This window comes from Lichenostomus cassidix, chromosome 5 (assembly GCF_008360975.1).
Source record: "Lichenostomus cassidix isolate B80296 chromosome 5, HeHo_3.0, whole genome shotgun sequence".
NCBI lineage: Eukaryota > Metazoa > Chordata > Aves > Passeriformes > Meliphagidae > Lichenostomus > Lichenostomus cassidix.
The window spans coordinates 3,706,202-3,848,725 of record NC_139486.1 but is presented as its reverse complement, the minus strand read 5'-3'; the positions used below and the strand labels follow the sequence as shown (position 1 = coordinate 3,848,725).

Sequence of the window (142,524 nt, the reverse complement as noted above, 5' to 3'; positions counted from 1 at the left end):
TGCTGGTAGCTCCACTTGCAGTGCTTCCCCCTGCATTCTGCTGCCACCAGAAAAGTGAATTTCTGAATTTCTGGAGGGGAAACTCATGCCCTACAAGCCACATCTCTCACCCACACAGAAGGAGGACCAAAAGGGATGAACCTGTGGAATTAAGGATGAGCCTCAGGATGCTGCACTAGCAAAAACCTGCCTGATGTTTAACACACCTGTGTTTCTATGAATATTCACCTAATCAAAATATCTTCTGATTTTTTTTTTCCTCAAAAAGCTTTGCCTGCTCACATTGGGGAAAGCAAATATCTCCTTCCCTGCCCTGTGAGCAGCACAGCTGCAGGTGGTGGTGATTTCAGGGATGCTGGGATGGATGGATGGATGCTGCTGGATGCCAGGCTGTGAGCAGGGATGAGGTGTTTCACACACACCTGCTCCCTCCCCTCCTCCACCAATGAAACAATCACAGCAGACTTGCACAACAGTCCACATTTTTTGAAAATGTAGTATAAACACAACCCAAACCTGCTCATATTAAAGCAATTAAGGAATTAAGGGATGTCTCAGCAGGTGGGGAGAACTAAGCTATTATTTTGTTTCTTGATAGAGGGTAAGTTCACTGAAAATTTGAGTGTCATGCCACTCAAAACTATTTGTGAGTGTGGGGGAAATTTGGGAAATAAAAAGTCTTCCTTTGTGTGTTCTTTTAGGGAAATCTTGCTTTCAAAAATGCCAGGAGTTTGTGTGTGTGGTTTTCATTTCGTTTGGTTTTTTTTTTTACTTCTTCTAAATTAATTTATTATTATTATTATTATTTTAAAATAGCACTTTCCTACAAAAAAAAAGTAAACAGAGCTTTTAAACAAGTTAAATAGCCTAAAAATAAAATACTTCATGTCAGCTAAGCACAATGTCTGTGACTGATTCAAAATCACATTTCCAAGGGGTTTTAGATTACCTGTAAAATCTGGAAAAAAAAAAAAAAAGTCTGTTTTCAGCTGTGTATAGTCTCTTTTTATCCTGACAGTTTTCTGCTTCAGTCACCAAAAGGAAAACATATTTTCCCCTCAGCTCCATGTGTAAGGTGCTGAAAACCCCACCAAAGGATTTAGGATTAATGCACCGACCTTTCCATCAGCCAGACAAGTCCCTTTTGCAACTGCAGAGCAGAAAAAGTTGGAAGCTCAAGTGTAGAGCAGACGAATGGGTTGGTACTGGAAGAGATTTCCAAGAAATATCCAAATGAGGGTTTGGGAAGAAGTTCAGGCTGAAAGTTGTGTGCAGAGAAAAGGGAAATCCCAGCTGTCAGCCAGGTGACCACTTAGGGGCATCACATGAGGAGGATTTTGTGAGTGAAAACCATTCCCAGGTGGTTTAAGGTCTTTAGAAGGATTCAGTAGGGAGCATTTCATGCCTTAAAGGGGAAAAGAGAAAAGAAAAAAAGAAAAAGAAAAAAAAAAGGGTAGTATAAAATCTGTTTTACCACAAGACTGAGGAAACACAGAATAATTAAAATACCAACTGACATTCGATGGATTTATAAACGTTCCTTTGGGACAAACAAATGGAATTATGTGATCCATACTGCAATATTTGCGTTGGTTTTAACAAATTTGGAATCTGGTCTTGCCTTTTCTGTCCCAAGCCACACACAGGGGCAAAAACTGGCTCTAAGAGGAAGGCACATCCAGAGCCAATTCCACAGCCTCTGCTGTCACATTTCCTGAGAAAACAACAGCCAGGCCCTTTTCTTTTTTCCCCATAAGGACATTGATGATTTTAGTGCATAAAAGGAAGATGAAAACATTGCAGTGAAAGGAGAAAAGGTTCTTAATTCATGTAAGTCAAGATATCCTGTGTGCTAATGCAAGAGGATGCTCAGCTATCCTCAGGGACAAACCTGAGCAGATCCCTCAATATTCCTCCTTCTTTTGCAAAGTGAAAAATTTCCAAGGTATGAATTTGCAGTTTGGTTCCCAGTGAGGTCCTAATTAAGGCAAGCAGCCAAATAAACCAATTGAAGCTGCAGCAGAGCAGATGTGCAGCAGAGCTCCCTCCAAGTCCAGGCTCACCCCAAAACCATGGAAAATCCTGAGTTAGATGGATCATTGAGTTGAACTCCTTACCCTGCACAGGACAATCCCAAAAATACCTGCAAAAGCAGCTCTTGGCAAAGTTTGTGAGGCTGGATTTTGGAACAAGTACCTTTGCCCTCCTGACCTGCCTCAGATGTGCAGCCACATGAGTTTTTACACATCCTTTGGTCAAACCTGAGGGAAATTTAGCACTCTGGGACATCATGTGGAGTTGCCCATTTGTCTCTAAACCATGTAAATGATGCTTTGTCCAGGACTGTGGAAAAATCATTTGAAATTCCCTCTCAGGAAGATGTTGTGAGTGTTATTTCCTCGGATTTTGAAGCCTGGAAAAGGGAGGTCAGTGTGTATCTGTGAAAGGGGTGGAGGAACCAGACCAGTCCTGCCACAAGCTCTTTGCTTGACCTTCACTGATGGGAGAACTCCTCCCCCAAAAACTGGAGATAAAACATCCCTGTGCCACCAGATGTGGTGTGAATTAATTCATTAGTAGTGGCAGGATGTTCCAGGGCTAGATTAAATTCGTAATTAATGATAATTGAAGTATTTCATAGTATACAGATTCTGTATATGGAATAATACAGAGAAAATGGAAGTATTTCATAGTACACAGAGCAAATACAGAGTAATACTCTGTATTTCAGAATATACAGAGTAATTTCAGAGTATACAGAGTAGTATTTCAGTGTGAAATACTTTGAGTTTCATTCAGCATGACCTCCTTTTATCAGCTTAACCATAAATACCCAATTACTGGTCAACTTTTTTTTCCCAATCTATAACACCCTTGCCCACATTTTTCTAAGGTGTCCCACTGCATTTCTCAAAACCATTTTGCCATTTCCATTCCAGACTGACTTTTCCTTCCAAATTTTGAGTGGTGCACAGGTTTGACCAAATGGTCACATTTGAAGTAAAAAATATACAAACTTCCAAGGCTCAGTGCCACAAAAAAAAAAAAAAAGGATTTTTTTTTCCTCAGAAATATTTTTTCCTCAAAATAAAGGCCCACTTGGGCTTTAAAATCAGCTTGTCTGCTCGAGAAACACCTTGGACTTCTATTTCCTTAAATAAATGGACTTGGATTTGTGATCTTAGTGCACACAGAAAATCTGGAGTGTGAAAAGTCCTGTGTTTCATCGATAATAATTCATACATCAGCCACTGGAAAGCTTTTTTGAATGGCAAGGGCAGGGTAAAATACAGCCAGTGGTGTTTATATGAGTTCTTTTTTTATCTAATAGGCTTTATATAATAACTCCTGTAACAATTAATCCGAGCACAGAGGCTGAAACTATCTACAGTGCAGGAGGATAGCATGAAAATAAAATATTTTATTAAAAAACGCATTTAAAAAGGTTTAAAAGTCCTTAGTTATATGAAAGGAATTGACCTTCTTCCTTTTGTAGTGCTCCTTCAGAAAAGAGCTGCAGTGAGTTAAGGGGAATTGAGCAATTATATTGTTATACTATTACATTATAATTTGCATTTCTTGATAACGCTTATGTCAAAAAAATGTGGGGAAGTTTCATTTCAATAAAATATTTAAATTGCTGACATGGCCTGCGACTGTCTGTGTTACATAAAGACATACTGCAGCTTATTCTGAATTTCTCATCAGATATCAAACATGTGGATTTATGGACTCTGTAGAGTAAATCACAGCAAATGTCCTAATTATGGAGTTACAGAAGCTCCATGCACGGGTGGGAAATCTGGAGTAGAGGTCCAAAATCCGACAGCTAGTCCAAAATCAAAGTATGAGACAAGAAAAATACACCAGGGCTAAAAATTCCTATAAGAACCAAAATGGGGCTGAAGTTGCTGCTTTTCCTCCATTTCTCCAGAGATAAGAGCATGAAATGATGCAGTGAAAATAATCACAGGATCATTGAAGTTGGAAAAGACTTCCAAGATCATCAAGTCCAGCCTGTGACTGTCACCACCTTGTCACCACTGTCACCCAGCCCAGAGCACTCAGTGCCACATCCAGTTGTTCCTTGAACATCTCCAGGGATGGGAACTCCAGCAGCTCCCTGGGCAGCTCCTTCCAGTGCTTCACAACCCTTTCCATCATGAAATTCCTCCTGATGTCCAACCTGAACCTCCCCAGCTCCATCCTCCTGCACACACAGCCCCATCACTGCCCCATCCTCCTCCTCCTCCCAGCCACAGGCAGGGCTGAAGAAGCAGTTTCTGTCCTTTCCCTTCTCCCAGAATATTGCCTTTGCATGAGCCATTGATCCCAGAGAACTGGAGCAGAAAAATGAGCCAGAGCTTTGGGCCTGGCAACCAAACCAACCCCCTGCAAACCAACCATCACCATGTTTTATCTATTATCTTATCTCACTTCACCCTGATGGCCCTGGGTTTGCACTTAGGAAGAGAAGAACCTCAGGGTTTGGAGGATATTCACCACATCTCACCTGTCTACATCCATACATCCAAATACTCCCTAGACACACCCCAACAAGCAGGAATTCACTTCAGATGGCCAAACCAGGAGATCTCAGAAGGATTTTACTCTCACTAATTGGGTCATCAGGACCTCCTAAACACAGATTTTTCTTGCCATGTCAACCAAGCTGCCACATCATCACTGGTCCACCTAAACCAGGCACTGAGAGATGGACAGTGAGTGCAGGAAGATCTATGGGCAGGGTTGTGTTACCTGCAGGTTCCTTTCTGTGGATGCAGAAAGCTACAACAGAGGTGTCACCTTGCACCAGAAAGGACATGAAGAATTGACTGTCACAGGTTGGAGCAGCTCAGACAGTGCACATGGCTTTGTTGCCTAAATACAGGTGTCCAGTGTCACCTGAGATGTCCCTGGGTGTCCCTGCTGCCTCCAGCTGCTGAGCCAGGGGGCACAGATCTCCTGCCAGTCCTCTGGGGTCTCAGGGACTTGAGGGCATCTTGGGTGCTCCTGGCAACCAGGAGTGCACACGAAAGGAGGGATCTTTTTCCCCTCTCAACAACCTGTTGATATTAGATTTACCCACACCACCAGCAGGAAAACAAACACAGAAGGCAGACACATTTCCACAGAAAAACCCGCTGCATCCAGTTCACATTCCTGCTTTCTAGACACATAAACCCTTGTGGTTCTAACGTCCCCTTCACGGGGACAGCCTGTAGAGAAATGAGGTGACAGCCCCTGGCACGGCTGTCTCCAGACAGGAATCCGCAAGCCCAGGAAATTCCTCTCCTCCCGTCAGAAATCCCTTTGCAATCAGCCTTGCAGGAGGCGCAGGGGCGCTGGGAAGAGCGCTGGTGACAGGAGGAGGTGGGCACAGCCCTTCCCGGAGGATTCGCATCCTCCCGTCCCATTAAACCCTCGGGCAGAGCAGACAGAGCTCCGGGAGCAGGCAGGGGAGGGAGATGAAAGGCTCCTGCAAGAAATCAGGTGCAGAGGGTGGGCAGATGTTGCTAAAGAGCAAAGAGACCCGGCCAGGCTCATTTGTCTGGAAGGGAACCAGCAGGAACTTTCTTTTTATCTCCGACTGCGGGTGTCAGGGTAGTTCCTGAAGGCCACAGCCAGCCTGGCCCCCACTGCTCTGCCTCTCCCTGCCTGCACGGGCAAGGAAATCGCATCGATGTATTTGTTCATAGGTGGAAAATCCCCCACCGCGATGCTCACAGAGCCGCTAACTCCTTTCCACCTGTGGGAGCGGCTCGGCTCCCACCTCTCCCAGCAGAACTTTCCCGGCTGGTGATGCTCTGGCTGTTTGTCCAGCAGCCAGCGGGGCATGGCCAGGAGCCCCTGGGCTAGCCACGGCCCTGCCAGAGCCAGCCCTGCCTGCCCGCACCGCCACTGCCCGCCTCTGCCAAGGATTAGCCATGCTCCACCTGGGCTGCCTGGGATTTGGTGGGGCATCCCCGTGCCAGGCGGGGTGAGGGGGCACAGCCCCGGCTGTCTGTCTGTCTGTCTGTCTGCCTGGGGATTAGCCTGGCCCCACCTGGGCTGCCCCCAGCTCTGCTCACCAGGGTGGCCCCAGCCGGAGCAGCTCTCTTCTGCGTGGGCTGCTGGGACACAGCTGTCTGTCTGTCTGTCTGTCTGGGAGATACGGATGGGCATTGCTCTGCCCATCCAGCCTCCATGTCTGTCTGTCTGTCTGGGAGTGCTGGATAGGCACTGCTTTACCCATTCTACCATGATGTCTGTCTGTCTGTCTGGGAGGGCAACCGTGCACTGCCATGTCTGTCTGTGAGGGATGCTGGGCACAGCCTTGTCCATTTGTCTGCCTGTGAGAGGGTGCTGGACACAGTCCTGTCTGTCTGTCTGTATGTCTGTGAGGAGATGCTGTGCACAGCCTTGTCTATCTGTCTGTGACGGGATGCTGAGCACATCCTTGTCTCTCTGTCTGTCTGTCTGTGAGGAGATGCTGTGCACAGCCCTGTTTGTCTGTCTGTCTGTGAGGGGATGCTGAGCAGTCCTGTCTGTCTGTGAGGGGATGCTGGGCACAGCCCTGTCCGTCTGTCTGTCTGTCTTGTGAAGGGATGCCGAGCACAGCCCTGTCCGTCCGTCTGTCTGTCCGTCTGTCGGTGGGAGCTGCCGGGCACTGTCCCACCCTCCCTGCCCCCGCCGTGCCCGGTGCAGAGCCTCCCTTTCCCTCCCTCCCCTCCGGGGGCAGCAGCTGCGGCGGCGGGGCCGGGAGGAGCCGCGCCCGGGGCGGGCAGCCCTCGCCGCTGGGCACCGGCACCGGCCCCGCCGCCCGCCCTCCACCTTCCCCTTCCTTCTCCTCCCCCCGGCGGAGATTAAAAGCTGCCGGAGGGGGAACGGCCGGGATTAGGCCCGCGGCTGCGGGGAGGGGGCGGCAGCTCTCCCCCCGGCCGCATTGTCCGCGCTGCCAGCGCACCCCACCCTGACACCCCCGAAAGGCGCTCGTACCCGCGGGAGGTGGCTGAGAGGAGGAATCCCCCCTGCCATCCCCGCACCGCCCCGGCCGGGAATCCTGCTGCCCACCCCCCAAAATAAACCCAGCCGGGACCCCCCTGGCTGCCGGCGCTGCTTTGCCCCGTGCGGGACAAAGATCTGAGGGAAAGTTGCCGCCGAGGATAGCGCTGGGGGAGGAAAGCAATTTTGGGAGGGAGGGATCACTTACCGGACATTTATTTATTTATTTGTTTGTTTATTTGGGGGGAGAAATTGCGCTGCTCTGGTTTCATTATTTTATTTATAATTATCAAACCGACTTCACTGCCGAGGATGGGGCTTTGAAGAGGACTTTGTTTAACTCGGGGAAAGGCGCGCAGCGCTCCGCGCATCCCTCCCGCTCCACCCCCAGGCTCCGCGGCCGCGCAAACAGCGCGGGGCTGCGGGGAGAGGGGTTTTCTCCACCAGCCGCTCCTCCTGGGAAAGGGAAGGGGAAAAAAAAAACCAATACCACTCAAAACCTCCCCAGCCAACGCTCGGTATAAACACACCTGATCGGCGCGTCGAGCAACTGAAAGTTTAATTTTTAAATTTTTTTTTTAAGATTTTTTTAAAGTCCAAATAAATGCCTAAAGTGGAGGCGTCGCTCGGGCGAACGCTGGCGCTTGGCAGCGCCGGGAATGAGCGGTGGGGGGAAGGACAGGACTTTTCCCTTGGCTGTGGGGCATGGATTCGTTTGCAAACTGCAGCTTAAGCGCTCCCACCACCCCGCATTGTCCTGCGCTTAAATATCCTGAATTAGGCAGCTCTGAAAAGTCCCTTTTCAAGCAGGCGGCGAGGGCGAGCCGCGGCTCGCACAACTTCTCGGGGTCGCGCCGCCGTTCGAATTAAAAACACTAATAAAAAATCGCGGTGACTCGGAGATGCTGGCGGGTTGTGCGGGGAGCGGAGCGGCCGGGCTCGGGGCTGAGCGGCGGCGGAGGGGCTGAGCGCGGCCGGGCAGGGCGGAGGGGCCGCGGGCGCATCCCCCAGCACCTCTCAGGTACGAGCACTTGCATTGACATTGATGTAACTACATTAGAGTTAATGGCAGCAGCCTGCTCCTCATTATTAATTGTCTTTGTGTTTGGATAAAGTATGTAATCTTCTCCTCAACCACACCATTAAAATAGGTTGCCTTTTCAATTAAGAACTGTCTTGAGCACAGCAGTCAATTTTCCTAATGAAGATGCATTATATTTTCACTTTTTTTTTTTTTTTTTTTTTTTTTTAATAATGGGAAAATCCCACGTTTTCATTAGGCGTGATTACGGAGAAAGTACAAGAGGGGGTTTGTCTAAACTAAATGATGTGGCCCGTGTCGTGTATTAAATACAAGGCTTTTAAATAAATTGAAATTTCATACAGATAAGACGCGAGGTTGGGGTACAAATACGGCCAGAACCGCTTCCTTCAGATTAAAAAAATGCAGGGTCCATTCTTTAAAACGCACTTATCAGATAGAAAATAATGATTAAAACAACTACAGCGGACTCTTAGTTGCAATTACTCGGGTAAACTTTTCGCTCAGCCCAGTTTGCTTACATTAAACCTGAGGATGACGCTTTAAAACAGACTTGCACTTTCTGCTAATGTGCAGCTTTGGGGAACAAATAGCACAGTTTAATCATGCAGAAACACACAGGAGCCAGAATAGTCTCACAATTAATTTACCAAAATAAACCCGAAGCTGCCTGCATTGTTTAATATTTAGCTTCCACCCCCCTCCTTCCCCTGGAGAAAAACAGCCCTAGTTCTTTAGAAAGAAGGAAGCCTGGGGGAGCTTTGGGGGGAGTTGGGATTTTTTTTTTTTTCCCTCTTCCTTTCTTTTTACATAGGAAAAGAAATATTTCATGGCGGGGAAGCAAAGAGTTAAATTTTATATAATATAAAGCACTTGCAGAAAAAGAAGAAAAAAAAAGAAAGGGAAAAGAAGCCAAACACTAAGGGGAAAGAAAGGAAAAAAAAATAATAAAAGAGAGTGCGATATTTGTGAGTCTGAGAAGCTGCAAGAGGACGGGATCTGGATTTCAGCGCAGTGTTATACATGTGGGATCTTTGTTGCCGGACAGACAGCCAGACAGACACCCACAGCACAAGCCAGACCCTTCCCGCACGGAAAATACCATCACCCGGAGACCATTTAAGACAGAAAAAAATAAATTAACTGTAGTATTCGGAGCTGGTTTTAAACTTTTTCAATATGAAAAAAATACCTGCCTGCGAGGGAGAATGAAGTTAGGCATAAGAGTAATTTCTTATTCACATGGTAACAACAGTTGGTTTGGGATCTTTTACGAGCTTTCTGCATTGTGGCTTTGTTTGCTTGGGGGGGAAGCTGCTTTGGGGGGTTCGGGGGGTATTTTTGTAATGAACATTTGTTTCTCCACCAGCCAGCGGCTAAAGAAGATCTGCAAAGAATGGCAAAGAAGATTTTCGATTAAAACCTTAGCCCATCTCCACGGATTACTTTATATCGATTCCTATATATATGGCTGCAATTGAGGGGCTCTAATTAAAAATCCAAAGTGGGGGGGGGGGGAGGGTAAAAAAAAAAAATAAAAGTTCTTTCTGGGTCTCAATAAAAGGAGCTTTTCATATACGGGAAATAAAGGTTGTAAAAGGTTACAAACGAAAGACTAGTTTAAAGCTTCTCTGCGGTTTTCTTTTCTTCTTTCTTACAAAACCCCTTTTTCTGGCTCTTTCTCTCCCTCCCCCCGCTCCCCCGACCCCTTCATTTCTCCCAAGTTTGCCAACACGCGGGACGCGGGACTGGAACTGTTATTTTAATATCTGGGTTGGGAGCTATAATCTGATTGCTGCAGCGAGCTGCTCGTCAAGGTAACTTCATGGCCTGGAGAGAAAAAATGATGTAAAGCGGCAGCCGTGAGCGCCTTTCATCCGCACACGCTCAGCACACTCACCCCTCGCTCACGGACAGACCCCACAGCATCCCGGGGGACACCCCACGCCTGTGCCCCCTCCCCAACATGCTGCTGTTTATTTAACGCTGATGGTTTATTTCGCTGTTTAAAGTTGGGTTTGTTGGGGGTTTTGGGGGGAAAAAACTTCCCCTCCGCCTGGCTGCACACGAGAGCTTCCCTCAGGTGCAAGGCTGACCTCACTTTCGCTGCTCTCGGGGTGATGTTTTTAGGGTTTGTTTGGATCCAAGAGGAGCTGGGCGAATTTCGGATTGCCCCGAAATACCTCCACCATCCCCTCGTCTCCTTCCCCGGCTCTCCCATCCCAGTCATGAAACTTGGTTTCATCTAGGCAAAGATGCTGCCTTCTTTTTTTTTTTTCTTTTTTCTATTTTTTTTTTCATTCCCCAGAAGAGGTGATGGCTTTGTCATCCCCCTCCCAGACTCTTGGAAAGGAGGGGAATTATTTTTTTTTTTAAACATTCCGGCATTTTAAAACGAATCTGACCCTTTCTCGAAGTGACACAGTTATACTCCGGCTTTGCACCCCCAGAAAGGGAGATTTTGGGGTGAGGGGGAGTGTCGAACTTAAAAAAAAACCCCACAAACCAAACCCACAAAACCGCAAACAAACAAACACACAACCAAAACCCCCTCTAAACTCAAATAAACTCCAACCGGCACTTGAATTGCAGATAAACTTCAAGGAAAGTCTGGAATATTTTAACTAGACACAAATCCGATGAGGGAAAAGCTTAAAAAGCGCGTAGCATGCATCGCTTTCCGGAGCCGATCAGAGATACAAAGATGACAAATTATTAATCGGTTCATTTTGGGGTTAGTTTTTTCTTTTTTTTTTCTTTTTTTTTTCCTTCCCCGGCTTCTTTCCTTAACTTTTCCCCCGACCTGGATAAATGATTTCTTATTTTTCTCCCCCCACCCTTGGCCATCACAACGGCGGGCAGCAGCTCAGCCCTGTGAGCGACAGACGCGGCGATAAAACCCCTCGCGGAACGATCGCGACAGTGAGGAGAGTCGGAAATTAAATCAGGAGGAGAAGTGAAGAGGGTGAAGGAGAAAAGGAGAGAAGAGAGAGACAGCTATGCGGAGAGAGAGAATGGCTTTGCAACCCGAGTGGCATTGGAAAGTTGGAGAACTTACTGAGAAGCAGAAGTTACAGTTTTCTTTTTCATCCCAGAAGCAGATTTTGGTTGTCTGAGCATAAAGTTCTTAGAGGGCAGAAAATCACACATCTCCACTCACTCCCCGTTAGCCCCAGCTAGTCTGGATTTCTGGGACTGTACCTGCTCTGCAACGCTTTCCAAACGGACCAGGAGAGATGGGAAAGTTTGAAAAAAAAAATTGTTAAAAAATAATATTTTTTAAAAATCGAGATCCTACAGCTGCAACAATTACTATCAAATATTTTTTTTTTTGTAACTTTTCCCCGAGCTGCTGGAGGTTGAAGGCAGAGGCAGCTGCGAAGTGTGTGCAGGATTGCTCCAGGAAAGAAGGTTCCCCCTTTTTCCCCCTCTCAGATCCAATCTTTGCAAGAGCCATTCCGACACATTGCTAAGCTAAAGGGAAATTCTCTTTGATAAAGCGGTGTTCCCAGCTTCTGGGTTTTAAAACCTAAATCTATATTCAAATCTGGCTGAAGGTGTGTTCTGGGATTTATGAAAGCCTCTTAAAGGGGTAAATTTACCAAACCGTGACAAAATCATCACAATCTTACTTTAGACATCTGAAGTGGATGAGAATTTTAAAGAGACCCTTGTTTATTTAAGTAACACTGTCCATCTCTGCCACTTGTTTTATTGGCCGCGGGAATTATTCCCAACTTCTGGGGCTGGAGGGGGCAGAGGGAGAGGCTGGGATGCTGCAGCTCCTGTGGCAGGCAGGGCAGCAGTTCTGCCCAGGGCCAGGCAGCTGCAGGCAGGGCTGCCAGCCGGGCTGGGCTGCGCTTCCCACCCTGCTCTCCCAGCGACTTTCTTCAAGCACTGAATTTTATTTCTCTGCCTTGCTCAGCCCTGCTCTGCCACAGCCCGGCTGCCTCCAGCCCCCAGACACCCCATTTTTTAATTTTTTTTCCCCTTTCCCTCTTTTTCCTTTTTTTTTTTTTTAAATTTTTTATTTCTCCCCCCCCCCCTTTTATTTTTAATCGATTTCGAAAATAACCCTCCCGGTCAGGATACACGGGAACGAATTATCTCTCTCATTCTTCCGAGGTGGATTAAGGTTATTAAATAATATGTGGGGGCGGGAGACGATGGCAAAGGCGGAGGGGGCGGAGGGGGGGGGGGAAGGGTTCAATCGGGATATTTATTCCTGCTAAAGGAGAGGCTGAGGGGTGGCGTGGCCGTGCCGACATGCGGGGAGGTGAGGGAAGAAGGATTTGCCCGGCGCGGATCTCTGGGCAAGGGTTGGGAGAGGGGGGGATGCTGCAGGAGGATGGAGGCTGCAGCTGCCCCTCCCTTCCCCCCACCCCCTTCCCCCCATTAAAAAAACCCCTCAGCCAGACAAACAAACCCGCAAAAAGTGCCCCCAAAAGAGTCTCATGGGGCTGGGAGGGAAAAATAAATCAAAACACAACTCCAAGGAGGGCAGGGGCTGGGGGTCCCGTGGGGCCTGGGGGGTACCCCGGTGACCAACTTTCCACGAAGTCGCCTCGCAAAAAAAAAAAAAACAAACCAAAAACCCACCCAAAACAAAAAATTAAAAAACCAACAGCCCAGCGGCCAAAGTGGGAGCGGCTCCGGCGGGCAGGGCTGCAGCGATTCTAGGCGAGGGGGTATTTTGTTTGTTTGTTTGTTTGTTTATTTGTTTGTTTTATTTCCCCTCCTCTCCCCTCCCTCCTTCCCTTCTGCCGCCTCCTTCCTCCTCCTTTCTGGGAGGAAAAAAAAAACCAAAAAAAACCCAAAACATCAACCCAAAACCAAGCCACACCACCCATCCGCCCAGCCCAGCCCCGAGCATCCCAAACCTGCTCTGCAAACCTCCAGCCCGGGCTGCACCGCCGGCGCTAAAGTCCAAGGACAAGCACGTTGGATCGCAAGCAGCCAGGCTCGGAGAGAGCCACAAAGAGGCGAATTAATTGCTATAACTTCATTAACATAGGTCACCCCGTTAAAATGATCGAGCCGCCGCAGTTTTTTCCCCCCATTGTCACAAGTGGGGGAAAGTGTGTGAGCAGCGTTCCCTCCCTCCCACCTCAGCCGCCTCCATCCTCCTGCTTTTTGCCAGAGCTTTATTTTCGGGGTGCTTTGCCCCGGGAGAAGTTGAGCGAGGACGGGAGGTGCGAGGGGAGCATCCAGCGAGGCTCTGCTGAGCCCGGCTGGGCTCTGCCCGGCAGCGGGAAGCCCCTGGGCCCTCCTCAGCCTCACCCCGCCGCTGCTCCCAAATTATTTGGGTTAAAAACATGTGCACGTCCCTTTTTGCAAATTCAGTGCGACGCCTCTGCGTCCCATTCCACACCATCATCCCCACATATCTTAAAAAATATAATCTAAAATGCATTTCTGTCCTCCCCCAGGTGACTCGATTTCCCCTCTTCCAGGGGTCGCTCGGCCCCTGGGAGGTGGGACTGGGGTGCAGCCCATCCGTGGGTGTGACTGGGGGGACGCGGGGCTGGGGCAGCCTGGCACCCCGCTCTGTGCCGGGGGGGATTCTCCCCTTTGCTCCCGAGGGTTTCCTCTCCCCCATCTTCCCGCTGCTCAGCCCGGGGCTCCTGGCAGGCTCCGTGTCCCCCCTTCACAAATATTTACTTCTATACATTAATATCTTTTGTTGTTGTTATGATTACAGCCACCCCCCAGCCTTTTGCCGACCCCCCTTCCTCGCCTTCCCCGGGCGACTCGCTAATTCCATCTCTGCTGTCCATCACGTTAATTTCTACAATGACTTCATCCGCTCCGCTCCATAATGTATATTTTTAAACCGAGCAGGTTCTTTTAATGTATATTCTGGTGTCATTTCGGTGGCTGTTATTTCTCTCTGGATTGTCCCCCCGGTACAGCAGCGGCCTGTTTTTTCCTCCCCCTGTGTGTGTTTTTATTATTTTCCCCCTGGCTTAGATGTGTCAATCACTCTCTCCCTGCCATTGGTTGGAGAGTTTGCGTCAAAAAGTTGCCAGAGAGGCGCTTTCTCAGCAAAGCTCCCCGAGAGAGGTAGAGACCTTCAGCTCCAACGCACCCTGCCACTATTATTAAAAATAAAATCACTTTGACCAGCTCCAGCACCGGCCAGCTCTGTATGTACCGAGCCCAGACCCCGAGCATCCCTGCATCCCTCTCCTGCACCGTCCCCTCCCCTTTTTCCCCATTTATTCTCCTTTTTCAAACATTTTTTCTCCACCCCCCCTCCGCCCCCCCCCTTTCCCCCGATGTCGTGGGCATGTGCATGCGGCGAGCTCTCTAACCTCCCGCTTTGTGCTTTCTCTCCCAGCTCAGCCCGAGCTCTGAATTTGGCGAGGATCCGGGAGCAGGTTTCCCCCTTCGCCCCCCAGCCCTGCCCGCGGCTCCGGCGAGGCTCGCAGGTAAGTCCGACCCGCTGGCTCCATCCTTCCTTGGGGGCATCGCCGTGAGGCCAGGAATACAGGGAGAGGGGAATTAAAATTACAATTTTTTTTTAAATTTATGATTATTTTGAAATAGCCTGCGTGCGGCGGGGCGGGCTGTGCCCGGGAGCTGCCCGGGAGAGGCCGGGCCGGGCCGGGCGGTGGCGGCCCCGGGTTGGGCACAGCCGGCGGCCCCGGGTGGCTCCTCGGCAGGGACAGGGAGCTGCAGGATGAGAAGGCGAAGGGGGAAACCGGAGAGGCTCCCCATCGTCCCCCTCGCCCCCCGACCCTGGTTCCCCGCGGCCGGGCGGGGGTCGGGCGAGGAGCCGCTCGCTCCTCCGCGGGGCTTCGCCGCGATTTCGTTGGCTACGTGATTTTTCCCCGGCCTATTCCTCCGGCCTGTAGTTATTTCCTGACCTCGAGCTGGACTTTTAAAATTAGAAGGGGGGAAAAAAAAACCAAAAAAACAAAGCGGGGGGAAATTTCTCCCCTCTTTCGACTCCTACCTGAGAACCTTTTCATCCTCCTCCTCTTCCTCACCATGCGGAGACTCAGCAAAGTAATTTTGCAAAGGTGTTTCTGAGCGCTCACGGCCCGGGAGAACAAGGCTGGAAAGCGCAGGGAGAGAAACCTTCAAGGCGTTTGGGGCCAAAGCTTCACGATTTGGTGCAGGCGAAATGGATGGCCAAGAATGGCATTCAGGTCGGAGAGGAGCTGGTTTCCACCTCCCTCGTTTTACTTTATTTTAATTTTTTTTTTTTTTTTTGATGCCGTGGGAAAGCGCTTCCCAAAGACACCGGCTGCGAATAACGCGCCCCGGCCTCTCCTCTGAATCGCACGGCGCTGACAAAGAGAAAGTCGGGAAAAGTCCTTGTGCAGAGGCGCAAGTTTCTTTAGAGCTAAAAACCACCTTCGCTGCTGAGGTTTATTTCGATTTCGGCTGCTCAGAGAAGTTGAGGTTTATTATTTATTTATTTCGAAAAGGTGCAACTCTAGTTAAAAATAAAAAAAAATTTAAAAAGAGGGAGGGGGGGAAAAAAAGCACTTAAAAATGCGGCCGGGTGCTGCTGGGAGGCAGGGAAGGGTCAGACGGCCCTGCGGCGGAGGTGGCTGCCCGCCGAGGCCGGCTCTGCCGCTCCCGGTCCCGGAGAGGGGCCGCGGCCGCGGAGCAGCGCGGAGGTTCGGAGGGGGAAGCGCTGGCGACCGCTCAGCAGAGCCTGTGACGAGTCCATCCCCGCCGCCTTTACACCGGGGGACAATTCGGGTGTTGAGAAATATCAGTCCAAACCGTCCCTCTGGGGAAAAAAAAAAAGATTTTAAATTTTAAAAAAATTAAATAAATTCGAATTTTTAAAATGTCAGAAATCCGTTGGAGCGCGGCGAGGGCAGGGAAACGCGGCTCTCGTTTGCAAAACAAAAGAAAACAAATTCCCTTCTCTACCTTGGCACCTTTCCCCTGGCCCTCCGCGGGAGCTCCTCCGCGCTGCTCCGCGCTGCTCCGCGCCCCGGCCGAGCCCCCCCGAGCCCCTCGTCCCCCCGCAGCTCGGCCGGCGGCAGGGGCGCAGGCTGCGCGCCCGGGCGCGGATCGCTGCCCCGCATTAATCACCGGGGCGAGCAGCGGAGCCGGGGCCGGTGGCTCGTAATTAGGGAGCGTGTGCCGCCCGGATTATCTCGTTAGTTTATCAAGAAAACATTTATTATAATTAATTCTCGGACGGGGTAATTATTATTGAGCGAGGGCAGAGCAACTGGTAGCCGGGATCTGTGCGGAGCGGGGGGGGAGCGGGAGGAGGGGGAAAGGTGACAGATTGCGGAGTGGAGCCGTTGCTCCGCGGGCTGCGGGCGGCCCCGGGATGCGCGGCCGCGGCCGAGGGGCTCCGCGGGCGGCCGCGCCGGGCTGGCGCCTCGGCGGGATGCCGCCGAGTTTAACCGAACGGAGCTTTGGGGTTGCTTTTTTTGTTGTTGTTGCTTTTTGTCCTTTTTTTTCTGCTTTTTTTCTTGTTTTTAAATTTTTGTTCGCTCGTTTCTGAGCGGGCTGCAAGCCCCGCTTTGCTCCTCCGCGCGTCTTGCGCGGCCAACAGAGCGGCGGCCGAAGCCGCGCGGCCGCGGAGCGGGACTTCCCCCTCGGTAGGATCGTCCCTGTTCGGCCTCCCCGGGGCGGTGATGTGAAAAGCCGGGCTCGGCCCTGCGCACCCCGCGCTGGATGCGCGCTTCCTCCGCCGCTCAGCGCGTGTGTGAGAGGCAAATCCCTTCCCCGAGGGGAGAAGGGGAAACTCCGCGCCGCGGAGAACCCGCACCCATGGCGCTGCCAGGGCCGGCCGGGGGGTGCGCAGGGACTCGGGGGTCCCGCAGGACCTCCTCGGCAGCCCTTGGCCCTCCCGGGGAGCTGGCTCGGCCGAAACACGGACTTTTGGAGTGTTTCGCCAAGAAAGTTGTGCCGGAGTTCGTTCTCCCGACGGCCGCTGGGAATGCAGGCAAGGGCGAGCTTTCGCTCTGAAAGATTTTTTTAAAAAATATTTTCTAAGGCAAAAACATCCTTAACCTTTCTAGGAATCCCGGTTTAGCCCCGCGCCGGTCGTTTTTTTTTTTTTTGGCGGAATTTGTGCTTGGGTCCCCCCTCAGTCCCCGCTGCAGAGAGCTCGGTCCCGTCGGGGCAGCGAGCGGGGACAGGGGGAACCCGAGCGGGGACAGGGAGAGCCACTCGCCCTCCGGGGCTGTCCCGGGGCCGCTCACCGCCGAGGTGTTTGTTTAGCTTCAGCTCCGTCATCAAGAGTTTCTTGAAAGCCTAATAAATCTGTTACTTGCCTCCAAATCTAATTACCCGGAGTACTAATTAGGTGCAAATGGCCGGTGGAAATTACTGCAGACGTGGACTGATGGCGGGAGAGCAGAAAAGTTTGGCTCTTCCCGAGCGGGCATTTGAGCTCTGAAATGCAGCAACGTCGGGGGGAAGGGGGAAAAGGGGGAGAGGGGGGAAGGTTTGAATGTTGCCCAAACCTGGGATAATTAAAGTCCTTGCAAGAGACTAGTGGAGAGATAGGTTTCTTGAATTGTTTCTTTGTTTCTCACCCTTGGGCTTTGTTATCTGCATTATTTATTTAGCCGAGGGGTTCTTTGTGTCTGCCAATGGCCCCAATCAAGTTTTGCTTGAGACAATTAGCCGGTGCCCGGCCGGGAATCCTATGCAAATGCCCCCGGCTGCCGTACAATGCGGGCAGTTGAAGGCATGGGGGGGTTTTGTTCGGGTAGTAATTACTGGCGGGGATGTGCCCCCCCCTTCCCTCCCCTCCTCGCCCTTTTTGGGGAGAGATGCGTTTATCTAGTCAGTCTCTCCCAGCTCCCAAATCCGGCTGGGGTCCGAGCGGGAGGATTGACGGGGGGAAGGCAGAGGGGATAAAGCGAGGGGGGGGCAGCGAGCTGGCCTGACTCCCCCTTCATCCCTCCATTGCTCCCTCCTCTCCCTCCTGCGCAGGCACCTGGCGGCTCCCCCACGCCCGACGGCTCCCCCAGGCACCGCCCGGGGCAGGCAGGGCGCTCGGCCGGCTCCCCCTCGCCCGGATTTCGGCCAACTCTCCTCCCCGCCACAACTTTAGCATGATGTCTTATCTTAAGCAACCACCTTATGCAGTCAATGGCCTGAGTCTCACAACCTCGGGCATGGATTTGTTGCATCCGTCCGTCGGTTATCCCGGTAAGCCACGTTTTTCTTCCCTCTTCCCTCCCCCTTTTTGCTCCACGGAGGAGAAGCCGCTGGGATTTTGGAGGCACAGCATGCCCAGGGATCACGCTGGCTTGGGTGGGTGAGGGCGTGGGGTTCCTCTGTCTCCCTCCTTCCTCACCCCCAACTTTTTACCGGTGAGAGGGGCAGCAAACAGGGGAGACCCCCGTGCTGGAGATGGAGGCAAATGCTCCAAACGCATCCAGGGGAGATGCGGAGTTGGGATTGCAGCGCGGCGGCGGCTGATCCTGGGGGTGCTGGTCCCCCGGGAGAGGGCAGGGAATGTGGGTGCACCCCTGGGGAGGGGGCTGGAGGGGACACAGGGGTCTGAGGGGCCGCTGACTGACAGCCAGGGCCTCTGGCTCCATTCGCAGCCACCCCGCGAAAGCAGCGGCGGGAGCGCACGACCTTCACCCGGGCGCAGCTGGATGTGCTGGAGGCTCTGTTCGCCAAGACCCGCTACCCAGACATCTTCATGCGGGAGGAGGTGGCCCTGAAAATCAACCTGCCCGAGTCCCGAGTGCAGGTAGGAAGCCGGATGGCTCCGGAGACCCCTGGCTGTCTCCCCCTCCGTACCGGCGGGAAGGGTTTGGAATGGCCTGTGGCTGACAGAGGAGAGACAAGGGGGCTGCTTTAGGGGATGGATTCAGTCCTGACGCCAAATGTGGGGCGAAGGAGGCTCAGAGATGGGTGCAGGTTCAGTGAGGGGATGTTGTGGCATTTTGCACCCCCAGGGCTGGAGTTGGCCCCCTTCCCTTCCTCCCTCTGCACTGGAGGGTTTGTGCAGATCCTGGATCCCAGCTCTTGAAACTTCCTCGGCTTCTCTGAGTACTCCCCAGCACCCCCAAATGCCAGCCTGTCCTGCAGAAGTCACAAAAGATTCCCCCTTCCCCAGGGATCCCCACATCCCCGGAGCTGGGCCAGACTGGCATCCCAGTTCACACCAGTACAGACTGGGGGCTTCCTCCTGCTTTGAGGGGACTTTGTTGAGAGCAGGGCTGCCCTGATGGAAGGGACTCCTCTCCTGGGCTGGGCTGTGTCTCCTCTGCAGGGATCCCATCCAGGCAGCATTTTGGAGGTCCTGCCCCTTAAGGGATCTTCAACACCCCGGCAGCAGGGGCAGAGCATCTCCAAAGCCATCCCTCCCACTCGCCTCCTGGCTGGGTTTCCCGAGGCTGTGTGTTCCACGTTTCCATGTGGTGGCTGGGATTGGGATATCCCCATGTCAAACCCCATCCTCCTCCCCACAAAACCTCCCCAGGGCCAACCCTCTTGGGCCCTGCTAAGGGAGGGTGAGATGGGTTTGAGGGGCCAACTCTGGCCCAAGGGATGAGACCAGAGAGCCAGTTTGGAGGGTAAATGAGATATCTTTACACCAATCCCAATCCCGAATTTCTGCTTCCCTAATCGTTCCCTCCCTTTCTGATGTTCTATTGTTTCTAATTAAGGGCTCGACTTCAATAGGCCTTAAACAGGGATTCCTGGGGGTCCCCAGCTGGCAAACAGCAAAGAGGGAATGCTTCCCCCTCTCCCCCAAAAGCGACCTTATTAAGGCATTTGATTTGCGATTTCCACTTGTTATTACTGTTAATGATCTCAGGGAGGGGGAGCCCCGGAGCTTTTCTCTGCACCAGCCTGCAACCCTCCGCTCTTGGGGAACACTTTTAGGTCCCCTCCCCGGCGAGGTCTCCCTGCCACCATCTCTTTCCCCTCCTTGGGTTTGCCCGTGCATCCCTAACCCCAGGCTTTTTCTCTCTCCCTCCCTCGTCTCCCCGTCTCAAGGTGTGGTTTAAAAACCGCCGAGCCAAGTGCCGGCAGCAGCAGCAGCAGCAGCAGAACGGGGGCCAGAACAAGGTGCGGCCGGCTAAAAAGAAGAATTCTCCAGCCCGGGAAGTGAGTTCGGAGAGCGGGACCAGCGGGCAGTTCACTCCCCCCTCCAGCACCTCAGTCCCCACCATTTCCAGCAGCAGTGCCCCCGTGTCCATCTGGAGCCCGGCGTCCATCTCCCCGCTCTCAGACCCCCTGTCCACCTCTTCCTCCTGCATGCAGAGATCCTATCCCATGACCTACACCCAGGCATCGGGCTACAGCCAAGGATACGCTGGATCGACCTCCTATTTCGGAGGGATGGACTGTGGATCTTACTTGACCCCTATGCACCACCAGCTCCCTGGACCGGGGGCCACCCTGAGTCCCATGGGTGCCAACGCTGTCACCAGCCACCTCAACCAGTCTCCAGCCTCCCTCTCCACCCAGGGCTATGGAGCCTCCAGTTTGGGCTTTAACTCCACCACCGATTGCTTGGATTATAAAGACCAAACCGCCTCCTGGAAGTTAAACTTCAATGCTGACTGCTTGGATTATAAGGACCAGACGTCGTCATGGAAGTTCCAGGTTTTGTGAAGAACCTTTGTGATACCGAGAGAAATCGCGACGAGAACGAACAGGCTGGGCCGAGCGCTCCAGTTTTAGTCAGGTCTTGGTTAAATTAAAGAGAAAAAAATAACTCCACGGACAAACAAACGAACAAAAAAACCGACAGCAACAAGAGGGGGACAGTGTTGGTGTGAATCCCGTTCAGACTCATCTCCTGCTCAGACGCTCTGGAAAAGGAATAATAAAGAGGAAAAACGGAGGAGGAAGGCCTTAAACGGACAGATCATCTAGTGAGCAGAAACCAGACAGACCCATCTGTGTTCTTTCTAGTTTTAGGCAATTGTTGGGTTTCTTTGTTTGGAAGAGGTGGGAGATCGTCCCACCTGCGGGCCAGTTTTAAAAAAAAAAAAAAAAAAAAAAAAGAGTCTAGGTTTTTATTTCTTTTTTTGTGTGTGCGTGGAAAGATGATCCTTCACCCAGAGGTTTCCAATGTGTTAGCCAACCCTCGGTTAAAATATTCAGAATGGACAACATCTCTCTTTTTCTCCCTCTTTTTCTCCCTCCCTCTTTCTTTATCTCTCGAGCTCATCCAACTGTTTCATGCCCAACTTGCTTAAGTTGGCACCCGGAGAACTTGGTTCAGGGCTGTGTGGGTTGTGTGACTGATTGTCCTAGCTGCACTACTTTATTTAAAGATTAAGAAAAAAAAAAAGATAATGTTCATAAGGAGTCAATATGTAGTTTTTAAGAGACAATCAGTGTGTGTCTTATATAAATGGTACATCTGTGGTTTTTAATCTGTGCTAGACTTCAAAACTGTGATCTCCTGTATTGTATGCAACTATGAACTCTGCACCAGCGGGAGTTCTGCTGTGATTTAAATAGGTTATAATTATAAGTGAAATTCAGAGCAACTGAGTTACCTATTATCATCTTTAAAAAAAAAAAAAGTAATTAAAAATATATATTTAAAAAAATGATAAAAGAAAAAAAAAAAAGAAAAACGCAAAAAAACACGATCGCCTTTCACCCGAGGTGAACTGCACTGAAACTTTTTACAACAAACTGTCTCTGAATGAAAGAGGAAAGACCGAAAATACCCCACCCGAGGACATTTAACTCCTCTGGAGCTCACTTACTGCTGGCCACGCCGGCAGTAACCGTCAAATCCAACAGGACTTTGGGCAGTTGCTCTGACCTGGACGAATTTAAACCGAGAAATTCATTGTCGTTTATGCTTGCAGATGTTAACTGAAAAAAAAAGAAAAAAAAAAGATATATATGCATAAACCTTTTTTTTTCCTGGATTTGGCAGATATGTATAATTATATTAAAATGGTTCTAGCACACTTGATGGTTGTCTTCCATTTTAATCGCATCCGGTGAGTGACGGAGAAGGGGCGATGCCACCCTCGGGCACAGGGGACCAGGAGGGTCCTGCTGCTCCTGCAGGGCCAAGACAAAAGGGGCTCTGCTCCCCGAGGCAAAGGAAGCAAAATCAATGGGAGGTGTCATTTTTGGTTTTGAAATTTTTAATCAAAAAAACTTTCATTACGAGCAGACCTTGGATAACGTGACCTTTCCCACCCCGGCTTCCCTGAATCTCTGCGTGGGGAGGGAGGGATGTGTTTGCTCTGTGGCCTCCCGGGGGATGGAATCCCCAGCTGTGTGTTTAGGGAGAGCTCTGAACTTTCCAGGGAGGAGAAGGGGAGCCTGGAATAGGCAGGATGCTGTGAGCAGAGGTGCTGGGGAAGGAGAGGGATGTGTTTGAGCTAAAGAATCACAAGTTGAAGCCACAGTGCCCCACGATGCAGGATCAGGCCCTTCCTGAGCATCCCTGCTCTTGGTGGCTCTTTCTCTGTCCTCCCTCTTTCTCCCTCTCTCTTTCCCACGTGCAGAGCTGGGGCTGCTGGAGCTCTGAACTCGGCTTGGATTTAGTGCAGCAAAAAAAATGGATCTCTGGAAAGAGAGAGACCTGGAGAAAAGGCCCCGGTGCCACCCTGCTCCCTGTCACCAGCTGTCCCCCAGGGCTTGTCACCAGCACCCTGTGAGTCACCCAGGGCCACCAGCACCACAGCCATGCTGCCAATCCAGCCATCCCTTGGCTTCACATCCCAAACTGCTCCTTCCCGCAGTGCCTTGTGTCCCCTTCCACCCCGAGCAGAGAGCAGCCTTTCAAACCAACCATTCTGGGAGCAGAGGAGGTTTTGCACTGCCTCTCTAGCGTGTGCCGGTCGGTGGTTTTCTCATTTATTTTTTGTGATGGGAGGATATGTGCAGGAAAGGTTTGGGAAGCGCCAGGCAGCTCTGGGGCTGCCAGGGACAGCTCAGCCACGTCCTGCCGCTGGCATCTCCCAAGCAGCAGCGCGGAAAGTTTCATTTCTCCACCGATTGGCTTCAAATTAACAAAGTTTACCTCTCCCTCCTCCAAAAAAAAAATCCCATATTCCAGCAAAATATGCTCAGGGAAACCAAGTCCTTACTGAACTGGGGCACAGCATCCCACCTGCCTGGAGAAGCTCTTTGTTTCCTGAGCTTTTGATTATTAATTTTTTTTAAAGCCTCTTTAAAACCTCTTTTTGCATTTAGCTTTCCCCATCTTATCTGTTACTTTTCTTTTCTGAGTATTTCCCTGTCTGTCAGGGATGAGCTCCTCCAGCTAGTGCTCGGTTTTATCAGAAATAGCTAATTCATGGCAGGAGTTTCTCTGATTTTTCCCTGGCTTTTTGTACTTCCCACATTTTCTCTCCCTGTTTGCTTCTGAGTTTAATTTAAATGGGCACATGCGTGGGCAAAGGGCAAAATCCCAAGGTGAGCTGGCAAACACAAATTATTCTGTAAAGAGTGTTTTAACTCCTTTTTAATTTTTAATGTTTTACATCTCCTGGTAGAATTAATTTCCTCTGAACTCAGGCTGCGGTAGGCAATCCTGGATCCAATAAAATCTGGGGAAAAGCTGGGAAACACGTCAGTTTAGTGTTGGAAAGGATTTAGGGGCAAAGAGCTGATTAGGTGGGTGTTTGCTTTGAGGTGTCCCCCCAAAATATACATACAAGCAAACCTTCTATCTGCCCTGCAATGTGACATTTCCCACCAGAGGGGGGAAAAAAGCCCCTAAAATTGGAAAAGCAGAAAAACATGAGGGACATCTTGACTGCAGCCATAACTGAACTGCCTGGAATGCTTTTGCCAGCACCTCTGCCCAAAATTCCCGGCTCATGCTTGTCTCAGCCCCTCCTGCTCTGCTCTGCTTCCTTGTTTGATTCCCTCTCCATTTGCTGCCCAAAATTCCCTTCCCAGTGCTCCATAGAAACCAGAGCATCCCTGCTCCCACCCCAGGCTGGGCCAGCCTAGGGAGCCCCAAAACAGGGGCGAGTTTTGGGGTGCTGCATTTCCAGGAGGACCCCGGGGCTGGGGAGCACTGCCAGTTTCCAAGGAGACAAGGGAGATTTAGTGAAAAAAGCCGGATTTAGGGACACACGGTGCAGCTTCACCACCTGGTGCTGGGTGGAGTGGCACAGGGACACCCCAAATTCCCAGCCACAGCCCTGGCACTGCCTTTACCTGGGATTTGGGGGTGGTGGGGGTAGGGCAGGGGGGTCGGGAAGGGGTTTGGGTTTGGAAAGGCAGGACTGGGAAGAGGTGAAGGGCAGGGTGTGAGGGCTGGGCTGAGTGTGGGGAGGTGTCAGGGATGGGAGGATGGGAGAGGAAGGGAGGAAATAGAAGGAAAGGAAAAGGAGGGAAGTAAGGAAGTAGGGAGGGAGAGGAGGAGGGGAGGAAGGAAAGAGGGAAAGAAGGAAAGAAGGAGGGAGGAAGGAGGGAGGGAGGGAGAAAAGGAGGAAGGAAAGGAAAGGAAAGGAAAGGAAAGGAAAGGAAAGGAAAGGAAAGGAAAGGAAAGGAAAGGAAAGGAAAGGAAAGGAAAGGAAAGGAAAGGAAAGGAAAGGAAAGGAAAGGAAAGGAAAGGAAAGGAAAGGAAAGGAAAGGAAAGGAAAGGAAAGGAAAGGAAAGGAAAAAGGAAAAAGGAAAAAGGAGGAGAAAGAGAGAAGACAAAATGACAGAAGGGAAGGAGAAATGCCATTTCCAGCTGCCTGGTGTCTCCCTGCTGCTGTCACTGCTGCACCTCTGTGCTGGGGCAGAGCAGAGGGAGGTGATGGCAGGGGGTGGGGGGGAATAAGAGGTGCTGAAGAGATAGATAAATATATAAATCCCACACAAACTGTTAAAATCTGCTCTGAGAGTCAATTTTGACTTTTAGGCTCATGAACCATTAATAAAAATCTCCTTACACTCAGATGGCTCTCAAATGCTGTGATAGCGGATTACAAACTCCTAATGGAGATACTGTATGATCAAATATTCTCTAAGCACCAAGGTCTAACGTCCTGGGGGTGGCCAGGCCACCTGATTATCAGCTTATCGGCAAATACCTCTTAGTGTGGGATGTGCCGAAAAGAAAGTGCCTTCCTGACGTGCTCCCTTCCCCATTCTTCCTTCAGACAGGGTTGGGAATGGCATCCCGTGGTTTGGGGATCACAGGATGCCCTGTGACAGTGATGTCCCCTCTCTGTCATGGGGCTTGGCCCTGGTTTCTGGTTTTTCCTGTGAGAGATGCAGACCTGGAGGTCCCAGAGGGGTTTCAGGCTCCCAGAGCTCAGAGCAAAGTCCTTTCTTGGTCTCAACACTCAGCCCTTGCCAGGACCAAACCACTGAATGCGATGTGTAATTGCCTGGTAATTAAATTTGGAGGGCTGAGGCTGCATCATTATAGAGGGAGAGGAGAGGAGAGGAGAGGAGAGGAGAGGAGAGGAGAGGAGAGGAGAGGAGAGGAGAGGAGAGGAGAGGAGAGGAGAGGAGAGGAGAGGAGAGGAGAGGAGAGGAGAGGAGAGGAGAGGAGAGGAGAGGAGAGGAGAGGAGAGGAGAGGAGAGAGGAGAGAGGAGAGGAGAAACCAGAGCTCCCCACAGAACCAGCTCCTGGGAAAACTGGACTGTGGATCTGCTGCTTTCTGTTTCCAGGAGGAGTTGGTTCTCTCCCTGCCTCTCCTCACATGCTCACAGGTAGGACCTTGGTATTGATTCTGATGTGGATGCTGCTAATGAGACCTGCTGATGCTTGGAAAATGCATCATCCAACCCACTTTGGGAGCCCTGTGCCCTGGGAGGGTCTGGGATCAGGCTGGACAGGCAGGAGAGGGCATGAGGGAGCAAGCAGGGCAGTTTATATCAAAAATACATTTAAAAAGTCCTCTCTGGACTGTAACCTTCCCAAAAAGGATCTTGTTTTGTCCATCTCCCCCACTACTGACACCTCTTCACAGCCTGCTGGGCCGTGATTTAACTTCCACTTGGCTGAAGTAATGGCACAGGAGAGTTTTCTACACTTGGAGCATTTTTGGCTTTCCTACAGAAAGTTGTGAGGTCAGGATTTCAACACGAAGCAGAAGAACTTTCCTCCTGGCCTCCTTGACTCATTTGTGACCTTTTGGCAAGGCTTGGCACATGCCCTCTGTTCCCAATCACCAGCCTTGGGATTCAGGGAATTTCCCCATGCTGGACTGCCTTTCCCAACCCTCTCCTGCCAGATGGGACAGCAAAGCTGGGTCCTCCTGCACCCTCATTCCCTTCACAAGTGACAAATCACTTTTGCTTTCAGGCAGATTCAAGCAGAGGTGAAGCTGATTTATCTCCTGATGTTGCTGTGCAAGGACAGGTAACACTTCCCTCTGCCTCACTGATTTTTGGAGACCCCCTAGGCCACTGTGGCTCCTCTGTAGGATGTGGGGCTGCAGGTTTTATCCATTGGGATAATCAGGCTCCTCTCCATTAAGAAAATATGTGGAGCCACCCCTGTGGAAAGGATGTCTGGGCAGTTACTGCAGCCTGATTCAGCTGAGGGTGTTTTGCCAGGGGCTGAAGAGCTGAAAACAAGGAATGTGGTGAGTTGTGAGGGTGTTTTTTGGGTTGTGGGGCTGTTTGTTGAGTTCTGAGGGTGTTCCTTCAGTGCTGTGAGAAGAGCCACAAGCCCTAAGCCCCTTGGCAGCTGTGAGGTTGCAGGGTTTGGGGTGATGGAATGCTGAGAAGGGTGATGGAGTCTGGTGGGAACCCAAAAGTCTTCAGCCCTGGGTCAGTGGGGGATAAGGGTCTTGCCCCTGAAACCCCAGAAAACCCCAAATTGGGTGGGAGAGGAGACCTCTACCAAAATGGTGTTGTCCAGTCTCAGGACCTGGCTTTGAACAGAGAGGGGAGGATTAGGAAGGGTTCAGGAAGAGCCAGGAGAGCAACTCCATGAGCTGTGAACCTGCTTGGTGAAGTACCTGTGGGGATTCTGTCAAAATATTGAGTTATCCAAGGGAAGGCTGAGATGGTGTGAGTATATTTGGTGAGGGAAGGATATTACCTGTCAGACTGGGTGTATCTACCCATTCAGCAGGAGCATCCAGGATGACAAGTTAAAGTAAGATCAATCCAAACTGGCCATTCCAGAAAAATGAAAATTGGAAGCTGAAACAAATTGCCTCAGGACATGGAATCTCTGCATTTTCAAGTGTAACAGTCAAACACCCAAGTGCCTTCCTGAAAGTCAAACTGTCCATAATTACTTAAAATACAACATGTCACATCCTTTGTGGTAACCATCCAGGTTACTCTGCTGTTTCAGGGCTTGGTGCAGCACTTTTTAGAGGATGGAGAATTCACCAGATGGTTCCTGGGGAAAATTGCACCTGGATCATCTCTGGCCATGGAAAACCAAACTGAGCTGGTTTGGAGAGGGCTGAGAGCTGGGATCAGGGATCAATCAGGGCACCAGGGATCAATCAGGGCACCAGGGTGCAGGTGGCCTGTGCTGCTGGGGTTTGTGTGATGGGAGGAGATCCAGCTTCATGGCTCATCCAGGACAGATGTGACAGAGGCACAGAGTGCTGCTGCTGTCTGGTCTTTCCCATCTGCAGCACAAGAAGGATGCTCTCCCAACTCTTGTCACAATTCTGGGATCTCTAAGCTGACCCAGCATGGGGAAACACCTTGCAAGAATTTCCTGGGGCACTGTGGGTCAGCTCTGTGCTGCACCTCTGCTCTTCCTGATTGCCTCTGGCTGCTCTCCCTCCCTCTCTCCCCCTGCCAGAGGGACTGAGGACTCAGTGCCAACCTCTCCAGGTGTGCAAACTCTCTGCCTCCTTCGGCAGGTCCTGCCAGAAGCAGCCCACACTGCTGAAGGCTGCCAAAGCTCCTTCCTGACTCATGGTCTCCCCTACCAGCAGCAGAGAGGTGACTGCAGAAAGGGTCACAGCAGGGACAGCTGAGACTCTTTCCCTGTGTTTTGGGGGTGCATTCAGCATTTTCCAGGGGGTCAATGCTTGATGGATCATCCAGCTCTGCTGCAAGACTGTGCCATGGAAAGGGATGGAGGTGGATGGATTGAAAATGAGTAACAAACAGTGCTGGGGCTGTTTGGAATTTGTTGGGAATGACTGTGCAGATGCAGAGGTCACCCTGTGGCATCACTGTGGTCCCTATAAAACTGAAACCAGAATTAGAACCTTGTATGTAGCCACGTTAAAATAGCCCCTGTAAGTCTAAAATCCCAGCCTCTGACACTTCATTTTTTATTTTGATGGCATTGCTGGCCAGTGAGGGCCTGTTGAGGCTCCACTCACCACCTACCATCAGGTCAGGCTGCAAGAATCAAACCCAGAGAGAGCACTGAGCAGCACCCTGGGGTTCCAAGGGACATTCAGGTCCCTCTCTGCCAGGGTGGCTCTGCAGCACCCACTTCTCACAGCCCTGCCCTGTGGTCTCTGCATGGTTCAAGAAGGTCCTCATGGCTCAGGAGCTGCTTCTGTGCCTTTCATGCTTCTGCCTGCAGAGCCATTATTGCCTCAACCTTTGCACAGACACTGCAGCAAACAGTTGTTATTACTTGGCCACAGCCTTTAATATTTGCTGCAAGAAGGTGTCTGGCCCTTTGTAAGGTTTCTGGGAGGCTGAGATTTCCTAAAATCAGGAGCTGAGGGTGTCCTTAGCCTCGCTGGGATGGGGGAGAGCTGATGTTGTGCCAGACACAGCCCCTCGAGAGGCACGGGGAAAATCATGGAGTAATTTGGGATCCTGCAATGGTTTGGGATGGAACAGACCTTAAAGACCATCCAGCCCCAGCCCCCCTGCCCGGGGCAGGGACCCAGCTGTGTCTGGCACTTGGGCACAGGGGATTCGAGGTGTTGCAAGGAGATGGGCTGAGCTGCATGGGGAGAGGGAGTGTGAGACAGAAATCAGCTGCTTGGCCCCCCCGGCAGCACCGAGGGTGTTCTGATAGCCACAGAACCCTCATGAGCTCCTCCTGGGAACCTGGGACTGTCCTCATCAGAATTAACAGCCAGCCTCGTTAATAGGGGGTGACAAGATATTGCACAGAGTCGAGTTACTCATGGGCAGTGGACATGATGTGCTCAGTTTTTATTTGCCTTCAGATCACGGAAATCCACAGCGGGGCTAATTCTGGATCCAGCCACACCGGCCTGCTCTGGGAGCTTTAAAATTAAAGCAGTCACCAGGCTGCCCTTCTCTTCCCAGTGACTCACGAAAGAATCCAAACACACGAGAACAAAAGGACAAATGGAATACTGAGGGGTTCTGGTTGGAATTCAGAGCTTTTTTTTTTTGGTTTGCACCCGGAGCAATGCGACTGGAGTCAACTTTCCTGTGTCAGGAGAGAGGGGAGGGAGGAGGGGATGTCCTGATTAGATCTAATTTCCTACCTGTTTACTGTAGGCATTTGCATAATGATCACCCTGCAAAGAGTGGTTAGCATATGCTAACACCGATCCTTGCACCCATTAAAACACCAACCCCAGGCAGGCTGCTGCTGTTTACAGCACTTCTCTTGCCCCTGATTGCATCCCAGGGGAGGTGGCCAGTGGTGCCCCCAGTACCTGGTGTGGCTGGAAGCTCCTTCCAGATGTCATCAGGACAGGATGCGGAGAGATAAACACAAACTGGTTTGTTTTCACCCATAAAGAAAAATCAGAGGGCAGAAAAAGACACCTAAAGGTCTTTCAGGAGTTGAGCTTGGTGAGCCTTGTGGGTCTCTGCCAGCTCAGGAAATTCTGTGAGTCTGTGATCCGTTTTCCATGTTAGTTCCTTGTTCAACGTTGGAAGAAAGTGATTTCTCCAATGCCCCATATTTCCAGCTCAAGCACTACCTTGGCAAGAGCAGCTGAAAGAGTTTGAGTCAAGGACAGTGATTCAGTCCTGCCCAGTTATTTGAAGCCAGCAGGATACATCTTTCACCAGAACTTTCACCAAAACAAATCTTCATGCAGAGTGTGATGATTTACAGATCCTCACCCTGGCCTGGCGGGATGTTGAGCTTATTTGGAAATCGTTTGCTTGCAGTGAGGACAGGCACAAGTGTGCCATTGTTTTGGAAGAGTTTCTTGTCAGCTGAGTGACAAAAAAAAAGTGATAAAGGAGAGGGATGCAAGGCAGACAGGACTGTGCCATTGCCAAAGGGTGGCAGAGGATTGCAAGCTTTGAGGAGCCAAGCAGGGAGGTGTCAGCAAACAAACCCAAGCTGGTTCACCTTTCAGCAGAGCTGTTCATTGCTTTGCTTTGACAAAGAGGGTCCTCTAGCCCTTCCCCACCTCCCCCTCTGCAGTGTCTCCCACATGCGTTTTCACAGGTTGGCAGCTGCTAGAATGCTTCCATTAAAAAGATGTGCATGTGGAAAAGACACAACTCTGTAGCATGAGGAGCCTGTGTGGCTCTGACAGCATGGAGACCAATTTTATGTGGAAGTAGATCTCTGAGGGAACAGAAATAGCCAGGAAGAGGAAATTCCCTCTCCCCTGGAATGGGGCAGCCCAGCCCATTGCAGTGGCTCCCTGCTCTGGGTGGATTTGTTCTTGGCAAATTCATATCAGCTGCCTCTTGTTAGGCAATGTTCTGCATAAACTAGATAGTCACTGAATGACAAAGTTTAAACAATTCAAGTTTGAAGGGACCTTTTTGGGTCTCCAGTCCTAGGTTCTGCTCAAAGCAGAGAAAACTTCAAAATTAAATCATGTTGCTTTGGTCAAATGTTTGACATCTCCAAGGATGGAGATTCCTCTCAGGATCTCTGCTCCCTGTCTGGGGATTTAACTGCTGTCATGGAGGAGAGTTTTTGCCTGTCTGGTGTCTGTGATGGTGAGGGAGCCTGAGGGATCTCTGTCCCCTCCTACACAAGCACAGAACTCCAGCTGAGATTATTTACCCCAACTCCCTCAAGCACTGCTCTCCCCTGCTTTGTGCCCAAACACAGAAACACTCCTTAGAATCACAGAATCCAAGAATGGATGGTGTTGGAAGAGGCCTTGAAGATCGTGTGGTTCCAACCCCAAGAAACATGGATTGATCCCTGGATGGATTTGGGAGTTCAGGGTTTGTGACAAAACCAGATGTGTGCAGAGATAGCACCAGGAGATCTTTTGCTTTGCTCTGCTTTGTGAAGCTCCTCTGAGCAACCCCACAGTGTCCCCTAGCAGGTACAGCCACCTGCAGCCAGCTCCTCTGGCAGCTGCTGCTGGACATTGTCCTCTTGGTCCCACTTGTCTTACACACCAAACCTCCTAATGGTCCCTGATGGTGTCTGGGAACTTCTTTGGCACATCTGCAATGGTGTTCCAGGGATTCCCATCACACTGCACTGGCCTGAGGACAGCAGAGATTGTCTTGGAGAGTTATATCTTGGAGTGCCATCATCTTCTCTGTGTCCTCACTCCCATTTCCCAGTGGTGGTGGCACTGAGGTGTTTAGTGATTCTGGTGGAGAATTTTTGCTTCCTGCTCTCTGTCATACACAGGCTCCTGGTGCTGCCCTTCCTAGCTGCAGGCATTGCTGTGGGATTGCTTCTGCCACCCCACAGCCTGTCCCAGCCCCTGCCAGCCCTCACAGAGAGCCTGTCCTGTGGGCTCTGCAAGGCACAGTTCCCACCTCTGTAATGCAAATACCTCATGCTCCCCTCCTCTTCATTTTGTGTAACAAACACTATCTCATTCTGCTGGGGTTCCCACAGCTCCTCAAATACCTTTATCAGCTGCTCCAGGATCCCTGGCAGGATTCCTGGAGATGCTGTTTCACTCACACCTCTTCCCTTTTCCCCTTGAGCCTGTTAAGATTTCTGTTTTCTCCTATCCATCCCCATGGTCAGCTGCCTATGCAGATGTTTCCATGCTTGTAGCACAAATATTTCTCCACAAATCCAGCATTTCCAGTTTGCTTTCTCCTCTAGTTGCTGGATGTTTTCCTGTCTGTCATTATCATGGAATCATGGAATCACAGTGTGGTTTTGGTTGGAAAGGACGTTAAAGACTGTCTTTAACGTTCTAACCCTGCTGCCATGGGCAGGGACAACTTCCACTATCCCAGGCTGCTCCAAGCCCTGTCCAACCTGGCCTGGAACACTTCCAGGGATCCAGGGGAAGCCACAGCTTCTCGGGGCAAACTGTGCCAGAGGCTCCCCACCCTCACAGGGAAGAATTCCTTCCCAATATCCCACCTAACCCTGCCTTCTGGCAGTGTGAAGCCATTCCTTCTTGTCCTGTTCCTCCACCTCTTGTCCCTAGTCCCTCTCCAGCTCTCCTGGAGCCCCTTTAAGCACTGGCAGGAGCTCTGAGGTCTCCCTGGAACCTTCTCTTCTCCAGTGAACATCCCCAGCTCTCCCAGCCTGGCTCCAGAGCAGAGGGCCTCCAGCCCTTGGAGCATCTCTGTGGCCTCCTCTGGATCCACTCCAGCATCTCCAAGTCCTTCTCACTCTGGGGGCTCCAGAGCTGGATGCAGAAATGACAGAACAGCTCTGTGCTCTGGACAGAGATGGAAATCTTAGCGTTCCTGATTTGCTAACAAGGCATGGAGACACTGTAGGTAGGACTGGATCCCTGTGGGCTCAGTTTGGGATCAGCCAGGTATCTCAGGGACATCTCGCGTCTCCAAAGGTGAGCTTTGATCCCTCAAAGCTGTGCATTGTCCTGGCAGTCGGAGCAAACAGTTCAAATCCTACACCAGGAAAAAGGGGCAGCCCTTGGAAGCTGCTGCTTTTCTGCCATCCCTCCAGAGCTGCAGGGACTGGTGCAAGAGCCCAGCCCTCCCTCTGGAACCCCACGTTGTGTTCTCATTATGCAACCGCTGTATTTTAATAGAAACCTCTTTTTTAGGCACTCTCAAAAACAGTCGGATTTTTTTCCCTCCTTCTGTCAAATGACCAACTTAATAATTCACTAGTTGTGCTGGGATTAGGCACTTTGGGCCACACTCTGGATTTCTTATCTCTAATGTAGTTCTCGACGACAACTTCTGCACTTAATCCCCTGACAAAACTCCCTTTGATTCCCGCGACAGTCGCTCACGGAGATCAAACGCGGAACTCTGCTCTGTCAGGTAGAGCCGGGCGAATATTTTGTGACAAATAATTTACCCACAGCCTTTCTCCTCATTTTCCCTGCACAAATTGTCCATTCACTGACAGCTGAGGCTCGGGGCCGCTGATGGATTTGTTTCTGGCTGCTCAAGCCCGAGTTCAATGAGTTGCTCATGGGAAAGAGCCTGAGAATGTTTAAAGTTAAATGTTCGGTGTTTGTGGGCTTTGACCTCACTCAGGATCAGCTTTGGGCTGAGCTCACCTCACCCCACAAGTGACATCAGCACTCGTGAGTCATCCCCTTGTGTTTCTGGTCCAGCTTGGAAGAGCAGTGACTCTCTGAGGCCAGACCTGCAGTGCAAATAATCTCTCACATCACCTCAAAATTTCCTGTTTCGGGGATGTGCTGTAATGTATGCGCCTGACAGGGGTTTAATCACTTCCCCTTCCAAGAATAGTCTCCAGAACCCAAGCAGAGGTGAGACAGGGATGTGCAGAGATAAAGGGACCTGGTTTCCATGTGGGATCATGTCTGGCAGGGACAAGGGGCACCCAGGACTGTCTGCACCCCCCATTGCATGACCAGAGATCAAACACACACTCCCAGTTTTTACCCTTGCATTGCTGTGGCCCCCATACCACTTTAACCATTTAACTGAGCATTAATAGCATCTCTGTGTGTGTTATAATAATGCAATCTGGCTGCTTAAGGTAGAGAAAAAATTAGGAGTTAATATTAATTAGGAATTAGTTCTGATGTGAACTGGTTTGAGCAATATTTATGACCGTAATTTCACAGGCAGGAATGCTTTATCTTGTAATTTAACTTCAGCTCTTTTCCTTCCTTTAAAAAAAAAAGAAAAATTAAAAGCCCAAAAATCTCAAAAAGCACCAAGGTGGGAACTTGAAGGTCTCCATTTATTTTCCAAACAGCCCTGGTAACGCCTGCAGGGAGCAGAGAGCAGTGCTGTCTTACCAGGGCCCACAGAGACGCTTCATTAACCCAATTAAGCAGGTGGATGGAGAGGGTCTCTCTGATAATTTACACCTTACTAATGAAGTGTGTGACTCTTAATCTCCTCCAAACAAGATACACTCATGAAACACTGGTGCAAGGAAAGGGGAAATTAATTAGGTGAAAAAACTATGAGATTATAGCAGAGGGATTCCAACGAGGCAACTGTAACATGGCTGGTGATTCATTTGTGCCTGTCTTAAATTAATGTCTGAGCTGTCAAGTAAATAAGACCCAGCATTATTTTGGCTTAAAAGACATTCTCACCAGGCCCAGCACGAGGCACCTTATTTTCCTGCATGACACACCATTTTCCATGCCCCAGCTGCCTGAGTGACCCTGAGGTGGAACAATCCCACTCCAAGCAGAGTTTAGCCTTTCCCTAAGATGTCCTGTGGAGGGTTAGAAGGAAATACTTATTTTATGCAGCCATTTTCAATGTAGTGATATCTTTGTGTCTCATAAATATCTGCCTGCAAGGCTCACATTTGGGTCATGGAGCTGTGGCTGCCCCTGGATCCCTGGAAGTGTCCAAGGCCAGGTTGGATGGGGCTTGGAGAAACCTGGTCTTTAAGGTCTTTTCCAAACCAAACCCTTCTATGATTCTATGAAATCATGGTCAGCAGAGACCTTCAACAGCCTGAGAGCTGGAAGCTCAAAACAAGGTGACTTCTCACCTCCAGTGGCTTTGGAAGACCCTCACAGAATTAATTCCCTGTCATGCTTAGGGGGTGGTGGGTGATCTCCCTAAAACTGGGGGTGAGCCTGACTCAGAAGATTGTCCATTTTGTACCCTTTAGAAGACACTGCTCACCTTGTGGTCCTTCAGAATGTACAGAGTGAGAATGGCACCAAAAATGCATTTCATCCCTTAAACTGAGCTTCTTGCCACTGAAAGATTCCCAGAGTACCAGATCTGAGCAGATTTAGCACTGGAAATTGTATTCTGTCCTAAAAGGAACTCAATGAATCCAAGGATTTCAAAGCTTTTGGCAAACACAAATTAAATCAGCAATTAATTAAGCACTCCTCGTAAAATATGATCACTCAGTAATGCCAACTGCGGACATTCACAAACCGTGAGTCCAGCTCCCCAAAATTATGAGATTGGCTTAAAAAATCACGAGATTAAAACCCCAAATTGTTGCATTTTCTTTATCCACCATCTGGCTTCTCAGCCTCTAGGGCAAACATGCCTCGTGTTTTCAACTGCAAGGGTGAGCCACTTACTTAAAACCATGAAAACCGAGATCCTGGGGCTTCACAATGACTCCAACGGCTCAGGCTTTCAGAAAAATACTAAAAATCCTAAGACTGATTATAAAATCAGAAGAATTTGCAATACTGATCACTTGTAATTGAAATGTGTTTGGCTCAGCAGCTATTTCCAAATGCAGGAATCCAGCACAAGGGCTGCTGGAGAAGGAATAACAAAGGCTCTCCTTCCCGATCAAAACTGCGGGAGAATTTAGGTGGATGAGATACAATGACAGAGGCAGGATGTCGTGCAGTCCTTGCTGGAATTTAGCCAAGGCATGGCAGATAAACACATCAGTCCTCCTGAAAACTCTTCTGGGATTGTTAATTATTGCAAATAATTGCTCCTGTCTCTCTGGGAGGTGGCTGCAGGCAATACCACGGCGCTGGGCACTGGCTGGGGGTGACAGCACTGAGCCACAGATGTGAATGCCACCCCCAGAAACCCCACTCCCCCAGTTCCACAGCCCTGACAGACAGTTTGTGTCAGGAAAATCCTGTCTCAGGCTGATCCGACTTAGCTTGTGAGACAGGGCCATTTTGGTGGCAGGGCTGGCAGCCACCGCATTACTGTCTGGGGAAGAATTTGCGCTGCAGTGGGAATGGCAAATTATCTGGAGGGAAAAGTAGCTGCAGCAGGGCCATGGCTGGCCAGAACCAGGAAAACAGATTTCAAACTAATGTAAACAGCTTGGGTTTATCACCGGGTTTGCAGGTTCAAAAATAAATATCATCGTTTTCGTGGTTCGAAAGTTGGTTATTTTCTACTGACACTTCGAAAATGTAGTTTTCCGGCGACCTTGAAAACCACTTTAAATATATTTTGCAGTAATTTAAAAACCTGAGGTTAATAAAAGAGATTCAGAGAAAGAAAGGAAGTTTCAATTCTTTAAGCAGGACTATTTGTCAAGGAAGGGAAGATGAACTTGCAGCCACCTGAGCATCCAAGCACATGTATTTTAGAGAAAACCACTTCTAATGTCTTTGCCACAGCAGGATCCTGTGGGCATCAAGAAGCTGTTTCCTCCAAGGGGGAACATTATAGCAGTGCTTAGGATAGGCTCTGATCTTTGCACCTAAACCTATTTAAAGTGACATTAAGGGTTTTGTGCTGCTATGAAATTACCTTGGGCCAGGGAGAGCGCTCAATGGCTGCATGCTCCACGGAATTGAAGCACAAACAGGTTGAGCCACAGACAAATTCAGGCAGTGAGCACCAGCCAGGGCTATTTGAGCAAAAATGATATGGCCTCTGACTCAGAAGCTCAGTGCTGCAAGGAATGGAGGTGATAACAGGGAGGGCTGACCTCGTTTTTCTGGTTTTTCTCTGAGGATCTCTGCTAGATGGACCTTCAGGCCAAGCCATGCATGGTCACTCGTGTTCCTCTGTCCCTGAGGATTCCACCCTAGCCCCAGTGCAGACAATCATGGCCAGAAGGAGCTGCCAAGCCGACAGGGCTGTGGGCAGAAGCAGCAGTGTAGGTGTAGAAGATATTTATTGGCATGAGAGCCACAGAGCTCAGGATGCTTTGCTCCACTTGGACCCATCTCGCTGCTTTCCAAGGGACATTTGTGTATTGGATAAAGCTAAACAGGTGTCTGTGGCTCAGTAGTTCATGTCAGCACCCATCAGTGGTGTGTTCCTCATTTTGGTAGTGCCCATGTCCTCACAACAGGACCAAGCACCTCATCAAGTTGCTTTCTTTCTCCAAAAGATGCACCAGCAGGTCATGTGTAGGTCAAAAATGGCAGCTCTCAGGAGCTGTTTTATCCTGTGTGCAAACCTGGTTATAAAGCTTATCAAGAAGAGAGGCTTGGTATCACAGTCTAGTACTCATAATTAATCCTGGAGACAGCACGGATTTAGATTCATTGGGGCTGACTTCAAATTAAAAAGTCACTCTTAGCATGTGAAACAGACACCATATGTTATGTATTAACACTGCAGAGGTTACAGAATGTTGTGTATTTTCTGTTTCAAGTGAGGTAGGTATGGATGTGTCCTTTTTGATGTTTTCTCTTGCATAGTCTCCGTTATGGGTGGTGGAAGGTGTCTTCACAGAGATCTCTTTGCCAGGATTTATTTGTATGCAGACACCCACAGAGATGTGGTCCTTGTTTACAGAGTTATTTGTATTTGTACTTATAAAATTATACCTAATTTATGTGTATTTTATATGATATTATTGTGGCTAAAACACAATACTGATCAGTACACACACCAATTAGATAGAAAAGGCATGCACACATCAAAATACATGATATATTTACACGTACAAATAACTCAAAATATAGAGGGAAATGCTGTCTAAGGATATATTTGGCAGCATCCTGTAAAACCTCATTGTACGGGGAGTTAATACAACGTTCTCAGTGTCTCCAGTCATCTGAAATTTCAGTTTAAAGTTTTTGCACAATCACAGCCAACATAAAATGCAGCAGGAAATCGCCATTAGTCAAATGTGGTCGTCTAATCCCACTGCAAAATGGAGCTTTTTCATTTTTATCCTGCCACGGGTTAGTTTGTGATTTCATATGTCAGATACATCAATTCTGCCAAGGAGAGGAGATGGGGAAGAACAAATTAAAAATATAGCCTCCTTTGCTTCGGGGGAAGTAGGGAGAGCAGGTCTTTGTAGGGAACAGTAATAATGATCTCATTTGAGAGACTTTCTGGGTTTGATTCTTTGCTGCCCTTCCTCATAGTTAATTACACCCTGGCAAATTGAGGGTCTAAGCAGCAAATCCAGATGAACACATATTCCCTCTTTTCTGCTGGAATTGCACAGGGAGAGTGAATATAGGGACCACAACTTTGGACATGCTCATGCCAGGGATGAAAGCCCTGACTGGTCACTGATGGGAAAACCTGCATTTTTGTCTCTCCCTCTTTCTTTCCCTCATCTCATTCTGCTCCTCACTCTCTCCCACTTTCTAATTCTCTCCCTTCGTTCGTGCGACCACTGGGATAAATACAGCAACAGCCCCTCTCTTCCCAGAGCCTCATGCTTGGGAGGATATTAGTGTGTGCCACACTCTGCTTGATGATTTGTCTTAAGATAATTATTTCTAATGGCTGTTGTTGTTTTTCCTGCAGAAACTGTAATGTAGCCCCTTTTGTATCATTGGCTGGAGCCTGTTGTTTCTGTAAGAAAAACAATAGGCCCTCAGATTAGGTCTGCATATTATGGCTCTACTAGCACAGCAGGCTTTTGGTATTGGTACCAATCCTATCAATTCCTGGCATCCTTCCCCCTTTACTCCTGGTAATTAATCTTTTCATGAATGCTGTCACATTTAGAGCCATTTCATTAAGTTTCTGGTTCCTACGTTTTTACGTAACTCCTGCATCCCTCATCTGCTCCATCAGCTGGAGGGAGGCAGTGCTGGGTGGTGGGGTGGCTCATCCCCCTTCCCTCTCCATGGAACAGGCAGTCCCATCCACAAAGTCACACCAATGGCAGACAGGCAGACTCATGCTTCAGACAGCCTGAGAGGGGCAAAATTGAGCCATCAAAAATGAGGAAAAGCCCCTAAGAATGAAGCCCCTGGAATGTGATGTCCATTTCCCAGATGGGTGTGTAGCAAGAGTCCGGTAGGGAAGGGTTTTGTGCGAATATAAAGCATTTTTCACGTGAAACATTGCTGAGCTCTGAAAGCAGGGACAGGATTTTGGGACAATCACTTCCCCCTGCCATGTGCCGATGCCCTTCCTTCCTCCTCCTCAATAAATATCTCCCACAAAACGCACCAGCTTCAAACCATTCCTATAAAGCAGGAGGTTTTCTGGGTAAGGGAAGGATAGAAGAGGTTGAAAGGCCTTTTTGCTGCTGTCCCTGCAGACTGTCACCCCTGGCTGAGGAAGGGAGGTGGGTCGGGTGGCTGCAGTGCACATATATTCGTAGGGCACAGCAGCAGGGTGAGAGACAAAAGCTTGTATTCCCAGCCCTGCCTCGAGTGACCTTGTGCAACCTCTTAATTACTGCAATTACTTGCCTCCTGAGATGACATTATTAGGCTGTGCTCGGTAATAAGGGCTGTGAAGTTCACAGAATTATTCGTGCCGGTTGGTGGAAGAGCAGGGAGTAAAACACCCGGACATCTTGTGGCTCCCAAACCAGCCCAGGGTCAAAAGGGGTTGGCTGCTGGCTCTTCTCTGAAATTTGGAGTTGGTGGTGCCCACCAGATTCAGGTTTAGGGTGGGATTTTTGCAGCGTGACATCTGCACTGAGGGTGGCCAAAGGGCAATGCTGGCTGCACCTAAATGGGAGAGAAGCAGCAACTGTCCTCCTCCAGTGCTGCCCATCTGCCCAAATTCCACATTTCTCCCCAAAACAAACCCCTAAATGGTAAAATACCAATTAAAAATTATGAAAGGGTTAAACCCAAATGCAGCTGAAGCCAATTTTTAGCATTAGCAACACTAATTCAAAACTCCAAAAGGCTGGGGCATTTTGCTGTCCTTGGGAAAAAAGAGAAAAAAACACATCTAAAAACCCTAAAACAAACAGCTAAAAGCAGACAGAACTGCAGAATTCACCCCGAGGCGGGGAATAAACATCGAGGATCTCAAGTGAAGTGTTTAGTTATTGAGAAGCAACAGCAGCTGAAAACAGGAGACTAAATGGAAAAAAATTAAACAGCCTCAAGTGCAATCACTGGTACCTCCAGTGACAGCTGTAGCTGCTTTTTCCTGTGGCTGGGATGGGGCAAGAGCCCTCCCACCTTGATGTGTTTGCACCAGGTGTGACAGTGTGGCTGTCACCCAACACCTGCTGCTGGGGTCAGTGCTGACCAGAGGTCCTGAGTTTGGCTGGAATGACACACAGGGATGCCAACCCTCCTCAGGACCAGCTGCAATCCAATTCCTGAGTCCTCACTGCCAGGTTCCTGTGCCAGGGGACACGGGGAATGCAAAGAGCAGATTCCCTGCTCAGGTTCTCCCACCCATCACCAAAATAGCCACCAGTGCTGAAAAGCTGTGTGGAGGAGAATGATGCAATTTGCTTATCCTCATGGGCAGGAATGTCAGGCTGCCTTCTGCAGTAGGCTTGGACATGGAGGGGCCATGGAAAAACTCATCTCTGATTTTTGGGTGGAAGGAGGTGCCGTGCCAAGCCAGGCAAACAGGAGGGGGAAAGCACAAGACTCGTGCTGGTTGCTGCAGGGAGTGAGTTGCAGTACCCTTTATCCCTTGTGAATAATTCAGCTGCTCTCTCTGTGCATCCGGTTGAGCTCTCCTCAGCCACTGGAGTCAGAGGGAGCAGCCCTGCCCTCCCTCCAACATCTGCCTGGCAATTGCATCATTCTACATCCTTGGGGTTTTTTTCTGTTAGGGCTTTTTTTTCTTTTTTTTTCTTTTTTTTTTTTTTTTTTTTGTGGTCCACTGTCACCTCTGCAATAGAGGAGGTAAAACATTTTTCATTATCCTCTCCCCAGAATGTAGAAATCTTCAAAGAGGAGGTAGGAGGGAGGTTAGCTCCTCCAGCCTCATTTCCCTACTGCTGCCATTCCTTGGCTGTTCATCACAAAATGAGCCCACACGCCCATTGCATCGTGGCACCGAGCCCGACGTATGTTTTGCCTTTTCTTTTTTTTTTTTTTTTCTCCCTCCCTAAAATTATTTCACGTTGCAAACCTGGCCATTATTTCATGCTGTTTAAACTATATTTGTAGTCTTTGATCATACATAAGTAGACTGAAGTAAACTGCTGATAGTGAAGATATTGTTCTCTGTGTTTCTCCCCTCGCTTTGTTCATTTCATTACGCCCATAAGCTCGCACAAAATGTTCATTGTGGCGGTGCACCTTTGTTATTAATTCTTGTGGTGCCCCACATATTTTTATGAAATGTGGTTCATTCACAAATGGAATGATTAGGGAGTCCATGCCAGGGCGTGTTTCACACACAACACACAATTATATGCACCCCAAACACACATTTATTCCTATAAACAGAGGGACCAAACCATCGTGTCCTATTTATAGTATTTCTGCGAAATACTTTATAATCCAGCTGCCAGGGATCATTCTCAAACTAAAATCTTGTTGACTTATGGACATATATTGCTACCCTGAGAGCTGGTACAACAGCACAGAGACACAACACCAGGAAAAATATCCCACCCAGGATTTCAAGGCAAGCACAAAAGGCCAGGACATCCCACTCCACACCTGTGTGTCTCCTTATGTGTGGAACCTTTACTTACAAGGAGGCAGGGGAGTTAAATGGATAACTGCATCCTGCAGCAAGAAGTGGGAACCGATTTGTGGTGTTGAACCTCAGCCTGGCTCCTGCTTCCTTCATTTTTATGCCCCGTGGATGAGGACATGGCCATGCTGGAGGGTCAGGCTTCTTTTCAAAGAGGACAGGTACCTAATCCCACTGACTGGCCTCGTTTAGTGGGAGACAGATGTCTCATTCCCAGGTTGCTCTGCAAATCACAGCGAGTCACTCCATCAAGTAATTAAAAAGCTGCCCATGTGCAGGACGTGGATAAGCTTCTCTCCAGCCCTGACTCTGCTCCACGCCTGCATGTCTGTCGTGTGCAGTGCATAAAGGTGTGATTTGTGTATGATTTATCCAGTATATCTTCAGCCTATCTTTATTTTCCCTTATAATCTATTATTCTAGTTACTAGGAAAGAGTGAGGGAAAAAAACTTTTTTTTTTTTCTCCTGAACAACAACAAACTTCCCCTTCCAGCTGAAGCCCAGTTGTGCAGGGAAGGTGAAATAGGAGGGCAGGTGTGAAGTGTGATGAGATGAAGCTGCTGAATTACATCCATAGAATCATAGAACCATGGAGCATCCTGAGCTGGAAGGGACCCACAAGAACCAACAAGTCCAAACTCTGCCCCTGCACTGGGCAACTCCCTGAGAAGGGTGACTGGAAGAGGCCCCAGAGCCAGGTCTGAGCAGGGAACAAGGTGATCCCTTCCAAGCTATGAAGGAAAGAGTTGGAATTTGGCACTGGAAATGTTGCCCAGAGAGGTTGTGGCTGTCCCATCCCTGGAAATGCTCAAGGACATGTTGGACAGGGCTTGGACCAGCCTGGCCTAGTGGAAAGTGTCTCTGCTCATGGTGAGAGGGGTTGAACAAAATGATCTTTAAGGTTTCTTCCAACTCAAACTATTCTGTGATGATTCAATGATGATGACTGCCCTCCATGTGCTTCTTCCTCAGTGAGGAAGGACACATGCTGCTGCAGATGTTCCCAGTAGCTGCTTCCTTGCCACCTGCAGAGGGGCTTTTCCATTCCTAAATAGCTCCATTTTGATATGTGGGGCAACCAGTACTCTGACAGGTTCCAGTAACTCAGCTTGCACCCTGTGATTTGTGTTTTAAAGCCCCAAATTCTTCCTTGGAAGGCATCTTCTCTTCCTAGCCTTGGTAAATACAGTGTCCAATTGCAAAATGCTGATATTGTGCAGCATGGAAAAGGCTTTTTTCCCCCTGAGTTTTATTATATACAATTGATTATACACCATTTTTCTCTCCTTCTGAAACCTGCACAATTGGACTCATGTTGCCAGAAGAACCTGCTGTTACCCAGCCCCAGGGAGAAGAAACAGAGAACAGGAAGAAAGACATGTTTCAAAGCTCTTAAAAGTTTTTTAAAAACCATTTCTCTATACAACATCTTGCAGCTCTGTGTACCAGGGGCCTTGTGATTGTCACACAGTGTTGGGGCCACCACAGCAGTCTGAATGCACTTCTGTGTGAGCATTTCCAGGTGGAGATGAGCTCTCTGCCCTCCCTCTCCCAGGCCAGTTTCCTTCCATAGGCAGGGTACCAGTGTCTTTTTGCACCTCACAACCTGCCAAGTCGAGGGCCACAATGTCCCAGAAACAAGCGGGAACCAAATGAAACTTGAGAACAGAATGGATTTGTTGAATGAAGGGCTCGACTCCTGGTCTGGGGGCTGTGGAAGAACAGCGGATGGATAAGAGCAGACATGGGGCAGAAGAGAGAATATCAAGGCACAGACATGGCCCAGAGCTTGGGTTGTGCTTCATTAGCAGACTGGCTTGGGATGACTACCTTGGGATGACCACCGTGGGATTCCCTGCTCCAGGTCTGCTGATCTGGGTCCATCCTCCAGAGCCTGGGCAGCACAAGCTCTGGGCTCTCTGGACCTCACTCCACTCATATGATGCCTTAATAATTTCGGAGGTTTTTTTTTCTTCATGTATCTGTAACTTGGTGTAGTTCTGTGCTCTTACAGAATGCTGAAAACCTCTGTTCCCAACACATTTAGCCAAAACAAAGCTCTCTGGATAGAGATTCAAGGACACATTCATTACCCTACGGCCTGAAAATATGTAAACAGTGGTGGAAGGGGGAAGCAGGGCCTGGGGTGATCAATATCATTGTCTGAAGGTGTGATTGGAGAATTAGGGACCAATAGGCTAATAAGTCAAAACTTATAAAAGGTGAAGAGCTTGTGACCCAGTGACCATTTAGGGTCTAGTCCCTTGAGGGCGACTTTGCTTGCCCAGGTGTACCTTGAAGGCCTCAAATAAATTTGTCCACTATTTATACTCCTAATTTGTCTTGGCCCCTTTTTCAGGTAGGCTGCTTTTAGACATCAATAGATGGACCACAAAAGAGCAGAAACACATCAGGAGATGTGGCATCAGCCTCTGGGGTGAGCAGAGAAGGAGCATGTGGGATATTTCTTGGATTGCCAGAACCTCAGCACAGCTCTAAGGCCTTTTCCCAGGAGGTGGTGGCCACCTGGATGCCCCTGTGAGCCCAGAGCAGCCCCTGGGTGGCACAGGTGACACTCAACATGTAGCATTCACCCACAGAAGGGACCACCTGAAGCTGCACTCCCAGCTGGGCTGAGCTACAGCCACCTCACCATCTGCTCCTCTCTGCATCCTGCTGACATGGAATTGTCAGGTGAATCAGCCTCACCGAGCTCCAGGTGAGCTGAGTTTGACTTAGAGCATCACAGGGGGTGGGGAGGAATGGCTTGAGCCTCCAAATGCTTCTGGGAGGAGAGGGGAGGATGCTAAAAATATTCTATGGAATCCTAAACTCATAGCTTGGGTTGGAAGGGACCTTTCAGGTCATCCAGTCCAACCCCCTGCAGTAAGCAGGGACATCTTCAACTAAAAAAAACCTCAAGGACCTTATTAACATAAAAATATGTCAACCAAGAACTGTGTTTTTAGTGTGGGGGTTCAAAGACTGGATCACCTTTTGGGTGGTTATCATGGGTTATTCCATTACATAAATGAAAAAGGAACCTAAGACAGAGACAGCTTATAAAGACCTAAACTAGCCTTCCTAACTGTGGGCATTTCCATGGCCAGAAGCCCTCAAATTATCCTCTAATTACAATTATATATAAATATATATTCTACCTATACACTACCCTTCCTAGCTGGGAAAATTCCCGTGGCTGGGAGCCCCCAAATCATCCTCCGGTCATGATTAAATACACACGAATAAATAAGTAAATAAATAAATAAATAATTTGCTCAAGGGAAAAAAAAGCCCAAGATTTTCTCAATTTTTTTTCTTCCATCACAGCTGATAAATCATTACAATTCCCTGAATTATTACAGTGCAGATCAGCATTGCAACAGCTTTTGGACACCACAGTTTTGCTACCCACGAGTGTAAAAACACTTTGTGTGGCTGAGCTGCGATCTCAGTGCCTGAGGAGCGCCGAGGGATTGGGAAGGAGCAGCAAATACACTCTGCTGGTGCAGAGAGTGGCCTTCCAAAAAGGATTTCAGGGTCGAATGCTGTCTCTGTTTACCCTGTGTAAATCAGGTGGAACTCCACTAAAGCTAATAGAGGTAGCCTGGTGTCAAGCCCACGCGGATAAAAGGATCAGGCCCTCTAAGCTTTAAAGTTATGAGTCTTTTCAAACTGCAGATCTACTGTCAACATTTCAGTGATTACTTCTCTTTTTTTTTTTTTTTTTCCCCAACACACAAACATAAAATAGTAACAAGATTATCAGATTAAAGAGCCAAAGAACAGCCAGTTTATTATACTCCTGCGTCTAAAAACACTCAAATCTTATAGGTTTCCTTCCCACTCGGCATCTTGAGCGGGGGGAGATCAGTGTGTTTGTTTTTATTTGGTTTTATTTTTTTTAATGGCAGCCTAGTATGGCTGCATAGGAAAATAAAACAGCAATAATATGAATGATTGCATGGTGCAGTCAGCAAGGAAAAAACACTCCCAGACCCCCAGCAAGAAAAAAACTGCCAACCCTTCTGAGCATTTCCACTTTAAAAAAAAAAAAGAAAAAGTCTTTGCTTTCTTTCTGGAGAAGAAATGAGAGGACAAACAGAATGAAAAGGACAGAGCTGTTTAAAGCTAAAAATGTGCAAATGCTGCATTCCTTCTGGGAGAGGGGAAAAAAACCCCACAACCCAGCACCTCTGCACCAATATAAATTATTTAAATCAGCAATGGTTTGCATTAAGGGTCTCGAACAGATTGCATAACTGTTGCACAACTAATGTGTACAAGTGTGTCACTAATTTAATTTTAATTTTACTGTATGAGTTTGTATAAGATCCCCCAGCTGTCATGTGCTCATCATCTGTCACAGAACTATCACTAAGCCATGCTGGGCTAAGACAGGATTATAAACGATGAACTGCCATGTGCTCTAAATCTTCTTATTTGCCTAGCCTGGAAGGTATGCCCTGCAAAATTTGATTGGCAGCGCGCTCTGTTCTGTCAATTGACTTTGAAGGCCCCTTTCTATTGGCGCTGGGAGGGCTCTCAGTGGCCGTATTGACTGTCACCTGCTGACTCCAGCACGTGCCTGACCCCAGCCCCGCGCCGAGGCTCCTCGGCGGCAGCGCTCCGGTGGCACGTGCGGCACACCAGGGCATATGGCTGGGTGCAGAATGGAGCAACTGAAGCCAAGCAGCCCCCGCGCTGTTATTACGGCAGATGGGGGAAGCGTGGCATTCAATATTAAGACAGATGCCACCTCCTTATTCCACCTGTCTGGAACTTGGACATGGGACAGAATGAACTGTCTGCCTAATAATTAAGGAGACAAAGAGTGCATTTATGCGGCTCAGCGGAGCTCCGGCGCTGCGGCGCATGCACGGGAATAATTGTCGGCGATAACAATAAGGAAACGTAGAGCAGGGGCTCATCAGATGTTGGGATACGTATGCACAATTACAGTAGGAAACTGTACTGTTCCCAGCTGCTTTTGTAGCCTTTTATTTAGGCTGGTTGTGTATTAAGTGAAACAAGTTGGCTGGCATTATTACTATTATAAATAACGCTTTAAAATTACAGTGAAGTTCCCTAAATAACAAAGCGCCTACCGTTCCCCCTAACAGTCCCCGCTGCTGTTGTGCTGTGCCCTTTCTTGCAAATTTGCTCTTTGCTTCTCAGTAGTCAACTGTTTTTGTAGCAGCCAGAGAGAAGAAAAACATTCCTTCCAGGACCACTATTATTTTCGCGTATTTTTACACAACAATTTGCCTCTTTCTTTGGCGTTGTTAAAAAAAAAAAAAAAAAGATAACTGTGTAAAAAAGAAGGCCTGGCTTCTCGGCATTTATGCTATGTTACGTTTCTGTTATTTAATCCCGTTTAATTTGGAACCAATTACGGTTGAACCCGCCGTGCTTTGTGATGGGGATGGTCGTGCTGGGCAGGGCTCGATCCTTCCTGGGCTGGAGCCTGGGCTCGGGGTGGCAGCAGGGCAGGGCTGGTGGCCTTGGCCATGCTGTGCCATGGTCCTGGTGCAGCCCATGTGTCCCCAGGACCCCACAGAGTTTGGGGTCTGGGATTATGGAGTAGGCTAGCAGCACCTCTGTGCTGGACACACTTGGGTCTGAGGCCTCCCAGCTGGCTGGTCAGAGGTATGAACCCCATTTTTAGGGTGAATTTCTCCCTCCTGAGGGAAATTTTAACCATGGAAAAATCCATTGCTGCTGCTGGCAGCACCAGTCTCCCCGTTGTGTATCTGCACAACCCCCTGAGTTTAGAGGAATTAGGTGCTTGCCCACAAAACTGAGCAGGTGTGGGTGTGTTGGCTGGGCAGAGACATTTCTCTGTAGAAGCAATATGCAATTAATGCCTATGATTGAGGACCTAACGTAATCCAGGAGGTATTTTTAGTATCTACTTACCTACCTCCGACCTTCTCTTAAATGCCTTGTACTGATGTGATCACGCCCATCCTTAAATCTTTCTAATTAATTTTGCTCTCTTTTGACTGAATGAATTCAAAGGCAGCTTAAAAAAATCATCTGTGTGTCTGTCCTGGGATTTATCTGTAGATGGCAATTGGACTAGAGATGAATAAGTTGCAGAGAATGAAAATGCAGGAGCAAGTGTTAAGGGCATGTTTACTGTGTATACATTATATACAAGATTAAGGACAAGCAGAGTGCCTATTGTCTCAGCAAGCCACAAAAGTGGGCTTTTATGTTTATATAGATATATTTGAGCACACTGGCAGATATATATATATATATATGTGTATAAAATCTATATAAGTAAAAATGAATAATTGCATTTTTAAGGTAGAAAGATCATGTGCACACCATAAGCAAAGCTTGGTCCTCACATTTATATGCATATGTAAATATATACACTCATTTAGACACATACACATTTAAATATTTACAGTACAACGTGACTAATTAAACATCACAGATGCATGTGTGTATTTAAATATACACACAGACAGGCATGCTGAACCTGCTGCAGTTCTGTAATAACTCTGTAATTCTGTAATCATAGGATGTTCTATATTTCTCTTTTCTAATTTATAACAGATGTATTTAAACCAGACAGCTCGTCCTCAGGAAAAAAAAACATCTACCAGATGTATCAGACTCTCCAAAGCACAGAAATCACATGCAACAAATTGCAAAAAGTAATCAAAGCCCAAACTTTTTTTTTTTTGGTGGTAGTAGTAGTAGAAAAGGCAGCATTAAAAAAGACGCAGATACATATTACAAGATGAGGATCAATTTGAAAAGATCCCACAATATCTGTTACCAAGAGCTTTGCTAATCTTTAAAAACCTAGAATGATTATTTATACGGGAGCTGTGAATTAACCAGGCTCTAATAAATAGCTCACAGGCACGTGTGTCAAGATTGTGCTTTTTGTTTTTATATGTGTCTGCATTTGGGGGGGGGAAAAAAAATAAAGAAAAAAGGAAGCTATTATTTGTTGATTTTTTTTCTGTAACAATTATTTCAAATTAAAAGCCCATCTGACGAAAGGCATATGGATGGAGAGGGGGTTCAGTCCTAATTGAACAAACCAGGACTCGTGAGGTTAATTACAGATATTAACGCTGTTGTTCTTCAGCTTCTTGCCCTCACGAAGGCTCCAGCTTCCAAATGACCTGGCTCCAACAATAAGACTCTCTTTAGCCCATTAACTAATTGATAAAAATGTGAGTGTTTAGAATGAGTCTAATTAAATCACCGAGCCTTACAATTACGAGTCCATTTGGTAGCTGTCGGGAGATGGGTAACCTCAGCTGGCATTGTAGGCGAATAAAAGATAAAAATAAAAGGGAGCTTAACCAAAGATCATTTTGAAAGCTGTTCATTTGAAGACAAAGTACACATTTGCCTGAAATGTATACATACACCACTTCAGACTAGCACAGTGTCTTGAAAAGAAAATGGAGCGTTTAGCAATCATGACTTTTTTTTTCCCCCCCAGTGCATGCATGAAATTCTCAACAGTCTGTGTGATGGAATGAGCTGCTTTTACAACCATTTCTGAGTTACAGGGAATACCCAGATGCTTTGAGAGTGCCCAATCAGCTGATATCAGGTACCTCTATGTTATTAACAATTTTTTCTCTTGCTTTTTCCTAACTGCAGACTCTCTGCAGGCTGAGATCCCTCCATTCCCATTCTGGTTGTGGCTGCTGCTGTAGGGACAGTCACCAGTTTTGAGGTGTCCCATCGGTGACACTGAGGCAGATTTGCTCGTACACATCACAGGTGCTCTTGGTAAGGGAGCTGGAAAATACCTGGTGTGTGAGAATTCCTGTTGAAGCTGTGCCTAATGTCCTAAGCATCACTGGCAATTTTCATCTCACCATGTCAGGCAGAGATTTAGATCTAAAAAAAGGATGGAGAGGTGGGTATGAGGTTTGCTGAAGGAATGGCTTCCACAGAAGGAATCCTAAACTGACTAAGACTTCACAGGTCAAAAAGGAAAAGATGGAGACTGGATATAAGAGGAGTCTAATATCAAAAGAGGGATGGAGAAGGTGACCAGGAATGGGGGTGCACTGTCTCATGGGAATATCAACCAGAATGATCACTTGATAGACTCCAAAACAGATGAATGAAGTCACGTGTTTTGCTGTTAAGCTGCTGAACTCATTGCCAAAGAAGTTTTGGATGCCAAAAGTTTAAATCGTAAAGCTCCTAAACCAACCAACGGAATAAAAATCTATCCCAAACTGACAAATGCAAAGACAATATCTCATCTTAGGAAGTCTCTGAGCTGCAGATGTCTGGAAAATGGAACAAAATACGGGGGAATTTTCACTGTCTGGGAAATTTCACTGCCTGCTCTGCTGGTCTGTAGCCATTTCCAGTATCGAGATGCTGGGATAAACTGGCATTTTTTTAGTTCACTCCAGGACTGCAGTTTGTAGGGTCTTAAGGTGCTCCAAAGTGAGTGGGCTGTAAAAAATCACATCCACGATGGTGTTGCAGGCACTCAGGGACTGGAAGGAGCTCTGCACAGGCTGTGCACAGCAGAGAGGGAGAAGACAAAGCTCATCTTCTCAGTGAGATGGGGATTGTGCTTTGGACTCTGAAATATGGCCAGGGAGTGAACTGCACTCATGGCATCTTTTGGCTCCCTGCATCTCTCCAAAGCAGGTGGCTGGAATCCACCAAGGTTTGTCTCTGCCCAGGGATGAAATGGCCAGCAAGATGATTTGGAGGTAGTCAAGTGTGGACTGGGAGTCCCTTCCCTCAGGGGGTGCCTTCCCATTATTTCCCAGGATGGGAATCTTAAAAAGCCAAATCACTGTAAGACAAGAAAATCCCAAACAAGTTTCTGTCAATATGAAGAAATCCCCCTGCTTGCTGCCTGGCCTTATCACTGGCTGTCAAAACATAATTTGAGGATATTCAGGGAACTTGGAGGGTGAACTAGTGGAGGTGTATGGTTTGACCCCACAGAGTGCTGCACATCAGCATAAACACCAAATCCACTAAGTCAATGCTCTCAGGTGTCCTTGACTGCAAGTGCTTTCTGCACAAGCAGGGAAAATATCTGTGCTGTGTTAAAAAAACAGGAGTAGAAGCCAACCTCTCATCTTCCACTCTCACAGCCCCTCAAATCTTTCTTGAGGAAGTCTACATCAAAGATTGTAGAGTCACAGAATGGTTTGGGTGGGAAAAGAATTTTAAAGATTGCCTCATTCCAACCCCCTGCCATGGGCTGGGACACCCTCCACTATCCCAGTTTGCTCCAAGCCCCATCCAGCCTGACCTTGAACACTTCAGGGATGGGGCAACCACAGCTTCTCTGGGCAATCAAGATAAGCACTGATCCTTCTCTTTGTTTTTCTGCTCCTACTTCCTCCTGTCCCCACATAATGTTCTTGTAGATGCCTCTCCCCACTTTATTTATGGCAAAACTCCCCTTGATTTCCCAGGCTTTGGGTTCAGGCCCCACAAAGCAATGGCCTGTTAACAGAAATCCTTCTCCACGCAGGGCACCAGCCGTGTGGACACAGCTCTGGGCTCAGATGGCATTTCAGGTGTTGTGAGGAGGCAAGGCAGAAAAGCAGACTTGGATCTAGTGAGAGCTTAGTTCATTTCCGGCTTTATCGATATTTAACCAGTCTTGGACAGTGCCCAGCAGGGACTTGGCAGCCAGTTCAGAGCATGGAGCACAGGTGTGATATGCTCCTGCCAGTTTGCCTTGCTCCCAAGATGGGCAGCTGTGCTCTGCTGTGCTGCTTGAGGCTTCCAAGCAGCCTTCCAGGGTAGCCCAAGGTAGGGCCTGCATCCTTAGATTAGCCCTGGAATGGCAGAGACACAGATAACCAGGGGAAAGTCCCCGAGAAATGACATCTCTTGGGTGGGAAGAGCAATTCCAGACAGTGCTGCTGTTGGGGGATCCAGGAGAGGAGCTGCATCAGCTCACAAATGATTTGGAGAGAAAATGTGGGAGTCTTTTAACAGAGGGAGCAGTGCTGTGCTCCAATCCTTCAAGACTGTCTCGCTCTGCCAAGCACCAGGGCTTGTGCCTGCTCTGGATTGACCCTCAGCCAAATGGCAGAGATCCACAGCTCTGCCTCAGCCAGGCTTTGGGAGAGGAGGGAAATGGCACAGCCAGGGGGAACTGAGGCACAGAGAGCTGTGCTACCCCTCTGCAGGGAATTCACACATCTTTGGGGGAATGGAAATGGCAAGAGTGAGACTGGAGGGATGGGAGAAGCTGGGGAAGGAGGAGGTTCTGGTCTAGCTTCTGTCAGAATTGAGTTGAGGCCCCTTGAGCTGAGCTCCAGATGTCTGTGTGTGCGCTGACACCCAAAAATCTCCATGAAATGCAATTAATTAGTCAAGAGATTTTGGTAGTTAAAAAACCTAAGGATTTGGGCTGAATGAATTTTTCTGTATTTTTCATATTTTTCACTTTTCCAAACTGTCTTGAAATTATTTCACAGCAGGGATACAGTTTTCAATAAAAAGGAAAAACAGCATTTTTAAGAATGAGATTTTGTGCCTTGTTGTGAGGGCCAGCAGAGGGAGGAGAGGGTCTGTCAGCCCACGGGGCACAGGCTGATATTTCCCAGTTATTCACATTTTCTTCCAGTGGTGAAGGCTATTTTCGAGTGGGAAGACAACTCTCCTAAAATCCAACATGTTGCAAATGGGCTTTTGTGAGAAGTCTTGTAAGAGAGTGAAAATGAAATGAAATGAAATAATGAAATGAAATGAAATGAAATGAAATGAAATGAAATAAAATAATAAAATAAAATGGTGCCGCAAGTGTGTTGGGTCAATCCCAAGGACAAATACAGACTGATCAGAGAATGGATTGAGAGTAGCCCTGCTGATGAGGACTTGGGCTCTTGGTGGATGAGGAACTTGACATGACCCAGCCATGAGGAGAAGAGAAGGCTCCAAGGAGACCTCAGAGCTCCTGCCAGTACCAAAAGGGGCTCCAGAAAAACTGGAGAGGAAATTTTGACTGCAGCCTGGAGTGACAGGACAAGGGGGAATGGCTTCAAACTGCCAGAGGGCAGAGTTAGATGGGATATTGGGAAGGAATTCTCGCCTGTGAGGCTGGTGAGGCCCTGGCACAGAGTGCCCAGAGAAGCTGTGGCTGCCCCTGGATCCTTGGAAGTGTCCAAGGCCAGGCTGGACAGGGCTTGGAGGAACCTGGGATAGTGGAAGGTGTCCCTGTTCGTAGCAAGGGGTGGAACTGGATGATCTTTAATGTCTCTTCCAACCCAAACCACTCTGTGATTCCATGAGAAGAGAATAACAACCTGATCCAAGAGATTTTCTGAGTTAGGTAGTGGAGTGCTGCAAGAATTGGTGCCTGGAACATCACCCTTTTCCTCCTTCAGGAATAACCCCCTCCTTAAACCTCTCATGTCCCTTTCTGCAGACTCCCCATGCAGTTCCTCCTCTATACAGCAACAGCTCCTGCCTGACTCCTGCTCTGCCAAGCCACTGCTGTCACCAGAGTCACAGATCTGGAGGCTGGGATGAAGACTGGCCACTCAGCAATCTACCCTGTCCAAGGAGTTTCAGCTTGATTGGATTTCATCACCTAGGATCACACACAGGATTGTGTCACAGGTGTCAACAGAAAAGCATTAAAACATAGAAGGAAACATAATACAGCTCAACCACAGATTGAATCTCAGCCACGGAGCTGATAAGGAGACACCTTCTGCATAGTAAAAATGTCACTGTTTTCCAAGCAGAGGGGATGTAATACAGGAGGCTGAAGAATATGCAGGGGGGAGTGAAATAATTTAGAAATGCCTGCAGCAATATCTGAATTGAAGCACTACCCTGCAAGTCACTGTTTTAAAGATAAAGAAACTACTCACAGATATAAAGTTCCAGACCTGGGCACATCTGGCATTAGGGCAGGGTAATAAAGAAATGGCCCATTAAGGAATGAAATTATTGTTTAGCATCGACCAGGCCTCCTGCTTTATCTCAGGACTTATCAAAATAATTGCTTGGTAACATACTAAACAAATATTAGTGGGTATTCCACTGTAGGTCCAGGAGAATGAAGAGGACAGGTTTCAGTTTTGAGCATAACATCACATCCTTATCCTGTTCTCAACAGAGATCATGAGCCAGTAACCTTCATAGGTCTTCAAACAACAAAAAATCAAGGGCACAAATCAAAGAGCTACACATTTATATTTTAGGGATTCGTATACCCTATTACCCTGACAGAAGCAGGACCAGGTTGAGAAAATACTGAACACAACATCTAGATACATTTAAAACCATTTAAAACCATTTAAAACCATTTAAAACCAGTTTCCTTCCATACTCCGGCTAAAAACTGACTTGTTCCAGTCTTAACTTCCAAAGATAATCAGCAAATTTCAAAATGTTAGGTGAGGTTTGCACGAAGCCTTTTAGAAAGCCTTATTTTGAACCTGTCAAAGGCAAGGATGCATTGAGAAAATCGTTTCCAGAAGTAGATATAAGTTGATTTAGCTATGGAGAACAAATGAGCATGTGCTGCATGCACAGCCACATATACAGATTTTCAAGGTATAAAATATTCTCCCAGCAAGCCCAAAACCACTTTCTTCTGCTCTGTGCAAAAGTGGAGAAGGTCCAACCAGCCATTCCTACCACACAGACACTCTGCAGGTATCTACTGAAGCCTTAAAAAAACCACCCCCTTGGTTTTATCTTTTCCTCCTTCTGCCCAAGCCCCATCCCAGTGCTCTGCTGCCAGGGGTTGCTGCAGCAGCTCTGTTTGCCTGCAGGCCTGCCCATCTGCCTCTGAGAATCTAGACTGGATCACAAATGTATTTTTAATGCGTTGGTGAAAGCATTTACTTTAAAATTATCTCGTTTTCCCTCAGGGAATTTTCAATTAAACAAACACATAATAATTATTTCCTTTAATTACTCATCTCTGCTTACCTGGAGCTAGGGCACCTTTGCCCTGTTGCACATCTGAGAGCTGTCAGATTGATTCATTAGTATTTATTTGTTTCTTATTTCCAGACCACACAGGTGTATCACGGGCATTTAAGGAAGTGCTGTCCATGTCAAAGGGAATTTTTTCCCTTGATGTGGACAGCTCAGTTCCTGTGCAGTGTTTGGGAGTTTTCCCTAATGCTGGTTGCAGCAGCTGTGGTGAAACACCAAGATTTAAAGGTGGGACTTTATCTTCAAGGCTTTTCCTCATTGTCCCACCCTTGTCAGATATCAATCCTCCCTTTTCCTGTGTGTCAGTGAAGTTTGCCCCAGCTGGGGGTAAGGGAGATGGGATAATGTTGATTTTTACAGTTTTACTCCCCAAAATAACCCACTGGCAATGCCCACTCACACCTATCCTACTTGGTGTCCCATCTCTAACAAAGGGATGGGAGAAGGAATTTCTCCTCCAGTCCTGGCCAAACACCACCAGAGTTCTGGGGTTTTATCCTTTTCCACATCCCCACAGAGCTCCTGAAACCTGCTGATTCTCCTTGGAGAGCAGCACACAGTCAGCTGGGATGCAAACAAGAAAGGCCTGGAAAATAAATCTTGTGCCAGCATTAATATGACCAATATACTAAATTTTCTTCAATGAAACCATGAATTTCAAGCTGGATGTGCCACTCCCAGCCCTATCCCCTGTCCCTTCAAGCCTCACCAGGTCTCATCTGCCCTTTTCCAAGCTCCCACCCAGCCCCTGTTATGCTCCTCTTGTAAAATTGTGTATTGATGCCCCAAGGAGGAGGGCAAATAAAATCAATCTCCCTTGCACTGCTGAGCAGCCTCAAGCACTGGTGAAGCAGTGAAAAACTCTGTGACTTTTACCTCCCACAGAATCCCCTCAGCAGGAAGGAGTCCAGGTTGAGTTGTTTGTTCTTTAAAGCTGAGTTCAGAACCTGAGTGTGATGCAGCCATGGGGAGAGAGCTTTCTTTTACCAATGGAAGCAGAAAAAATATAAAACTCAAAAATACTGCCAGCCCTTCAGTCACATCCTAAAATAGTCCATATTTGCTCCCTGGCAAATGCAGCACTGAAACCAATTTTCTGAGGCACCATAATGACCTGGTGAAGGAACCTGAATGTCACCATGGGGCTAAAAGCACCTTTCCACATCAATTTGTGGCTGAGCACTTTCTAGAGAAATCCTGTTAGAATTCAGTCTCAGCTGAAGACGTGTGAGTTTCTGTTGCAGTTATCACAAATAACCTTTTCAAAACGATCCCCCCACCAAAAAGGGTCAAAATACTTCTGCAGGTAATTTGGTGGGGTGTGGATTTGGTTGGTTTTTTTTTTGTAAAGCCATTTGTCTGCCTTCCTTTTTAAAACAACAACTATCAGCCTTCATTAATGAAGGTTCCCAGAACTGTTTTCCAGTTGAGGAGATGTCATGCAAATCTCTGTGAACAGAAAATCCTGGCAGGGAACAGAAAATATGAGCATCATCTGCAACAACAACCATCCCATCCCAGGTGCTCTCCAGGAATAACGAAAGGTGCCATGAACAGAACACTCTGAAGGTTTTACAGATAAACTTTCAGTAAACATGACTGAAGGGCTCACATGTGTGAGGCCACTCATGTCCTAGGCATTTGCAGGATCAGGGCTTACAGAACCAGGACACAGGGGGAGTTAGAAGATAATTATCCAAAGAGACCTACAATAAATATCTGTGGGCCAAACAGCACCATATGCACTGTATATTGATTTGGTAGTAAAGGGATTACTTGAGTGGTAGTGTCTATCCTGTATATTATTCAAATACAACAGATGGGAAATTGGCATGCCATGTAAAATACAAAATTCAATATTCACCCAAGTGGGCTGATAAATTATCATAAACCATTTATGAATATCCCTCAACCATGAAGCCTAATAATAAAATAAAATTAAAAAACGCAACTCTCAGCCCAGCTCCATCAAACAGCAGAGACAGAGGCGTGTGCTGGAATAAGGGCTCTGTTCTGTCATCCAGACTGAACCAAGGCCTGGTCTTCTTCTGCACATGGTCCCACCAGGCCCAGGAGAAGATCCATCACTGCCAGGGATAAAAGGAGGAGTCCTTGATTCCATCCTGAAATGTCATCATGAGAGAGGCTGGCGTGAGCTGGGAGGTTTAAAAGAAATAAAGCTGGAGATAAAGAGGAGCATATTTTCACCCACCGTTTTTCATGAGCAGTGAGTAAAGCAGGCAAAACAGAGCTGTTGGATTGAATGGGAATGGGAATGGGAAGAAGATTCAGTAGTCCTGGACAAAGACATCAGCATAATGAAAGCACCATGACTACAGGATTCATGCAGAATATTTCCCCTAAGGCAGCCAATGCAGCACAGTGTTCTCTGATCACTCCTCAACCTGTTGAAAAGGCTGCTACAGAGACACTTCAAAAAACCAAATCTCTAGCAAGGGATAGCATCATCTTCAGCCTTTTTTCCAAGGAGACTCTGTTTGACAGTGGTCATCAGGTGGGCAACAGCAGCCACTGAGGTGTTTGGACATTGGGTATATTGTGAAAATCAAAACCAAATACCAGTTTAGAAACAAGCCCTCAGTCCCCAGTGACCCACTGGGCTCTTTACATCCCTACAGAGAAGGTGCATGGAATCCAGCTGTGGCCTGCTTTGAACCCCACGAGCATGGATCATCCAAAAATTAAGAATTCAGGGCAAGAAAAATATTCGGAAGCCCAAAGGAGTTCTCTGATCAAAGACAACTTTTATCCTGGCTGTGTGGGGAGTTTTATTCCCCAACGAGGACAAATTTGAAACTGAGGACAAGAATCAACCTCAGAAATTCTGGCTGGAAAACAGGGGGGGAACACTCTCTACCCAGAGGGCAGAGTTCAGCACAGTGCCCTAATGAGCAATTTCTGTCTCACCCAGGACAGCTCCCACCAGGTCTTAAGTGGGCAGCCCAACTGATACGTGAAAATTAGGAATATCCTCTGTCTTCCTTCTGTTAGTTTAGATGCCTGATAGACTCTTTTGTCTAGACTGAGTTATTGCCCGTTCCTGATAAACCTATCTGTAAGCTGTTAAGAGTATTGACAGGAAGTTAGCCAACATGGTACCATCTGGACCAGTCTAGCCAGTCCCCATGACCATGGCTGAAGATGACCCTGCCTCAGGGTTATTAATCAGAAAAGGAAAAATTACCCCCCCTCCAGACACACATTTCTGCCTGTAAATCATTCTCAAAATAATGATAATAAAACCAAAGATCTCTAAAGGTTTCGTTCTCCAGGAATACAAGTCCTTTGGAAATGCTGTGTGTTTGTTCTGTGCTGTGTGTAGTTGTATCCAAAAAAAGGTATCTAGAAAAAAAAAAAAAGAAATAAAAAAGAGCTTATTGTGAGTAGTTCTGGACTAGAAAAAAAATTAAAGGCTTGCTTTCACCCATAGACAAGATTTTCAGAATGAAGCGGAAATAATTCAGGAGGAATTTATAGTAAGGGGATTAATCCTCGAGCGACACACAAAAATAAATTACCTGATTTTTTTTTTAGTATTTCTTATCATCCAGCAGCCTCATTCTGCTTTCTCCTTGAAAGAAATGCCACCTGTTAGATCACCAAAATACGGATTTATCTCTTGGTCTTTGGAAAAAACAAACCCACTTGGTTTTGCTCTTCAGAGATCAATTCAGTGTTGTGTCTTTGCACTTGACTCTGCTCTGTCTGCAAACTGGCACATCTAAGAAGTGTCACACTTACATGAATAAGATTCCTCTGCTAAAATCACTGCAATCCTATGGTATAAATGCTTCTGCTATTAAATTCCAAGAATTTAGGGGATGACTAGGCTGGGAAGCTGGAATTGCCTCCCTGGTTTTATCACTGAGCTGCCCTGTTAGCCAGGACACTTCTCTCAGGTTTTATGTCTAATTCCCTATATTTTGTCTGTTTTGCCTGGAGAAATCAGACCATCCTTGAGGATCCCCAGGCTCCACTGGGGCCAAAAATCCCTGTCCAAAAGATAATCAGTAATTGCACATCTCATTAAAGGTGTGTGCTTGCTCTGTCAGCAGAGAGACAAGGGAAAGGAAAGGGAAAGGTGCAGGTGCTCTTCCATGGTTGGGCAAGAGGAAACAGGCAAAGAGACATCCAGAGTCATCTCCTGAATCCATCCCCAGTGGTAACAGCGCTGGGCAGAGCTGTGATTCAGAGCATTTCACTCCAATGCTTAACAGACACAAAGAGACATCACAGAAACTTCTCACGATGATCAGCCTTGGGGGGAAAATCTGATTCGTGCCTACAGAACATTTTCTCTAGCGATCACATAAAGCAATTATTTGGGATTTCATCCTTTTCAAGCCATCTCTTTCCTCCTTCCCCTTTTCTTCTTTGCCTGGCACACGAGAATCACCAGATTATCAACACACAACACCACCAGAGACCCTCTTAAATCCGTGGCAAATGAGTGTCCTGACTTTCAAGACCCTGCAGCTGTCCCTGCTGATCCTGCTTAGTCTAAGGCAAAGACCTCCATGAAGATCCTCTGCTCCCCTTTTAAACACTGCCTTGAACTTTGGGACCTTTGGGCCACGGGCTGGGTATTGTCTTTGTTCTTGGCACTGGGGGTGCAGACCAGAGTAGCTGCTGGCACACTGCTGGCCTCAGTTTTGACCCCTCAGTGTGCCCATGAGAATGGGAACTTGGCCCATTCTCCATCCTTTCTGATGTAATGCCATCCCAAATCTGTGCTTTGGCCATTGGTTCTCTTATCATCTTCTTTTTTTTCCAATAAGGATTTCAGGCTGTGAGCTTCCACAATCTCAGTTGCCATGCAAACTGGTTCCTTCTCATCCTCCCAAGAATAGAAATTCCACCTGTAGCATTCAATTAGCTTTCAGAGGCCTGATCACATCAACACAGGCTTTTCTCACATCCCCATTACTTTACCATTTGCTTTACAAGTGACAAGCAATGTCACTTTTGTAGCTGTGTAGGCTCCTGCACCCCGAAGTAGCAGGTCACTAATGTGCCATTACTATAATTAAGAAATACAGGATGATTCAGTGGCAAAAAGAGGAAAAAAAACCCAACAGACAGAAAGACAGAGAAGCCCCCTGCAACATAATTGGTCACTGCTATGAATCTTTACTCAGGGGACAGATAGCACGACCAGAGGTAATAGCTTACACACGTATTCTTGAGCTGTGCAATAGATGGAAAAGTGTCCCAGATGGATTGGGCAGGGGCTTAGTTCCGGGATTATGATGAGACAGTGGGTAATTATTGAGTGGCATTGCCTCAGCGCTGATTATATCTGCAAGCTTGTTCCTTTCCTTCAGAGGAAAGCATTGATAAAGATAAACCATGCTGCTCTATGTCCTTCATGTAGCACAAAACAACACATTTCAATCTAACAGGATCAGGTCTCCACTTTGATCACAATCTGTTACCTAGATGTCTTTGCAAATTAATCAGCCCTGCTTGTTTAGCTCCAGTCAGTTTGTACTGCTAAATTAATAAATGTACTAGGAGCAACAGAATACATAATTAAATTCTCCAGTTTAATCTCCACATAATAATTTTGACCTTAGTCTGGGGCCTCTGTTATAGCCAGCAACACATTGAATAGAGGCAGACCTTGCAATGCAGCTTACACTAACAATCTACCTTGAATGATTACGCAGGGGCAGCACCGTAATCAAGAGCTACTAAAATCAGAGGAAATTAGGGAAACAAAATCGTGGCCACAGCTTCTGCCTATGGAAAATAAAAGGGAGCTAATGCAGCACAAGGGCACACCTACCTCAAAAAGTAGAGAAAAATGCTCTGCCTTGGTTCAGTTAACCAGAAACAGTCATTTTGTATTTCTGGTATCTGCATCAAATGCAACTCCAAATGCTTGTGTTCTTCCCAGGAACATTTCCAAACTTTTGGGCCTTGTCAAAGGTGACACCACTGAGTTATCACAGCTGTTCAATATATCTGTTCATAGTGAACACCTCTCTTCCATATTATATACAATTTATATTTAAATCTGTTCTCTTCCCACTAGTGGGAATTCAGGAAGTGTTCCAAGCATTTTCCACATCTGTATCAGCTGCAAAACACCCAAAAAAATATCAGAGATGTCTATTGCTTCAGTAACAGAGAGGGACAGCTGCTGAGCACTGCTCACAGAACTCCATGAGGAAGGGGCAGGAGGGCCACAGGGAGCTTTACCCTTAACTTGCAGTCTGCAAAGGCTGTGCTCTTAAGTGCTCACAAAATAACCCCTAAAAAGGGAGTTGTAGGCTAAATATCAGTGTTTAGGGCTCTGCATCCCCACTGCACCTTCATGGGCATCCATAACCACTGACTGAGCACATCCACCTCTGCCTTCCCTAAGGACATGGCAGTTCATGGGTAGTGTTCATCCACACTGCTGACAACCAGACAGACATCCTCATCCTTGGATCAGCTGCGAGCTCAGGAACTTGCCATGCGGTTTCTGACCTCCCCGAAAATTCTGTCTTGCTCATGTACAAGGAAGTAGAGACCTACATAGAAAATGGGGATCAGAGTTCCCATCGTTGGGAACATCGTTGGCACAAACGTTGTTTTAAATCTTAATATTGTCATACTTTGCTCTGAACGTTGTTTTCTGGCTGCCCCACATCCAGCATGGGAGGCTCTAACATAATAAGACAGAGGTGAAGAATCAGAAAATGCTAAAGCTTGGTTCAAAACCAGCCTAAATCACTGCGTTCCATTGGTTTGGACTGGTTGCTTTGGGACCAGCAGGCTGGAGGCACCAATGACATGATGCTGCTGCAGTTGTGCCAGATCCTCAATCAGTGCATAATGGATCCTTAGAACTTCTTCCTGTGGTACAGAGCCCTGCTGTGAATAAGAAACTGAAACACTTGTTTTAAAAAACAGCACGCTGAATAAATAGAATCAGAGCAAAAAGGAAAATATCTGGTAGCAATGGGTATTATGCATTGCCTTTAAAATATTTAGAATAGAAGCCGGCTAGCTTCTATTCTAAATATAATTGTGATTTTGAACTGAGCTTTGTGATTGGAGATAGCATCAGGAGCTTAAAAAACAGTTTGGCAGACAACATTTAGCAGACCACACGAGCAATAAAACATCTGATGGAGCTTGGACTCTTTTTAAGACCTTGACTGTTGCAGTTGGCACTAGAATCCTTCAAAGAACTGAAGGTAAATTCTGTTATTATTTATACAACTGAAAACAAATTCAGTGCTATAGGTCCAAGTGTGAGCAACATTCAGAGAATTCAAAATAATTAGACTTTGGTGGTCAAACTCTCCAGCTGTGGGCAATAATGGCATGGGACAACATAGAATTACAGCTGGCAGTGGATGCTCCTCTCAGACATGCAAGTTCTCTCCTCTAAGCTCTGCTGGCAAGGTGAAAATTCTCTGTGCAGAGTCAGTAACAACTGTGGCCAGAGATGATGCACTACAGGAATACATTTTGACTCACAATTTATGGTTCAAGTCTGTTCAGCATTTAGCTCACTGTCCTTCCCCAGGAGGTACCAGGTTTGGATGTGACTCACTGCAGAATGGGGTGAACTGGAAACTGGTTGGGTCAGATAAAGTTTCTAGAATTTCCCAGCCTGTAATAATGTCTTGGTCTAATGGACAGCAGCAGCAAGTATAAGGGGCAGACTCTTTAAATGAATCATAAAATCATAGTGTCCTTTAGGATTCTCTAAGATCACCAAGTCCAGCCACTTCCCCAGCACTGCCAAGGCCACCACTAACCCATGACCCCAAGAGCCACATCCACATCTTTTAAATCCTCCCAGAAATGATGACTCCACCATGGCCCTGGACAGCCTGTGCCAGTGCTTGGCAACCCTGTTGGTGAAGAAATATTTCCTAATCTCCAATCTAAACTTCTGCTGGCACAATTTGAGGCAATTCCTTCTTGCAAAAAAAGAGGAATCACCATGCCTAAGAAATGGCAACAAAACCAGCTGAAAGATAACAGAAAACCAGACAAACCCACTGCCACAGAGCACCTAGGGCAAAGCCCCTCCTGCATGGGGCTAAGGGAACAATCCTCCTGCAGTTCTGTGAAGAATTTGGATAGATGGATGCATGGAGTGAGTTATGCTCTAGCACAGAGGGCCTGATGAGCAAACACAGATGTCCAAAATGGAGATGTCTCTCTCTGAGCTATTTATCTGCAGCTCCTGTCAATAAATGGAGAGAGAGAGGCAATTCTAGCATCTGATTCTTCTGCTGTCTGCCTTAGTCACCAAAGCTGAGATGATTGCTGTGTCTGGGCTGAGCTGGCAAATGGCTCTGTGTCTCAATCCTGGCTTGTTGCCTGTCAAATCCACACTCTGCCTTGTGTGGATGTCCCCAGGTCCCACCTCTGTCCCCAGGTGCTGCATGCCAGGGAGATAGCAGAGAATCACAGAGTCACACAGAACCAATTGGGTTGGAAAAATAACTCTGAGATCGTTGAGTCTAACCTATGACAACACCAGCTTTGTCTGGTGCACTGAGGGCCATGTTTTGTCTTTCCTTAAACACCTCCAGGGATGGGGATTTCACCACCTCCCTGGGCAGTCTATCCCAATGTCTAATCATGCCTTCTGTGAAGAAATTCTTCCTAATATTTGATCTAATCATCCCCTGGCACATCTTAGGACTGTGTCCTCTTGTCCTGTCCCTTGCTCTCTATTGATGGCAAATTTCTGTGGTGCCTCCTGCACCTCTGGCCACACAGCCTGGTCACCACACAGCCCTCAAAACATTCCCCACTGCACTCAGCGTTTCTCCTGTGTTCATCAAGGCAGGATATTGGTAGGATAAACGAGGCAAAAAAATGGTATAATACTAAATTAACATGACTTACAGCCCTTCATACTACAGAAAAGCATAAATCACCCTAAACCAGCCACATCTCAGGTCTTTTGGCACATGGCTGCAGCATAATCAAACACAGTATTGAACACAGTTGTGTTATTCTTCATGAGTGCTCTGTGTAAAGTGGCACAATCCACCTTCCTCCTTACACTGTGTACTGCAATAATCACAGAGATAGGAAATAATCAGAGAATATTCTGAGTTGGAAGATATCCACAAGATTCATCATTTACCTTAGTTATTAAAACAACATTATGCATTATAGAAGGGTGACCAGACATGTTTAATTTTAAACATCTATAAAAACAGCACCCATGCAACTAATTTATATATAGCTTATAGTTTATATTAGCAATTATTACTAAGCAGAAGGAAAGCACACTCAATTTAAATGTTCACATTTTTCAGAAGAGGGAGAAGAAATGCAAAAACAGAATTAGGAAGAAAATTTACTATTCTTAAAGACTAAATAGACTTTTAACACTTAAAGGACAATTCAAGCAATCAGCCCTGTTCACCATTTATATCAATTATAAACTTAAAGATCGACTGGAATATGGAAATCTCTAGAGGCCAGGGGTATTAAAAATATTATGCAGAATTGTCATGCACTATTCTTAAAAAATAAACTCCAAACCTGTGCGTAATGTGGGAGCAGATAAGCATTTGCAGTCAGGTTGTTGATCCAAAGAGAGTAATTAAAGAAGGTGAGGTCTAAACTTGTCAAAGTCATTTTGCCCTACTTTCCTATTTATAGGTTTCAAAATGGAAAAAGCCTTCAAAAGGATTTGCATCCTAGCTTCCCTCGGTAAGATCCTTCTGCAAGAGATTTGAGAATTAGCTGCTGTGCCTGCAGTATATTAAAATCTTTGACAGCCATCCACTTGGGGAATCCCTGGGAAAAAAAGGAACAAACACCAAAAAAAAATAACCACCTCACTTTGCTTCAAAAGGTTCACAGTATCACTTGAAAGTGGGGAATAAATCACTGTTCCTCACAATTGTTCCTGAGGCTTTTCCATTCTGGGAGGTCCTGCAGTGGGAAGGGTGTGTGGAAGTGCAGCTTCCCTCACCTTGTCCTGCTGCTCACCTGCTCTGCAGGTGTTTCCCTGCCCCTGGAGCAGAGCAGGGAGGAGAGAGAAGCACCACTTCCTTCTCTGCCAGTGTGGTTTGGTTGGATAAGGAATAGATCCATTTCCAACCTCAGCATCACAGATAACAGAATGGTTTGGGTTGGAAGGAGCTCATCTCATCACACCTCCTGCCATGGGCAAAGACATCTTCACCAGGCCAGGTTGGAACACAGAAGTGTTCTATGAAAACTAAAAAATACAAGTTCCAAACATCTCTCACACTGAGGTTCTGCTCTGTTAAAGACAAAACATTGCTGGGGTGTAATCTTGACTTTTCCCTGCACTGGTAAAATTTAAACCTTCTTTAAACTCAAGGCTCAGCAAGACAATCTAGTGACATACCAGTGGTAATGTGTTGAAATGTGTGGATAGAAATGTTTTACATGAAAAAGAAAACAAGTTTTTAACCTTGAAAGCTGAGAAAATTGTCCTTTTTGCCATTCAATATTTTTGACAAAACCAAGGAAAGTCCATCTCGACAAAATTTAAAACTGCAATCCTGATTAAAGAAAAAAAAGGAGAGAAAAGAAACTATTTCAGTGCAAATTGTTCAACTGCTACATTCTTAGCTATGAAAAAATTGCTTTAAATGGACACTTTAAACATCGAGTTTTCCACTTATCACAGAAAAAGAAGTTTTCTTTGAGCAGGTCTCCAGCAGACGAGCTCTGTGCTTTTTAAAATTGACAACTGAGCCTTGCTTTGCCCTGTGACTTTGCAGCTAAAGGCAACCTCTGGCTCCAAATATATTCTTATGTCCTGTAGGCAAATGAGGAAATATTCAGTGGGCAGACAGGTATATGCTGTGGGGGACACCACGTTAACATAAAATATAACTTTTCACTTCCACTTATCTCAGCTTCCTTGTGCCAGGCCATGAAAAGGCAGGGAGTTATCAAACTCCATCATCACAGCTCTGCAAGCAGATAAAGAGCACAGCTAAAAGTGATGAAAATTAAAATATTTTGGGCAAGCCAAGAGAGGAAAAAAAAAAAAAAAAGAAAGCTGACTGGTTTTCTAAACTGTTCCAGTTATTTGGAAAAAGAAGTCACTGAATGATTTTGTTTCTCTCTTGTTCATTCATTCAGATTTCCCAGCCATCATTACGAAGTTTTGGCGTTTCTCATCACAAGGATTAAAGGTGTGCTGACATGGGCACATGTCATAAAAGAAACTGCTTCTTCTACCTTGGCACTCTACAATCCTGAGAGACAAGCAATGCTTATGGAAATGTGCTTTTTATGCCCACAATGATCCTGCTGAAGAAAACATCAGTGGAAAGTGTCATTTAGATAATTAAAAGTGAGAACTAGCAGAAACAGCATCCAGAAACATACGAAAAAACATAAAGTTTGCCTGAGGGCCTCTTCTGTTATTCTGCTTGTAATTTTGTGGACCAGATTTTTAGCTGAGTAACATGATGCAAGTCCACCCACAGCCAAGAATAAGCTGGTTTGCAACAGCTGAACATTTAGTCCACCAGCTTTATGGCATTTTAAACTCCTCCTTTGAATTCTCCCATTTTTTTTCACTGCTATCACCCTTCCAAGAGAGCATTCATCCCACAACACCTTATCTACAAAGGGCTCTGCAGAAGATATGACCCTTGAATGCTGACTGGGATGGATTGGGAGGAAAGGCTGGCTGGCTTGCTACCCTTAAACTGGTTTAGCTATTTTTCTTCCTCCTTAAATCACAGCCTAAATTATCTGAGAGGGAAAACCAACGTTTTAGAAATGGAAAACCCACTCTCCACTATGGATTGATACCTCTAACAGGAGATATCCCCCAAACCCAACCTCTCCAACTCTAGTTTTAAATGAGCCTTCAAATGACATCCTATTTGCTGCTTCTGCATCGCTCCCACCACCTTCTCACCTGTTTGCAGAGGTGCAGAGCCACCCACTTTGCAAGTGCGTCACATCCCTGAGACTTGGCCAACAAACACAGTACTCTTTACCCCAAAACATCCCAGGTACCCCGACTGAGGAGCCCAAGGCTCTGCAAGACAATCTAGTGACATACCAGTGGTAATTGTTCTGACAAGGACCCTCTGAGCAGTGTCACTGGAGGTGACAGTCACTGGCAGTCTCCAGCTTAGCAGCAAGGTCACCGGGGAAAGGCAGTTTCCACTAATGCTGTCAGGCAGAGCAATTGTGGGCAAATCTTTCTGTTCCCGAGTGACCACCGGCCTGGAGGGCAAGAGATGGCAGGAGGAATGATAGATGAAGCACAGCACTTAAAAACATCTGGTTTTCCTACTAAAATGAATTTTTTTTTTTTTTTTATTGCACAAAATAAGGAGAAAGGGATTGTTTCTTTAGCATCCGTGGTAAAATGGCAAATCCCTGGGCCTGGAGAGCCTCTGTCAAAGCAAGTAAGAGCTGGATGAAGATTCCCACTCCATCCCCATGCCCTGCCTTTGCCCCCCGGGACCAAGTTCAGGACTCCTGACCCCTTGCAAGTGAATAGGTGGGGGAAATGGCCAGTTCTGTGCTCAGGGGACTCAGCACAACTCCCTGCCCACGGCAGAGCGTTTTCCTTCCCTGCACCTGCAGGAATTCGGGTCTGCCTCCCCTCGCAGCAGCCGTATGGGTGCCAATGTTAAAGAGACATTCATTTGGAAAGAGGATACTCTGCAAACTGATATGCAAATAAAAGCCATCAGCAAAGAGATGCAGCAGGCAGGAATGGGGGCTCACACACACATTGTGTGCTCTCCAAGTTCAGCATTTCCCCGACCTGACCTTCCCTGGAGGTACCACTTTGCCCAACAGGTGATGTTTGACTCGGTGGTCGGGAGGTGACAATGTGCCAGGAATGGGAAATTCATATCATTTGTATTCCTTTTCCTCTGCTATTCTGAGGGTTGAAAGGGCCACCATTTTAAATTTAATTTACAGGGTATACCGTCTATCTGTTGGAAACACGAGGAAGCAGACCTTGTCCTAGTATTTATCAGACACATGCCGCCCATCTGCTTGAGCTGGGTCGAGGAGGATTTGCTGTTAATCCTTCAGACCCATCTGCAGGGGGTTCAAAATGCTGACCAGAAAGCTAGACAAGATGAGGTTTATTTAATTAAAAAAACTGCTCCGGAGGTTACTGGAAATCACTCTGAAGAAGAAATAGCTTTTGATCATGTCACTTCTAGGGAAGGCAGGAGGGGAAGGGGGGATGGGGGAGGCAGGCAGAGTTTTGCATCAAAATAACGCCGCGGCTAGCGGTAAATAAATAAACCAGAGCTGCACCGAATAAACCTGGCCCCGTGAGGGAACATTTCTATCTACCTGTTACATCAAATGCAGGCCAAACGAAGCCCCCCACTCCAGCTTGGGTGTTTGGCCACCACATTGCAGGGCTTGGCCTCTAATCTGGGCAAAGTATGAAAGGCAGAAATTGGGTTACTCGCGCACGCACACAGCCCAGCACACACACACTCGCTAATCTGCAGGTTTGTTTGCATGCAGCTGAGAAGGAGACACACACAGCCTCGAAAACAACTCCAAACTCACATTTCTTATTTGTCTGCTTCTGGGGAGAAGCACAAGTTTCTGAGGAAGGTGGTTAAACCTGAGCTTTATTACTTTAAGGTTTAATTGCTGCTTTTCGTAATCGCTGTTCAAGATCCATTTATGTGGAAGTGAGAAACAATAAAATCCCATCTCCATTTGCTCTGCTGAAAATGGACATCTGTTGGTAACAATATTAATTCTAATGAAATATTATGTACACAACTGGTTTAATGCAGTGCTGATGTTTGGGAGAAGTGGCTTTCTGTGGGAATAATCCTTATTCTTCTAACTCCTGATTGTTATTTTATGGCAATATAATGCATGACAATTCTCAAAGTAGCTGGGACAGAGAATTTGCCCCTACCTCTCCCAGGGCTCTTTGAAATGCTTTGCTTGTTCCTAATCAGATTTCTGTGCTGGGGGTTACACAATAATTTTCTTTTTCTTTTATGTTTTGTTTTGTTTTGTTGTTGGGTTTTTTTTTTTTTCCCTAAGCCCAAACATCCTCAGAAAAAGAAAAAAGCAGAGGCAGAACTGAGCACCAAGGAGAACAACAGGCAGCAAATTGCAATATCCCTGACAACCCAGCACACCGGTGAAATACAGCTCCATCTAGGGACAAGGTACATCCATCCTGCAGAGAAGATGGATTTTGGAAACCAGGACCAGGAACAATGGGGAGATCTCATTCTCCTGCAGAGTGGCAAGTAAAGATTCATGCTGCTTGGGATCAGATAGCGAGAATTGTGCTTTGTGGCTGAAGATAACCTCTGAGCAAAGTAACTTTATCTACAGCAAATTATTCCTTAGCTTCCCATTGCAGGATTTGCTTCACCTTAGTCTGAAGCAAGTGGTGCTGCCTACTATCAGATAGAAGGGTAGAGGGATGTCTGCTTTGATTTAATAGACAAGTTCCCATGGAAAGTGCTTGGGCAAAGTAAGAAAATCTCATCCGAGGATTGTGGAGAGAGAAATTCACTGAATTTCTTTTATTATGACCGGGTTAACCAACTATGCAGAGATTTGACCACGCAGATATAAGGTCTCTGATGCTTAGCAGGCCACTGAAATAGATGTTCTCTCTCCTGGATATGCTGCTTCAAGTTATCTGTGAGTCTTTTGTTCCCCTGAACCTCCCAATCCACATCTTTTTTATTGTAAACCAGGCATTTCCCGTAGTTGTTTGTTCTCAGTCATGTAAATGAGACATCAACCCTTCCTTACTGTCCATTCCTGAGCTCACAGCCCAGGGCTGTGTGGGATCTGACACCCAGCCCTGCCTGTCCTTGCTGCTGCCTGAATTCAATTTAATATTTTTTCCTGCCCTTTACTTCATCTGTGGCAGCACTGACAGAAAGAATCATTGAATTGGTTGGAAAAGACCTCCAAAATTTTCAGTCCAACCTTTGAGCAAAATCTAAACCCACTAAACCACATTTCGAAGTGCCAAGTCTGCTTGCTTTTTGAACATTTCCAGGGATGGTGACTCCACCACTTCCCTGGGGAGCCTGTTCCAAGGCTTAAACCACTCTTTCCGTGAAGAAATTTTCCCTAGTACCCAACCTGAGCCTCCCTTTGGTGCAACGTGAGGCCATTTCCCCTTGTCCTATGGAAACAGACGTACAAACCCTTAATGATTGCGTTTAAAAGGTAGCAAAGCCCAATTTCCCAGTGCAGAGACTTAAACCACACACAGATCGTGTATTTACACATGCAGAGTGGAATTTGCACATGCAATTAAGTTGATTGACATTTTCTCACTGTGTAGATACTTCCATCGGCAAACATTTGGGCAAGCAATCAAGTGAGTTATATTTTTAAATGCCCACCCTGGCACACAGAAGGGAACATCCCAGCCACACAAGGCAACAGCAAGGACACAACTTGGATGAGTTCATCTGAGCACTTTAGAATCACAGAAGTCTTTAAGTTGGAAAAGCCCTCTGAGATCATCGAGCACTGCCAAGGCCACCACTAACCACATCCCCACGTTTTGTAAATCCCTCCAGGGATGGTGTCTCCACCACTTCCCTGAGCAGCCTGTTCCAATGCCTGACCACCCTTTCAGTGAAGAAATTTTTCCCTAATACCCAATCCAAACCGTGGCCCAACTTAAGGCCATGACTTCTTGTCCTCTCATCCTCTCACTGGTTACCTGGAAAAACAGTCTGATCCCCTCTGGCTGCACCCTCCTGTCGGGGAGTTGTGGAGAGCAAGAAGTCCCCCTGAGCCTCCTTTTCCCCATTTATCAACAAATGTAATGGACAGAAAACCAGAGCAGCAGATGACAAAAGCCATTGGTTCTGGGAAAAGTGCCTACAAGGTGGCCTTAAAAGTGTCTCAGGAACAAGCGAAGATCACCTGTGATGTCACTTTGGTCATAATTAGTTGGCAAAGAAAACAGCAAAGTCAAAGTCACAGTGGTGCACCACAGCCCTCCTGTTAACAGAGCGAGGCTATCGATCCCATCACTCATTTATTTAGGAGATAGAATTTTAAACAGGAATAAGAACAGAGTTACCATCAAATCAGCTGTCAGCTGGATGTCACCCTAGGCAATTAGCATGCTCCTAATGTGCTACAAATTTTAAGCCCAAATTATGTCCTCAGATGCCTGCGTTCAGCTCACACTGACTTTGCAGAACACAGGGTTTAGAGCATGGGAAGAACAGAAAATCTGCAGGTAGATATTGCAGAGGCTTTGGACAAACAGCCCTGGCTGGGAGAAGAGGAATGGGAGAGGAGATCCACCCTGGCTGCTGCCAACAGAGCAGAAAGTGTGAAAACCCCTTCCTGCCAGACCGAGTCAGCAAGCCTGCAAATGTGCTGTCTTCTGCCCAAAGCAGCCCTGGGACTGGACTGTAAATACATTTGTAAGCACTACAGGTAGTTAGTTATTAATATTTCTGGGGCTGAACCTCGGCAGGTATAAGTCATCCAAATTCCACTGATTTCCTTGGTTTGTACCAGCTGTGGCTCCATCTCTGTGTTATTACAAAAGACAATAAATCTCTTCTTTGGGCCAAATTTAGTCCCAGCTATGTCTCCGTGACTGGATTAACTCCTGTGAAACTAACAGGGAAAAGTCTGAGCTCGTGTGTGGGAAATGAGAACAGAATGTGGCAGCAGCATTTGTTAATGCAAATAGAATCACCTTCACACATATATGTGAACACATTTATTGCTTGTTGGGCTGATTGAACATTTTGCTTAGAATAAAGGGGAAAATAAACTTCTTTCCCTTCAGAAAATGGGATTTCACCCAAACCAAGATTCTCCACACAGGGGGAAAAATGGTTTCCCAAAAAATGAGTCCTGGTTGGAAAAGTGATGGTTCTTGTTTTGTTCTACATCTGCTCAAGGCAGCACACTGCATGCTGGAAGACTTGTAATTCCCCCAAGTAATCAGCTGCTGGAAGAAATAAGGGCATGTTATGGAAGATACAGTTTAACCAGTCACAGGATTTCCTGGGATCACAGGAAACAGAGCTACAGCTCCTGTAAGCAAGAGGCTGTTCAGGCAGAGGCAAATGATGACCTAATTCAAACAAAAATATCTCATTTTAGCTCAAAATGTCAACACGGAACACTCTGACATTTGCAAATCAATTCTTTTCAGGAATTATCTGTTCCAATTTGAGATGAAAACAAATATGAAAATACCAGAATTTCCCATGGGACAGAAATTCTATTTTTCAATGAGCAGTAGGAAGTATATCCATTGAGAGGTCATTTCTTTATTACCAAGCCACTGTTTTCTATGGCTGTAAATGCAAATAAAAGACAGTCAGGACTTGTCTCAAAGCTAGATGGCCATGTGGCTTTCACAGTGCACATGGAGATGCCACAAGGTCCTGAGTACCCTCGTGTGGATAATTATTTTGTAATGCCCAACTGGAATTTTCCATGATGCAATTCGTGGCTGCTGCCTCTTGTCCTCCTGCAATGTGTCTCTAAGGACAGTGTGGCTCTGCCCCCTCAGTGAACACACTGGAGCCAGGTTGTGGATCCCCTCTCACCCTCCTCTGGCCAAACAAACCCAGGGCTCTCTGTGCCCACCCTGCAGGCTCCTGATCACCTCTGCTGTTAGATCAAGGAGCCTCAAACTCTTCACAGCTCTGCACATTTACTCAATGAGTGGCACAGCTGACAAGGGGTCTGCTGTTTGAATGTGCTCCTTGCACTTATTTTCCTTCTTTTCTCCCACAGCCTGGGTTGTGATGGGTTTGATGGCATTTTCTAGCTCTTAGCAGCACGTGGCCACACTCCTGGTTAGGACAAACCAGTCCAACTCTGTGGCCTTCAAAATGGAGCAGACAAAATTATATATTCCTGGTCTGGGTGAGCCTGGCTGAATCCTGGGCAACTCCATTCCCATTCAAACACATGAAGCCATGATTGCAAATCATCCACCTGCCTATTCCAAGCAGCAAAATAACCAATGACACAACAAATGTTCCTGGGGGGAACAGCCCAGCTCTGGAATTCATAAGTGGACAAGAGTGTGTGGAGCAGGAGACTGTGTGTGTTTGGCAGGGGGGTTGGCAGATCCCAGCACAAGAGCAGAGAGAAATGGAAAAGCAAACAGTCAAGGAGAGCAATATGTAATTCCTTGCACCAAAGCACACGGCAGTCATGCTACACAGCTGACTGCAAGGGAAATGCTAAATGTATTTTCAAGCAGCTTTTCATCATCTTTTAATGCAAAGTAAGAGCTGGAAACAAAAGAGGGAAGGCAGCTCTCTGCACACCTCCAGCCAGGGCTCTGTGGAGAAACTGTGGCATTGAGAAAAACAATCTAAAAGCCCAGGCCAGCAAAAAGTGCCCCACAGATCCAGTGTGAGTAGCAAGAGCTACACATGATTGCCTTCTCTCAAGACCCTGATAATGAGTCTAGGCATCTTCTCCCCCTCACATAAACCAGGCCTCACCAAACAGCTGCCCTACATTGGGATATTTTCCCTCTTGGTTGCTTTTAGCACTGTGTTTCCATGGGAAGCTGCAACTTTCTTGCCAGAGGATGAGCTCCTCAGTATCTTTGGTAGTCCCCTGTTTTCTGTCTTGCTGCACATGGTTTTTCTTCCCAGATACCCATGGAAAGGCATTCTCCAACTTAGTTTTGGAAGAGACCTTAAAATCCTCAGAACAGGAAACTCTTTCCCAGTTATTCATCCTATTGTCTCACCTTCCGTTCTGTTCCTGTTCCAAAATATTCAGCCTTTACCTTCCAGCCACACAAACCAGACACCTCTGGCTACACCTTATTATCACAGCAATTACACATCTCGTGTCTCCAACTTCTTTAAATAGAGCTGATTAATATTCAGACTTGGCAATCCCTTGATTAAACAAGACACCCACAAGGAAGCCACTACTAGAGACCAGTTGCCAAACTGGAAATTCCCTGTGAGAAAAAAAAAAAAAAAGAGAAGAAAAAGGAAAAAAAAAAAAAGAAAACAACAACCTAGCTCTTTCATCTGCTTCCTATGAAGTCTCAGCTGCGTCCGTGTCACTGTGCAGAAGGCAATAAGGGCCGATGTCGACAGATGGGGAGCTGAGGACACAATTCACCCAGCCTTCAAGAAAGCTTACAGTCCCATACTATACATTAATCCACAAGGTCAGTAATGGGGAGGGGGGGGAGACACTAACCCGTAAGCAGATAAGGAATTAAGATGGAGGTAGCAGACAAAGAGGGCACGTCTGCAGCGTTTAGCGCCGAGCACGGGGGATCTGCTGGAATGTCACAGCGGGCACTGCAGCCAACAGGGTCCCTGGCTGAAGGCACAAGGGGAGGAAAAGAGCAGAAGGGAAGAAAAGGTGCAGGAGACACTCATCCGAGTGACAGTCAGTGCTGAAGAGGGAGTAAATTAATCCAGGATGACACTGACAGACTAGGATTAAGTAGCTCACCGATGTCATTAGGTTGCATGCACATATAGATGAGCTAACGAAGATAGGGACAATGCTTACCCCAAATAATTGAGGACACGGGGAAAAAAGGGTCAGGGGAAGGTTATAAAAATAGATTAGGAAGCTTCCAGAGAAGGCTTTCAAGTCAGCCCTTTTCTCACTTGTTCCCTTGCTAAAATATTTATTTCTATTCTGCTGTCACCTGTCTGTGTTCCTTGTCTTTCTAGCTCCTCTCCTCCTCCAGCCTGTCCAAAACACCAGTTCCTGTCCTTGATTTACCATGTTGGTCTGCTCTCCAAACACCACATTACCTCCCAGCCCTCCATGCACCCTCTGGAGCTTCGTTTCTCTCACAGCAGCCATCACTAGGGTTTAGCAGATGAGGAGACCTTGCTAAGAAATGTTAATTCAATCATCACATGATATCACAGGTCCAGAGCAGACACAACCAATGTGCACCACTTTTTAAAAATGGTGAAGAATTTTAGGATAATCACTGAGCTGAGCCTGCTAAATACTGAGCTCTTGCTCTTTCTTGCCCACACCACTGACTTCCTGTGTGACCTAAAAGTTCCATGTGTCAAAAAAATTTCCACATGTCAGAAAAAGAGGGAATTCCTCTTCTTTTGGTGGTGTGACAGGCACAGCCTCTCCTGTGTGGTTTCAGGACCAATGTCCAACAGCACATCTGCCAATAAAGGGCAGGGATGCATTTCTCATCCTCCTCCTTCATACTGGTTGATATTCTCAAATTTTAGTTATTTTCAGGGTTGAGGTACAATTCACTGCAGAGCTACAGGAATTCTGGAGTGGGTACAAGGGAGGAGCATATTTGGAGATGGGAGCAGCAAGTGGCTTCAGATTCCACCTCTGAGCTCTCCTGGAGTAAGGATAGTACTCACAATAAAAGAACATGGCCATTCTTTTGTGTTGCTCCATCCATAGGCTTTCCTGACATTGTATTTTCAGTTTCTTACAGAGCTTTTCCATTCAGGGTACTCAGGGCTCTCTGCCAGCAAACTTTCACTCTCCCACACTGCAATAATGAAAGCTGAAGGCTGGTAATATTTACATCAATGAGAAAGTGGGTTAAGTCATGTTTGGTAAATTAAAAAATGATCAGCCTCACTCAGAGCTGGCAGTGAGATAAAACTTAACCATGTATGTTCCAAGTTGGAAAAATAAAAGAGCCATCTCCCATCTAAGGCCTCTGGTTGTGGCATCTCTGCCCAGAGCAGGGAAATTCATCAAAAATATGTGGCTTCTCCTTTTGTTTCAGTTTTCCTTCCTCACTACTGTTGCAATTAGCATTTCTTAATGCAGCTCAGCTGAAACCACCCCAACACAATCCAAAGTTGCTAACTACAATGTCATCGTGCAGCGTAACGAATGTTTGCTTAAAGATCAATAGGTGAGGCCAGTGTTAATTGTTAAATTAAACATAAACATTGTCAAAACACATCCCTCGTTATTCTTCCACCTGATGGCATGAACCTGGAGATCCCTTGGTGACCTTATATTCAGGCTCTGTGACCTTCAGGTGGTTTGCATCAGATTTTCTTTACCTTATGCAAACGTAGTGTTTTAATTGATCATTTTAGAATACAGCAGATTGCAGAACTCCTGCAGTCTCAGAAGGGATTTCTTTGAGAAACAGTCTCTGAGGAGAGTAAAAACACCTTGGGAACATTTGTAGGGTACAGGGTAACCTGGAGTTAAATATGGCACAGTTTGGTGCTGCCTTTCATGGTAACATCCATCCCTAACCTGCCTCAATTATCCACTGGCCTCACCAGTGACACAAAAGTGCTGCAGAACAGAGTATTCCAGGTGACAATTTCCAGGTGCTTTGCTGACTGGTGGGAGTTTGATCCTGCTGAAGTCACAGGAAGAGTCACAGTTCTGAGGATAAGTGCCATGGATGATGCAGGAGACATTTACTGATGAACATAAACATTTCTGGGCTCCAGCACAGCACAAGCACACTGCTCTCAGTGACTAAGTGTAGCTACATTCCTTGTAGCACTGAACAGGAACTGATTCCTGCCCTGCTCCACCTGCTGCCTTCAGGTAATTAGAGCTTGCCAGAGGCTGCAAAGAGCTTGAAATAATTACTCTGACATGCATTATCTGTCATGTGCATCTTAAGGCATTGAATTTTCTGTAGAATTCAGAGGGCTGTTTTAAGTCTGGACAGTCTGACTCTTTACACCATAGGGAGCAAAACTGCACAGGTTCCATGAGTTTATCAACCACCATCTTAAAACTATTGAATTATTTTTGTCCCGCTCACACTGGCGGTGTCTGTTGTGGATCCCCTTCCCTCTGTCAGTTAAAAGCTTCCCTCCAACTTCCAGCCTTGATTTATTCAGAGCCAGTTCCTGCCTATTTGTTCTTGTGCCAGCATTTCAGCTTATATAGCTCTTATCCCTCCCTAGTGTTTACCCCCCCCCCAGTGCATTTCTGGAGAGCAGGCCTATCTCTTCCCAGCCTTCATGTTATTAGGCTGAACAAGCCCTGCTCTTTCAGCCTTCTTTCATAAAATAGGTTCTCCATTTCCCCAGTCACCCCAGTAACCCTGCCAGTCTGAATCTTAAACATGGGCAACCACAACGTCCCACTTGTGTTTTCCTCCGTGCCTCCTGCAGCAGCATTAACCCTGCCACAGTCCTGCAATAAAATGGAAATATTCGAGGGCTGGGCTTGTTCTGCTCACAGCCAGGCTGCACAGTGGCCCATCTCCATTCCCTAAGCATTTAACACAGTCTTTCTCTACGTCTGTCTTTCAAGCTGAAGAGCCCATGGTTTAAGGCAGCAGCTTCTATTATTGGTCCCAACGTGCATTGCCTTTGTACTTGACAATACCCAAATTCTGTGTGTTGATCTGAATCAGCAGCACTTCCAAATTTTCTATCAGCTGTGTGTTTTATAAACTCAAGCAACTCCATAACTTTCCATCCCCTCATTTCTTCTTCCCAAGTCACCTTCCACCCTTGCCCCTTTGAACACGCTTTGAACACTGCTTTTAATCCTCACCTTCTCCATCATCATCTCATATTCCCCACACAGCACAATATATTCAATTCTTCAGAGGAGCCCAGCTTGACTGAGGCACTGTTCTTAACAATGACACTGCTCTTAACTTCCCAGAGAAAGCTCTCCAAGGAGCCCAGCACTCTCTCTCACACAAACCCAACTTGCATTTATCCCATTGTCATGTGCCTTCACATGTTTAGTTATTTAAAAAGCTGCTCTAAAGCACTGCATAGTCTTGAGGTACAGCCAGGAGTTTCCCTAATCACTTTCCAACAGCTGCTCCATCCTTTATTACAGGTGCTGTGTTTGCTGCTTCCCAGTAAAATGCTCAGGGCAGAGTACTCAGGCTTTGAATAGTTTATTGAGAGTCTGTGCCACAGGAATGGTGATTTCATGTGGCAGTTCCTCCTCTCTCCTGGGGCTGATCTGATCCTCACAGCCTTGAACACACTAAGCACTTGGAGTTCTGCAGTTGCACATGGCCCTCTCCAGTTCTATCCACTCATTCCCATTTTCCATCTTCATCCCTAGGGAAAGCCCAGGTTGTGTCTCTTCAATGCCTGGCTGATGCACATTAATCCCTAACCCATGCTCCTGGTGTGGTAGACCCATCCTTTTTCTTTTAATTTAGAGGGCTAGTGTTTGTTTTATTCCTTCTTTTATTGTTTCTTTTTCTTACTGTACAAGATCCTTTCAGTTCCATACCCAAACTCCAGACCTTCATCTCCTAACCTTCAAAAGTCTTCTTTCCCTGATCTATCTTTTCTCCCATTCCTAGCACATTCCATTTCACTCCATATACCCATTTCAAACCTACTTTTTCAAAGCTTAGGTCTAAACCCCTTCCTGGCAGGTTGGCTTTTTTTCTCACTGGTCAACAATGCCAATTCTAGATGACTGCTCCACCTTCATTTGAAGAAATCCCCTGCATTTTACATGTCCAGACCCTGGAGTTATCCAACACTCTGGAGCTTTTGAATACGGTGGAAGTGTCCAAAACCAGGGTGGATGTGGCTCTGAGAAATCTGGTTTAGTGCAAGGTGTTTCTGCCCACGGCAGGGGAGTTGGAACTGGATAATCTTGAAGACCAAAACACCCCAAAACATTCTGTGATTTTATGATATGATTCTATGATACCCTAATTTCACCTGCTTTAGACAAATGTACAGTCTGGGGACCCTTTCTTTGCCTTTCTTAACAGCTAAGAACCCTTCTGCACCAGGATCATCCCACAGATAAAATTCCCATTATCACTGAGGCCAAACATGACTCTCTTCAAATCCACACTGGCAAGACCAAGGTGTTATCAGTGCTCCACAAGAAATGAGTTGCCTTTTGAAGGGTTCTCGAGTGGAGCTCTGTGTAAACCCCACAGTTTTAATTTGCTGGAAGGAAGAAGAGCACTTTGATATCCACCCTCCCCTTCTGTCACACAAGATATGTGCTCTGATCTGCCATGACTGCAATTTCATAACTTCACAAGTGCCACACAGCTGCGAGGACATGGTTTGTGCTAAAGTCGACAAAGCCAACATGGTTCTGTTTTAGGTCTCCTGATATTTTTCCCAGTGTTTTTAAGACATGTTTATTCATTTTACACAAATGTGAGAGTTGATAATTACATAAAAGCATACGAGTCTCAAGCATGGCATGATCCACAATAAACCAGTGAAAATCAACATTGAAATTCCATCTAGATAAGAAGGACATGCAGAGCCAGATTTAGGAAGACTGCAAAAACTCTAAAACAGCCTCCTTACCTTCCCTTCTTTACGAAAAACCCGGGGAAATAACAACAAAGGATGGAAGGAGATGGGAATCTCCAGAATTCGACTTCTCCACACCATTAATTGTGGCAGTTAGAAGAATCAACCGCCTTGGACAGATTTTGCCCGGATTCTGGAAAGCGCTTTAACATGGCTTTAAGTTTACCCTCTGTTTGGAAAGTACTTAAGTATAGGCTTAACTTCGAGCAGACGTTTAAGTCCCCTTGACTTTAACATGTGCTCAAGTGCTACCTACAAAGGAAGCATTTTCCTGAAGCAGGAGACCATCTTGGCTTAGGCACTGGATTAGCTGTCAAGAGACAGGGATTTGTTCCTGGCTCTACCCCTGGCCCTTGGCAGGGTGAGCCCAGGCAAATAACATCCCCACTCCAGGCTTCAGTTTCACCACCTGGAAAACCGAGTGAACTCCGCTGCCCTTTGCAAAATGCTCCAGTGTTGACACACTGGAAAGCATTTATTTAAGAAGTACACATTCTTGTAATTATTTTCAGGGCTTTCTTGCGGTGTCCTTTCAAACTGGCTGCTAGATAATGAAGGATCTTGATTGCACATCCATCCCTGTTAATTCAGAATAAGGACAGACTTGTTTTGGCCAGTTTCCGTTCTTTATACATCTCTTTGAAACACCTTATTTTTTATTTTAGCATAAAAAATTCCATTGAAGTTAATGGGTTATTAAGTTGTTGGATGCATTTTACACCTTCATATGTGAAGTGAGTTTGGATTTTCATTAGTTAGAGCTAAAACCAATTTTCAATAAAATATTAACCAAACACACAGAGAAATAGTTCATGTGGATCTATCCACTACTTCAATAAAATTAACAGACTTAGATATTTACTCTTGCCCCAGCAGTAATATTTTCCCACATTACATTTCAAACAATGAAATGACACTAAATTCATTTAAAACAAATTTATATTATTGTTATTTTAAACAATACTTAATTCAATTTCAGTGTTTGGCATACAAAGTTTGAAAATATCAATATTATTGTTTAATGTAAAAAAATAATAATAATTCAGCTACAAAATATTAGCATATGCAAGCTTCCCAAATGAGTTCCAGGGCTGGTATTTACATTAAACTGAAAATGAGCAAAACCAGCCAGATGTAACTGTGCCATTCAGAGAAGGGGCTGCTGAGATTTAAAAAGCAGAGCATTCAGCCCCAGTTTCAGCCCTCTCACCTGCACTTGCTGGTAGCACATCCAGGGAAGTGCCACCATGGCTTTGCTGTGAATTAAAACCAGAGGGATGTGAGGATGAAGAGAAATGGGGAGGCAACTCACAGGCTGCTCACTGGGGAGATTCATGGGCCTAATTTGTCACCAGCAAACCTCAAAATATGGGACAAGTATAGGGGGGTGTTCAGGCTGCAGAAGAGAAGGCTCCAGGAAGACTTTAAAGCACCTTCCTGTGGCTAAATGGGCTCCAGGAGAGCTGGAGAGGGACTTGGGACAAGGGATGGAGGGACAGGACACAGGGAAGGGTTTCCCACTGCCAGAGGGCAGGGAGAGATGGGATATTGGGAAGAAATTGTTCCCTGTGAGGGCACTGAAGCCCTGGCACAGAGTGCCCAGAGAAGCTGTGGCTGTCCCTGGATCCCTGGAAATGTCCAAAGGCAGGTTGGACAGGGCTTGGAGTGACCTGGGATAGTGGAAGGTCTCCCTGCCCATGGCAGAGGGTGGAACTAAATGGGTTTTGAAGTCCCTTGCAACTCAAACCATTCTGTGATTCTCTGTATGACCAGAGGAGTGGCCAGTCAGGGTCACCCCCAAACATCAGCACTGCTGAGCTGTGGCTGTCCCAGAGCAATGCATGGAATCAAATCCTTCTCCACATGGGACCTAAGATCAGCTCATGGGGAAGCAGTGTCAGCACAGTGCAGGAAATTCCACTTCACCAAAACAGTATTTGAAACAAAATAAAACCAAAAAAACATTTCATACCTTGCAAACCACGTGGAGAGTCAAGGTGAGTAACGTGTCCAGGTGTCCCTGAATGCTCCACCAACAGGCAGGAGATGCTCCACCCCCTGGAAACAAGCTGCTCCCTGAAAATTGCCAGGACAGCTCTTGCTGAGCTCTTCTGCTAACGACAACATATCAGGGGAGCCAGGGAGAGCCCAGAACAAACCCGTGATCCACAGCAACCTTTGAGGAAATCACAAAATACATTTAGGTTTGATCTTTACTTGTAAACAGCCCTTTAAAACCCTTTTAACATTGAAGCAGTCGCCCTTTGAGGATGCCTTAAACACGTTCAGCGCTCAGAGGAGCTCTGATTCAGAATAAAACAAGTGGCTAGAAGAGTATGTGGGTATTTAGCTAATTATATGTCTGGTAAATTTGTGTTTTAAAACAATGCTGCTTGTCTCCTCCCTTTGCAGAGTGCCAGTTCACTGGAGTGTTTCCCATGGATTGGCAATTAGCTGTAATTAGGTCTTGTGATTTCCCCATTTGTCCTCATGTCACAAAGTTTACTACTGGAAACGCTCATTTGGATGGTAGGTGGCTGCTAATTGCAGCAGTAATAAAAAACCATTGGCAGCTGCAGCACCTGAGTTTGCTCTTGGATCGAGCCTCTGCTCCCTGCTCCCAACTTTCCAGGAGGATTTTGCAGCTCTTCGGCTGGTCAAGCTGCACTGAAGTCAGGGACAGGGGACTTGCCCCTGCCTGCTGGCTGACAGGTCAGATCAACTCATAATTTGGGAGGTGGATAGGGAGTTAGAGCCCAAATTAAATGGCTGGTAAAAATTTAGAGAGGAGGAACCAAGCTCTTTTTATCTGGTTTATTTTTTGTTTGTTTTTTTTTTTTTTCCCAGGAAAACAAATCAGTATTAAAGTGATGATTTACCTCTGGAATTCTGATGTTACCTCAGTCCCATGCAAGGGGGTTTTGTGTACTTTGGTGCAAGGACCAGTCTGCTTTGCTTTTCCAAGGAGGGTAGAACCAGCGACAACAGGATCAAGATTCAAAGGAAAATATGCGTTACCTGGTGTGGTGGAAGGCGTCCCTGCCCATGGCAGGGGGTTGTGATGGGATGATCTTTAGCGTTCCTTCCAACCTAAACCATTCTGTGATTCTAAAAATCAGAAAAATCTCTGCAGAGTGAGATTTGGGAAGGTGTGAAGTGGACTGGTGGCGGCATAGTTTCTTTCAACATTTAGATCTTTAAGAATAGGTTAGGGAAAGAATTAGCAAGATTTTGGTTTTGTTGGCTGTTGGAACTGGGAGATGGATTGAACCACTTCCTAAAGGCTCTTTGAGCCTTATTCTTTGGTTTTAGGAGTAGCACAGTCCCACCCTTGTAGATATTGTTCCACTGTGTGTGCATTTGTCATGTTAACTCATACAGGCACCAGTCCCTTCTCCTGGCTGGGCCTTCTAAGCTCTTAAATGCATTCCCCCGAAGAGTGCACAGCAGAAGGGCGTATTTGACAAGCACAATTGGAGATAAGCAGCCCTGAGGAGTTTCAGGACATTGAAGAAAGAAAATAATCTTCTGGTTTCTTCTTTGCACAAAAAAAAGATTTAAAATAACTCCATCCCCTCTGGCCTGGAGAAAGAGACACTCTAAACCAGATAATCTCCAGCTCTTAGACAGAACATTTTCTCAGTTGATCTGCAAGATCTTTGCTAAGGAGGTCAGCAGCATGATCCTGTTTTGCTGATGCACACAGGTGTGTGGGTCTGAGTCGTGGCCATGGCACCAGGTAAGGAAAGGGTGGGAGCTGTTTTCCCCTGCTGGGAGGCAGAAGCAGGCTGTGCTCAGGGCTCCTTGCAGATGGAGAGCCCAGTACCTCCAGCCTGTGCATCTGTGTGGGCAGACCAGCTGGGCCCCAGCAGAGCTAAGCTGGCCACGTCTAAGTCCATCAGCAGACACCATAAGACCAGCTCTTCCTTAGCACTCTGCAGATGCTCTGTGCCTCCCCGGCTGCCTGGCAGTGTGTGTGGGTCACAGAGTGCAGGGGCTGCTCTCATGCCCCTTCCTCACCACTCTGCATGGATGCTTCATCAGCAACTGGCTTCTGTTCACCCCACAGGTCACGAGGTGGAGGAGAAGTGGAGCTGAAGGCACCATCCCGTTGTCCTGATGCTTTCCAAGCATGTCTTTGCCAGGAGCAAGCACTCTCATGGATAACACACGTGGCTGTGCATGTTCCACCTGCAGAGATGGCAGCTCTTTGTCTGGTAAATGCTGCTGTGACAAAGCTGTTCCCTATCACTCCCTTTTATTAAATATTTGCAGCAGCACTGGCTCAGTGCTTCTCTCAAACCCCACAATCTTGAATTTAGGGTTGGCAGTAGAGAGGAAGCACAGAAGTAGTGTATGTGCATAGGTACAACACCTAAAAATTCAAAGTCTGGTGGTCCTGGTATCATGTGAGACTTTATTTATTTCTTCAGTCAAGCTTTGGGGGGAGAAAAAAAACAGAACTAAAAACTATCTCGTTTATTTTTGTCTGGAACTGCAGGGCAGATGAGTTTTCCAGAAGGAATAGAAGGCTGCCATCGATTTTATTATTGAGTCAGTTTTAATGAGTCACAGTATTTTTGGAAGGCTTTTAAGATTACTGTAAAGTGCTTAGTTACAGTGGCTACAGGTGCCAAGGCAGGAAAGGAAACAACAAAGAAATGCACAGCAGCTGTATTGCTACGCTTCCCCTCAGAACTGGGATCAGCAGAACAACACACATGGCAAATGCAAAAGAAAATAGGAGAAGATGTAAGAGATGACAGAAGTCAGCATGGTCAGCTCCTACGCTAAAGCAAAATGCATTTTATTTAAGGAACTGTCCAGTGCTCCTTAGCTGCAAGTTGGAAAGGGTCACTGACAGGCCCCGGATTGCCAGATATTCAGTGAATCGTGTGTTTGCCTTTCAAGCTGTCCTTTGGTTGTAAGTCATTTGCTCCCAGAGCTGCCAAGCTCTGCCACTGCCATCCTGTGTTGAATGAAACTGTGGAAACATCTCATTTAGCAGATGAGAGAAGGGAAAACAGAGAAGGGGGAAAAGAGGTGGTGTGAAGAGAAAAAAAAATTATTTTTCCTTTGTGACTTGAAGAGACTTGCCTTTTTTCTTTTTGCCTGTTCCATTCTGAATGCACAGGGCAAGACTTTCAGGGCTCTTAAGGATGATCTGTGTTCTCCAGCAAAAAAAAGAAAAAATTCACTGTTTTCCTCTAAAAAGAAGGTGCTAGAAACTACATTCTTAATATTTGGAGATGGACATGAAATAGCCTCTGAAATACAGGGTTGGAGAGAAAGCTTCCAGTTACCACGCAATGTGCCACCTGGATTTTCATGATGTCTGGACTCCAAGAGAGGCAGAAGCAGCAACCACGAGCTGGAGCAGGATGGATTAAACATGCACAGGGCTGCCTTTGCTGGCGCACAGCAAGTGTCGGGATGCACAGCTGGATACTTGCATATGCAAATTCCGGCCCGGCCGTGCTGCACGAGCCCAGAAATCACCTCAGACTCTGGAGGCCCATTTTCACTCCCCTCCTGCCTCCCCCATCCCCATCACCAGCGGGGGACCAGCGCAATATTCTCCCGGCAGCGCGCAGGGTCACCGCTGGCGTCACGGCATCTTCACTGCTGGCCCTGGAGATGCCACATAGCAACCTGGGCAGCAGCCACGGGCTGAGGGAGGCGGGGAGAGTGAAGGAAACTCTCATTGTCTCCGGTGGGCCCAGCCTTGTCTGCTCCTCACGCATGGCTGGCAGCAGGCCCGGCGCTCGGGCCTTGGCGGGCGGCCAGGCCTGGAGTGGCAGGCACCTGTCCCCGCTGCGAGACCTGGCGACCCCGGCGTGCCCCGACGGTTAGTGCTCTTCTAACATCACGTCGACTCAAATTTACCTCAGGATTTCCCCCCTCTGGGTGCCAGGGAGCTCGGCCGATGCCAAGCGCTTCACCATGGATAAGGCGAGGCGCGTTCCCAAGCTGCACGCCGGGCACCCCCCAAGCGTTCAGCTGTACTCTCCTGGCTGGAACAGATGGGGCCCATCAAGGTGTTCGTGTCCTCCACCACATCAGCAAAATGCCCCAGCTCTGGGACAAAGTCGGGGGAGGAAAACAAAGCCCGGCAGGGATGCCTCTCGGCTGTCTTTATAATGAAGTTTGGGACGTGTGCTGATTGCTCCCACCTCGGAGCACTTGGTAAAGTTCCCCCACTAAAATCCTTCACACAAGGACAAGGTTTCTGTGCCCACAGAATGGCAGCTCCCAGAGCTCTGGGCTGCATTTTGGTTCCCTTTCTTTGGGAAGCTTCTTCAAGCATTTCCTTGATCTTTTCTAGCACCTTGAACACACAGATCAAAACCTTTCACAAGTGGCTCTGGTGGAAAAAAGGACAAGGAATTTGAGTTCACAGGAGAGGAGACAAAGACCAGCCAGGAAGGGTTTTTATTTCAGGAAGTTTAGGGCAGAGATAGGAATGTCCTTATTCTGCAGCCTGTTTCTTACATAAAACTCCACTTTCTTCAGCGTTACAAATGTGAGTGGAAATATTTCCAAAGCGTGGAGAATTTTTGAGTGATCTCCCATTATTTCAGCTTTATTTATGGTCTCTTGTCCCAGTATAGGCACAGTTCACTTATCCTTCTGAAGAAAAAGAACAGAAGCTTTCGCTTTCTGACAAATGATCTGCCTTGGAAATTGGGAAGTCCTGTGCACCTCATCCTCGATTTTAATGGCACAAAGTTCATCAGATAGAAATAATCACAAACGGTTTGTCTTTGACAGTAAAAGTGGAGCTGTATTTTGTGCAGCAGAAGCTGCCTGCCCCATGGTGAAGAAGACAGGATAGCTGAAAGCAGAGCATCCCAGCTCTACTGCCTTGTGTCAGGCACTCAGTGACTCTGCAGCCTCCTTTCTCCTCGTGGAACCACAGTCTGAAAAATTTCTTCTGTCTGTCCTGTCTCCCCTGACCACAGATCTTTGTGGTCCAAACTCTCCTCTGAAAGGAGGATACAGTACTCACAGCCTGGAAGCTTTATCTCAGCAGGCTCCACTACAAAAGGAGCAACACGAGGAAAACTAAAGACTCAAACCCTCTCTCTTAGAAATCAATGTTCATTTTGTGTTTAGGTTCAAAGAGGTGCAGCCAAACTGAGGCTGGGAAATAGAAAGGACTGAGCAGATAGTGCTTCATGCTTGCATCACAGGCCAAGACTGGAGTCAGTAATATTCTGGGGCCTGCTCATCTGTAACAACAGGCTAAAAGCAGCCTAGCAGCAGTGAGATGAAGGAAAAGCCATCATTTAGGGCAGTGGCAACTCGTTAACCCAAATGACCTGCAGCTCTGGCGAGCGCTGACCCAAGGACTTGCGAATTTACCTCCACTGCCCAATAAACTGTCGCTGCCCGGCTTCTCTAATTAAAATAGTCCTGGATTTGCAGGACCTACCCAGAGAATAAACTGGAATTTATCAGATTAGCTAAGCCAGATCATACGCAGAGCATATAGGCTGGCCAACAGCCTACTTTGGACCAGATTAACCAGCTAAAATAATTGGGGATTTTTGCAAAGTCTGCCCCTAAAGACTGGCATTAAAGAAATGCACCAAAGACTGAGCATATATTGCAGCCCATTTCTTTTTACCCTGTTTAGTTCTTAGCTTGATGTTCTTTGGCAATTGCTGGAAATCAGCTTTTTATCTTTCACTAACCAGTGAAAAAAATCCTCTCTCTGCAGCTCCTTCAGGTGAGCTGTGCCAGTGGGAACTGGTGGATCTGTGAAAAGGTAGGGAGGATGTATTTAATGTATTCCTACTTCACAACTCTGTTCCCCTTATTCCTGCACTCCAGTCCCTGCATTGTCAGGTAATGAGGAATGATTACAGGAGAGGTTGTGGACTGATGTTTTAGTGAGAGCAGGGCTGGTCTTGTCCTGATCCATTCAGATCTCTTTTCCTCCGGACAAGGATGAGGAGGTAAGAAATTCTTGCAGGCTGAAAAGGACAGAACCCAGGTGGCTGCAGAATGCCTTGGGGGCTGTGGGTAAAACAGGGATCTTCCCCCTGGTCTCCTCGAGGGAATTGTGGTGCAGTGGCACATCTCCCACCTGCCCTCCCCGAGCTGCACACTCAGGAGCCAGCAGTGACATCCTGGCAGATGTGTCTCAGTGCAATATGAGCTCTGCTGCCACTCAGGCAAAACAGGTTTTGCCACCAGAGCCAAAGGACTGCAGCCATGGGGAGGAGCAGGAGGAGGAGCAGAACCAGGAGACACCTGGGAGCTGAATTTCCTGCTCGCTGTTCTCACCCGCCCTCAGCAGCCCCTGCCCACGCCAGCCACAGCAGAGCCGTGGGCATCTTGTTCCCCTCTGTGGGTGCAACACCCCCTTGGCTTGTGCCTGGAGCAGGCTTTGGGCATCCTCAGCACTGCTTTGAGCCAGCCACTTCAGAGGGGAATCAAGCCTGAAAGCTTCTAGGACATTTTTATGAGGCTCCGGCATCACTGGTTTCAGGTTTTTCCTTTCCTTTTCCTTCAACATTTACTGGGTTTTTCTTGCCACGCTGAAGCCATATTTAACAAAACATGTGAAACATCCTAAAAACAGGAACGTTGTGTTCTGCTGACTTCAGCTGTGGGATGCACTCACTCATTTCCTTTCTCCTGATCAAGGATCTGTCCAAATAGCAGGGAATAAAGAATGGCAGGTGACAAGTGGGGAAATAAGATGCTGTCCTGAGCCAGTGCTAGTCTGGAGCCTGTGTCCCTGAACAGTGAGGCAATAGAGAGAAGAAAAGTCATTAAATGACAGAGAAAGACATTCTCCCCCTAGTTTTGACTTTGTCAAGGACATCAGGAGGTTTCTGGTTGGCTATAAAAAGAGGAAAAACCCAGCAGCCCACAGGAGAACCACGGCTGCAGGAGAGCTGTGACTGGGCTCAGTCAGTGTCTCCCAACATCACATCTCTGCCTGTCCTGGAACTTACTCCTTCCTCTGGACAGTGCTGGTTTGAGCCCCACAGAAAAACATGAAAAATCTCACACCTCTCACCAGCTGAAAGCAAAGTTCCTCTCCCAGGAGTATCCACATCCATCTGAGCTCAAAGCAGCTGGCTTAGTTCAGCCATGGCATTTGCACCCCTGATGGCCACCCAAAATAATTCCACACTCCAGGCTAAAGTGAGGGAATCTCTTTCTCCTCAGGTTGGAGGACCTGACCCCAGGACTGCCACAAGGCAAAGCAAACCAAATGCTATCTGGGCTGCAAATGAATCTTTACATACCCCAGCCAGGGCAGGCATCTGCTTTTTGGGCAGAGGGACAGCTGCCACAGCAGGAGAGAACAGCTCCGACCCAGCATTCAGTCTTGGCTGCAGTGACCTGGCTCCTCAATTTCCACATGTGAAATTTCTTCTGATGTAAACAGGGGAGCTCCAGGTTCTGCACAGCTGCAGAAATGCAGATCTGAGCAGTTAGGGTGTTCAGGGAGCTCGCCCTGCTTTAGCTGTGCTCTTACCAAGGAACACTCAGAGGATTTGCTGCAGGATCCAGGGCTGAACCCTGAATTTTTCACCGAAGTTGGCATTTCACCCTCTTTTCTAGAAGCAATTCCAGAAGCTGACCTAAGACACCCGCGTGGGGGATATTATATAACAATGGAGATTGTGTGTGTAGTTTATGTAAAAACACTTAATCTCACAGCTGCTTCCCTCCCCTACACCCTGGGCAAAATTTTTCCTTCCATCTCCCGTTTAAATACCTGGTATTTGATCATTTCACAGGGTTGGCAAAACAAGCACAATGGAGGCAATGTTTGCTCAGATCTATTTTTGTGTGTATGTGTGCGTGTGAATTTTTGGCAGAATCAGTGTTTGCAAGAAGCAGATAAAACTTTTCTGTTGAAGAGCCACGGACAGCCAGGAATTGCTGCCTGCCAGCAAATCTCTGCTTACTGAGGGAGATCATGCCATTGTTAGCCAGGTAGAGGGGCTGGATTTGGGAATCTAGAGAGCTTCCTTGTTAGGCTATAAATGAAGGGGTTGTTTAGCAATTACTCTAAGACAGTAAATCTCGGTATATGAACCCACTTCAAGATAAAATCCAAACTTGGTTTTCCCTGCTTATACAGCACAGATGCATATGCATCCTGGAAGCTACATAACCCAGTCATATTTTATTCACATCACACTCCAAGGAGCTCACTGACTGGAATTCAATAGAAACTGTTCTCTGTGTGAAAGTAATTTCAGAAAGTAATCTAGTTTATGGAAATGAAAGGCATCAAAACACAAAAAACACTGTTTCTGTACAAGTGCTTTGCTTCAAATATTTGACATGGAAATTTATATAATCCCTCTGGGGCACATGGGTTTCACGAGTGTTAACATCTTTTGAAATGAATTTCACAAATGTTTATTTGGAATACCAGGCATACAAATAATTTAGAATATCAAGGCATCTTGTTGAATCAGTCTTAATGATACAGATCTCAGATGGCTGTGGAGGTTAAAAGGTATGAATTTTAATTGGGTGTGTGGAAGATGTCATTTTCAATCATTGCACTGCATTGCCAAAGCTATCACTTTCCAATTCTAAGCTTCCTGCTACCTCCTCCTCAGCTCCTTCTTTTGCTTAAAGACCAAAATGAAACATTTTTCACGTTTTATTTGTGTGCTGGGCATGTATTAAATATGGAGTTTTGCTGCCTATCTTGGTTTATACAGGACCCCATCACCGTTGTATTGCAACACTTCTCAAGCAATAAAGAGGTTGACTTTTTCCAGACAGATAGTGCTGCATTGTCATTCCTGTTTTATAAAAAGTTAAATGATTGAAGGCAAACAGCATCGAGGAGGCAAAAATGGTTGCCAAGACTGGTCAAAGTCAGATTTTACAGGTGCCTCCTCTCCTCCCTGCTGCCATGGTGGGCCCTGTTTACATTATGGCATAAATCAGAAGTAAAATTGCTTTGCCATTTAAAATCGATGGTTTCTTAATTAGTAAATCCATATTTACTTCTGGCTCTGGACAACATGATGGATAAGCGTGAAAAGAAAAACCAACTGGGTACCTGAGAAGAGATCTTTGTCCATCCTGTGTGGTGAATGAGCAAGGATCCTGTGGGAAAAGATATCGTGTGATTGGGTAATTAAAAATTATCATAAGCCATAGGCAGTAGGAAGGCAAATTAAGCCTGCAGAGGCAGCGTGAGTTCTGCGAGCTCCTCAGCCACTGAGTGCTCAATATTGCAACTTTATCATTCATTTTAAGTTTGTTCATAACCCAGATTTGCAATCAGCGAGATTTTATCCAAGATACCAGGGTTTTGTATATTAAAAAAATAATAATAAAAGGAAATTTGAGAGTGGTTTGTTCACATGGAACAAAGTGTTGGGCTCTTGTTGGCTCACTCACTGGCTACCCTTAGATGTGCTCAATCAACACAGGGAGTTAAGTCAGGCATGTTTTGGGGAAAAAAGTCCCGCTCCCATTCAACAGCCTTGGGCAGACTGTGTCTTCAGAGAAATGAAGCAGCCAAATTTCAACAAACCTCTAAAGAACATGCTTTCGACTGATAACTTGGCCAAACATGGGTGGATTTCAAGGAGGGCGTGAAAAGCACTTTGTTCACAGGCAGCACACGGCCAATTTCCTTTCTGCTCCCAAGAGCAATGATAAAAGCTCAGCAAATGGCTCTGAGATTTTTTTTTTTCCTCTTTACAAGCACATTTTAGTCCAAGAAATCATCATTGTTTTCTTTGAAATGTCCATTGTCAGCAGCAGGAGCAAAATGAGCGAGGCAAACATCCAACCCACACAAGAATGAACCACTGGCAGGGAGAAAAACCCATTCTGGTCTTCTGGTAGGACACATTAAAGGTAGGACACATTAAATATTTAACAGCAACCTGGGTCAGGCAACTGGTGGTCAGACCAATGACTTTGGTCACTGTTTATAGAATCCTAGAATCAGAGAGAATCCTTGAATGGTTTGGGTCAGAAGGGACCTTAAAGATCATCTCATTCCAACCCCTCTGCCATGACAGGGATGCCAAGGAGAAGAAAAGGATCAATATGTATTTGTGCTTCCTGCACCTGCCAATCTGTGCCTTTGGGATTTATGGACATGCTGGCCATAAACAAGTGGGATTGAAGGGGACAGACCCCCTGTGAGGCACAAACGTGTCCAGAGCATCCCTGGGAGACACTGCATGGACCCTCTGATGAAAGAGGAATCTGTGAGCCTTTGAGCTGGCTCAGGGCACCAACACCTCCACCAGCAGAATGTATTTCCCAAAAACACCTTCGAGAAACTCCCATTTTAGAAGGCGCAGATTGGCCACAAAACTCCCTTTTTCTCTTCCCCTCTGCTTTCTGGCTGTCCCCACGCTGGTGGCTGCAGCCTGGTGGGGCAGATCCCCTCTCCATGGTGTGTGAGCACACACTCCACATTGCCAGCCCCGAAACTCCCCCCTCGTTAGGGCACAGGGCAGGAACACAAAGCCCCGTGTTTTGCTTCAGTCCCTCCCGTGAATAGGCAGAACAAATGATAAGCACAGAAAGAAAGAAGGAAAGCCATCCAAATGAGGCATCAGTTTTCCTCATGGGAAAGGTTTTCCAAGCCTTCCCCTTCCCCTCTGCTCTGCTGGGATGGGAATGAATCCTCTGCTGAGCATCAGTTCCCCCCATCCCTCACCTTTCTTTCCCTTCCATTGCACACGTCCTTCATTTCAGCCTTGCAACACACTTGGCGTGAGCAATGACAAGGTGGTTGGGCTGACTTCCAAAACTCCTCCCTTAGCAGAGCAGAGGCAGAAGCATCCCTTGGAAGGGAAATGCTGGCAGGAGATCTTCAATTATTTCCTGAGAAATGCTTGTGAGTTGTGATGTCCTTTCTGTGCTACAAACCACCCTTTGCAGGCAGCAGGGCAGGAAGGAGGATGGCAGTACCTGCCACAGAGCTGCTGGCTGGGCTGGGGAATGAGTTCCAGTTGCAGCTGGAGTGAATAAAATAACTCCCTTGCTGGAAATGAGGTGGTAACATGGATGTCCTGCAATGAAATGACTTTGCTGTCCTCCCTCAGGGAAGCAAATCGCCTGGTGGTGCTGCTGGTTTTCGGTGAGGTTTGGCTGCATTTGCCATCTGTAATGCATGGAAGATCTGTCTCAAGGACACACAAAGTTTTGGGGTGAAAAGGGTCCCTGACATGGAGAAGAGATGATGATAGATGATCTGCTCCTGTCTGATCCTGCAGTGATTGCCAACAGTGTGTCCCTCAGCGGAGCATCACTTTTGTTCCCAGGAATGTCCTTATTTGTTAATATCCAGGGGGAAAATAGCTCTGTAGGGGTTCTTGGAGAGGGTTTCACCATTTCAGAGATGAGATCAACCCCAGATTTCCACTGCACACCAACAGCAGCCCCATATCACAGGTCAGTCCCACTTTGTTCGAGTCTTCAGTGCACTTCATCTACTTGCCTGGCATTGATTCATGCATAATTTCTACTGGTGGCACTGATTTTACAGATGTCTAAAGAAGAGGGAAACCAGCTCAGAAAGAAATATTTCTTGCTTAGATCATCTCTGTGTCTGTATATAGGATATAAGCCTCTGGGAAAACCCAGAGTCTTTAGGAAACAAAAGGTCTGTAAGATCCCACAAGTGAGTGGCTGGGGAGTAGCTGAGGGGAAAAAGGAATTAGTTTCTTTCTACAAGGCTGCAGCAGAAAATGAGCATCAAGCAGTTTGAGTTATCAAATCCAGACTCCTGATCCAGACTTGTGTCATATGCTCCCTTTCTCCAACCAAGTGCCAAGGTGCCAATTTGTATTATAGAAAGCAAAATAGGCAGCCACTGGACTGGCTACTGCAAATGCAACATTTAAAATGCTGAAAGTGCTAAAAATTGTCTTTTGCAGTGTATGTGATGTTACATTAGAGACCCAATTCAAGGGAAGGGCTCAAAGGAGTTTCATGTCTGTCGAGGACATGAAAGCAGCACAGACCACTGAGAGGTCAAGATGGAACATCTGATAATACAAAATCCCATGAGCAGAGTGTGCCAACACTTAACAGGCAGGTATTTCTTCAGCCAGGGCACACTCACTTCAGCCACATCTGTCAGGAAGTGCCAAAAGCCTGAAAAGCAGTGTCAATTGCCATGGTCATCAAAACATGACAGCAGCTCCAGGACTTTCTGGGAAGCACCTCCAGCACCAAAGAGGAAACTAAAACATCCTAAAACCCATTTGAGGACAAGAAGGGCCCCCTTTAATCACCAAGTCCTTCCCGTCACATTCCCCGGCAACCAAGTCATACAATCCCATTTCACAGGCTGAACAAGCCTCAGCTTCAAATGAACTGGAGCATTTGCCCCAAGGCCATTCCCAAATCTCTGTTGTCTGAGAGTCTCAAACTCCCTTCTGATATCCAGCCTGAATATATTCCCCATCAGTTCCCGTCTCTCTGTATTTGCAGCAGCACGGTCCATTAAGGCTCGGCAGCCTCAGCCCTCCCACAATCAGTGTCTGCACAACCAGCAGCCTTCAGCACACATCAAGCCAGGACAAATCATCCTGGCTGTGCCCATCTCCTCTCTCTATTCCTGCCTGAGTTTAAACCAGTCCCCTGTTCCTGTTCCCATCAGTTGTCCCCAGCCTCAAACCCAGGCATTGCCCCAAAGGAGCTCATGCAAAGATTTATCCCAAAAAGCAGAGAGTGATGCAAGAATGAGTTCGTGTCCTTCACTGCAGAGTTGAAGCTGGGGTGGACAGATGTCCACAAAGCCTCCAGTTGCTGGGACAGTTACAACAGCCAAATGCAACCCTGAAGATGTTCATCCTTTGCAGAATATTTCCTCTGCATACAGTGTTGGTAATTTAGGGAATCTCTCCTAAACTGGGCCAGGTGATCACTGCTCTCATTGCAAATGTTTTGGAAATGAGTTTCACAAGCTGTCTGGATCTGGGTTGCTCACCTGGTAATTGGGACACACATTTATTTTTTTTTTCTAATAGATACAAAGCCCCAAATAAGCCAGCTGTGCAGGTCAGCAGGAATTGGAGTTTCTTCTACTTTATTTTTTCTTTTTCTTGCCTTTTCCTCCTTATTTGTTGTCAAATTGGAGGCACTGGTTAGAAATAGCTCCACTGCAGGGAGTGAATATTCCTCCCTCAGCACTTCAAGGCATGTCCAAAATTGTTCACCAAAGCTGCATGTGCCCATGTGAATCCCACCCAGCAATCCCATTCCTCACTTGGGAATAACAGCATAATAAACCTTCCTTTGGCTCAGAGCAGCCAAAGGATAATTAGTCTCCTTTGGTAGACAACCCTCTCAGACACATGGTGGGATTGTTGGGGTGTCCTGTGCAGGGCCAGGAGTTGGCTTTGATAATCTTTGTGGGTCCTTTCCAGTTTGGGATATTCCATGATTCTGTGATTGAGCTGGTCCTCAGGGCTGTGTCCTTGGGACAAATCACATAGCAGAAAACCAGGACTGAAGGGCTTCAAATTAAGAAGGTGGCCGAGAATCAAAATTCCTTCCCAGCCATTGCTTTTATTTCTCTGCTGCTTGAAGAGCCTTTTGGTAGAATTTCAGACCCATTTCAGTATTTGTGTCAGTTTGATCATGCTCATTGCATTTGGTACTTATTTGAATTTGGACAAAGATTGTTGAGAATGCTGGTAAGGGAAGATCACATCTACAGGTTGTCATCTTGCAGGCAGAAAAATAAGTTTAAAAACCTCCAATCAGCATCAAGTGGAATGCTTGGGAAATAATTTTCGTTCCTAAATGCAATCATCTATATTGGATACAACGTTTATTTGTTAAAAAGAAAATAAAAATGGAGTTGGGGAGCTCTCATGTCTATAAAAAGACTACTTTTCCTAGCATTTATAAATATTAATTTGGAATGCTAGAGAAGAACAATACATAACAATAATGAGAATCACCAAATCCCATCATTTTTGACATTGTCGTATCAACAGCTTAAGGATTAGCAGGTGAACTTTAAACATATTGCTTCCAAATAATAATAATAATAACAACAGTAATGATAATAACTTCAGAATGTAAAAAAATAAAACCCCCCTCACTGCATTATATATTCCTGATGGCTTTCTTCTTCTCACAGCGTTTGCAGGATCACTGCTTTGAACGTTTGGATGACATGCTTAAAAAATTAACCTGGAGAAGGGGGAGGTCTTCTTATCTCTCTCCATTCTTGCAAAGCTTTGCTTAGCCCCGTCTTTGTTTCCCACTAACCCCTGACATTGACAGAGTCAAAGGCCTATCAACTAATACCCTAATTTCAGGAGGATTTTATACACACGTCTATCTATGCGCATCTGCAAATGTTTTGTGCACGTGGGGATGGTCTGGGCATAAAACGAGGCAGTGTTTGCAAAGATAAAGTTGCACCAGGTGTCAATTTTCACACCTCCCGCTAAATGCGCGTGGTGGAAAAAAAAAACCCGATGCCACAATTTCATTGAAAATCCAAGCTATTGAGATCTAATCGCTGCTTAAGCTGTGGCTTTATTCAAATCTGGATCACCAATAGGGCTCAGGATGTAAATGAAGTGCAAAGAGAAATAAAGCAAAGGAAGGAGGGGAAAAAAAAGAAATCTATGATAGCCCTTTCCTTCAGCCATTTGATTCCCAAGTCCTTATCAGTCAATTAATGCATACTAAAACTTTAGTGGCAGCCTCAGTTTAACAGACCTAATAGCTCCAGCGAGTCCCCAGCATTAGCCAAACAAAACACACTTTCAGCTGCCTTAATATGAGACTGAAAAAAGGTCAAAATAGACAGGCTTTACAGAATAAATCCTGAAGATCCATTCTAATTTCCACTCAAGGATCTTTTAAGCAGTTCTTGGATGCTCTTTATGGTACTTTGATCCAAGCATAGTTTCATTAAAACTTTGTGGCTTGGTATTTTTAAACCTGATAGCTTCACTAAACTAGTTCTCAAAATGTTAGCTAAGCCGCTATGCATAAAACTACTTTACTGTCATGGTGTCTTCTAATATCACCTAAGTACAGGCTGCTGCAATTTTGAAAATGAACCTTTTCTACATTCACCAGATCTCGGCTTGGGAATTTCTGCTTTCGCACTTGAAGGCTGTCTCCCAGCATAAAGGGAAGGTGCTGCCTTACCCCCTTCCTCTCCCCCTTCTTGAAACCTAAAACTAAAATTAGCTGCTGTACCTTATTTGTTCTGGAAGCAAGTTACACAGTACTTCTATCCACTGTGGTTTCCAATTGCAGGATTAACACTGGATGCTAAAAAAAAAAATAAATAAATAAAAAAACCATAACCACTCGAGAAAAATAACAAAACATTAAGTGGTGGTTTAAAATCCAGTTTAATGATGGCAGGATAAATTCCCTAAAGACCCAAGAAAACGAATGTTACTTCCCACCTTCATAACGTGGCATGTTAATAAATATGATTTAACTGCCACAGATTAAAAAAACAACAAAAACAACTCCAACTATGTCTCCAGAGATTGTCCTTTGCTCCCTTGAAAATAAGGATGGCTGAAAGGTTAGGCAACAATTTTCTTCCTCACGCCTGGTGTTCACAAAAGCCTTGACTTCTCGAGGAGCTTCTGTGGTGAGTTTGCATTACAGTAGTTATGAGAATTACAGAAAGATGGTTTCAGAAGGGGCTGGGCTGAGTTTTTGAGAGAAAATACAAACAAAGGATTATTTTCAATAAATAAAACTGAAAGAGACAATACAATAAAACTGAAGAGATTGGATTTGCACAGACACCCTCCTCCCATCTGAGGCAAGGGACAAACTCCCACTGATTTTGATGGGAGCAATGGTCAGTGTTGGGAAACAAACACAAAACTTGCAAGATAGCCCCAAAAACATCTGTGGCTGGGAGATTACTGTCATGCATGTTTGACATTTAAGACCAAGCTGGACAATAAAGGCCAAAACAGGAGCTTACCTGCGTAAGGATACATGGAAATACAACTTTTGCTCTCTGCAGTTACCCCCTGGTGCTGGATGGGTACAAATATCACCCTGAAATGGGTCTGATGCTGGTTTTAAGCACACACCAGTGACTCTCCAGGGTCTGAGCCCAGGATCTCACCCTCCAACCTCAGCTCTGGCCCCAACACCACCAACATGAGGCAGAAGCATGATCATGAAACCCTTGGGCATGCAAAACCACATGGGTTTGGAGCAAAACCTGAGCCCTTCTTGGGACAGGGCTGCTATTGACTGTGTTATAGGAAAGGCCACCAACCCTTGACTCTCCAATTCTCTCTGATGCTCTCTCCAAAAAAAGTGGAATTACCAATTTTTGCGAGCAGCCACTGCCCAGTGGGTTGGGATAAGACTGTCCCTCTTCTCCCTGAGTCCTCATCACCTGGCAGAAATGGTTTGGTTGTTTTCGCTGCTTTGCACACCTCGGAGGGGTCAGCAGAGAGTCCTGTCAGCTGAAGGGCTGACACAAGCTCCTGATGTCAGGTATAAAGAATGCCACCTACAGCTTAATGTCTGCACAAACCCCTCCGACTTCGGGCAAACAATGAACGGTTTTGTCTCCTTAATGCCCAGTATGCAATCGAGTGGAAATGCTACTTCCATCCTTAATCTACAAATGAAATTAAAGTTGTTGAAAGACACACGATAAACCGGGATCCTTTGTTTCTTACAGGAGAGGGGGGAAAAAATTGAAACCACTAAATATTTTAGCAGATTTACTAAATTTCCAATTAAATCTGGAATTATGGCAGAGCCTGTATCTCCCTCTCACTCCACCACACACATTTTTCTATTTGAATAAAGTAGGTTAGACACAGCGCTCCCTCCACCCGCCCACCCGAGCGGGAATATTAATGAAGCAGATCCGTCGCCGGCGCGCTGGACCAGCGGGGATGCTCGGGCATCCCTGGGCCGGAGCGTCTGGGAAGGGCTGGTTTGTAGGGGAACAGCCTCGGCTATCCGGAGGGAGCGGGATATGCAAGGCAAGAGCACCCTCTGCCCGCTGGCAGGAGGGTCTGGCTCTGTTCACATGCCCCCCATCCCTCCCCCTCCTTGCCTGCGCTGAGGAAAGGTCACGGGAAGCAGCTTACACAAGCCAGATGAGGTGGAGACCAAATCAGGACCAAGATTATGTGTCAGGGACTTAGAGACGGCGGCGGAAGGACGGCGAGCAGTGCCAGGGCGTGCTTTCTGCCCGGCTCCAGCCCTTCCTCTCAGCCCACAGAGCTCTGGCTGTGTCAGAGGAAGGATAAGGGGCATCCCCTTGCTCAAGGGGTTCCACTGCATGTGGCCAAGTTGGCCAGGATTTAGCCAAAAGGGTTTGAGAGACGTGGATCGGTTTATGGCTCTCACAGTCTGGTCCAGTCCCGTTGGAATTGAAGGGAAAAGGGATGCAGTTGTTGACCCTCATGGGAGGCACAGCTTTGCTGTCCCCTTGTCTGCTTGGGGACAGGTCAAGGATGCTGCATTTGGGACCATCCCCTCTGTGTTTTGGCTCCATGTCATTTCTGACACCTGTGGGGATGTCACCTCGGAGACACACAAGCCCTGGGAATTTGTCCCCTGCCACAGGTCAAACCACAAGGGATAGGCAGACCCATAGGGGTCTGAGTCTGGAGCCTGGACCAAAGAAAGGTGACATCAATTCTAAGGACAGGGTCACATCTCTGCTGGGTCAATTGTGGGTCCAGCAAGTGTGTTCTTCCACCTCCAACACCAGCCACACTCTGGAAATGAGGTAAGGGAATAAGCACAGAGCAGCCTTCCCCTCCACATCCTCCAGCAATCAGTGCTTTGGGGATGCCTTGATCCAGGATGCTGCATTTGGGACCATTCCCTCTATGTTTGGGCTCCATGGCATTTCTGACATCTGTGGGGATGTCACCTCAGAGACACAGACCCTGGAAAGCCCAGGGAGACTGTCACTGTGCAGCAACAGGAATATGCCAAACAGGCTGCTGAGTGAGGAATGCATGGGCAAGGATGCACAAAGGCGTGGGCAGACCTCCCCGAGTGGCTTTTGGTGCAGCTTGTCCTCACACACCTTCTGTCCCCTGTAGGTGACACAGTCCTCGTGGGCACCACTCACAGGAGCACAGCTCTGCTCCATCCTTGCATCCTTGGACATCCTCTGCACCTGCAGGGATAGCTGATGGATTTCCTCCAGGGCAATGCTGTGGCACACCTGGATGGAAAGCAATGTGCCATGGTGGGAAATGTTTCTTGTCTGATGGTGAAACCTGAGCTCCAGAGACCACCTGAGCATTTATACACCCAGTCCTGAGCTCCTCCTCATCAGCCACTGTGAGCAATCCGGACACAGCACTCACTTCTCGTGGGGATCCTGAGCTGAGCTGTGTGGCCATCCCTTGCCTCAGTGCCCCTGGGCAGCTCTCTGCACACCAAGCCTTCCTCAGAGGGACAAGGGGATGGTGTGTGTGGCAGGAGGGACTCACAAAAGTTGCTTTGGCCTCACCACTGACTGCACATCACTTTTGCTCTGCATTAGACAAGGCTTTCTCTCCCTGGACTCTGCATCCCTCCCATCCCACTCACTCCCTGCTCTGGCTGCTCATTGCAGCACTCACTCTCCTCTTTCTTCTATTCTTTAGCACCATCTTGCACAGAAATGGTGGGTTTTTTTGCTGCCAATGAAACAAAATAAAAGAGTGGAAGATCCTTTTCTTTTCCTTGTGTAGCAGCTTTGCCTGTGCAAGGTCATCACAAGGCTTTGCTGTGGCACAGAGCACTTGAAAACAAGACCAAGAAATCAGCAATTGCCCTTATTTTCTCCTCTTAAAAACAGCTCAATTGGCCCATTGCAACTTATTCCTGCTGTCTCTATTCATATCTTTTCTTCCAGGCAGCTGCCAATTGATGCTGCACATTTGCTTAGAGTGGAATATATCAGTGGGCCTGAGCTCTAAAATGTTGTTTCAGTCATATTTCAATATTTAGCCTCTACGCATCTGTGTAAATTCCATTTTTTCCACAGCCTTGTACACCAAGAGAGCTAAATGGGGCTATTTCCTTATTTGCTGTGGCCAGAAGATGCAAATTCCGGCTGCAGAAGGTTTTGCCACCTTGTGTGGAGTTTCCCATACTGTGGATGCCAAAACCTGAGCTGCCCACTGGGGCTTCCTCCAGCATGGACTGAGAGAAGGGGACTCCCAACCTTTCCATCCCATTGATTCCTCCAGGATCCCTGCCTTGGGGTGGGATGGATCACCTGGTGATGTGCTGCTTCCCAGGGAAGACTCTCCTGGAAGAGAGAAAGGCTGGGATGCAAAGGGGATCATGCAAGGAGGAATTTGGAGAGCTGCTGCTTCATCTTCTTCCTATGCTGCTCCCAGCCTGGAAAGCCACTCAAGAGCCAGGTCAGGATATATCCACTTTCCAGGAGACATCAGTGAAGCCAAGGAAACAGAGGCAGCTGTAGCAAATTCCAGGGGAACCTGCAGAGATGTGATTTTTTTTTTTTTCTACCAAGCATGTCTTTATCATGATTTTATATTTTCAGACTTTACATCTGAAAATTCAGGGATGAGGGGGTTTTTTTGGTTCTTTTTAAACAAAATGCATGACTTCTCATTTTCAACACAGTTTCCATTTTAAAATGGTCCTGTAAGGAAGAAACCTCTGAAACCAAAAGGCTCAAATAATGCTCCAAACAGAGCAAATTATTTCACTGCTGGTGAGTGAAGCATCACAAAATATGTTTCAACAGCAGAAAAAAAAGTGACCTAGTCTAATCTAAACTGACTACAAATAATTTCCATAATTCCTAGTGGGAGTTCATACTTATCATTGCCATGTCAGGAGTAGAAATATCCACTACCATCAGCCTGCCAGGAGCTTGTGGAGAGTAGCCCCAAAACCTCCCTGCAATGGGTCCAAGTCAATTCCCATGGCTTTTACTCCTCTAAAGGGAAAAGGACCAACCTGCCAGGACTGCTGCACATTGCCAATATGTTAGGTGAAACCCAGGGCAAAAGCAGCCTTCCCTCCTCCTCAGATGCTGCACATCCACTTCCAGGGGGTGTTTTTGTTCAGTCAGGACAGAACAGCAGCACACATTGCTTTCCTGCCTCGTTGGAGTTGGGGGTTTCCACTTCTTACTTCTCACCAGCCTCGTGCTTGGCAGAAAGGGTGGGAGGCCTTTGGGGTCTGAGGGACAACTCAGTGGTTGCACAATGGCTTGGGATTGCAAGAGTTAGAATCATGGGATTATTTAGGTTGGAAAGGCTCTCTGAGATCACCGAGTCCAACCATTCCCTCAGCACTGCCAAGGCCACCACTAACCCATGTCCCCAAGTGCCACATCCACACAGCCTTTAAATCCCTCCAGGGATGGTGACTCCACCACTTCCCAACTTCCACAGGTTTGTGGATGCTTCCTCCTTGTAGGGATCTACAATGAGATCCTGGACCCTCCTAGCCTGGACTGGGGGACTCAGTGATCTCTGTCCCTAAAAACAGAGACAACAGAGGTCTGGGACATCTTGCTCCTGCAGGTCTTGTAGGCACTACTCTGGGTTATGTGATTAAACAGCAACACTGAGTTTGCAAAGCTGTCAATCCCCTACCTTTCATCAGCACTTAATTCACATATATAAAAAAAAAAAAAGTCACACCAGCCCTTAAAAGCTTTGGAGCTGCATTTCTCATGGCTGCAATAATACTTACTTACAATATGGACTCTAGCTGCTTTTTATGTAACTGCTGCTCTTAATCAGCTCAGTATTAGCAGCTCTAACCTGCTCTTGCTTGATTTATTTTATTTTATTTCTAAAACAAACATCGCTTTACAATCTCTCTGATTTCCCAGCTTTTATGCCACTCCACTGAGGCGCTTTAAACATCTCATTTATCTCCCATACGTTGGGAAATTACAACCCCCCTCCTCTCCAAAACAAACAACCAAGCGAGAAAACCTCCAGCTAAAATCTACACAGTTGGAAAGTGTTGATTTAAACAAAAACCCTGAAACAAGATAGGGAGAGGCTAGAACATGAAAACAGACTCCTTTTTTTTCTTGCACAGATTGAGCTCTGAGGTTGTTTGCATCAAATGTTGACTTGTTCCAAGGCAGCATCTTATTTAGATGTTGTGAAACTGGAAGGAACCAGCGTGAAATACATTTTTCAGTTGTTTGAGAAAGACCGTGCTGTTGTGTTTCTTCTCACACACGTTTCCCTCTCTTCCTTCCTTCCCACTTCATCCCACTTGTGCAAAGGGGGCTGGAAGCAGTGGGAATAATTTGAAGTATCAGGCTTTCCAAGCGAGGCTGGGCGGGAAGAACGTTAACAGGTTTTTTTTCCTGATCTGTATTATTTATGAAAAAAATTCTCCCCTAATCTGAGAGGCTGATTTAAGGGCTGTGCTGGTTCCTGGGGGATGTGTTTTTGAACATTGACTGTACTTAGGAATATCTACCCTTTCTGCACTAGTGAAAGCACTGCTGTGCCCCAGTGGTCCATTTTTCTCATTGCTTAATTCATTGAATGCAAATAATAGCAAATGAAAAAAAAAATCTGTTGTTTTAGGCTTCTCTTACATCTTCTTCCCATCTATCTCCTGCCTAGTGCAATCACAGCATTTATTCCATAGTGTGTGAAACTGATGGGAAACTTTTTCTTCCCAGTCACTGTTTGGTTATATATGAGCCAGCGACTCATGTTCTTAAATAAAAATTACAATATTCCTCCCTTATAATTATCTTCAATGCCTTTTATTTTTTTTTTTACTTTAACATTTTTATTTGCCCACAGAAACCCACATAAGAACACTGCTGGAAGAACATCCTACCACAACATGCATCCTCTCCCTATCAGCAGCCAAGATTTGAATTTTTAATTGAAGATATCACCCAGAGATGAAACCAGCTCCCTGCACCTCAACAAACAAACCCAACAATTTAACGAAACACGCAGTGGGCAAAACATGAAAATCTCCTTTGTACGGATGGGGATGGAGGGGTGGAAGAGTTACAAACCTAAACCCTCCATTCCAGACCACACCCCCTAATGGGAATAAGCACCAAAGCACGTTGCTACATATTTTTGCAGGAAATAATTCCAAACAGCGTTATCAGCGGCGGCGGATCCGGCGTGGCACCCATCACTTATCCGTTGTGCCCTCTGCTGGATGCAGCACACAAAGGCAAGGAATATTATTTCCAATTAATTTTTGGCATCATCCCTTGGCATCTGCCTTAGGAATGCGAAGCGTGAAATTTGTAGTAGCAGGTTTAATATTTGATCCAGCCAAAAAAAATGGGGTTTTTGCTACAAGGACTTACCTTTGGTAGTGTTTTCCTTCCCTGCTCTCCCCCCTCCTCGGGCTCCGCGTTGTGTCGCTGCCACCGAGCCTTGTTTGTGGTCCAAACGGAGAAATCTGCCACCGAACGCCATCCATGGCAGGAATAATTTCATGCTGTGCAAAATTTGTTTCATTTCACATCCTGTAAGAATAATTACTTAGCATAATGCCACTTAAGCTGTATTTCTAGCTGCAAACATTAAGGAAATGGTAGAAAGCTAGATCCCGGTTGGGAGAAGGGGGAAAAGGGGTATTTAGGGGTCCCCGGGGTTTCTTCAAACTGGTCGCTTTTAACACCAGGGACAACTGGAAGAATGAAAGGGTTATGAGTGATGTCATTGAATTTAAAAGCACAGTGAACCCCAATATTTGCAATGATATTTGAGGTCATTCATGTGCTGGGGACCTCAATAGGACACTGCCTTCATAAATTGAGGACAGAACAAAAAGCTCGTATTTGCCCACATTTCTCATGCTTTCTGCAAATAAGTTTATTTGAAGGTGACTGTTGCCCAAATGGTCCTAAATAAAACAGCAAGTGAGGAAGCTGAATCCTCTTCATGCCATGTCACAGATTCCAATTTTCAGGTGACAAAAAGTAGGTCCCAGTAGGTTTGGAGGAGAGTCAATGTGATGGGTGAGCAGGGTGTATTGATCAAATATCAGCATAAGCTGATGCACCGAGCCAGAGGAGGTTCCGACCTCCCTCCTGGGCCCCCACAAGAGAGAAAAATCCTCTTTCATATCTAGTCAGAATTATCCATGGTTCACTCATACCTTCTAGCAAAACCAAGCTGCAGTCTTCAATCAAATGCAAGACTGGCACGGTCTAATTGAATTAGTTCAATTAAGTTTGAAGATCAAAATTATGATTGTGGATTTCTAAAAAAAATCCCGCTTTCTTGATGCCAAACCACAGCTTGTAACTGAGTAGTAAATTCTGACTTGTTCTTTTCCTAATGCTGGAAATAATCACTTACAATGAACTTCTCTTACTCCAGTAGTGGCAACCCTCATGTACACCAAGCACCCAGGCTGGCCTTCATCCTCCTCGAGACCATTGTGTCTCTTCCTCACTCACCAGCAAAACCCAGTTTTGAATAAGACCATCAAGGATTTACTGATAAAACTCACTGGTAATGAGTATGTTTGCCTTGGGTTTGTGCAACCCAGCAAAAGGTAAAACATCCAGTTTGCTAGAAGCAGGCTGTGAAGGACTGCTGGATGGATGGATGGATGGATGGATGGATAAATGGATTGATAAATGGATGGATGGATGGATGGATGGATGGATGGATGGATGGAGTCAATCACAGCACCATCTCCAACTACTCTTCCACCAGCACAAATTCCCCCAGCTTCACTCACCTGAATAAAGTGATTCCAGTTTATACTCATTCTCTGGTTTTACTCTGTTTCAAAAAAAGCCTTTGTTGAAATGCCAATTTTGAATTTAATGGGAGTGTCAAGAGGCAGCAAGGGAGAAATAATAAATTTTAGGAAAAAAATTGGGCAGGCAAATCCTCCAGGCCTGAAGCAGGCAGCAGGTCCTCCCTGGGGAGGCTTCATGAGCAGAGTTCTTCAGATGTTTTTTTAAGTGGCATTATTACTAAGTCAAACAAATAACAAAAAAGACCCCCAAAACCACCCAAACCCATGCTCCTCTTACTTTTTCCCCCCAAACTTCAGCAAGCTGCTGCTGTATCTGACCAGCAGCGATGTTTTACAACTCCAGAACAACCAAGAACTCTCAAATACTCCCGCAGAAGGGACAACGTGGTGCCACCAGCACCCTCCAACCTCTCTGTGTGGCCCTTGGCCATGCTCTGGCTCTGTTGGGCAGATCCAACCCAAACAGCCCTTCCAAAGGTCCTGACAATGATGTCTTCATTCCCCACTGCGTGATGGGAGAGCTTCAGCTGCCTGTTTGCTCAGGTAGCACCATGCCAAGCTCCCAGTTCTGGCAGTCCTTGGAAAAATGGTGAGGGTTTTGCCAGGGTACAGGCTTGGCATCCCAGTGGGAGATGCCATCTTTAGTGTGGGCACCTTGGCTCATGAGTCCCCCAAATGCAGAGGCTGGGGGACACATCAGTGGGATTTTGTGTTTTAAAACTCCCAACTCAATGTCTTCCAGGTGGAGGTTGCCCGTGACATTGTCACTTTTCATGTACAAGATGATTTTGCAACTTTGCAAAAGTTTTAGTTTTTATTTAAAATACACAATAGGGGAACACAGGGAGAGAGGGCAGTAAGTGCCTTCAAAATAATGCAGCACTTACCAAAATCAACATTAAAAACTAATTCACATGAGAGCATCCAAGTGTCTCCACACTGAAATACTTCCCATCTATAAATCCCATCACCAAATCCAGGGATGACTGTAGGGCAGCCAGAATTGTCTCCTGGCATACAGAAACCTCAGCTTGACCCTGGAGTGGTTGCAAACTGTCCAGAGCAGTGGTGCCTCCTCCCAGACCATCCCCTCTGCTTTTGGGAGGCCTCTCCCACAAGCAGGTTTTGGGAATGCACACATGCAGGACACATGAATTCCAGCTGTATTTCAGGGTGGATCTCCCTGTGCCATATCTGCCTCCATCACTCTCTTTTAAAGAGCAAATACAAGTTGCCAACATCCTCGTGAAGGATAAGCCCAACAACTTAGCAGTTTCCTCTTTTTTATTTTTTTAATTTTTTTTTAAAAAAACCCACCACATCAGATCCCAACGGGATTTTGAAGGTTTTGTTTTAATGGCGAGGCAAAAATTTGCCGATCCTCCCCGTGGCGAAGTTACTTTCAAGTCAGTGAAAGTTCTTGGCCCGCAATGAAAAGTCTTTGCCAATTAGCGCTCAACAACTTCAATTCATCCCTCCTGGTTCAAGATGAGTAGGAACCTAATAAGGCTGCGATAAAAGGGCAAAAGGCACCGAGTACCCAAAGGGGATTAATGGGCTCTTCCATTTATTTGTCTTCCTAACAGCTGAACTGTTACAAGTATTGACGGTCTTCAAACGCCGGGCGCCGGGGTCTCCAATGGCCAACTCCAGCTCCCGAGGGGAGAGGGCTTCCCCCTGGGCGATGCCAAAACCAACAAAGCCCCGGGGATCAGGTAATGAAACTTCAGCTTTTCCCCCCTCCTCCTTCTTCTTTGAGATTTATTTACTGGCAGCTGACAAGGGGCAAATTCAGCTGGAATTGTGTAGTCAAGGCCCTGTCAAGCCTTCAGAGGCACCCTTATGTCGAATCACCTTCCTGACTGGCATGTCGCTGAAAAGCCCTCGGCGCTGGTCCTTAACAGCTCCCGACAGCACAAAGGACACTCCAGACAGATGCCTACATGGCATCCTGCAGCATTTTAAAAGAGAATTAGTGGTTTTAATTATGGTCGTCGTATGAAAGGAAACCATGCAAGCTCGGCAGGAGACCTTTGATCAAACCCTTTTGCTAGCACAATGCCGCGGAACTGTGACTATTCCTAGCAAGGGGCCTTTTCTCGCTGAATGACTCACCAGTGATCTTTGAATGCAGACAAGTTCCTCACCCTCCCTCTTCATTAGCGAGCATTTCTATACAGCCCCTATATAGTGCGCCGAGTCTTGGAGCTATACAATGGGGGGGAAAAAAGAATCCCTACAGATTCTGGCCTCTACTTAGGAAGTGCTGAAGGACTCTGAGTGACTTTATTCATTAAAACAGGTTGCTATTAATTAACTGTCATAATAAAATAAAGAACTATTATTTGCATTTCTTAGTGCGCTCCCTTTAGTAATATGTATAAAAGATGCTTGTAACAAAAATGAATTTATAAGGGAGAAAAAACCCTCAGAAGTCTTTTTTTTCCCCTCTCCCCCCACCCTTTTTTTTTTTTTTAAGGTCTAGGCAGCAGGAGCCTGACTAATTATTAGGACCCGTTTTGCAAGAGAACAAATAGAGGTAAAACACAAATATGAAAGTAATTAGGAAAATGCAAAATCCTGTTTACTTGGCAACCGATTCATGCAACTGAGACTAACGAAGAGCAAATCAGCTTTGCTTGTTTGATAAACTTCAGGGTGCCACCTAAGAGGAGCTGATAAAAATTAAACTCTGCCAGCATCCCTCCTCACTGCCTTTTAGCCAACAGGCTCAGCAACATCCACGCAGCAGCTCCGTCTGCAAGCACCAGCAAATCTCATTTGAACAGGTTCAGGGGGAGGAATTTTGGAAGTTCCATCAGTGCTAGATATTTCCCCCTCTGTGGCATATCTTCTGCTGAACACTGAGCCCAGACCCTTGCATCTCATGTGCACAGGATTTATATGGGCATGGAGCACGTCAGCGGCACGGTTCTGATTTTCTCCCTAAAAAAGCATCACCTTCCCACTGCTCCTCACACCTGGGAAGGCTTTTGCCAGTGGGAAAGTCCTTTTTGTAGCCTCCACCACTGTTTATTACAATACAGGATGATACTTTAGTCAGAGCAGCCTCTCTTTTCTCCCCAGCAGATAGTGGGATCCACAAAAGCTTCCAATTATTTCAAGACTGCGTGGCCGAGGAGGGACATCTAATCAAGATAAAGAAAACCCTCAGCTCAGTATATTTGCCTGAATGGATTTTCAATAATGCAGGTAACAAAAGCATTCAAAAATTGGATTCCTAATGCTTTTCCACCAGGGCTGGAGGACTGATTTGGAGAAGGGAAGAAGAAAGGCAGCCCTGAGAAAGCTGCACAGAGCAGGAATGTGTGATATTCCCTCGCTCTGTACAAACACTTCTGCGGGGATTGAGAGGAAGGAAGAGATTTAAGTGAGGCACAGCTGACCTGAAATGTAGTCAATTACAACACAAAGAGTTAAAATGACACCCCTGAACTGCTGCTCTTCCCTCTCACCCCTCTGCTTTGCAAGCCAGGAGCCGCAGTTTTCCATCTTTATATTGCTCATTTCTCATCTGCTGTTCACACAGGAGTGGTTCATAGGAATTAACAGGGAATTGCTATGGAAATCATGAAAATAAATCAGCAGTGAGAAGGTGAGAAGTAAAGGCTGTTATTTTGCAGCTGGAATTAGAGATTCCTAGACAACAGTTTGATTTTTACACAAGAAGCATTCAATAAAAGTTGGGAAAATCAGCACTTGGAGAGAAGTAATCAATTTTTAAAAGGATCTATTAGGAATAGATCCTGGCCACACACACACCTCAAACTCCAGACCAGCAGAGCATCCACCTGCAACACCCCTGCCTGCTGCCCACACCCCAGTCTGCTCCAGAGATGCTGTTTGATAAGGTGATCTTTACACAAGCACTTCTTCCTTCTCTGATAATTTTATGAGTCCAAAAGAAATCCTGGCCTGGCAGCAATTTGTCTCCTGGAAAACTCTGGGCAGAGATATCACAAAACCACAGAACAAAGTATGAAGTTTAGATGAATAAAATTTTACAGGAACACCACCAGAGTTTCAGGTCTGTTTTAAGCATCTGAAGTACTGTTAACTGACAACATATTGAAAAACATGACACATGACATTTTATGTCTTTTTTTTTTTTTTTTTGAAAATAAGCAGCTGAGTTCTTGTTAACCAAGTCGCTTGGCTTTTGGAGCTGATTGAAAAGCAGGGTGAATTCACACCCCATTCTTTTGGTTAGAGCTCCTGACATCTCCAAAATTGCCATTCTGGCATCCTCAGGAGCCACAAGGCCACACATGAGCCACAGGGACAGCAGCATCCCAGGGGAGCAGCTCTCCTGAGCCCATATGGGCTCTCAGGACCACAGTTCCTCCACCTGAGGTGGAGGCAGTGCAGGAGAAGCAGGACATTGCAGCCAGCAGTCTCTCTGCAAGGGAAAAGACACAAGCTGTTTGCTCTCTGTTGGAACACTAAGCAATAAAGACCATCCCATCATAAAATCCCAATGGAATGAAAGCAGCCATCCCTGCAAAGCAAGGGAGGCAGACAAAAAAGGGTTGATCTCTATCCATTCCCTTCCAGCAGGACATCCTGTCCTTCCAGTACCCAAAGGGACTACAACAGAGCTGGGGACAGACTGTTTACATGGGCATGGAGTGACAGGACAAGGAGGGATGGCTTCAAAGTGGCAGAGGGCAGGGTTAAATGGGATATTAGGAAGAAATTCTTCCCTGGGAGGGTGGGGAGACCCTGACACAGGTTGCCCAGAGAAGCTGTGGCTGTCCCTGGATCCCTGGAAGTGTCCAAGGCCAGGTTGGACAGGGCTTGGAGCAACCTGGGATAGTGGAAGGTGTTCCTGCCCGTGGCAGGGGGTGAAACAAGATTGGCTTTAAGTTCTCTTCCAACCCAAACCAGTCTGAGATTCTGTGATTATGATTCTGCAGTGCCTTGGGCACAGGCACAGCCCTGGCTCAGAACACATCCAAAACAGTGAACTAGGAGGTTCCTGGGAGGGAACCATCCCACAGCTTGTCCTGATGGAAACACACCCAACCACACTGCCCCATGACAGCAGAAACACACAGACACAGCACAGCTCATGAAAAATGGCTTTAGGAAAACTCTTGGCTCAGCAACAGAGGAAACAACTAAATACTAAATACATTTTTACATCTAGAATGGATGCTGCATTCATTAAAAAAAAAGATATTCACAGTACAGCAAGTTCATAGTTTTCTTTTAAAAGAGAACTCTCCTTTTTGAAAAAGGAGAGTATTTTATGTAGTGATGAATTTCTCCCCTACCCCCAAAAAAAGTTCATTTGGCAACAGAAATCAAACATCACAATGCTCCTGCAGAGGGGATCACACTTGATTTCCTCTCTGCAGCCATTTCTGCTACCTTTTAAAACCATTCTCACACTGCCAAGGACTAACCCAGATTTTAAGTCTTTCCCTCAACATTTCATCACTCCAGGACTAACCCAGCCCAGATTTTAAGTCTTTCCCTCAACATTTCATCAGTCCAGCAGCACCCAGCTGCTACCCAGCTCCCCTCCTCAGCTCTGCCTTCCTCCTCCTCAGCCCCTGCAGCTCCTCCCGGAGGTGCTGCACAGCCTGCAGGATGTCCTGCCGCTGGGGATCATCCTCTGCTTTCTGGGTGTAGAGCAGGAAGTGCTTCACGGTTTCGGAGAGGAGCGTTTCGGGATCCACATCCCCCCGGCGGAGGCGCAGCATCCTCTCGCAGGCGATGGCGTAGTTTTTGTGCCAATTCACAGGGTGATTGGGATGGGAGTTGACAATTTCTTTGTAGGACTGTTAAAGGAACAAAAAAAAAAAGAAAAAACAAAAAGAAGAAGGTGGGGCGGAAAATTAATTGAACGAAGGGGGAGCAACAGCTTTTAACAGTGCTTCAAAACTGCCTGGAAAGAAACAGATGCTATTTAGATGTCCAAGTTGGGAGCTGGAGTATTTCTGTAATTTGCTGTGTGTTTGCCATTCAGCAGCATGAATCAGAAATCCGAGGGGGGCTGAAACGTTTCCCTTCCAACAGCAGCTGTTTGTTTAGAAACATTACAGATGATGGTGATAACCCCACGGCACATTATGTGCTCCCCCCAGAGAGGTGTTACACCAAGCTGGGGGAAAAAAGAGATTTAACTGCCGCGCCTGCAAGACATTTACTCAATATTTCAGGAGATCAGGATGTCTTCCACAGGACTTAAGCAGTCTGTTGACTTGAGTGGGAATATTCATAAGCTCGACAGCAGGCATGTGCCTGGGAACTTTGCAGAACAGCAAAAACCACAGCAAAATGGGCAAGAATTAAGGAAACTATTTGTTGATTCTCTGCTGGAATATGAAATACTGCTCCTCTCTGCTGACACACACTGATCACTTCGTGCATCTGTTGGCATCTCAGGCAGTCCAGTATTTCCAGAGATACCTCCACCAGCTTATGGGTGTTATTCTTTGGTGTGAAATGCAGCAGAATTAATTTGCAGCGAGAAGACTGTCGGATTTTACACTTGCTGGCTCAGACACATGACTGTGTAATGACAGAGGGGACAAGTGCATTGAGGGGACTTCAGGACAAGCAATCTCTTGGCATGGGTTTGCAGCCCAGCACAGACAACATAATTATAGCAAAAGCAGGGTGTTGACTGGTTTGCTTTTGGCATCCTCTGTGACCAAGGGGGCAAGTAGGAATGGATAAAATCCCTGAACAAATCTCGTGGAATCGGCTATGCTCCCAGTTTGGATAAACAAGGGGAATGCAGATTACAGGGCCTGTATGGAAACACCGTATTCTCACGGACTCCAGAAATTTAAAAGAAAAAGGGGGAAAAAAATACATGATGGAGGCTGCAGGGAGCATTCCTACCCCAAATCCAGGACTTACAGAGTATGCAAATGTGTAGAGTTGTGATTTCATTTCTGCAGTCACGCTGGCTGTTTCTGCAAGGTCAAATATGAAGAAAGCTGTTTTCATCCTAGGAAAACAAGAAAAACCTCCATGTAGCAACTGCTTAACTCAAGCAGCTCACATCACAGGGTTATACCCATCTTCAACATGTGGGAAAGCACACAGGATCTCCACTGAAGCCATCAGTAATACAAATTTCCCTCCATAATATATTTCCATAATATATTTCTTCACCCTATATCCCAACTACCTTTGAGAGACTTTGAGCAGAACCTTCTGGTGAACAAAACAGCCACTTTCCTGAAGGCTTTGCTGGAGGCCTTGCACGCTTCATCTCATCCTGCCAGCCTTTTCCTTCTAAAGCTTGGCACGTGTGGATCCAATAAGGCCATGGCCCATCAAGCTGCCTGCTTTGGTGTGTGTTTCCACACCAGTGAGCTGGCAGTGCCCACTGGCTTTTGGAAGAGAGCAAAGGAAAATTACCTGGCTTGCCACATCTCCTCGTTGGCGACAGCTTCCCAGGAAGAGGGACTGAAACTAAATGGGGATGGAAATAAAATTCAGCCATCAGATCCACGTCGCTGGGTTTCACCCACCACAGCCCTTCCAAACCAGGCAGCTTCAGCTCCCAGGCAGAAGAAAACACATCATGAAGCCTGTGGCTCTGACAGCAGGGAATTCAGCTGATCCTCTGCCATTCAAAAAAACTTTATTCCTCTCTCTCCACAGAAGGAGCCTCTGGCATATCAGGTGTTTCACAGCATCCCAGGTCTTGAAGCCAGAGATGGTTTTTTTTACCATTACAGGTCAGCCTATGATATTTAAACCTCTGGATGTCTCAATAATTTTAGCTCCTGATGAAGTTTTAAGGTCAGAATTGGACCTAATACTTGACTAGGAACATCCTCACTATTCTTCACACTATTAAAAACCATGGATGGTTTGGGTTGGAAAGGACTTTGAAGACCATCTCATTCCACCCCCCTACCATGGGCAGGGACACCTTCCACTATCCCAGGTTGCTCCAAGCCTCATCCAACCTGGCCTGGAACAATGCCAGGGATGGGGCAGCCACAGCTCCTCTGGGCTGTGCCAGTGTCTCACCACCCTCACAGGGAAGAATTTCTTCCAACTGCCTATCCAGAACACAAAACATGATTATGGCTGATATTTAATTCCTCTGACTCTGCAGTGGGTGAGGCAATGCTGCTGGCAGAAAATGATGAGCAGGAGCTCCTCTGCCTCATACCTGCCATAGTCTTCAGTCCAGTTATAGAGGTTCCTTGTGAGACGAATCCACTCTCCTGGGTCAAACGCAGCACCAGAAGGAACCAACTTTTCACAACAGCCCCAGGGCCAGAGAGAGTGGCTCCTCCTCCAGGTGGAGTCCCCTTCATGAAGACCTATGCAGACAAACACTTCCTTACTGCCAAAAAGACAAGAGAGAGAGCAATTGTGAAGCTACACCAGAGACCCTGAGCAAACCCCACACACCACCCCGAGCAGCAAACACACCCATCCAGCACATCTCCCATCAGCACAGGCATGTTTTGGGTCACTCTGGAAACATGAATTCCCATCTGGCACTTCCAGCATCTCCTGGTCATCCCAAACAGGCCAGAAGCTGCAGGAGAAGCCCATTTCTCCCCAGTGGCACCTGGCTGTGCTCCTGTGCCTCCCCACCCTCACAGGGCTCACCCCAGCTAGTCTAAATGCAGATGCTATTCTTATTCATGTGAGTATCTAATCCTTTCTCCACTCTTACTAAGCTATTTTTATATGATGATTATTCCTGGAATACATTCATTCTATGCTAATCAGTTGGCCACAATGTTCACAAAGGAGAAGCAGCAGCAATTTGCTCTCCAACCATCATCGTTCTGAGTACACGGGAATGTTCCTTTTCTCTCTGATGAATTGTATCAACAACAACAAGAGAAAATCATCAGTAAACACTCTGCAGATCACCTTTTTTCCCCTCCTTCCTAAAAACCAAACCAACCTCAAAACAACAGGCAATATTATATCCGGATGGAGTTACTTCTGCAGAGATATTTTGCTTTAATTGCAAAAATAATCTCGCCACCGGGGAGGAAGTCAGTGGAGAAAATTGGTCTTTTGGATGCAGCACCAAGCTGTTCCATAAACAATTTCAAGAGGGGAAAAAAAAAAAGGTCGAAGATTTTAGGAAAGCTGTTACATATGAAAGAAATGCTTACTGTTTATTTACTTTGAGGAAACGGTGGAGATTAAAGGCAAGTGTCCCGTCGGGTAATATTCCTTCCACAGGGTTCCACCTGTTCCCAGGAAAATAAACTCCAGGTAAGTGCTTTGCCAGCTTGGGTAAATACCATTCGTAAGTCATCATCTGGAAGAAAAGATATTATCATAATTAAAACAAGAATCGGAAGATTTACATCCAGAAGAAATGGTTTCTGCAGGAGTAATGAGCATTTGCTCGGGAAGTCACTGCCCATGTCAGCAGTGACTCGAGACCACAGCACCAGACTGGGTCACCATGGTCAGTTGAAGCACCAGACTGGGTCACCATGGTCAGATCAAGCACCAGGACTGGTCACCATGGTCTAGTCAAGCACCAGAATTGGTCATCATGGTCAGATTAAGCACCAGAATTGGTCACCATGGTCAATTCAAGCACCAGAATTGGTCACCATGGTCTGATCACAGCACCAGAATTGGTCACCAGTGCTTTCTGATCAGGGGCACGTGGTCCTCACTCCAACACAGAACAGCCACTGCTGGTAAGAGTCACAACATGGATTTGGTTTGGTTAAACACCAGGAATTGGGTTTGGGGCTTGCCAACAAGTCACAGACTCTTGTTGCAAAGCAAGGATGATGTGGCAGTAAAAGTGTAAGTGACCCACCCTGTAACTTTTTTTTTTCTCCATTTCTCAGTGCAAAAGGAATGTGCACACCACACTCCATCCCAGAGTTACCCACAACTCTTTAAAAAAAAAATTATTTATTTCCACGTGATAAGTTTTATTGAACAGAGAGACTCTCTCAAGGAGATCAAGGAAAAACCGAACTTTTGCTGCTTATGTTTAAATCTGCCTTTCTAAATAGCACTTTCTGATCATACCTCCTGGTCCACCAAGGTGATGTCTGGCCTCATCCCCTCACAGTAATGAAGGTAACGAAGAGCATTCCCAGGCAAGTCTCCTCTCAGCAGGATCACTGCCCCCCTTGGCATTGAGGACAACACATTCCTTGCAAACTTATCAACAATGTAGTTGCTGCTCTGATCACAAGTGCTGAAGAGAACAGGTGAAAAACAGAATCTTAAAACCAGGTATTTGCATGGCTTTGCATAATTTCTGAACAATTTTATGCAATGGAAATCCACAGTGGAAATCCACCCTGGTCAGGCTGGAAACATCACAGAATTCCCGAACGATTTGGGCTGGAAAGGACTTAGAGAACATCTCATTCCAGCCCCTGCCATGAGCAGGGACACTTTCCACTATTCCAGATTGTTCCAAGCCTGTCCAGCCTGGCCTGGAACACTGCCAGGGATGGAGTGTCAACAGCTTAATCATTACAACTTAATATTTTCATTGCCAGAGAAAGTGAGATACAGAAATGAAGCATTTGGAGCATTTAGAGTCCCCCAGAAAGCAGCACCACAGACACTACAGTTCTGCCAAAATACACACTCATTGCACACCTACACTTTAATTCTGATTTTTTCTTGGGCTAAATCTAAATACTTATTATTTGGAGCTGGAAGTGCCAGTACAAGGATGGTTCTGTGGAGCATTTGAAACCTTCCTCATCCTTTCATGTTTTAATTATCCATTAAAAAGATGAGTTTTTGTAGTACCAGGCAGAAGTAGATTTACATGATCTGAGATTGGATCCTCTTCATTACAGTTCTGTGTGCTCACACTCAAAGAGATGACACTGCAGGACAGGAGCTGTGATTGGCTCACCTATGGAAAAGCCTTTGGAAAAGGTGTGCCAAAAATAGGATTACTGAAGGTGAAGTTTACCTTCCTTGGTCAACCTCTACCTGAGTACCCCTACTGGTTAATTGATTCTTATCCAAGTGACTGCATGTGGTTATGGGATGGGGAAGCCCCACACTACAGATTTAACTCCCGCAAAAATGGGAAAAATAAATATAAAAAAAACACAGGTCACAAGGAAACCTGAAGGAACACAAGGGAAGTTGGGGTTCAATGAATTCTGCGAACCTCCTTAGGAGATAAAACACAGATTTACAAGGTTTTTTTAGTATAAGTTTGCGTATCTACAGGGTTTTTTTCCTTCAATCTACATGACATCCCCAGTTACAGCCTTGGAGTTGGTGATTCTAAGGGGGATCAAACCAGGGAGTCCTGCAGGCTGTGACCATGTGGGTGGTGAGAAGTGCCTTTCCCACTTCCAGAGGAGGACAGCAACCCCAGGAGCACCTAACCCACCCTGCAAGGCAGCATTTCTCACCTGTAATTTGCCCAAAGCTGGGAAGCCACCAGGGCAAGAGCAGGAAGCCACTCGAGGCACAGCAGCAGCCAGGTGCCCTGCAGCACTGTGCTCCTCCCAAGGGTGGCCAGTGTGGCCAAGCCCAGCCCTGCCAGCACGGCCACCACAGCACTGCTCTGCAGCCAGAACCTCTCCACCTAGGAAACAGAATCCCAGAAGTGGGGTTGACTTGGAAAGGAACATAAAAATCATCCCATTCCACCCCCTGCCATAGACAGGGACACCTTTCACCAGACCAAGCTGCTCCAAGCCCTGTCCAAGCTGGCCTTGGAGCTGTATTTTGGCACTTTCTGCAGCTTCAAGACAACTGCCTGCTGCTGGGCAGGTGGTTTTGAAGGTTTTTTTTTAAGGTTTTTGAATGTTTCTCTCAAAAATTAACATGCCAGAGCAATTTTTGGAGTGCAACTTACCACACCTAGAAACAGAGGCTTTGTGACATCCAAATTTGCTCTCCAAGCAAAGAAAAGGGAATAAAGGCAGAGCATTCCAGTGAAGAGCCAGATCACAGGTGATTTCTGCTGCTTTTTCCTACAAAAAAATAATGTATCACTCCTCAGGCATGATTAGAAATGAAGCAAAAATTACATGTGCTTGAAAACCACTAATTCTTTGCATACCTAAATGCATTTAACACAAGGAGCTGATGAGCCTTTCTTTACCTTTGCCATTTATAAAACTTCTGTTTTCAAAGCACAAAACTATCAGGATTTCAAGGTTTTTAAGCCTGCCATCCACCAAGCCACAGGGTTAACCAGGAGTAAGGGATATTTTGCTCTTAATAATAGATGACCACAGCCAATTGCTGCAATTTTGGTAGCAGCAAGCAGAAGGTGAAGCAAGCTGCCCATGCAGGCAGTAAGAAAAATGTGCAAAAACTTCACATTGAAACAAATATTGTCCAACTTACAGCAGTGCTGAGCTCACACAGGCCACAAGTGCCAGGGCAAGGACAGGAAGGGAGAGCTCTGACTTCATCTGTGCCAGCTGGAAACTGTGGAGAAATTAAAACATGGATACAACACCCCCAGATCACCCCCAAATCATCCCCTGCACTCAGTTAAAGTGTCAGGAGAAACAGGGGATGAGCACAACAGAACACATTCCCATTCTGCTGGGATTAAGGCTACCAGAAATGGGGACAAGGGTGGGTTACATGGCAGGATTTTGAAGGAAAAATCACTCTGCAGTGGGGGGAAGACAGAGGACATAAATGCTGTCCCTGTGCTGGACACACACAGCCCCAGCTCTGCACCAAGAGGGGGAAAGGCAGGGCAGGAGCCACTCTGGCCCAAAGGACAGCAGCAGCAAACAGGTTTCTCTCCACTGAAAGGCACAGACAAGATGTTACTCACAGCAGCATCTCTCTCATGCTGGATCCTGTCTCGGACTTGGCCTGAAAGAAAAACAAAGGAAAGCCATGAGAAACACACACTGATTGAGTATCACCAGGACAAGGGAAGTTTTCTCACTTTGTTTTTGCAAAAAGACAGCAAATTCTACTCAAACCTTCACTGCAAGATGCTCTCCCACATTCCTGTTTTATGTGATGCCACTGTGCAGGATTTACCCTGGAGAAGCATTTTTTTCAAGGTGCTGACAACTCATTATCCTGTGATTAGAACATGTGATCTGGTTTAACCACAATCTCTGCTATGTCATGGAATCATTTGGGTTGGAAAAGCCCTCTGAGATCACCAAGCCCAAGCATTTTTCCAGCACTGCCAAGGCCACCAGCAACCCATGTCCCCAGGTGCCACATCCACACATCTTTTAAATCCCTCCAGGGATGGGGACTCCACCACTGCCCCAGTTAGACTATTCCAATGCCTGACCATTCTTCCTGTGATTTTTTTTCCCTAACATCCAGTCTAAACCTCTCCTGACACAACTTGAGGCCATGTCCTATACCTTCATGGTGCAATTATTTCCTGGGACATCTGCCCACAGCCTGAGACAAGTTCAATTCCTCCTTGATTACCAGACTTGCGCCAGACTCCTCTGCCTGGACAGAGGCAGAGCTACACAAGATTTTTATGAGATAATGAGAATTTTTTCCTGCAGAGACCTGCAATCCATAGCACAAGTCTGGGAAAAAAAGACATGCTGGGTGGAGGAACAAACTTCATTGTTTCTTGTTGGAAAAGTGGTAGCTACCAGATAAAAGATAAGGTAAATGGGTTCAGGAGGTCTGGAAGGAGTATTTAATCTTAATAAAAACGGAATAGTTAATTGCATTCAGGATTTGATTAAGAAATAAGTGTCAGAGGGTAGAGAGTCAGCTCACAGCTCCTGAAGCCCCACCTTGCTGGCAGCTGATGGTCCCAGACACATCCACCACTGAGATGACATCTCTGATCCATGGCTTATAGGTAGAACCCTCTCATAAACATTTTCTGGGGTTTTGTTGACCCTACCTGCCCTTACAACAGAGCTATGGGATGTAAAAGCTGTCTGTCCATCCAGCAGTGCTCTGGCATTATCCCAACTGGCACTGGGACCAAACACTTGGATTTTGCTGTATTTATTGCTCCTGCTTCAGACAAGTTCATCCTAAATGTGATTTGTGGTGTAGGATTACACGCAGTCCATCCCTAAGCCTCCTGAACATCAACTTGAATTCATCACATTTGATGGAGAGAGGAGTTAAGGGATTTGCATGCCTTGGTGTTGCTCTGCCCAGTGGAGTCTGATTCTCAGGAGACAGCTGGGAATAGGACAGGGGAAATCTCTCAAGGCTTTCAGAGGGTGGATCTCTGCTCTCTGTAGGAGCTTTTGGATATATTCAGTGGCAGCAGCAGGAATTATCATGTCTTTTGACACACATCCTACACCACACAGCTCTCTGAGAAGGCTGTGAGGGCACAGTGACAGTGCTGCTGTGTCACCCTGGCTGCATGTGAGGGGTGATTTCTGAGCATGTGGGGCTCCAGGACCCCAACGAGTGACACAACATGTACACCACACCTTTTCATCTTTTTCCTCCCAGTGGTGTGATTTCCCAGCCCTCTGCACTGAAATCTTTGAGGCAGGACAGGCTCTGGGGTGATGGGCTGGTGATTTCCTGGAGCCCAACATGCAAGTCAGGGCTGGGGGAGGCAAATGCAAACCACAGATTCTTCCCTCCCTTGGCAAGAGCACAGACCTCAATAATTCAGATCAGAGGTTCCTGAGAACCTTCAAACCACCCATTCACTTAAATTCAACATCAGTAAGTTAGGAGGAATAGATTTTAAATTAAAACTGCTTGTGACCTCCTTAAATGTCTGAGTTAAAAATATAAAAATAGACAATATTTATCATTAAAATGCCACAAAATTGATGTCATCAACTCCCTCTGGCACAGTTTTCTATTTGGGCTCCTAAACACATCAGACACCCATCCAGCTCCCAGGAAATACTATGGCTCACCCCATAAAGAAAAGAGAATTATCTCTTTCCTTCCCCAGCCACGTGACCAATTCCCAGAGAACCTGACAGGCCAGGAGGTCAAAATCAGAAACAAACGCTTAAAAAACGAAACATTTTCAATTTCCTTCCCCGCAAGCCCTTAATCATCGCAGCCAGAACATTTCTGCTGTTGCGTAAGGGAAAAGGAAGTAATTTAGGGAACGACCCTTGTTTACCAGATTGAATGTCCCATATTCTTCCCTCAGAAAGTGGGTCAGGAAGCCTTGGAAAGTCGTCTGGTCTCCCCATGTCCAACGGGCTCGATTGAGGTAGGACGACGCCGGCAGATAGAGATAAGGCAGCAAACCAGCCAAGAAGCATAAACCCAACTTCAGCAAATGGCCTAGGGACAATTCCTGCACCAAAATATGTCATATTGCATAACAATGTTTATTTTAGTTTAATCACGCTGGAACTTCAAGAACAGATAAAGAAAAAACATCAAATATATTTACACAGAGCTGATCTCTCAATTTATAGTAAGTCCCTACAAAATGCTATGTTAAACCTTACGATTTTGTGGATTACTAGGAAACTGCATCAAACTGATCTCCTTTGCATGGCAGGGTGAAATTTAAGTGAAGCAAATAATATTAGCTAGGACTCATGAGTATCATACTCATTGCATCTTTCACATTTAAATCATGGCATGACATGCATAGATGGCTGAAGCACTGCAAGGCTGAGATAACCCACTTTGCAGCGATTAAGAGTTGGCTGGTTTTCCATCTGGCAAAAAAAAAAAAAAAAAAAGAAAATAACCCCACAGAAATGCTGCTCTAGTACAACTACACACACCATCACCATCATCAGGAGTCAGTTTTGCCATTTCCTTGATCGTGATTACGCTGGCTAAATTGGATAGGCCAACTTTTGGGGTGGGATTTTCGAGACTGCCTGAGGGGTCAGGGAGACAAGACTTTCAAAGGGACTTGTGTGCCTAACTCCTTTAAGTGCTTTGGAAAATCCCACCCTAGAATATTGCACGCTTGCTTTGTCGTTAGCCACTGCCCTGTCAATCACAGCATCCTCAGCTTTTGGGGTTACTGGGAGTGATGATCTGTGGAGCAGAGAAAGGAGCTCGATAAGGGTGGTGGTCAAAGCTCCTTCAGAAGAAAGGTGGCTCACTTGTACTTTGAAAAAGCAGTTTTCCATCAATTATCCTTAGAACTAAGTTGTTTCCTGCAGCAGGCACTACTGGGCTGTCTAAAGTATTTCCCAGGATTATTATATTAGCACAGTGCTGCCCTTGTTGGAAATCAGAGGTCTCCCTGGACCTCCCTGCTTAAAACAAAATTAAATTCTGTTAAAAGAACACAAATATATTGCAGAAGTGACTCTTGATTGTGTTCTTGGAGATCTATGGCCAGAAATGGGGTTCTTGGGGATTCAGGTTTTGGATCAAGCTGGTCTGAGTTGCATCACATCCCTTGCAGCTCATCATGTGCTTCACCCAGGCTTAGTTGTGCCACTACTGAGAACCACACAGGATTTAGCTGGAAAAGGGTGGCAAAATAGAGGCAGGAGTGTCCTGGCAGCAACCTGCCCAAGTGTCACCTTCACAGGGACAAAAGAGAGAGGGGAGGAGGTGGAGGCTTCCCAGAGCCACCTGCATCCCAGAGCATCTGCATGGCTGGGATTGCTGCTGTTTTCTGGGAAAGCAGAGTTCCTAGAGCACCTTTGCATCCAGCCTGACCCACAGAAGAGCAGCTCCAGCAGACAAGAGCATGGCAGAGCCTTCAAATGCCACCCAGGAGCCTCATCTGGATGGACAGAGATCACCTCCATACACCAGGCATGCAAAAATGTGTCTTCACCTTCACACACAATGATCAGGTTTAATAAAGGGGTGTAAAAGGAGGGATATATCCAAATATATAAAGTAAATGTATCTTAAGAGGATATATTTGAAGTGATCAGAGGTTTGCAGCCAGAACATGCCCTGCCATGAGGGGATGTGGCTTTTGCTTCACACCACCAGGGAGCAACACACAGAAACTCCTCTCCAGGTGAGCTGATGGCATAAGACAGTCTGATTTTCTAGCTCCAAATATTATTTTTGCTCACAGGGTTTTTGCAAGCAACTGAGGCAGAGCACTCCTGGGCCAGGGGACACAAGTGGGTCACAGATCACTGGCATGAGCAAGGGGCTTAATTTGTGATCACAGAATCATAGATGGTTTGGGTTGGAATGGAGCTTAAAAAACATCTTGCTCCAACTCCTACTATCCCAGGTTGCTCCAAGCCCCATCCAGCCTGCCCTTGAACACTTCCAGAGATGGAACATCCACAGCTTCTCTGGCAGCCTGTGCCAGGGTCTCACCACCCTCACAGTCAGGAATTTCATCCTATCTACACCTAACCCTGCCCTCCTTCAGTTTCAAGCCATTCCCCCTTGTCATGTCCCTCCATGCCCTCATCAAAACCTTTTGCAGACCCTCCTTAAATCACCTTCACTGCACCTTCACTGCACCTTCAGAGCAGTGGCTCTGGTGTCAGATTGTCACTTCAGTGGGTTGTGCCTAATCATGTACATCAGCTCAGAAATGGCACAAGTGCTGGGGGAGAAGAATTAATCACAGCCTTAGAAGAATGGAGCAGTGGGTCAGTAAATACATACCCTCCTTGTGAAAAGCCTTGAGAGAACCCAGGGCACAACACAAGCAATGTAAAGCACTATGGTGTGCTGGTTGCACAAGCTGAGCCCACAGCAAAAGGCACCCAGTTTAGAGATCTGTGAGGGGGAAAAAAACCAAAAACATTCACAATTACTATTTACACATTTGCAGAAACATCCAGAGATCAAAAAGATTCAGCACAGCATCCTCACTGGAGAAAGGTAAATACACCAGTGAGCATTGGTCAGCTGTAACACACAACACAGATATGATAAAAATATTTTTAAATGACTTAATCATTTTATCATGATTTTATCATTTTATCATTTGCATTTCAAATTTATCATTTATCATTTATCATTTGCAGGGAGATCTCAACTGTTTGACAGAAAACAAGTGTCCAGCTGAACAGCCATGCCTCCATGCATGCAGAGATCTTGTGTAGCATCATCACATCAGAATGATGTGAACAGTCCAATTCCTGAACCCCAGCTCCAAAGGGGGGGGATGCCCAGCAGTTCATTCTGAATGATTTTTAAGAAATTTTTCAGAAATTTTTCAGAAATTTTTCAGAAATGCCTTAAAGTAATGCATAAAAAATTATCTACAGAGATTTAATTTTTCCTAACAGGAATGATTTTTTCTCTTCATAAGGCACAGAGGGTTAAAGCCAGGGCTGCACAAACTCCCCCAGACCAAGGGAATTTAAGGTGATATCCCTCATTATTCTAAAAGCTCAAACCTCTTCCAGTGCACAAGCACCTTCTGGGGGAAGAACTTTTTCCTAATATCCAACCTAAACCTCCCCTGCTTATTTCACTGGTGAGGGGTGGTGAGTGAGATGCAAACACTTGCCTTGGTGTACTGCTGGAATCACCGTGTAATTTTTAATTAAGGGCTCAGCATTGCACACTGGACACTACCTTGCCATAACTTCAGAAAAACCTCTGTGGGTTTCAGAGCTACCTGGAAGGAGTCAGAACCTCCCCAGTAATTTTTTTAAGTGCATTGATGAACTCCAATATGATGTTTGTATGACCACCTGATTTATGAAAAGCACGGCTAGCTCAGTGTTGGCAGCCTGGCTTCTCCCAGGCGTGGGATGCCAGACACTCCAAAAACCATTGGAACAAGCTCCTTAACTGCTTCTGAAAATCTAATTTTGAAAATCCCATTGGAAACCAGGCATGTGAAACATGGGAGGAGGTTGGAAAATGCCCAGCTCCATGTCTGTGGAGCTCAGGTTGTGGAGATCGTGGGACATCGCTCATTAGAAAATAAAAAATAAAAAATTAAATAAAAATAAAAAAATCCACTGGTGAAACAAGGTCTCTGTAGCCATTGATAAAACATGTTATTTGAGAACTCACGAAGCTGAGTAAACTACTACTGCAGACTCCTGAAATTCTAGCCTAGCCCGACAAAAATCCCTTTATTCACACAATTTACAGGAGTCACAGCAGGCAAGTCTGTCGGAGGAAAAGAGATCAGATGTTCGGGCAAACAAAAGTAGAAAGAACAAGACTGCTGAGCAAAAATATCATTTGGCTGCCTAGTCTGTTTATAAAGTAGCAAATACAGCATGAAATTTAAAGTCTCTGTGTTTAACTATGTCATTATTTTAGGGGCACATTTAATTTCAAAAGAAAAACTGATTGAAAATTTGGTCGTTCCCGTTTTTGAGTAGAAACCTGGGCTTCTGATTAGATGAAATTTTCTCTAAAATAAATCTATTTACCCCAAAGAAAAATAGCATTTCTTAAAACAAAACCTTGAACACCCACAGCCTGGTTTGTGTCTTTGATGCAGGATGAACTAAAACATTTAGAAGAAAATGATTCTGCTTTTCCTCCTTCCACCCTGTGGGTATTAAATGAGGTCCCAACAGGTCCCAACTCAATCCTTAAGCAGTATGGGCAGGTTTTTTTCAATTTATGTCACTTTTGAACATCCAGGTAGGTCAGGGATGGATCCCACCCAGCCCAGGTGCTGAAACAAGTCCCAAAATTTGGCCTTTTTATTGAAACAAAACTAAATCAGCAGCAAACGAACAGGAGGTTAAACAGACAGGTGACAACCAATTAACAAAAAAAATAAAGAACCATTCACTTTGCTCGAGATGTTTTACCTTTGATCTCTCTTTTGCAGTGGATGCCTCCTCAAAAAGAGCAGTGAGAGCCATCAGCAGCCCCACAAACAGATTGTTTAAGCTGAAAACCTCCGCCGTGATGGACCACTGCCATGTTAGACGAGAAAATGAAAACACCCCCGCAGCAAGGATTCCTCCAGCATATGAGCCAGAAAGCCTGCAAATACAGATAACATGAAATCTTCTTTTCCAACAAAAAAAAAAAGCCTACTTTATTGTCCTTCTTTTTTTAGGTTTTTTTTGAAAAAAAACCCCATACTGTAGCAGCAGCAGTGAGTGCCACCCAGCACTCTGCCAAAACATTATATGGTTAAGATCTCCCTAATAATTTCCCTGCTCAGGATTGCCACTGGGAAGAGCAGAGGCTGTCTGCCAGCCACCCAACACCAAAGAATCTGCTTCTTCTCGCCATGAAAACTTCCAGGATTGAAGTTGGTTCAGAAATCCTGAGGAGTGACAGCCCAGCAGGTCCTGGTGCACCAAGCCAGGGAGTCACAGCTCTAATGGGATCCTCTGGAGGAGATGCCAGCAAGGGTGCAGCCTTCAACTCATCAAGGAGCTGAATTAGGGGTGGATTAGAGCTATTCAGGATGGACAGCATTAGCAGGGCTTTCCTGGGGGCTGTTGGGTGAGGGAGGATTGCAGCACCCACAGTCCAAGCAGAGAGAGGAGCTCACCCCAGTCAGGAGTTTGGGACATGGGTGTTCTCCCCAGCAAGAGAGTGAAGCTCCCACTTTTGGGATGGCTGTGAGCCCAAAGCTGGTCACCTCTGTGACTCCCAGCTGGGATTTTGGCACTCATTCCCCACTGAGCTGCCTGCCCAGCTCAGCTGGATGCTGCAGGCAGCACAGGGAGCCCACAAGGTGGAATTCAGCCCAGGAAACCCATTCCACCACAGTGGCTCTTCCCACCCAGTCTCACTGGAGCAGCTCTGGCTCTGCCTGGCTGGAAGCTCTGCCTGTTAGGAATTAACCCTGAAAAGATGCCTGTAGGGCAGCACAACGTGCTCAGTTAAGCTTTATCCAAAGATAAATTGCCATGGCTGTGGTCAAAGCTCATCTCCAGAAATTCACCCTAAGACTCAGCTAGCCTCTACCACAAATTGGGTATTTTTCCAATTCCACCCCAGATACACACAATTCCATTTAGGTCCTAACATTTCCAACAGATTTAAGGTAAAAATTATAAGCTACCCAACTTCTCATCAAGCTATATGTGTGATTTCCATGTGAGGTGAGGAAGCTGCTGGTAGAGCACTCTCAACAAGGGCTCCTCTTGGTTTGCCACAATATCTGAAGGTATCTGTAAAGCAGGACTAATGATTTTTATCTCCTTTGTAGAGTATTTTGAGATGTGCACCTCCAGGAGGTAGCAGGAGGATGAGAAGTATGGAGCTGGCACTGGGAAAAAAGGAAACAACTCTGAGGTGTTCCAGGCCAGAGCAAGACAAGCTTAGAGTGAAACAAATTTCAACATTAAGACCGTGTGAAAAGGTCTCAAAAAATCAATGGAATTGGGAAAAAAAACCTAAAGAAAAATACTAGGAAAGGGCAGCAGGACCACATGTAACTAAAAACCAACAGATCCCCAATATATAAATCCACTACATAACATTCCTATGTTTTGACTAAATCTTTAAACAGTTCAAACTTTTAGTTATAACAGAAAAAACATTATAAATCCCTTTGAAATTCTTGCAAGGAAATAAGGTTAAAAAAAAGGGTAAAACAACCTTCCCAAAAATCTTCTGAGAAACAGCATTTTAGGCAAACATCCCAATCATTCACCAATTCTCCTTGTCTTTCCCAGGAAAGACTCCAGCATATCATGAGAGTTCAAATGAGATGAAAGAAATCCCATCCTCTTGATAAAAAGTCTCAAACCTGTGAGTCCAGTTTTATGAAATAAGGCTCAAGCAAAAGCCACTCAACCCAAAGCTTAAAGACTTATCCCAGCTGTGTGGGCCAGAAAACACCTCTGCTCACCAAGCAGTGTGGGGTCAGAATCCCAAACCAAGCTCAGCCCACAGCCCTGTTTGTCCACAGAGTCATGGAAACAATCAGAGAAAGGCTTGGGTTGGAAGAGAATTAAAGATCATTTCATTCCAATTCCCTTCATGGGCAAGGACACCTTCCACTGTCCCAGGCTGCTCCAAGCCCTGTCCAACCCGGCCTTGGACACTTCCAGGGATCCAGGGGCAGCCACAGCTTCTCTGGGCACTCTGTGCCAGGGCCTCATCACCCTCACAGTCAAGAATTCCTAACTCCCAATCCCAATATCCCATCTAACTCTGCCCTCTGGCAGTTTGAAGCCATTTCCTCTTGTCCTGCCACGCCATGCCCTTACCAAAATTCCCTCTCCAGCTCTCTTGGAGTCTTTTCAGGTTTTAGAAGGGGCTCTAAGGTCTCCCTGGAATCTTCTCCAGGCTGAAGAACTTTCCCAAAAAATTCATGGGAAAGCCAGGCTGCTGAGCCCACTTTGTGACAGCCATGGAGCACTAAGTTCCTCTAAGCACAACAGATGTTAAAAAACCAAATGGGAGTGTGTTGCATTCTTGAAGAGCATAAAGAAAACAGCTTTGGGAAGTGCAAGCTGGAGACCAAGAGGTTTTCTGCAGGTCCTGTTAGCAGCAATGGAAATGATGGATTTGGGAGTTTGCTGATTTAGAGGAAAACTCTCAAAAGTGGAAGTAATCAGAGCAGGTATCTCCAGAGGAGGATGAAAACCACGTGGCAGAAGAAATGCAACAATCCACAGTGCAAAGCATGTCCAGCAGGACAATGAAATAGAAATGAATCCCATGCAACTGCCAGCATGATGTTGGGGTAAATTAGATCAGTCCTGCCCTGCAGCTGGGGTAAGGTAACATCGTCACACAGATAATTTTGACTCACATGAGGGTCTCCCTGCTCCAGTGCCTCTGCCACCTGGCAGCCCCTTGGAATTCTCCAGCATGGAGTGACAATGTGCTGTGCCTCTCCTGCCCCAAAGCCAAGGTGACCTCAAACACACACTGTCCAAGGAGGTGACAAAAATCCTCAGGGAGGGACAACACAGCTCAGCACTTCAGATCAAAGAAAAACCTCAAGGTGGAAAAGACACTGATGGGTATTCAGTGATGCAAGGCAGAGTAAGATGAAAAACTCTCCAGAAAAGGCATAAAAATGAGAGTAAAATAGAGATGGGAAGAATTGAAAAGAGCAAAGCGATGGCACAAAGCTTTGAAAGTGAGGTCAAGAAGCTTAAAGCCAAGAATTTTTTCCCCCATCCCTGGCAGTATTCCAGGCCAGGCAGGATGGGGATTGGAGCAACCTGGGATAGTGGAAGGTGTTCCTGTCCATGGCAGGGGGTTGGAATGGGATGATCTTTAAGGTTCCTTCCAACCCAAATGATTCTGGGATTCTACAAAAAGCATGAAAAATTTTGCAAAGGAGGGCAGTGCAATCTACAGCTGAAGATGCTGGTGGTGACAACACATCAGTGAAGGAAGCATTTCTGTGGTTAGAACAGAGCATTTTGTGGAAGAAGGTTAATGCCAGACCTCAAAGAGACCTTCCACAATTGCAGCAAGAGCTCAATGTGGTCACCAGTGTAGAAACAGAGGCAACAAGACCCAGAGGCCATTGTGAGGAAATTAAGAGGTTTTTAGTGGTACAGTCACATCCCTCGCCAAAATCAAACACCAGGCCTGGCACTGACAATGGAAATATTTCCTGCAGTGAAGCCTTGCTAGATAAGAAGGAACCACAGAGCTTTTGGGCTCAGCCTGGAGACCCAAACTCTGCCATCCTGGAGGCTTCCCAGGTGGGAATGGCTGGGAGAAGGAAACATTTGGGATTTTTCCTGGAAATACCTTCTAGCGTCTGAACACCGTCTTTCCCTTTGACAGCACATCAGGACTGCAGAGCAGAAAGCAGCAGAGATTTATCCTCACTCAACTTCTGTGTTTGATCACATTTTCCAAATAGAGTTTACAGCAAAGACACCCAACAGCTGCAATTACCCAAAAAACCCAAAAACCTTGACTGGATCCTCATGGAAAAGCAACATCTGGGAGGGCTTTATCCATTGGTTCTGGGGAGCAGGGAAGGTAAATAACTGCTCCCCCAAAGCCAGCTTGTTTCCCCCAAAATTTGAGTCCAGCAAGAGAAAGAACAGCCCCAGCACACAGGAGTCAGCTCATGGAAGAAGAAAAGAGTTCAAGCCATGGCAAAAGTGGGAAAGTCTTCATGACATTCATCTGAAAACACACTCAGAAGGGACAGAAAGAGTCAGCAAAGGAGAGGTCACACAGTCCTTTGTGAGAAATATTTTCCCATGGCATACCTCAACATAAAAGGAAAAGACTAAAAAAAAAAAGTCTAAAATTATGATTATGTTTTCCTTTTCAAGCACATAAGTGAAAGGAAATGCAGCTGGGCCTCAGCTCCAAGGATGCAGCCAGCAGGAATTTGCCTTAATCAGGACTATTTTAGCTGCCGGTTTTTATTAAGAGTTTGCAGGAACATTTGGGAAAACTGAAATTAAATATTTTAACCTGAAGATTTTTTGCAATTATAGTTTTTAGCTTCTCATTTGCTGGCAATCACTAAAACACACGAGTTTGAAATTTAAAATTTAGCCTTTCCTCTAAGTTTGGTAAAACTTTCCTTTAGCCAAGATTACAAATCATCTGCATGTAACAAAAAACTCCACCAGCATTTTTACTTTTTATTTAGAAAATAATGGCAGACATTCTTTATTTAATAATTCCCCAAAACGTATTAAATGATTGGTATAAAGCTATACATGGATGGGAACTGGAATTTAATTAAAATGTTTTCATTAAATGCAATCTTCAGTGCACCGGATTCATTAAGAAAAGTAAGATAATTGGAATGGTTTATATTTGAAGCTGATGTATTTAACACTGGCAACACCTATCTGCACCTAGTGAAATAAGTTGATTATTTCTGCCTTCTGTTCCCTCCAAAACTTTACAGGCAGCAGATCTTAGCCTTGCATCTCTTTTTTTCTTTTTTTTTTTTAAGGTAGTGGAGTAAGAAAAAAACTCTCCTCATTTTTAAAATCTCCACTAATTAAGTAATTAATGGATTTTTTTTTAAATTTCAGTCTCTCCCTGCACCTGCAGATGATGACCCTGATGTCGGTGGTTCCCTGTTCACATCCACAGACTGCAGGTTCATCACCAGCAACTTCTGCCTCTGCAACGCTGTGACTTTGCAGTGGCAAAGATATATCCCTCCAATGTATTTTTATTTCAAGATATATACAACCAGTGCATTAAAGATTTAACATTTTCAATTTAAGAGGTTTCACTTGTTAATCAATCAATTAAAAATTATTTTTTCATGCAGGCTAAAAAGAAAGGGACGTAGGAGACTCAACAGCCAAGCTTCCCACCAATAAATTTTAAGTGTGCATGAGCATCGGCGCTGAAATAGAGGAATTATTTAAAAATTATAATCCAAACGAGTTTAGGACTTAAGTAACAATAATTATCCCCCAAAACCCCAATCCCTCTGGGTTTGCCTGCCTCTTAGCCACAAACACTCCATGACAAAAGGCGGTTTCTCTTGCTCTCAGTGCTGAAGAGCCAGCTCAGGTACTACAGGGAATAGCAAACCAGATTTTATTCTTCCTCAAGGACCTGGAGCTGAATAGGCACTTAAGCCCTGCCTGCAGCAGGAGGAGGAGGAAGGAGAGCACAGCTTGGCTCATCTCTCCTGGTTGAGCTCCATGGGCACAAGGAGAGAAGGGAAGACACCGAGCAGAGAGGCAGGAGTACCATAAAATAACACCAAACCACTCTGGGTACAACCAACTGCTGTCCCTCGTGTCAAATGGGACTTCAGCATCCCACAGTCCCAGCATTCCCACAGCCCTCTGATTTCTGGGATGGGAGTGAGCAAGCAGCACCCTCACCTCCCACCATGTGCACGAAATGCCACTTCCCTCACACCCAGCCAGTGACTGCCATCACTTCCTGACTTTAATTTCTTGTAGTTATTTTATTGGGACAACACAAGTTGGAGAGGGGATGGTCCAGGGTGAGTTAAGGAGTGCTGAGCCAGTGAGGATTTTGGTCCTTGCATCCTCTCACAGCCATCCTCCTGGACTCGAGGTGTCCAGCAACGACACCACCTCTGAAGGATATTTTTTTCTGTCCATCCCTTTGGAAATGTGAGCCTGTGGAGGTCACCAGTATGGGCACAAGGCATCCTGCACCCCATCCCTGGTGTCTTTGGGCCAAGACACCTTGGATCCTCTTGGGAGGATCAAACTGCTCTGGGATGGCAGCAAGGACCTCAGTGGGTCCACAGTGGCTCTGGACACCAGGGATGGGAAGAGCCCTCTGTGAGAACTTGTCAGGGGAGTGAGGAATGAGACATCCCAACCTCACACTTTGCATGCTCCAGGATGTCCATCATCACCACTGGAGCAGAGCCTGCCTGCAGCAGCCCCTTGCCAAGAAAGTTTGGTATTTCAATTCAACACCTCCATGCCAAGCTATTCCAGAGCAGCTCAACAAGCAGAACAGCTCATGACAGATCTGTAAAATGCACACAGCGCTGCACTGCTTTAAGAAATATCACCCCATACTCACACTTGAGCTGTACAAACTGTGCTCCCAGCCATTACAAATGAGAACTTCTCTCCTGGTGTCTTTGCAAGTGCAAAGGGTGTATTAGTTCGACCCATTATTTGATTCACAATCCTTGGAAAATAGATACACCTTTATCCCGAGCTCCTGTAATAAGCGGCGCCTGCTTCCAGCAGCCAAAAAACCCCAACCCGCAGTAGGAGCCGACTTGAGCTATTTAAATGTTTTATAAGTTGGCTTTTTTTTTTTTTTTGGTAATTGCAGAAACTTTTCCTAATCTGACATTTGTTAAAACCCCTTATTAGAAATTATGCAGCCGCAGAAAAAAAAAAAAGAAAAAAAGAAAAAAAAAAGGACGGGGAGGGGGGGAAGGAAGGAGTTGGGGGAAAAAAAATAGAATAAAATATAAAATAAAATAAAAATGAGCTGGCTTCACAATTACCAAGTCAGCCCATGCAGCCCTTCGCTATTGTACGAGTGGCATAAACCCCCCGGCGGCCTATCAGCTCCCTGGCAGGCAGGGGGCTGCGCTATTCAAAGCGAGAGATACAAGCTGCAGGGCAAAAACCTGGCAGCTCCCATCTGACCCCCCAATCCCCGGCTGGTGACAGCTCCAAGCTCCATGGCAAATTAGCCCTTCTCACATTACAATTGCAGGAGACAGATTCCATTAGCGGTATCTGAAATTGAGTGGAGAGCTGCTCCGTTATCAGACTTGACTCATAAGCGCCGCTATTAATCAGAGCTATGATAGCATTTATATATTTCAAGCTATCTGCCGCCGCTGTGATATTCTGCTACAAAGGGTTGATGGGACTTAGGGAAGGGAACAATGGAGCTTTCTGGGAAAAGCAGAGTAAATCAAGAAAGTCTGTGACTTCCGCACATTCTGAAGGGATTGCGGTTTACATAAATTTTCTCCCAATTGGAGATTGAGCTCTTCCTCATCTTACACATGGGATTTAGTTGTCACTCAATGGTAACAGCTGTGAAAAGGTGAAGCGGCCCACCGCTCAGAATATTGCCTCCGCTTTTAAAGCAATTAACCCATGAACAGGAGGATACCTGGTGATATCAAAGGGATTAAGCCAGGCAGTGCATTATTAACATTTCCTTGAACTAATTCTAACTCTGACTAGCTGTCAGAAAAGACTCTTCAGTCTTTAAAAAAAAAAAAAAAGAGTTTTTTTGCCCTGCTTTTCCCCCCCACCCCCCTTTCAAAATGAAGCAGAGTTACTGCAGCCTCGTGTGCCTACTTTAGAGCCAAATGCAAATGAACAGATTTGGCAGCGTCTTCAAACAGACTGAAATCAGCGCCGGTTTATTATGGGGACAAGTGGGAAAAAAAATAAAAATAGATATGTGATCAATTAGCCAGAGGTCATGGTAGATATCCTAAAAGGAAATTAGTACTTGAGTATGTTCCTTTCTTCTCTCCCTCCTAAAACTTCGTAACGACTTCTCACTAAGCACAGCTGCTTTCCAAACGCCCAAAACGTTCCTGCTGTGCCTCAACAGAGATAATCTGCGATAATCTGTAATCTGGAAAAATCCAAACTCACCCTGTAAGGAGATTCCTCCTTCCCCAAAGCCCCATTTTTTAATTTCCCACTCCGGTTGAGTTGGCTCCTCTCTCATTCCTCCACCTTCCCCAAACCATGCTCACAAAAAAAGGGGTCAAACTGTTCGTGGATGAATCCTACTCTGGCAAACCCATGGGATGTGGAGCATTTCCTCACTCATCAGGGGCAGCAGACAACTTCTCCCAGCAACAGTCAGTTTTAAGGAAACATCAGCCATGAGGTCCCTCTGGGATGGCCAAGATGGTCACTCATCCCACTGGTCCTTCTTAGGGACCTTCCCATCAGAGCTCCAGGACACATCCTGGGAGCCAGAAAGCTCCGTGCCATCAGGAGGGTCAAGTGCCATTTCCAAAACATCCCAATGATTTCAAAATGATGGAATCATTTTGGTGATTTCATTATCCAACGTGTCTACGTCTCCTTTTTGTTGGCAGTGGGAGAAGAATTGGCTCTGGGTTTTATACATATCCAGTTTGTTGTTTGGAAGGTTTTGTGGGCAGGGAATACATACATATATATAATTATAATATATAAAAATATATATGTGTAACATATTAATTCAAAAGTTAATATGATACCAGAACAGCAAACCAAAGAAATGTGAACTGCTTCATTTAATTCAACATTTTCCCCCTTTTCAAAACCCTGTGTCCAACTCAGCCAGAATAAAGATGGCAAAAACTTCCTACAAATACTTGGGCAGTGACACCATCTACTCTGCTACTGCCCCTGCAATAAAACAGCTCTGTGTATTTAGAAACCCCAAAACAGCCAAACTACAAAAGGTATACACTGAAAAAAAAAAATGTACTCAGAGCAGGCAAAGCTTCCTATTTCTCTTTGCAACGGAGAATGCGAAGAATGCATCCCCTGTGCAGAAAATGACACTTTGGCAATCATATTATAAGAAGATAATTGGTTTACTTTGTAAACTTGCTATGCTTTGCCTCCCACAGTAAAACAAATAAATAGTTGTTTAAGGAAACAATCCTACAGCCGCACTCGCTGAGTCCTGAAAACATAAAGCAGCTCCCCCCTCCTTCAAAGCAAAGATGAATTATTTGCCTCAGTTACAAGCAGTCCGAGAAAACTCTTTGTAAATGGCATTTTACGATAATTACAAGCAATTTATTAAGACTGTGCAGAGGGGGGGAAAAATCCATACTTGAGAAGTAACTCAAAGGAGGAAATGGCTCGTTCAGTGATATTCTGGATTACTGACAAAAGGGCTTTCTGCATCAATGTGCTTCGACATAATTTTGCTTCGAGAAGAACAATCCAGGCTTAAAAAAAATAATGTAATTTAATGAATGATATAATATATTATAATATAATAAAATTAATAAACAAACATGATGCTGTGGCTGCTTCCTGCCTGTGCAGAGCATCCTGCCAGCCATCACCTGGCAAAGGAGGAATCACTTCAAGGAATAAATTCCACCCTAATCCTGCACGTGCCACAACATCCCAAACACCACGGAGGGAACCACGGCTCTTTTCCTTAAGCAATAAAATTGTCCTGACCTGCCGAGGAATAAACTCCGGGAAATGACTCAAACAAAAAGAATCAATAGGGAAATTTTTAAAAATAAATAAATAAAAGGAAGAGATTTACTGTACGGGGATGCTGGGAGGGAGGAACGGAAAAACCCCGGCGAGGGTAAACAGCAACCCTGCCCGGCTGGCGGGGAGAAAAGAAAGGTTTTAGAGGTTAAGTTCAGGTCAGACGACAAATGAAATTGTAACAACCCAACTGACATTGTATAATGTCTTCTTCACTCGATCAATAGGGCAGCGTCAGCCCCATTTCCATAGAGATGGCTTCCTCCCCGCTGAAGGGTGGCTATTGTTTGAGCAGGCAGATTTGCCACTTGAACCGTGTTGCTCCCGAAGGATGTGTACTTCATCAATTATTTGTGTTCCTAACATCTACATATTTTCATATTAACATCCACGTTCCACACGGCGAGGGGAGCAGGTGCTGGTTTTTCTGCTGGTACCTCGCAGGGGTCACCCCCGCTGGATAATTTTATTTAAACGCAGAAATAAGGGGGGATTTGATAGACCCCTTTAGTCCCTTTGTGAGGACGGACGAGCCTGGTTTAAAATACACCACATCACCCTCAGACAGCTACAGCTTCAAGCAGTCAGTGCCAGTGAACACTTCCTATTTTTTTTCTTGTTAAAGTACATAAAAAAGAAATAATTTTTTTTTTTTGGCCAAATGGATGTCCCAAAAAATAAATCAGTTTTAAGGTGCTTGAAAGGAAAAATGTAACATCGGAATTTGGAAATAAAACTGACCTTACGATTATTTGCAGAAAAATAAAAAATCAGTCGCTGCTAGGCTGAATAATTGATCCTGTCAGTGTCTAAGAAATAATTTCTGTAAGTCCTAAGAGTTTTTATCATCGCTCACTTCCAGGTTCTCCGCTCCTTTGCGCAAATTTTAAATTTGACAGAAGCGCCGTCTTCCAAATCCAATTAAACAACAACAAAACACCTAAACCTTCAGAAGCGGTAAAGTAATTCCCAAAATAATTCTCAAATTTAGCCTGCCATTTCTCTCCCACATCCTTATTTCTCTGAAGCGACAATCGCATCATTTCCAAAGCACAAAGCGGGCACCAAAGGCACTGCCACACTGCGGTTCAAACTCCAAACCGGGGAAGATCTTCCCGGTAACTACAACAATGGGAATAACCATCATTAAAAAAAGAAATCAGAACCCAATATTGAAAACCTTTAGCAACTCCTCGCAGGAGTTTTTAAGAGAATGGAGTTGTGCTCTGTCGCTGCGCCGGGCGCTGTGCGCGGGAGGGCAGCGCCACTTCCAGCTTCCCAAATACGCTGTGAAATACAGGATATTAAATTAAATAACGCCGACTTAATTACATGTATTACCCACCAGTGAAAGCAATCACTTTAAATGCCTACAGAAATACTTAAGAACTACTCAAGCAATTCCAGTAGGTGTGCTTTGGAGCTGATGCTACGTGAAAGGTGATGTGCAAAAGCTCTTCGGCAGAGGAAGGCGCACCCGGGTAGACCCTGTGGAACAAAGTTTAAGTGAGCTCAGGGCTCTCAGCCTGTGCAGAATCTGCCCCCCTCCATCTCCCCATTTATTCCTGCTTTTATTTCTAGGTCGCTCTCACTCCCTGGGAAGGTTTCCCTGAGGGGTGGCTCTGGAAACGGGTGGGAGAAAAGGGCTTTTGTCAAAATAATCCCGGTCGGGAAGCGCCCCGTCTCATCCCGAAGCGCCCCGATACCATTTGCAGCCTCAAAACGTGCCCTATTTTCCCTGCAAAAAGAACATCAGAAATTGTTTATACGGGTTGCCATAATCCTCTCAAATATGGGTCAGGCTGAGGTTAAGAGCAGCCAGAACTCGCACATCAAAGACGAGCAGGGTTAACAAAAACCCCGACCACGTGCACATCCCAATTGTTCCGTGTCCTCCCAAGGTTAGAGAGGTCCGGAGAGAAGGCTCTGGACATCCCTCCAGCCCGGAGAAGCTCCAGGGAAAAGCAGGGATGCTCTCTCTCCCTGATCCTTGGGTACCACGGGCAGGCAACTGCCCATCCGCCTCCGCCGGGAGCTGCAATTAAACCAAGTTCACGGTTTCCCGATAGGTGAAGCTCATCCTGTTAATTTAAACAGACCATCTGCATCTTTCGAGAACGACAAACTTCATTAGTTCTGGTTAGTTAAACCGAGCGGTGATTTGTGATAATGAGCCTGAACAACCTGTCACGGCTGGGCAAGGGAAAAGGGCGCACTTTTTATTATTGCTATTATTATTATTTAACAGAAAAGAAAGGGGGGAAAAAATAAAGAGGGGGAGGCTTTTGTGCGGGAAAGAAGGTCAAATTCAGATTAAGTTGCTGTTAGGTTAATCAGAGGAACTAATTAGGGAGGGGGGGAATGCTGGTTCAGAGGCCAGCGGGGAGCAGAGGGAGCCCTCGGGAACATCCCGAGCCGCCGGGGAAACATCCCGAAGCCAAGGAAAAAGCAGCCCGGAGGAGTTTACCTGCAAACCGTGTAAAAAAGCAAAGAGGAGGCAGCTGCTCCCACCAAGCCGCAGAGGAGATTGACTCGGAAGGCAGGGGAGCCGCCGGGCAGCCCGGTGGCCACTTTGGCCAGCAGCGTGAACAGGGGGTAGCCGGGAGGGTGGGCGACCTAGGGACAGAGCACAGGGGGTTGGGAAGGGGGTGAGGCTGGGAATGGGGAGCGGAGCAATCCCGGGGCTGGTGGCTGCAGCCAGGGCAGCCCAGAGCGGCTCTGCCCCCCAGCCCACCCTCCCAAGCCATCCCAACTCCGCTGAGATTTTTGTTTTTCCCCAGTGGCTTTGGCTCCACGCCTCGCCCAGAATAACGAGGCGGCGAGGAAAAGGAGGTGCCACGTTTCATTAGCGTGCATTAAAGGGCTCCTTGTTTGGGTTCACAGTATATTAGGGTCATTCAAAAGGCTGTTGTTTTGCTTTTTTTTTTTTGCTTTTTTTTTCCCTTTTTTTTTTTTTTTTAAAAAGCAGCTCCTCAACTATTTTATTGGTTAGCAAGTTGAAAGACCACACTGCTATCGGATTACCACCGCGCTGACAGTCCTAAGGTCTTGCCTAAAGGGATCATGCACCATAATAAAGTTTATTAAATAATAAAACTTATTAAAATTGTTAACCCGATTTATTTTATTCTCCCCAGCTTATACAAAATTTGGGTTGATAATAAGCCAGCTACTGTATATACAGTAAAGCCTTTGCTTTATAATTTAGTTTAATTGGATTTAAAACTTGAAGTAAATTGTCGCGTGCTGTACTTATAAGTTAGTAAAAACTGTGGTTTGAAAATAAATTAATCTACTTTACTCCATGCTTAATTAAACTTCCTTAATTCCTAAAACTGTTAATGAGAGCATTGATTAAACAATAAAACTAATACTTACTCCAAGCTCATATGCGGCTGTGATCAGCTCCCCTGTGAAAAAATAATGTAAAACCAATAATTACTATTAGGAAATGACACTCCTCCAAAGTTTTCAAAATCCAAATGCTTGCATTGGGGTTTTGCATTAATTTGACTGGATAAAACTGTAAATCTGTGGAGATTTAACAGCATGAAATTTTCTAAGAATATTTTCTCCCTCTGATGTCATTGCACAAAATATCTTTTGTATGTTTTCGCGAGACTTTTACGAACAGATAAGTGAAAATATAGGTAGGCTTGGGCAAAGAATGGCCTGAGATACTCAAAATGCAGACATTTGTGTGTGTGTATTTTTAATTTAAAACCATCTGACTCAATAACTTTCAAGCACTACAGTCTGCAGCGCTTAATCTGCATTGTCTGTTCAACAACCCAGTTGTTTCTCATAAAAAAAAACCAAAAAAACAAAAAAACCAACACAAAACCAGAGCTTTATAGTTTTAAATAGGAAAAATATAATCACTGATCATGCAAATCTGCATCCATTTATTTGGGAATGCTGCTCTCCCTTTATGCTGAAGCAATTCTGCTTCACAAGTAACTCTTTTACCTGTCAGTGGATGCTGCAGCCAGCTCTCGTTAGAAAAACCATTCAGATTTTGCATTTTGTTTGTATTTTATGCCAGGACAAATAACTGCCAACAACAGACCCACATCAGCAGAATAGCTGACGTTTTTAGAACACTGGACACTGGAGCATTTTGCAACAAACACTCCTGAACAACATATATTGAATATATCCAATAGGCACAACACATTAAACATGAACAAAATTAAAATCTACAGCTGGTTTTCCTTCTTTCCCTCAAATTCCATAATCCAATTGTACTGGTCCTGCTAATTTTGCAAGTGCCAAGGTCGTGGCAGCTTTGTCCCATCGTTAGACGGGAAAGACACAAACGAAAGGCACTGGTGGCTTCAAATGCTAAATGAACAATATTTTAAATTGCTGTACAATCACATCTTTACCATGCAGTGGAAAGGAGGAGGTTTGTACAAATGGCACCTCTAAATCCTGACACCACAGTAAATGGTGCATTTTAAAAGGAAGATGCAAGTCAACCCATTACTGCTGGTGGCAACTGCTGCAGAATTAGAGATGTGGCCCCACAGTGACCAGGAACAGCCCTGCCACTTCCTGCACCAAAATCTCTTGGATGTGGAGTTCCCTGCACTTGCAAACACTGGCTATTTTTATTTTAGGAACATTTCCCCCTAATACAAGACAGCCCCCCAAAAGCAGATGCAATGGGAACACCACTCATCCCAATTCTGAGCCCTTCAGTGTTCAACAGCTCAAACATTTCTAGGCTGGGAAGGGATCAATCCTCCTGCATGCAGCACAGGATGATCTAATATAGAAAACCCTAAATTTGGCATTGTGGGGGTTCCCCAGTGTGCAGCAGCTGGTGATGCCATCACCCATCACATCCCAGCAATGCTGCTCCCAAGCCAGGCATGGATTCAGCTCCAATAAAGTCCTTCTGAGCTTTAGAAGCAATGCATCTAAACCAGCAAAAAATTAAGTTCATTGACATTGCTGTGACACTCATATCAAGGGCAAGAATAACCCCAAATAAACACAGCCACAAGTCAAGCAGGAAGCTGCAAAAATAATATAAATAAAAGACTAGTGGAGGCCATTGCCAAGCTTTGAAAGACATCAGCACAACTTTGCCTCCTAAGAATTAAGGGGAAAAAAGCAAGACCTGCAAAACATAAGCTCTCAGGCTGCAGGCCTGCTGAATTCCAGTGGGAAAGCCAAAAAATGTGCATAACACCCACTGCTTTGGATAAGGTTGATTCTCCATCTCCCACCCACATACCTGAGCATCCCTTACAGCCTCCCTGGGCTGGAGGAGTGAGGAGCACTAACATTGAATAACAAAACACACAGAGGAGGAGCTACAGCACCCACATATTTGGTTTCAATGTCTTTCTTGAGAGACAGAATAACCTGTGGCATCTTCCAACTCAGGATATTCTATGATTTCTGATGTAAACAAGTTTCTGACTGTCCAGCTTGACCTCCCCATAAAGGTGTTCAGGCAACAAGCCCAACACTGCCTGGAAACTGATTTATCCCCAGCAAGTTTGGGAGCTGATGTTTGAAACATCACAGGGAACATTTGGTTGTGGGTTTTTTTATTTTTCTTTTAACTTTATTTGATCCCTTTTTAAGCTGTTTTAACATCTGTGGATGTTTCTGAATTGTAATTCATTCTCCTCCTATTATTCTCTCATTCATTTCTTTACTCTAAGTAACACAAGCAAGCTGCCAATGGAAATACCAACTGCCTTTGACATTTCTGGATTACTGCAAACTTCAGGAACAATTAAAAATACAGATAGCTTTAAAAATAAAATAAAATACTAGGCTCCCTGCCTGAAAGCAGATACAGCAAATCCCTAAGCAGTTCTTTACTCACACAAGTAGCCTCAGTGCTTTTTGGTGGCACAAGTTTGAGCTCCGTGCTCAGGCACAGGCAAATTAATCACCTCGAGCAGCGCTGTGCACAGACATTCCAGGGATATAATTTTGGGAATAATGCCAAAAAAAGTCCTGACACAATGGGATGGGACACAATGCTGGCTGGTTCAGGTACAAGGGGACAGCAGGGACAAGCCCATCTCTGTTCAGTCCCAGCAGACTCATGCAAGCCAGGCTGTAAATTTAGAAAACCCAAAAAAACCCCTTAAAAAACAGAGAGACAAGGAGTGAGGTCACAGGGCTGGTCAGGGGACACTGTCCTGAGAGACTTCCTCTACAGAATTCCCTCTACCATGGGTTGCTGGGAGCCTGTAACACCACCCAGACCCAAATCCCCCACTGCTGGAGTCTCTCTCCACCTGCACCCATTTGTGGCACAGTCTCAGTTGGTGTCCTCAAAATCCCTGGCCAAAGTTCTTGGCAGAGGAGTGGTGCACACAGAACCAGGATGCTTTTGGGAATTAAGGAAAGAGCAATGCCCCTCCTGCCTCCAAAATGGGACAAAACAACCACAGTAATCCACGGAAAGTGGGGTGAACCCATGAGCTGTTTGGTTGCTTGCTCTGTCTACTGGGATAATTCACATCAAACAAAAAATGAATCCCAGCATTCATCCATCCCATCATCAGGAAAACCTCCATCCCTCTCTGCCAAGGGTGCTAATGGTTATTCACATCCCAGAGGGAAATCCCCGGCTCAAGCACAGCTAAAAACCAGCTTCCTGAGGCTTCATACAGCATGAACAGCTCAGGGCACAGGGTGTTTTCCACAGGACAGAAATGGTAATAAAAGACAAAATGGTAATTACTGTAAATATATCAATATCATGTATTAATTGATACAGCCAGAAGGAGCAAATTCAGCCCTTTTAGGAACTTTGGAGCAGAAGCAAAAGCCATCAGGATGCACATGGGCCATTAAAAGGCCATTTATTTACAAGGAATTTCATGCACAGCTTGGATTTGAAACCAGTGATGGCCAGGAGGCACAGTTAAACAGAGCCACTGAACACTCTTCTGGAATGACAAGGAAAGAAAGTATTCTGGACATTTGTTCAATGCAAAAATAATTATCAATACATTCCCTAGAAAATCCAAGCCCCCCCATCCCCAAACCACAGCTGTACACACACAGCAAAATCAAAGAACTTTTTGAGCAAGACCAGATTAAACCAGTGAAACCACAGCAGGACCAAAGAGAAGAACTTTGTCCCACCTGGTGGGATCAGGAGTGCCAAACCCAAAAACATCACAGTCTGACACTGCCAGAAAACTGCACTTCCAGACAGGCAAATCCAGAGATTTCACTGCTGCACAGGCCAGGGAAAGCGACAGCCCAAGCAGTGACAGCACATCTGGCAGGGTGGCACATCTGTCTCCCTGACTAAATCCTTTGCTGAAAGGCTCAGATACAAGCAATCTATTATGGGGTGGCCTGAGGACGCCAGCCCCAGGGGGGACCTTGCTGTGCTGATTCCACTGGGCAATTCCCTGGCCTCGAGGGGTGCACACCCCAATAGAGGGTGTCTCTGCTGCACCCACCTGTGGGGCCAATGCCCCTGTGGGGAGCTTCAAACACACCAACCACAATGGGGTGAGCACCCCAAAAGTGGCTGCACTGCACCAGTGACTGCAGGGACCTCATGGGATCAGCAACCCTTTGGGGTGACAGCAATGCACCAGTCCCTATGGAGTGAGCATCTCTCCGGGATGACAACCCTTTGGGGTGACAGCAATGCACCAGTCTCTGTGGGGGAAGCAACCTTATGATGTGACAGCAACCATACGGGGGTGAGAGCAATGCACCAGTCCCTATAGGATGAGCATCCCTATGGGATGGCAGCAACCCTACGGGGCGACAACAATGTATAATCCCTCTGGAGTGAGCAGCTCTCTGGGATGACAACCCTACGGGGTGACACCAGGGGTGACATCAATGCACCAGCTCCTCTGGAGTGAGCAACCCCAGAGGGGTGACACTGATGCACGAGTTCCTATGGGGTGACACCAACCCTGTGGGGTGACACTGATGCACCAGTCCCTACGGAATGACGTAACCCTACAGGGTGACAGCAGTGCACCAGGCCCTGAGGGCTCAGCCCCCCACCCCGCCCGCCGAGGGCTGCCCGCGATGCCCCAGCCGCTCCAGCCGAGGGTCCCCAGGGTGTCACCTCGCCGCTGGGGTGACCCGGTACGTTACCCGCATCCCCGCCGGGCAGGGCGGGCGGCAGCGTGGCCGTGTAGAGAGCAGCCACGGCAGCGCCCAGCGCCCCGGCGGCTCCTCCCGCCCCGATCCCGGTCACAATCCCGATCCCGGTCACGATCCCGGTCCCGGTCGCAGCCCCCGCGCCCATGTGCGCCGCTGCACCTTCCGGGTTCGGCCGTGAGGGGCGGGCGGGCTGTGACATCCACCGCCTGGCGGGGGGAGCGTCCCCGTCCCATTCCCGTTCTCGCTATCCCCAAGCCGTCTTCCGGGGGCTCCGCTTATCTACAACGCTTATCTACAAGCGGGAGAGCCGCGAACCCGGTGAGACGATTCAGCGCGGCCTCCAACCCTCTTTCATCCTCCCCCGCTGCGAGGAGTTGGTACAGCCGGAGGGGGAGCGGCAAGGGTGAGTGCGGCCGAGCGGCCGGGCGGGACCAACGCTCGCGGGGGGGGACGGGGCGAAACCACCGCGGAGAGGCGAGGGGGAGGAAGGAACCGGACCGCGTCCTGCCTCCCCTTTCTCCCGGGCTCGTCCCTTCAGGAGGAGGTTTTTAAGGATCAGCACCCTCTGGCCGCTCTCAGTGCCACCAAACCGCTCTCCGGGCAGTGCTGGGTGCAGGCTGCAGTGCGGCCGGACACAGATAATAAAGATTTAACCCCTGGATG

The 142,524-nt window shown here is 46.4% G+C and overlaps 2 protein-coding genes and 3 long non-coding RNA genes across 12 annotated transcripts; 3 read left to right on the top strand and 2 right to left on the bottom strand.

Moving 5' to 3' along the window:
• Positions 1-14,055: 14,055 nt before the first annotated feature.
• OTX2 (orthodenticle homeobox 2) lies at positions 14,056-21,289 on the top strand. Of its 4 annotated transcripts, none has more exons than XM_085061030.1 (5): positions 14,056-14,172; positions 14,367-14,457; positions 17,951-18,169; positions 18,571-18,722; positions 19,979-21,289. In XM_085061030.1, the coding sequence occupies exons 3-5, from the start codon at positions 18,073-18,075 to the stop codon at positions 20,597-20,599; spliced, it is 870 nt and encodes a 289-aa protein (XP_084917156.1). In that variant the 5' UTR covers positions 14,056-14,172; positions 14,367-14,457; positions 17,951-18,072; the 3' UTR covers positions 20,600-21,289. The 4 variants fall into 4 exon arrangements, with proteins under 4 accessions (XP_084917156.1, XP_084917153.1, XP_084917155.1 ...); XM_085061027.1 differs by having other exon boundaries at positions 18,550-18,722; XM_085061029.1 differs by lacking the exons at positions 14,056-14,172; positions 14,367-14,457 and adding an exon at positions 16,614-17,456 and having other exon boundaries at positions 18,550-18,722.
• A 4,215-nt stretch (positions 21,290-25,504) lies between these two features.
• On the top strand, positions 25,505-27,373 carry LOC146435801 (uncharacterized). Its single transcript, XR_014852388.1, has 4 exons — positions 25,505-25,627; positions 26,223-26,279; positions 26,477-26,505; positions 27,228-27,373. It is a non-coding gene; the product is annotated as an uncharacterized LOC146435801 (long non-coding RNA).
• Positions 27,374-79,805: 52,432 nt separating this feature from the next.
• Positions 79,806-84,077, bottom strand: LOC146435799 (uncharacterized). Of its 2 annotated transcripts, XR_014852386.1 has the most exons (5): positions 83,947-84,077; positions 83,741-83,814; positions 81,662-83,627; positions 80,616-80,819; positions 79,806-79,899 (listed from the first exon to the last, which is right to left on the bottom strand). It is a non-coding gene; the product is annotated as an uncharacterized LOC146435799 (long non-coding RNA). The 2 variants fall into 2 exon arrangements; XR_014852385.1 differs by lacking the exon at positions 83,947-84,077 and having other exon boundaries at positions 83,741-83,822.
• LOC146435800 (uncharacterized) lies at positions 81,134-82,841 on the top strand. Its single transcript, XR_014852387.1, has 3 exons — positions 81,134-81,355; positions 82,025-82,382; positions 82,713-82,841. It is a non-coding gene; the product is annotated as an uncharacterized LOC146435800 (long non-coding RNA).
• Positions 84,078-108,464: 24,387 nt separating the features above from the next.
• On the bottom strand, positions 108,465-142,052 carry TMEM260 (transmembrane protein 260). 4 transcript variants are annotated; one of them, XM_085061026.1, is made up of 17 exons: positions 141,853-142,052; positions 137,122-137,153; positions 136,211-136,359; positions 123,973-124,150; positions 121,847-121,960; positions 119,403-119,582; positions 117,132-117,172; positions 116,687-116,770; positions 116,190-116,307; positions 115,741-115,916; positions 114,377-114,548; positions 113,491-113,639; positions 112,521-112,697; positions 111,755-111,808; positions 111,248-111,338; positions 109,830-110,160; positions 108,465-109,777 (listed from the first exon to the last, which is right to left on the bottom strand). In XM_085061026.1, the coding sequence occupies exons 1-16, from the start codon at positions 142,004-142,006 to the stop codon at positions 109,888-109,890; spliced, it is 2,142 nt and encodes a 713-aa protein (XP_084917152.1). In that variant the 5' UTR covers positions 142,007-142,052; the 3' UTR covers positions 108,465-109,777; positions 109,830-109,887. The 4 variants fall into 4 exon arrangements, with proteins under 4 accessions (XP_084917152.1, XP_084917150.1, XP_084917149.1 ...); XM_085061024.1 differs by lacking the exon at positions 136,211-136,359 and having other exon boundaries at positions 141,824-141,983; XM_085061023.1 differs by lacking the exon at positions 136,211-136,359 and having other exon boundaries at positions 141,853-141,970.
• Positions 142,053-142,524: the final 472 nt, after the last annotated feature.

What these genes read in the sequence shown, in the direction of transcription:
- OTX2 (XM_085061027.1), top strand. Translation starts at nt 18,073, where the DNA reads ATGATGTCTTATCTTAAGCAACCACCTTATGCAGTCAATGGCCTGAGT. An exon ending in TCCGTCCGTCGGTTATCCCG is followed by an intron (nt 18,170 to 18,549) that starts GTAAGCCACGTT and finishes ACTGACAGCCAG; the next exon opens with GGCCTCTGGCTCCATTCGCA. An exon ending in TGCCCGAGTCCCGAGTGCAG is followed by an intron (nt 18,723 to 19,978) that starts GTAGGAAGCCGG and finishes CCCCGTCTCAAG; the next exon opens with GTGTGGTTTAAAAACCGCCG.
- TMEM260 (XM_085061026.1), bottom strand. Translation starts at nt 142,006, where the DNA reads ATGGGCGCGGGGGCTGCGACCGGGACCGGGATCGTGACCGGGATCGGG. An exon ending in CTTTTTTACACGGTTTGCAG is followed by an intron (nt 124,151 to 136,210) that starts GTAAACTCCTCC and finishes CTGTATTTGCAG; the next exon opens with GCTTTCTGGCTCATATGCTG. An exon ending in TCACCTTGGTGGACCAGGAG is followed by an intron (nt 113,640 to 114,376) that starts GTATGATCAGAA and finishes CTTTTCTTCCAG; the next exon opens with ATGATGACTTACGAATGGTA.